The sequence below is a fragment of the Microcaecilia unicolor genome, chromosome 5 (genome assembly GCF_901765095.1).
Source record: "Microcaecilia unicolor chromosome 5, aMicUni1.1, whole genome shotgun sequence".
NCBI lineage: Eukaryota > Metazoa > Chordata > Amphibia > Gymnophiona > Siphonopidae > Microcaecilia > Microcaecilia unicolor.
This window is the reverse complement of record NC_044035.1, coordinates 111,601,014-111,745,192: the sequence shown is the minus strand read 5'-3', so window position 1 is coordinate 111,745,192 and position 144,179 is coordinate 111,601,014.

Sequence of the window (144,179 nt, the reverse complement as noted above, 5' to 3'; positions counted from 1 at the left end):
ATCGGAGGACGGCTTTCTCTCTTTGTTGAGGAGTGGGCCAAGATTTCCTCAGATCAGTGGGTTCTGGACCTGATCAGAGATGGATACAGAATAGAATTCAACGCCCCAGTAAGAGACGTGTTTGTGGAGTCCCGATGCGGTTCTGCCGTCAAACGGGCGGCGGTGGAGGAGACTTTACAAGGTCTGATTCAGTTAGGGGCAGTGACCCCGGTGCCTCCCGCCGAGCAAGGCTGCGGCCGATACTCCATCTACTTTGTGGTGCCGCGAAAAGGTGGGTCCTTTCGCCCTATTCTGGACTTTAAAGAAGTGAACAAGTCCCTGAGAGTGCGGCATTTCCACATGGAATCCCTGCGCTCCGTCATTGCGGCGGTTCAGCCAGGAGAGTTTCTCACGTCTCTAGACCTGAAAGAAGCTTACTTGCACATACCGATTTGGCCCCCGCACCAGAAGTTTCTGAGGTTTGCGGTGTTGGGAAAACATTTCCAGTTCAGGGCCTTGCCTTTTGGCCTCGCCACAGCTCCCCGAACCTTTTCGAAGGTAATGGTGGTAGTAGCTGCTTTTCTCAGGCGAGAAGGTATCAGGGTTCACCCGTACCTAGATGACTGGCTCATCAGAGCAGACTCTGCAACTGAGAGCTTAAAAGCTACAGCCAGAGTGGTCTCAGTACTGCAATCTCTAGGCTGGGTCGTCAATATGGCCAAAAGTCACCTGTCCCCTTCACAATCTCTAGAGTTTTTGGGGGCCAGGTTCGACACAGTCTCGGGCTATGTGTTCCTACCTGAGCTAAGGCGGTGCAAGCTTCAGAATCAGGTCCGTCTGCTCCTGAGGATGCCCCGCCCGCGAGCTTGAGACATTGTCCAGCTGCTGGGATCGATGACAGCCACAATGGAAGTGGTACCCTGGGCGAGAGCGCACCTGAGACCTCTACAGTATTCCCTACTCCGGAGATGGTCTCCTATTTCTCAGGATTACCAATGCAGACTTAATTGGCTCCCTGCGGCCCGTCTCAGCATGGAGTGGTGGCTCTCGGACAGCATGCTGCGGCGAGGAATGCCGCTGACGCTCCCCGTTTGGTGCCTAGTGGTAACAGATGCCAGCCTGAAGGGCTGGGGCGCACACTGCAAGGGGAAGCATGCCCAGGGTCTATGGACACCCAAGGAGTCGGAGTGGTCCATCAACCGCCTAGAGTTGAAAGCGGTGTTTCAGGCGCTTCTGGCCTTTCAAGTGACCCTGGAAGGATTGGCTGTCAGAGTGATGTCGGACAACACGACAACGGTGGCCTAAATAAATCGACAAGGTGGAACAAGGTGCAGAGCACTAGCCGCGCAGGCCGAACTGATTTGCCACTGGGCCGAGCTGCATCTTCAGTGTCTGTCGGCAGCTCATATTGCAGGTCAGAGCAATGTGCAGGCCGATTATCTGAGCAGGCATCAGATCGATCCAGCAGAATGGAATCTGGCAGACGAAGTATTCCTGCAGATCTGTGCCAAATGGGGCAAGCCCGTGATGGATCTAATGGCGACAAGTGCCAATACCAAAGTCCCGTGCTTCTTCAGCAGACGGAGAGATCCTCGCTCGGCGGGGTTGGATGCCTTGGCTCAACCCTGGCCTCCGGGTCTACTTTATGTGTTTCCCCCATGGCCCTTGATAGGGCGCCTGCTCTTGCGGATTCGGCTGCACCCAGGAGAAGTGGTCCTCATCGCCCCGGATTGGCCAAGGAGACCTTGGTATGCAGACCTCCGACAGATGCTCCTGGAGGCTCCTCTGCCGTTACCTCTGGTACCGAACCTGTTGACTCAGGGACCGGTAGCCATGGAGGACGCCGGCCGCTTTGGTCTTACGGCATGGCTATTGAGAGGGCGCAATTGAGGGATAAAGGTTATTCCAATAAAGTTATTTCCACTCTCCTGCAAGCCCGCAAGCGGTCCACTTCCGTGGCTTATGCCAGGATTTGGTGCCTGTTTGAGTCTTGGTGTGCTTCCAGAGCCATTGCTCCAATGCGGGCTCCTGTCTCACCGATTCTGGACTATAATTCCCTGCGGGTGCAGGTGGCAGCGTTGGCCTCCCTTCGTGGTAAGGTGGAAGGCGTGTCTTTGACTGCTCACCCAGATGTGGCACGGTTTCTTAGAGGGGTGCTTCGGCTCCGACCTCCAGTGCGAGCACCCTGTCCAGCTTGGAACCTGGGGCTAGTTTTGAAAACCCTGCAGGCATCTCCTTTTGAGCCGCTTCGGCGAGCATCGGAGAAAGATTTGACACTGAAGGCGTTTTACTGGTGGCCATTACCTTGGCGAGACGGGTGTCAGAGCTCCAGGCGCTGTCCTGTAGAGACCCATTTCTGCAATTTTCAGAGTCCGGAGTCACGGTTCGGACCGTGCCTTCCTTTATGCCTAAGGTGGTTTCAGCCTTTCACCTAAACCAGCCTATTTTCTTACCCTCTTTTTCAGAGGAAGAGTTTCCAGAATTTTTTGGGCAGCTGCACCTTTTGGATGTGCGCAGGACTCTGCTGCAGTATCTGCGAGTTACTAACTCTTTCAGGACTTCTGATCATCTGTTTGTTTTGCTATCCGGTTCTCGCAGAGGGTCTCCAGCGTCTAAAGCCACTATTGCCCGCTGGCTCCAAGAAACTATCTTTTCAGCTTATCTGCTGGCCGGCAGGGTTCCGCCTGTAGCCTTTAAGGCACATTCTACTAGAGCGATTTCTTCCTCTTGGGCTGAAACTGGAGCACTCTCTCTTCAAGAGATATGCAGTGCAGCAACATGGGCTTCTAAGCTCTCCTTTGCCCGACATTACAGGCTGGATGTGGCTGCCAGGAGGGATGCGCGTTTTGGTGCACAAGTGCTAGCGCGTGGTGTGGCTTGTTCCCACCCTATCTAGGGATTGCTTTGTTACATCCCATACGTAATGGCTTCATCTGCTTGATGACAAGGAAGGGAAAATTAGGTTCTTACCTTGGTAATTTTCTTTCCTTTAGTCATAGCAGATGAAGCCATGAGCCCTCCCTGTATGATTGTCTGTATGCTGTGAATCTGTTTTTCAGGTTCTGTTCTAATTTCCTGAAGTTCCTTCCTTGGGAGAAAGTTGGAAAACAATCTTCAGGATTCATGTTCAGTTTAAATTTAGGAGGATGTGTTCATTCCCTCCAGTGTGTTGGGAGGATGTGTGATTCCCTCCAGGAGGCGCGTGTGTCCCCCTCCAGTTCTATAAATAGGAGGATGAGTTCATTCCCTCCAGTGTGTTGGGAGGATGTGTGATTCCCTCCAGGAGGCGCGTGTGTTCCCCTCCACTTATACAATAAGGAGGATGAGTTTATTCCCTCCAGGAGGATGTGCATTCCCTCCTTTATGAGTTCATGCCCTTGTGATGGGCCATCGTTCGCTGTGAGGAAAGCTCTTGTGATTCCCATTGCGGTTTGCCATACTGCTTTGGAAGCTTCAAATACTGAAGAGGCAGTGGAGCTAGCTGGCCAAGAGGGCACTGTGAAAGTTTGAGTGCTCTCTATCTCCCCTGCTGGTTGATGGACATAACCCATACGTAATGGCTTCATCTGCTATGACTAAAGGAAAGAAAATTACCAAGGTAAGAACCTAATTTTCCCGTGCTGCCTGATTAGCATGGGAGCCCTTACCTCCTAATAAATAGGTGGTGGTAAGGGTTTGGGCCATGCTTTAATTGGGAAATTAGCTCATTGTCATTAAGGGGAAAATAGAAATTGCAGCCTTTTTACTGTCATGATAAAAGTGGCCTCAGCATGTGGGAAACCCATGTGCTAAAAATAGCAATGACCACTTTTTAGCGCTGCTTAGTAAAAGGGCCCCATGGTATGCTTGTTTTGTAATAAAATCTACACATATGTATGTACTTTACAGGCTAACATTTACTTTTTATGTTTCAATATTTGTATTGATGACAACATATCACAAAAACAGTAAATGGAAACCATTCCAAAAGCACACAACATTATAAACAGCGTGAGTTTCTGCATTCCATTTGAGCAGTCATCAAATACAAAGGTTTTAAAGTATACCCCACCCAACCCCCCTCCCCCCTCCAGCCAACCCTATCTCTGCACCCTAAACCAGATGCCCCTCCCCCACTTATATACTACTCCACCCAGGGCTTTGACTCTGATAGCACCTGGGCCTAAATTAACGCTTTAACTCCCCCCCCCCCCCCCCCCCCCCACCTCTAACATTTACTTTTTACCAAGCAGTTATAAATGTTTGTGGCTTCAATGTAGTCATGATCCCTGCTAGATCATCTCTATTATTTTATAAAATACTTTATTAAATATCCAAATACTTGTTTAAAACACTTGGGACATATTGCTGTAAACCTATTTGAACTTCACAGTATCTAAACATCTCAACTCCTACTTAGTTAATACAGCATATTGACCTAACTCATTACTGCAAAGCCATACAGTTTTTTAATAACATCCAAATGACATCCCTCCCAGTCCCAATCGAAAATGCTCCTCTCATACAGAAGGCAACTCAAAATGTCCTCCAAATACTTCTTCCAAACAGTTGTTATAGGGAATTGCCACCTTTAATCATCCAATATGGATAAATATGGACAAATCATCGAGGACTAGAGACTGGGCAACCACCAATGTCACCTCCAAATGCAAGATGGTATGCAGCAATGCTTAGATTTTTTTTTGTTACATTTGTACCCCACGCTTTCCCACTCATGGCAGGCTCAATGCAGCTTACATGGGGCAACGGAGGGTTAAGTGACTTGCCCAGAGTCACAAGGAGCTGCCTGTGCCTGAAGGGGAATTGAACTCAGTTCCTCAGGACCAAAGTCCACCACCCTAACCACTATTGTGATGTAGCACAGCACATCAACCAGAGTGAATATCAAAATGAACATTCATGCCACGTTCCACCTGAACCCAACAACCTTAGAGGGAGCGAAACACGGACCGTGTTGGGTTTGGGAGTGGAATGTATACAGTTTCTGATGTCCATGGAGGGGCTTTTTGATATGATGTCTAAATCTAATAGTGAACCTTTTGCTGAAAACGTTCACAAATCGAGTGGCGAACATAGCGATTTTAGAACCAGAAAAACATCTTTTGTTTTGAAAATGCCATTTGCTAGATGTTTTTTGTGCTCCGTGTGTCTATCTTATTGGACCATTAAAAAAAAAAAAAAAATCCAAGGGATGTTATTGACACTGGTAATAAAGTTTTCTCTGGTTCCACCAGTGGATTGTGTGCTCCACTTTTGTTTTGTCCACACAGACATCCCATCAGAGCAGTGGGGCACTGTAAGAGGCACTGCAGTAGACTTCACATATAAAGTTCAAGGTACACATCTCACCATTACCCCCTTATATTGCACGGTGAGCCCTCCAAAACCCACTAAAAAACAATTGTACCCAACTGTACACCACTACAATAGCCCTTATGTCTGCATGTATCACCTATATGTGGGTACAATAGGTTTTTGGTGAGTTTTGGAGGGCTCTCGCTTTCCACTACAAGTGTAACAGTTAGAGTGGAATATGGGCCTGGGTTCCCTTCTCTACAGAACAGTGCACCGACCACTAGACTACTCCAGGGACCTGCTTGCTGCTGTAATAGGACTGGCCATAACATCTGAAGCTGTCATAGAGGCTGGTATGCAGGGTCGGACTGACTATTGGGACAGTAGGGTCCCACAGCAGTAGGGGGCCCATTCTCCCCTAGCATCCATCGAATTTAATCATTTTTGATAGGTGGTTAGGGGGCCTATGACCCTTAGTGCCCAGGGGCCCAGATCACTATCAGCCCGCCCCTACTCATATGTACTGTTTCACATCTTTGGGAGATGGGAAGGGGTCAGTGACAACTGGGGGTAGTAAGGGAGGGGGGGAAATCATGCCTTAATGCCTCCAGTGGTCATTTGGTCATTTAGGCCACTTTTTTGTGATTTAGTAGTGATTGAAATAGGTCTAGTCCAAAACATCCACATACCATGCAAAATGAGTTTATCTTGTTGGGAGACTGGATGGACCATACAGGTCTTTATCTGCCGTCATTTATTATGTTACATCCAACTTTTAGCCCTGGACATTTTTGCTTTGTTCTATTATGGCAGAAAAATGTCCAAGTTTTGGGAATGCCCAAATCCCACCCCTGACATTCACCCTTGTGATTTGGATGCACTGCATATGAACTGCATAGAAAAATGTCTTAACAAGGGGTTTCGAAAATAGCTATTTGGATGTTTTGGCAAAGAGTACATCCATCTGCTGGTTTTTTGGACGTTTTTCTGTTTAGAAAGTGATCACCTTTATGACACATTTGAAGGTATTTTGTTTGATGATAGTAATATGTGATAATTGTTATAGAACTAATCTCTTATTTGCATTGTTGAGAGTCATTTTATAACAGGTTGCCTAGGCTGGGAGTCCAGGTAGACGTCTATTGTATGGCTGCTTTATAAATGGAAATGGGACTTGATATACCACCTTTCTGTGGTATTTTGCAACTACATTCAAAGTGGTTTACATGTATACAGGTACTTATTTTGTACCTGGGGCGATGGAGGGTTAAGTGACTTGCACACAGTCATAAGGAGCTGCAGTAAGAATCAAACCCAGTTCCCTAGGATCAAAGTCCGCTGCACTAACCACTAGGCTACTCCACTCCATAAAGACCTATAAACATCTATGTTCATAAAATTGTCCCACAAAAGCTGCAGAAATTGCTTCTATAATGAAGCCGCATACATTTACACCAGCACTGCCTGTGCTCCACCCAAAATCTGCCACTGAACATGCCTACATTTGAGCCGTGCTTGTATTTGTATGTGGAGCTGCTTTATAAGGAGCATTTTCTGCATATAGGAGCCCTTTTACAAAGCGTTGGTAAGCCCAATGCGGGCTTCCCTCATGCTAAATCGGAACTACCGCTGGCCCAACGCACCACCGGCGGTAGTTCTGGCTTGAGTGTGTACCATTTCCAGTGCACCGGAAAATGTGTTTTTTTTTCCAGTGTGGCGCTAACCCAGCATTAATCGGGCATCGCCGAACACTGCCCAGTTACCTCCTGCTCACCATGGGAACCCTTACCGCCACCTCAATGAGTGGCAGTAAGTGCTTCCCGCCTTATGGCTACACAGTAAGAGTTACCTTGCTGCATGACCATTTTTTTGGACTTTTTACCCACTGTGGCAAAAAGGGCCCTGGCACGTGGGAAGAATGGCCCCTGCCACTACCACAGGGCCTTTATCCCCGCAGCTTAGTAAAAGGACCCCATAAATTGGCACATAGGTACAAAAAAACCTTTAAAAATTTACTCCCATAGTGACCAAATATTGGAACTTAAATATACAATCTATATGTTTAATAGATGCGGCCTCTGTAACACCCCTACTGCTGTATGTATAAAATGGGGGGCCAACTACTTTATTCACCAATGATCCTTGTTCCCCATATTGAAGTTCTTTGGCTAAAGTGGCACCCACTTAAAAAATAGTGAATATCACTGATTTAGAGTATCAGAGGCTCACAAAAGGAGCCTAGCCCAGATGCTGCCAGAGATGCAGAAGCCCAGAAATATCCTGGTAAGGCAAAGGGCTCAGAGACCAGGGCAGTCACTGGCCCAAACAGCACCCAGGCAAGAGATGCTTTAAGCATCTTTTCCCTTTTAGGCTCTCATTTTCTCAGTCATAGATACTGACAAAAAAGTGCAGGTGCTCATCTGGCTTGATCCTGTGCTGACCATCCTGTGGCAATAACCCCCCCCCCCCCCCAATAGTGACCCCCCCCCCCCAATAGTGAACAAATGGTCTTACACAAATTTACTCCTGTTTGAAGAAGATGCAAATGTGTGCGTATACTGTAGGTAGGTACACGTAAATTGAGTTTGTAGAATTTTTGAACCTTTGAGTATTGCACTGTACACAGGATGGTCTTCTTACTTCCCATCTCTATGGACAGCCCTGCCACAAATGGTCCATCTAAGGGCTAAAGAGGCCTGAGAATGTACAGCTAATCTCTGAAGGCTGGCCAGTGACCCAGGAACAAAATGTGTGAGAGATTACAGATGGTTACTTTGCATCCCTGAGCCATTTATCTCTGCTGAGGTTTTCTCTGAAGAGTACTACCTGTATAGCAAGAATTAGAAGTTAAAACTTCCTTGTCATACAGCATTCCTCGTGTAGGTAGGGCCAGAGAGCTGCTTGAAGAGACCAAGCTGAATATACTTGAGGGACGGGGGGGGGGGGGGGGTTAATACCTGTCAACCAGACCCCTCCCCCCAGAACATGATAATATGATGACCTCCTGATGGGGAAAAAAAACCCCAAGCTGTCTCCTGGGATTATGCTGCATCCTAATGTGGTCTCTGCTTCCCAACTTTTTTCTAGTCCTGGCGTATGTCTAGTCATGGAGACCCCTTTGACTTGTGAACTGCATGCGACTGTCTTTGGGGGATAGGCATGGACATGTAAATAATTCTACTACAGAACACCTTGTAAATACACACAAGCAAAGAATGAGTGGAGGAGTGGCCTAGTGGTTAGAGCACTGGTCTTGCAATCCAGAGGTGGCCAGTTCAAATCCCACTGCTGCTCCTTGTGATCTTGGGCAAGTCACCTAACCCTCCATTGCCTCAGATACAAACCAAGATTGTGAGCCCTCCTGGGACAGAGAAACATCCAGTGTACCTGAATGTAACTCACTTTGAGCTACTACTGAAAAAGGTGTGAATAAAATCTAAATAAACACACTTGAGAGTTAAGGGCTGGACACCCCTGGACTGAATAAAAACACTGACATGTATTGCTGGCTTCCTTCTGTTAAGCACTTGCTTGCAATGTCTTCCTAAAGAGGATACTGAGAGTGAATTCTTTAGCTGTTTTTCTGCTATACCAGATATAATTAATGCACATTTTACAGAGTACTAGCATGAGCTAATAGCATATGGAAATATTTTTCCTTACTGGCACTGCTTTTCTGGTGCCAGTAAAGAAAGAGAACACTTGCTTGTAGTACAGGAAATCTCTTGCACAGCAGGATTTCATCTCTCTTCTGGAAATCACATATGCCAGCAACCATGATTAGAAATTCGATGAATATGGAAGAAGATAGGTGATCATTTACTGTTTATGACTTGGCACACAATAGTTAATGCACACAAAACCACTGAAACCTATCCTGATACTACAGATGAGCAAGGATGGATTGGTTGCTTTCCCAAAAATTCCACCAGCAATTATTTTTTTTCAGAGACGCCACACCACTAATTAAAGATATTGTAGGCTAAATTTCCAGTGGTGTGTCTAATTGCAATGGTATGTGCATTCTTCTAAGTCTGAACAAATCTAATCTTCAAAACAGAAGATATCCACTTATTTTGAATTTGAAAATTAGGTTATGTGGCCGACACCTATAGCTTTATTGCCTGTTTTTATTTTATATGGTTTTGAGACATACCTGTTTATTTAATTTGTATTAACCTGTATTGTTTTTTTATTATACATATATTATTTATTGCATGTTAAGTGCTTCCACCTTAGGTATTTAGGAGAGGCATAATAGTAAAACATGAGTAAATAAATAGCAAATATTTTTCCAATTTTACCAGTGACCAAATACATAACCTGCATTTGCAATCTTTTTTAAAAAAAGGAGAAAAGGACCTCAGAAATATAAGCCTAATACACTTTACTCACTTGTAGGGTCAATTTGAAATCATGGGTTGAGAAAAATTCCTTTCGTTATTAGAGTAATGTATCTTAACAGTTCCACGTCAAAATATTTAACAACGTTCAACAAACTTATCTTTCAAAAACAACAAAAAAAAACCAAAAAAGCAAAAATGAAGAGAAATTGTTAGGCCTTCCATTTGCATTCCTACACAGTGATCCAGGGGTAGAACCTTTTTCCAACTCTTCACAAACAAAATTGGGGGTGTAGTTATTTTGAATAAAACAGATTATGATCAGGAGGTGAAAGTTAAATGAACTACCTTAGAAGCTATGCCTATACATCTAGAAAGATTGAATTTTTGAATCTAGCTCCTCTAGTGCTTTACATACTACCTAAAATCATAAAGCTCTAAGGGGAGAATTCATCAAGCACTATTATTAGGGTATAATATTTAGCCCTTAATGTGACTCAAATGGCACTAACGTTGCTTGACAAAAAATACCGTGGTGATATTTAAGTCTCCGTGGGTTAAGTGGTAATGCGATGGAAAGACACATTCCAATGCTTCCAGGAGCACCTGAGCAAGGTCCTCTCCAGTTTCCGGGCCCCCCTGGCTTAAGGCCCCCCCCCACAAGTTCAAGCCCCCCACCCTACCTCAGAATTAGATCTTGCCCCCTCAAAGGGCTACTTTGACATCATTGGTAGTCCAGGGGAGGGTCTTCAGGAGTCTTTGGGCAGGAGCAATGCCCAGTCACTCCTCCTCAGTCTGGCACTGCATTCAAAATGGTCCATCGAGTATAAAAGAGGTACTGAGAAAAGAAAAGATCAAAGTGAAGAGTCTAAATAAATTCTTTGCTGTGGTCTTTACTGAGGAGGATGTTGGGAGCGACCCATGCCAGAAATTGTATTTAAAGGTGATGATAATCAGTGTGTTTTTTCTAGCAAAAAGGGTGCCGGTACTCAAATGCTAGGCCACCCTTCAGGGGTGGGGTGATCACCGAGGGACCCACCCCATCATAGTTGGGCCCCTTGCAACCAGTCATAGAATTTATGACAAGACAGAGTTGGTGTGTAGAGCGTGAGCTCTTTCATTAAAACTTGGGGTCCATGAGTCAATTTTAGCAGACAATGGAAAAGGTGCCGGTACTCAGTACCCCCAAGCACCCCCTCAGAGAAAGCCTTGATGATAATAGAGGAACTGAAACAAATATCAATGAACCTGGAAAATGTAATAAACCAGATTTACATGCTAAAGAGCTGCAAATCACCTGGACTGGATGGTATATAGCCCAGTACTGAAAGAACTCAAAAATGAAATTGCAGATCAAATATTAGCAAACTGTAATCTATCATTAAATCATCCACAGTACCTGAAGATTGCAAAGTAGTCAAAGTAATACCAATTTAAAAAAAAAAAAAAGGGTTCTGGGGTGATCTGAGAAACTGAAGACCAGTAAGCCTCATGTTGGTGCTGGACAAAATGGTAGAAACTATTATACAGAACAACATTATTGAACTTATAGATAAACATAGTTTAATGGGACAGATTTAACATGCCAAGGGAAATCTTTCCTCAACAATTCGCTATATTTTTTTGAAGACTTGAGGTTGAGGTGATGTATCTGTTGTGGATTGGTTAAAAGATAGAATACGGAGAGTAGGGTTAAATGGACAGTTCTGTCAATGGAAAGAGAAGAATAGTGGAATGGAGTGCCATAGGGATCTGTACTGGAACTGGTGCTTTTTAACACATTTATAACTGATCTGGAAATGGGAATGATGAGTGAGGTGATCAAATCTGGAGATGACACAAAATTATTCAAAGCTGTTAAATCTCATGTGAACTGTGAGAAATTGCAGAAGGACCTTACAAGAATGGAAGTCTGGGCATCCAAATGGCATTAGAAAAGATACAAAGAAGGATGACCAAAATGATTAAGGGGGTGGAACTCCTCTCATGAGAAAGGCTAAAGAGGTTAGAGCTCTTCAGCTTGGAAAAGAGATGGCTGAGGAGGGGTATGAGGTCTACAAATCCTGAGTGGAGTACAATAGCTAAATGCAAATTGATTGTTTACTCTTTTAGAAACTACATGAAATTACATAGTGATATTTTTAAGTAAATAGGACATATTTTTTCACTCAATGCATAGTTAAGTTCTGGACGTGGTAAAAGCAGTTGTGTAGCTGGGTTTAAAAAAAAAGTTTGGAATAGGGCTGCATTTCAGTTAAAATGTTAATAGTTATTAATCGTGCAGTTAAAGGTATGCTATGTATTTGGGGTTTTTTCCCCACTGCAGTTACTTGTGACTCTGGGCAATTCACTTAACCCTCCATCATAGGCGTAGTTTGACTGTTTCATTTGGGGGGGCAAAGAATGGGCGGAGCATATTAGCATATCATTTGCATATATACATATGCAAATGAATATGCTAATATGGAGGAAGGAAATGAAATTTACAGGCAAAATATCACAGATGCACATTTCAAAAAGCTGACACATTTCAATTAATAAATTATGAATAAAATAAACTTTTATTTACCTTTGTTGTCTGATCATTTAGTTTTTCTATTCGCTTTGATCCCAGTGTCTTCTGTTTTATGCAGTGTCTTCTTTCCAGTAGGCTTCCCTCTGCTCCCCACCCTCCCAGTCCCATCCATCTTTGCTCCTTCCCTCTGCTCCCCACCCCTCCATCTTCTGTTCCTTCCCTCTGCTCACCATCCCTCCGTCCCATCCATCTTCTGCTCCTTCCCTCTGCTGTGCCTGACCTCTCCCAATCCCATCCATCTCCTGGTCCATCCCTCTGCTCCCCACCCCTCGCAGTCCCATCCATCTCTTGCTCCTTCCCTCTGCTCCCCACCCCTCCCAGTCCCATCCATCTCCTGCTCCTTCCCTCTGCTCACCTCCTTTCCCAGTCCAATCCAATTCCTGGTCCTTCCCTCTGCTCCCCACCCACCCCTCCCAGTCCCATCCATCTCTTGCTCCTTCCCGCTGCTCCCCACCCCTCCCAGTCCCATCCATCTCCTGCTCCTTCACTCTGCTCACCTCCTTTCCCAGTCCAATCCAATTCCTGGTCCTTCCCTCTGCTCCCCACCCACCCCTCCCAGTCCCATCCATCTCTTGCTCCTTCCCTCTGCTCCCCACCCCTCCCAGTCCCATCCATCTTCTGTTCCTTCCCTCTGCTCACCATCCCTCCGTCCCATCCATCTCTTGCTCCTTCCCTCTGCTGTGCCTGACCTCTCCAAATCCCATCCATCTCCTGGTCCATCCCTCTGCTCCCCACCCCTCGCAGTCCCATCCATATTCTGTTCCTTCCCTCTGCTCACCTCCTTTCCCAGTCCAATCCAATTCCTGGTCCTTCCCTCTGCTCCCCACCCACCCCTCCCAGTCCCATCCATCTCTTGCTCCTTCCCTCTGCTGTGCCTGACCTCTCCAAATCCCATCCATCTCCTGGTCCATCCCTCTGCTCCCCACCCCTCGCAGTCCCATCCATATTCTGTTCCTTCCCTCTGCTCACCTCCTTTCCCAGTCCAATCCAATTCCTGGTCCTTCCCTCTGCTCCCCACCCACCCCTCCCAGTCCCATCCATCTCCTGCTCCTTCCCTCTGCTCACCTCCTTTCCCAGTCCAATCCAATTCCTGGTCCTTCCCTCTGCTCCCCACCCACCCCTCCCAGTCCCATCCATCTCTCGCTCCTTCCCTCTGCTCCCCACCCCTCCCAGTCCCATCCATCTCCTGCTCCTTCCCTCTGCTCCCCACCCACCCTCCCAGTCCCATCCATCTCCTGCTCCTTCCCTCTGCTCACCTCCTTTCCCAGTCCAATCCAATTTCTGGTCCTTCCCTCTGCTCCCCACCCACCCCTCCCAGTCCCATCCATCTCTTGCTCCTTCCCTCTGCTCCCCACCCCTCCCAGTCCCATCCATCTCCTGCTCCTTCCCTCTGCTCCCCACCCACCCCTCCCAGTCCCATCCATCTCCTGCTCCTTCCCTCTGCTCACCTCCTTTCCCAGTCCAATCCAATTCCTGGTCCTTCCCTCTGCTCCCCACCCACCCCTCCCAGTCCCATCCATCTCTTGCTCCTTCCCTCTGCTTCCCACCCCTCCCAGTCCCATCCATCTCCTGCTCCTTCCCTCTGCTCCCCACCCACCCCTCCCAGTCCCATCCATCTCCTGCTCCTTCCCTCTGCTCACCTCCTTTCCCAGTCCAATCCAATTCCTGGTCCTTCCCTCTGCTCCCCACCCACCCCTCCCAGTCCCATCCATCTCTTACTCCTTCCCTCTGCTCTCCACCCTCTCAGTCCCATTCATCTTCCCTCTGCTGCCCCCCCCCCCCCCCCGAGGTCCAGGATCGTGACTCCGTTTACCCCCTCTCTTCCTCCTCCGTCCGTGCAGGCAGCAGTCTTCTTCAACCTTTCTGTGCTCCTGGCAGCGGTAGCGACGTATACACGCTGCCTTCGGTCTGCCCCGGAAGCCTTCTCTTCAAGTTCCTGTTCCCACCTATGCGGGAACAGGAACTTGAAGAGAAGGCTTCGGGGCAGAGCTGAAGGCAGCGTGTACGCCGCTACCGCTGCCAGGAACAAGAAAGGCTTAGAGAAGATTGGTGCTGCCTGCGCCGGAGGGTAGGAAGAGAGGGGGTAGATAGACACGCTCGTCTCCGTCCGCTTCGCTGCTTCCCTGCCCTCTCTGTCTGCGTCCCGCCTTCCTCTGATGTCATTTCCTTTCGGGCGGGACGCAGACAGAGAGGGCAGGGAAGCAGCGAAGCGGACGGAGACGAGCGCGTGCCTGCTTGTTTTTTTTTTTTTTTTCATTGTAGCGCCAGTCCACGTCCTCGTCGTTTGGGGGGGCATTGCCCCCCCTCGCCCCCCCCAGTCTACGCCTATGCCCTCCATTGCCCAGAATCACAAGGAGCTGTAGTAGGAACAAAAATAAATAACATACCTTGAATTGCACGATTAAGAGTCCTTTTACCAAACAGAAATAAAAGATGGCCCGTGGTGGCATTGGCACGTGGGATTGCCACGCACCAAGGCCACTTTTTACCACCATTTGTAAAAGGTAATTTTCTTTAAAGGGCTGGTAAATGGCCAGTCGCTAATGAAACACATTGGCGTGTGGCCATTTGCTGGGGGAGCCCTTACCGCCTCCTATTTAAGAGGTGGTGAGGGCTCCAGTGCTAACCCAGTGGTAACTGGGCAGCATGCAGCACTGCCTGATTATCACTGGATATACCCCCCAATGCTAGAAAATAAGAAACATTTCCTAGCATTGGACACAGTGTGCGTTGGAAGCCTGAACTACCACCGGGTTCCTTATTTGAGCCCAGTGGTACGGCTGATTTTGTGCATGGAAAACCAGTGGTAGTCCTGCCGCCAGGTAGTAAAAGGGCCCCTTAATCGCACAATTAATCACGATTACAAATTTTTAATCAAAATGCAGCCCTAAATAAAAGAAAAAAGTAATGAAAAGATAAGAAATACAAAATGCAAATTGACAAATTGACATTTACCCCCTAATTCTATAAAAGTTGCTAAAAATTGCACGTGCAAATTTGGGCGAATGCCTAATGTGCGTGCACAATGAAATTGAATAACAAGCTAATTAGCACCAATAATTGGCTTTTTAACAAGCAATTTTTGGCACTAAAAAAGAGGTTGTGGAAATGGGAGGGTTATGAGTGCCTGTGCCTAAATTTACGCATGGGTATTTGCACCACATTTTAAGGTGTGATTCCCAGGTGGAAGCGTTATTCTACAAACTGCACCTAACATTAAGCATGTTTTGTAGAATAGCACTTTTTTCAGTGCCAATGTTTTGGCACCATATATAGAATTTACCCCTTAAGGGATATATACAAGAAAGGACACCTTCGATAGAACGCACTGTGAATTTTATAATGGTAATTACAGGTGTCCATTTACGCTTGTAAATTTAGGCAGGAACTCTTTTGCCAGCTCAATGGCTGGTGAAAGTGTGTGTGACCAACTGATCTCAATTACGCACATAAGTAATTGTATTCTGTAACCTCTGCGCACAAATCCTGGGCACACCTCTGACTTGCCTATGCTCCTCCCATGTCCATACCCAGCTAGAAGTTGCACGTGACAGATTTATAGAATAGTGACTGAGGGCAGTTGCATGTGTAACTGCTAATTGGTGCCAAATTATATTATATTATATTATTATGTAAGCCGCATTGAACCTGCTTTAAGTGGGAAAGCGCGGGGTACAAATGCAATAATAAATCAATAAGCCCAAGTATGGCCTATTATTGCTGTTAACACCAATTAGCTCCAAATTATTAAATTATTTTATGCACGCAACTGACCTTATTCTGTAACTTGCACATGCTAATTTGTGCGCTAATCCCTAAATTCTATATGTTGAGGGCAGGGGTGGATGAGCTTTGCTCCTGCCCCCGTTGCCCCAGCTGGGGGCTCTGGGTGGGCCTGGGAGGACACCTGTCCTGGGTGGTGGGGGAGTTGTAGGGAGGGTCTGCTCATTTGGAGGTAGGAGGGTGGTATAGCCCATATCGGTGATGGGGGGCAGAAGGGCGGTGCGGTATGGCGCCACAGCGGCGCCCTTGAAGGCAGGTGCCCCCCTGCGGCGCTTACCCCGCTTACTGGGTTTGACCGGCCCTGCTCCTTGTGACACTGAACATAAGAATAGCCATCTAGTCCAGTATCCTACTTCCAGCAGTGGCCAATTCAGGTCACATGTACCTACCAGAAACCCAATTAGTAGCAACATTCCATGCTACCAATCCCAGGGCAAGCAGTTGCTTCCTTCAACTCTATCTCAATAATAGACTATGTACGTTTCCTCCGGGAACTTGTCCAAAACTTTCTTAAAGCCAGATTCGATAACCGATGTTATATCCTCCAGCAACGAGTTCCACAGCTTAACTATTCTTTGAGTGAAAAAATATTTCCTCCTATTTGTATTAAACGTATTTCCATGCAATTTCATTGGGTGTCCTTTTTGAAAGAGTGAAAAATCGATTCTCTTTTACTCGTTCTACACCACTCAGGATTTTGTAGACCTCAATCATATCCCCCATCAGCCATCTTTTTTCCAAGCTAAAGAACCCTAACCTCTTTAGGACTTCCATCTACTTTATCATTTTGTTCACTCTTCTTTGAACCTTTTCTAATTCTGCTATATCTTTTTTGAGATAAGGTGACTAGAATTGAACGCAATACTCAAGTTGAGGTTGCACCATGAAGCAATACAGAGGAATTATAGTATTCTTGATCTTATTTTGCATCCCTTTCCTAATTTTCCTAGCATCCTGTTTGTTTTTTTGGCCGCTGCTGCACACTGGGCAGAAGATTTCTGCGTATTGTCTACAATGACACCTAGAGCTTTTTCTTGAGTGCTGACTCCTAAGGTGGACACTAGCATTTGGTAACTATGATTTGGATTATTCTTCCCAATGTGCATCACTTTGCATTTGTCCACATTAAATTTCAACTGCCATTTGAATGCCCAGTCTTCCAGTTTCCTAAGGTCTTCTTGCAATTTTTCATAATTTTTCACGTGTTTTGACAGTTTTGAATAGTTTTGTGTCATTTGCACATCCACATCACATCACTCGTAGTTCCGATTTCCAGATCATTTATAATTATGTTAAATAGCACCAGTCCCAGTACAGATCCCTGAGGCACTCCACTATTCACCCTCCTCCATTGGGAAAAGTGGCCATTTAACCATATCCTCTGTTTTCTGTCCCACAATCATGCTTCGTTCCCCATGACTTTTTAATTTTCTCAGGAGTCTCTCACGAGGAACTTTGTCAAAATCTTTCTGAAAATCTAGATGCACTATATCAACTGACTCACCTTTATCCACGTTTATTCATGCCTTCAAAGAAATGATGCAAATTGATGAGGCAGGACTTACCTTGGTTAAATCCATGCTGATTCTGTCCCATTAAACCGTGTTTGTCTACGAGTTCCATAATTTTATTCTTTATCATTGTTTCCACTATTTTGCCTGGTCTGTAATTATCTGGATCACTCTTGGAACCCTTTTAAAAAATCGGTGTTACATTGGCCACCCTCTAATCTTCAGGCACTAACAGCAGATCAGCAATTTCATGTTTGAGTTCTTTCAATACCCTGGGGTTATTTATCAGTCTTTAACTTGTCAATTTAGTTCAGTACGTTTTCCAGGTTCACCAAGATTTCTTTCAGTTCCTTCACAATGTCACCCTTGATAACCATTTCCAGTACAGGTAGATCTGTTAAATATTCTTCCATAAAGACCGAAGCAAACAATTCATTCAATCTCTCCGCTAAGGCCTTGTCCTCCCTGAGTGCCCCATTTGCTCCTTTATGATCTAATGGTCCCACAGATTCCCTCATAAAAATTGGTACTATGAGTTTTTGTCTCTGCAGCAAGTTTTTCTTCATATTCTCTTTTATTATTCTTTATCGATGCTTTGTATCCAGCTTGACAGTGTTTATGTTGCGTCTTATTTTCTTCATTCAGATCCATTTTCCATTTTTTGGCTCTAATAGCCTCTTTCACTTCACCTTTTAACTTGCTGGATGTCGTTTGCTCTTCTTTCCACCTTTGCTAATTCGTGGCATATATCTGGACTGGGCTTCCACGATAGTATTTTTAAAGAACATCCACGCCTGACTTAAAGGCCTAACCTTTGCAACCAATCCTTTTAGTTTCTTTTTAACCATTTTACTTATTTTGTCGCACTCACCCTTTCGAAAATTAAATGCTGCTACAGTATATTTCCTTAGTGACTTCACTCCAGATATCAGTTCAAAAATAAAAATAAAAATATCTTGGGCTGAAACTGGAGCACTCTCTCTTCATGAGATTTGCAGTGCAGCAACATGGGCTTCGAAGCTCTCATTTGCCCGACATTACAGGCTGGATGTGGCTGCTAGGAGGGATGCGCGTTTTGGAGCACAAGTGCTAGCGCGTGGTGTGACTTGTTCCCACCCTATATAGGGATTGCTTTGATACATCCCATACGTAATGGCTTCATCTGCTTGATGACAAGGAAGGGAAAATTAGGTTCTTACCTTGGTAATTTTCTTTCCTTTAGTCATAGCAGATGAAGCCATGAGCCCTCCCTGTATGATTGTCTGTATGATGTGAATCTGTTTCAGGTTCTGTTCTTGTTTCCTGACCAGAGGCATACCGCCATCTTGACTCCTCCAGACAATCAAATTGTAATAATTAAATATTGTATATAGTATATAGCATATAGTATATTTTGAATATAACTAAAATATGTTCCCAGAACACTTATTTTTAATGTGGTCAAATCTGTGTTTACAAAAGTGTGTGTAATCCTTTCAGGAAACTGAAAATCCTCTAACATGTGGCTGATTTAGGTGCAATTAATTGTATTTTTACCCATATACTACAAGATATAAATTAGGAGTCTACACCAGCGTTTTGCAAGTTGGTCCTGGAATACCCCCTTGCCAGTGAGGTTTTCAGGATATCCACAATGAATATGCTTGAAATTGATTTGCAAACGCTGCCTCCATTATATGCAAATCTCTTTTATGCATATTCATTGTGGATATCCTGAAAACCTGAATGGCAAGGGGGTACTCCAGGACCAGCTTGGGAAACACTGGTCTATACAATAAAACTCACCCTAAAATAGTTTTAATATGCAACTCAGCAAACTTGTACATGTACTTGTACATGTAGGGCACAGTACAGTTTCCCTTCTATAACATGGCCTCAGTACTAATGTGGACATTAACACTGAAAAGCGTTGCAACTACTCCAGCTCCTGTGAAAACCCCTGTGCTAACTGACTCAAAGTGAAAGAGCCAGCTAGCAAGAGAATTTCTTACCCCCATAGTGAGCCCTCTCCAATATCACAGAGAGCCCTCTAGAGCAGCACCTTCATGGTTCCCCTTATAGCAATGACTAAAACCCTTCACCAGGGAACCCCTCCCAACGCATTCCCATACCTTCCATAACCAGCTCTTTCTGGGGCACATCTTCCCCTTTTCTGCACCTATTGTTTTGAATTGCTGGTCTGATACTTTGGAATAAACTGCCACCTTGTTTGAAGTAAATTACTTCATTTCTTTCATTTAGGAAGCTATTAAAAACTTAGGGGTCCTTTTACGAAGATGCGCTGAAAATTGTCCTGCTCTGGTGTAGACATGTGTATTGGATGTGCACAGGTCCATTTTTCAGTGCATCTGCAAAAAAAGGCCTTTTTTTTTTTGGCCGAAAACGGATGTGCGGCAAAATAGATGTGCGTCCATTTTGGGCCTGAGACCTTACTGCCACCCATTGACTTACTGGTAAGGTCTCACAAATTAATCGGCTGGTAATCGTCAGTGTGCGTACACTGGCGAATACCGCCATATGCCAGACATTTTCTGGCATGCATAGTGGCTGCACGTAAAAAATGAAACCACCACCTGGGCCACGTGTTAGCCAGGTGGCAGTTCCAAATTGCTGTGCATTGGGTGCACTAAGATGCCTACGCAGCTTAGTAAAAGGGCCCCTTAGTGATTAATATTCAGCTGGTGGCGGAGAGTGTTCTGCTAACTGCTGCCGGCATTATTCCCAGATATTCAATGCTAGACCATGTCCAGGCTTCAGCATTGAATATCTGGTTTATGTGGTGCCTGCTAACTCATGCCCAGTTAAGTCGATATTCAGAACTTAACCGGCCATGAGTTGCGGCATATAAATTGGACTGTGTTGTGTGTGGTCCCATTTATGTGGTGCTAAATACTGGCACTTAACTGGTTAAGTTCCGACCGCCTCAAGAACGCCCCCAAAACAGCTGGCTTTCACTTGGGCGCTAATTGTAATTTTCAGTGGCGCTAACCAGTTAAGTGACGCTGAAAATTAGCAGATAGCCCCGAACAAGCGATTTAACCAGTCGGTTGCCATTTCTGGCCAGTTAAATCATTTTGAATATCAACCAGTTACCTATTTCAACAAGCATTTGGTTGTCCCTGATGGTTGATGGTCAGGTTTGAAATATGATTAATATTGTATTTTTTTGATACATTAGATCTTTATTTATGTTGTTTTATGTAATTTTATGTTTATTATTTTATATATGTTTTATAATGTAACCTGCTTAGATTCTTGAGATAATGTGGACTACAAATATTTTAAATAAATAAATAAATACATACATACATAAAATAAATGAAGCCCCTTTAGGCGCACCCCCTCTCCCTAACCAACATCTGGTTTCTGGAAGAAGGTACAAACCAGTGGGGAGTGCTTTCTGATGATCAAACATGCATGTACAAAAGAAAAGAAGAATTTTAAGTACAGCTGATCAAAGAGCACTTCTTATATTACCAAACTCCTTCCACTGTACACACTTAGGGAAACTGAATTCATTGTAAGTAATTTAATTTCGGCCAGCTTCAATTACTATAATTCTGATCAAGGCCATATAAGAGCTGATATGTCATTTGCTATGCCCTGCGTTGGGACTGAAAAAGAACTATATTTGTAGTTTTACTCCTTATAGAAGGAGTTATTTCTCCAGGAATAGTGAGTGGTCTGGGTTATGCCTCCTAAGTGGAATTCTTATGATACTTTGATGAGAGTTCATGAGGTAAAAGAGAGATATATATTAATTCACAAATTCAAAATCAAATGAACTTTCTTGTGCTCTTAATTATTCCCTATGTGTTCTCTTTTCATCGTTCAGAGAACTTATTTACAACTAGGGTAGACATAATTCAAGCAAATTGATACACAGACACCTTTCTTCATTTTTCTATTTCTTCTCTTGCAATCCCCCCACTTCCAATCCATTTCCTTTCACTGACCCAGTGTCATGGCTTGGGGTAAGTGTGCCCTGGGGCTACAGTCAAGTTTATACTGCCTACCCAACTTGAAGGTTAGGTGGACCACGGCTGGCGGCGGCAGGCAAGTTGTGTCTCGACAAAAACCAGACCAGAGAGTGGCTCTTAAAAGAGCCCTTGAGGGTGCCCTGACTAGTCAGAGCAGAGAGTGGCCCTTATGAGAGCCCATTGCTGCTGGCCTGATGGAGTCAAGGCCAGGAAGTAGCTGTAACCAGGTTAAAGCCACAAACAGGAACAGGGCTGGAACAAGGGTGAAGGCATGGACTGGATCAGGACTGGAACAAGGCTGAGGACCCAAATTGGAACAGCACTGGAACAAGGCTGCAACTCAGTCTAGACCAGGCTAGGTGACCCATTACAAAGGCACTGGTTGAGAGTCAGGAACTTCCTTATATACCAGTAGACAGGAAGTGATGACATCAGTCAGCACCCTCTTACAGGGCTATAAAGGAAGTTCAGAGGTTCCAGGAAGTAAATCAAACTCTTTTGGCATGGATTGCTGCTGGAAACCATGGAAAACAGGTTAGTGGTGTGACACTCAGTTTTTAATTCTATCCCACCTCTGCTCCTACAATCCCTTTGGTCCCCTTCCACTTCCCCCACCACTTCCAATCCTTTCCTTCCTTTTTCCCTACTTGCTGCAGTTGGCTTCTGTCCTTGCTGAAGTGTATTTGTGCAGCTAATGCCATAAATATCTACAAAACTCATAGGTTGACCGACTGAACTGATGTTATCAGAATTTCCCTTACCAGATTTCTGAAACTTATTTAGACAAACATACATGGTGATAGATGTTGAAAAGAATTATACATAAGGGGTGGGGAATATCTGTCCGAGATAAAAAAAATTAATGGAAGCACACAGGTGCTTTTTGGCTAGGATCAGGTGACCCTCAGGGAGAGGAATGCTGGCTTCGGCCTAACCCCTGGTAAGCCTTTCCTCAGCTGAGAGGTGCCCAGCTCTACCACCTGCTGCCTTTCAGGTGCTGTGGAGGACTTGCAGCTCATCTGCATATCCTTACAGCCTTCTCCGGCTCCAGGTCCACTCTGATCCACTCAGGGCCTCCGCTCTAGGTGCCGCGCACCTAACGGGGCATTTTTCTCTTTACATCTAATCTTCTTCCCAGTTGCTAAAGTACCTCAGTCATTTATGGCCCCTATTCACATTCTCTTCCTAGCCCTGTCCCTTCCTAATCTTTTCCCTAACCCCCTACCTCTTTCCGCTACAGGAACTCACTGCCCATCCATCGACTTCATCACCTCACCTTCTCTCCTACCCTCTTCCTCCCTCTTGGCTTTTAATCTCCGCCTCTTTCTTCCGTCCATTTTGCCTTCCCCATTCCACCTAAATACCTCTCGCCTTCGACGCCTTCGTGGCCACACCTCTCGTACTCTCCTCCACTCTCTTTTACTCCTTCTCTTACTCTCAGCCGGTGACATCAATCCCAATCCTGGCCCCCCTCACCAACTATTATCCCAACTCTACAGATCTCACCGCGACCTCTCTAACCTCATCTCTATTTCTCTACTCCCCTCCTCTTCTCTGCCCTTCTCTTGCACCCTATGGAATGCCCGCTCTATCTGTAACAAACTCTCCTATATCCAGGACCTCTTTATCTCACGTCACCTCCATCTGCTCGCCATAACAGAAACCTGGCTCTGCCCTGATGACTCTGCTTTAGTAGCAGCCCTGTGCCATGGCGGTTATCTATTTTCACATACTCCTCGCCCTGCTGGCCGTGGGGGCGGTGTTGGACTACTTCTCTCTCCCTCCTCCAGATTTCAACCCCTTCTTCCACCTCAATCTCACTGTTTTTCCTCCTTTGAAGTCCACTCTATCCGCCTTTTCTCTCCTCTGCCTCTTCGAATAGCGGTCATTTATTGTCCCCCTGATAAGTCCCTTTCATCCTTTCTCAGTGACTTTGACGCCTGGCTTGCCTTCCTTCATGATCCTTCCTCCCCCTCTCTCATCCTTGGTGACTTTAATATTCCTGCTAATGATCCTTCCAACTCTTATATTTCCAAGTTACTCGCTTTAATGTCCTCCTTTAATCTCCAACTATGCTCCACCTCCCCCACTCATCAAAATAGTCACTGTCTTGATCTCATCTTCTCCTCCAACTGTTCACCCTCTAGTTTCCTTGCCTCTGATCTTCCCTCCTCTGATCACCATCTTATAACCATCTTAAATCTACTCCCTCCCAGTCCCGTCCTATCTTATCTAATTTATCTAGGAATCTTCACGATATTAACCCTTCATCTCTATCCTCCCATGTTTCAAACCTCCTCTCTACTGTGGCACCATCCACGTCTGTCAACGAGGCTGTTTCTTCTTACAACAATACTCTATCCTCTGCCTTAGACACTCTTGCACCTTTGATGACCTGCCCTGTAAGGCGTACAAAACCCCAACCTTGGCTGACTTCTAATATCCGCTACCTATGTTCCTGTACCCGCTCCGCTGAACACCTCTGGCGGAAATCTCGGGCCCCTGCTGATTTCTTACACTTTAAGTTCATGCTGACCTCCTTCCAATCTGCTCTTTTACGTGCCAAACAGGATTATTATATCCAACTGACCAACTCTCTTGGCTCTAATCCTCGACTTCTCTTCACCACATTGAACTCTCTCCTCAAGGTGCCCCCTCCCCCAACTCCCCCCTCATTATCTCCTCAGACCCTTGCTGAATTCTTTCACAACAAGGTTCAAAAGATAAACCTTGCTTTCTCTACCTCACCACCTCTCCCTCCACTATTCCATTCCCCTCTCTCTCCTTCCCCTCATTCCCTTTCCTCCTTTCCTGAAGTTACTATTGAGGAAACTACACTTCTCCTTTCTTCCTCAAAATGTACCACCTGTACCTCTGATCCCATTCCCACCCACCTTCTTAATGCCATCTCTCCTGCTCTTATTCCTTTTATCTGTCACATTCTCAACCTCTCACTTTCCACTGCGACTGTCCCTGCTGCCTTTAAACATGCTGTGGTCACACCTCTCCTTAAGAAGCCTTCACTCGACCCTACTTGTCCCTCTAATTACCGACCCATCTCCCTCCTTCCTTTTCTCTCCAAATTACTTGAGCGTGCTGTTCACCGCCGCTGCCTTGATTTTCTCTCCTCAAATGCCATTCTTGACCCACCACAATCTGGTTTTCGCCCTCTCCACTCAACCGAAACTGCGCTTACTAAAGTCTCCAATGACCTATTACTGGCTAAATCCAGAGGTCAATATTCCATCCTCATTCTTCTTGATCTTTCCGCCTTTTGACACTGTCGATCACAGCATACTTCTCGATACCCTGTCCTCACTTGGATTCCAGGGCTCTGTTCTTTCCTGGTTCTCTTCCTACCTCTCCCTCCGCACCTTTAGTGTTCACTCTGGTGGATCCTCTTCTACTTCTATCCCTCTGCCTGTCGGCGTACCTCAGGGTTCTGTTCTTGGTCCCCTCCTCTTTTCTATCTACACTTCTTCCCTTGGTTCATTAATCTCATCCCATGGCTTTTCCTACCATCTCTATGCTGATGACTCCCAAATCTACCTTTCTACCCCTGATATCTCACCTTGCATCCAAACCAAAGTTTCAGCGTGCTTGTCTGACATTGCTGTCTGGATGTCTCAACGCCACCTGAAATTAAATATGACCAAAACCGAGCTTCTCATTTTCCCCCCCAAACCCACCTCCCCGCTCCCCCATTTTCTATTTCTGTTGATGGCTCTCTCATTCTCCCTGTCTCCTCAGCTCGAAACCTTGGGGTCATCTTTGACTCTTCTCTCTCCTTCTCTGCTCATATCCAGCAGATTGCCAAGACCTGTCGTTTCTTTCTTTACAACATCTGTAAAATCCGCCCCTTTCTTTCCGAGCACTCTACCAAAACCCTCATCCACACCCTTGTCACCTCTCGTTTAGACTACTGCAATCTGCTTCTTGCTGGCCTCCCACTTAGTCACCTCTTCCCTCTCCAGTCGGTTCAAAACTCTGCTGCCCGTCTCGTCTTCCGCCAGGGTCGCTTTACTCATACTACCCCTCTCCTCAAGACCCTTCACTGGCTCCCTATCCGTTTTCGCATCCTGTTCAAACTTCTTCTACTAACCTATAAATATACTCACTCTGCTGCTCCCCAGTATCTCTCCACACTCGTCCTTCCCTACACCCCTTCCCGTGCACTCCGCTCCATGGATAAATCCTTCTTATCTGTTCCCTTCTCCACTACTGCCAACTCCAGACTTTGCGCCTTCTGTCTCGCTGCACCCTACGCCTGGAATAAACTTCCTGAGCCCCTACGTCTTGCCCCATCCTTGGCCACCTTTAAATCTAGACTGAAAGCCCACCTCTTTAACATTGCTTTTGACTCGTAACCACTTGTAACCACTCGCTTCCACCTACCCTCCTCTCTTCCTTCCCGTTCACATTAATTGATTTGATTTGCTTACTTTATTTATTTTTTGTCTATTAGATTGTAAGCTCTTTGAGCAGGGACTGTCTTTCTTCTATGTTTGTGCAGCGCTGCGTACGCCTTGTAGCGCTTTAGAAATGCTAAATAGTAGTAGTAGTAGTAGTAGTAGGAATCAAACTTGTCACGGAAGAAAAACAGTGAAAAGATACATCAAGTTCAAAAAATGGCCTAGATTGGAACAGGGTTCCAGAGAAAAATAGCCCCCTAAAAATAGTGCAGTGTATTTCTATGGGAAAAGCAGTTCCAGTGAAATATAGCATTTAGGGAATTGCTCCTGTACTTTCCATGTCACAGATACACATAGAACTACACTCAGACACACAGCCAGCCACCCGTACACACTCAGACACACAGCCAGGCCCCCATACACACACAAACACACACACACGGATCAAAGAACGCTTCAAGAAAGAATGGTATAAGCCCAGATGATTTTGAGGGGGGGGGGGAGAAGAAGGAATAGTAGAGATGAGTAGATTGTATGAATGGGCAGACTGTATAGGCCTTATGGTCTCTCATTTTCTCTGTTTCTATTGAAGAAATACATACTATATACATATGCACACACAAAACACAGACACAGATACACACACATGCATGCATATGTAACCTGGGTCTTGACACTAGCTCAGTTCCATTCCTCTGACCCGGATCACAGGGATAATCCAATGTCTCTCTCCGGTCTCGGTGTTACAGGGAACCACACATACATCTCACTAAGTCCCAATTCGCCTGCAGTCGGTCCGGAATAGAGATCCGGGGTATTGGGCGCTTAAAAGAGACTTACTAGGGTATTCCCTTCTCAGTCTGGGAGCAAGCGTCCTCCTCTCTTGCCAAAAACCACTCTGCACTCCGGGAGTTTTACTTAAGGCAAAATAACTTTACTGGAAATTCTGCAACCAGCAGGTAAACTCTCAGAATTCTTTATCCACCCAAGACTATTTGTGATATTCTTAACTACTCCACTTCACTCTTTGATTATTCCAAGGCTGTACATATTTACACAGGCTCCTGTCCTTTATTCATCCTGTTGTGCTAATAATAAACCCAACACTGCCTCTGTTACTCCTGATACCAATCCAACTCTTTCAGGCACAGACCCTTTAGGCTGTCCTTCTTCCAGTGATGCACCTCACAGGCTTACAGTGCTCTGGTTCCTGAAAGTCTGTCTCCTCACCACTTATAGGGGCAGCAACTACTCCTTTACTCAGCCTACATTTATTTCTTCCATTCCAGGATCCCTCAGTAATCCCAAAGGTCCTGGCGGGGGTACAGACAACCAAAGACCTTGTGCACCTCACTTCAATCTGTTATGATTGGGGTCTGAACCCCTCTCAAACTTACCTCTTTCCTGGGGGTCAGCTTCTTAGCTGGCTTCTGTTTCTTTTCTCTGTCCTTTCTGAGCTGGCTCTGTCTCTCTGTGCTGGCAGCTTCCAGCAGCATGGCTCTAATTGTTTCACTACACTGCACCTGTGGGTATGTTGCCTGAGTTGCTCTACCTCTCTTTGGGTGTACTGGCTTCCAGTGTTTCACAGTTTTGCATTGGTGTGGGTTGGGCCTCTCTGGGTCAGTGTACTTTTGCCTAGGTCTAGGGAGTGTGACATCATCAGGGAGGGCCTTGATAAGGAAGTGGTCTTGTTTCCTTCAGGGCCTTTGCAACGGTGGTGTTTGCTTTAGGTAGGGTGGTGCAGTGTGCACTTCTGACTCTGTGTCTAGTTTCCCTGCTTGCTTTTGCTAAGGTCCAGGTTAGTGTTAGTGCAGTGTGCACTGGTGACTGTGTGTTTAGCTTTCCTGCTTTTCCCTTTTGGTTCCCCTGCTGTTCCCTCTTGGTTTTGGAAGCATTGCTGTGTGTAGGGCTTTGGAAGCTCTGTTGTTGATAGAAGTACTTCAGGGTTTGGTGTTGTTAGGAACACTGCAGAGTTTGCTGTTAGAAGTACTTCTGGTGTTTGTGCTATTGGGAGCATTGCAGTCTTTGCTGTTGGTGTTTGGTGCTTTAGAAGCACTTTTGGCTTATGTGTTAGCTTCCCTGTTTTTTCCTTGTGGCTCCCCTGTCTTCCCTTTTAGTGCTAGGAGCTCTTCCGGTTGCTTGCCAGAGTAGTGCTTAGGAAGCACCTTGTTAGTTGTTTCTAGCTTGCTAGAGCAGTGCTTAGGTAGCTGGTTAGTTCTGTGTTTAGCTTATTAGTGTAAAGCTCTGCTTGTAGCTTGGTGCTTAGTAGCACCTGTGTTAGCTTTGTGTTTAGTTCCCTGCTCTGTTAGTTTAGGGCTTAGGAAGTCCCTTTCTTGAGCAGGGCTCCTGTTTAGTATAGGGCTTAGGAAGTCCTTTTGTCAGTTTACTGTTAGGAACACTCCTGCTGGTTTAGGGCTTGGGAGCACATAGATCAGTTTAGGTTTAGGAGCACTTCTGTTTCCAGTCCTGGTCCCTATGTCATCCGGTATCCAGTAAGTCCTGTCGGCTACTCGAACCCAGGAGCTCAACTTCTGGGGGGCTTAGTAGCTAAGTGCAGGTGAAGCTGTGTGGACCAGTCCGGTGTGCTCCAGTCCCGTGTTCCAGTCCTGTGTCCTCCAGTCCGGGGGACCAGTCCAGTGTGCTCCAGTCCAGTGTGTTCCGGTCCGGTGTGCTCCAGTCCAGTGTATTCCGGTCCGGTGTGTGTTCCAGTCCGGGGGATTGCAGTCCAGTGTTCCAGTCCTGTGTCCTCCAGTCCGGGGGATTCCAGTCTATGTGTTCCGGCTCGCTGGGCGGTGCCTGCAGTCCCTGCCGGTGCCGGTGTGCTTGCCCAGCGTTGGTTGGTGGGTTTTGCCTGCTGCTGTCGCTCCTCGGCAGCAGCCCAAGGGCTCACGTTTGCTCCAGAGCCCGGCCCCGCGGGCTCTGAACCTGAGAACCTGACAGATTGCAAAGGCCATGAGCCCGGCAAGAACCCCCGCCCAGCTGACCCAGCTGGGGTCCAGCTCCATTGTTGTTCTTGATCCTTCTATGACTCTTCGTCAGTATCGTGGGAAACTTTTGTCTAATCCTGTTTTAAAGAAGACCCCTGAAGCGGCAGCTGAGTGAAAACGTGTCCGGTGGCTTGGAATCGCTGAAAACCCAGTTTCAGATATGGACCCTTTTATCACGCTCTCAGAGTATCGCCGCAGCCTTGTCTTGAATCCAGCTTTGTGGGATACTCCTGAAGCTGTCGCTGAGAGGAGACGTCTGGGGAATTCTACGCTATGGGCTCAGCTGGAGTCCAGTCCAGTCCCAGCAGCGCGCCCAGCCAAACCTCTGAATCCAGGTCAAGCAGTGCGCCCAGCCACGCCTCTGAATCCAGTCCGAGCAGCGCGTCCAGCCAAGCTTCAGAGTCCAGTCCGAGGGACGCTTCTGACCGAGCCTCCGAGTCCAGTCCAGAGGGTGCTTCGAACTGAGCCTCCTATCCCAGTTCAGGTGGCGCTTCCACTCAAGCCTCTGAGTCCAGTCCGAGGGATGCTTCTGACTGAGTCTCTGATTCCAGTCCAAGCAGCGCTTCAAGCCAAGTCTCTGCGTCCAGTTCAAGTGGCGCTTCAAACCAAGCCTCCTAGTACGAGTTTGGATCCCAGTTCCAACCCCATTTTTGATCTGGATCCGTTTCTGACACTCCAGGATTACCGGGTTGCACTTTTGTCTGATCCAGCCCTGAAGAATACTCCTGAAGCTGCAGCAGAAAGAAGGCGTGTCTCCTGGCTTGGGTTCGAAGAAAACCCAGTTTCTGCTATTGATCCCTCTACCAAGCTGTTCTTTTACCGCTTCCAACTCCTCTCGGAGCCAACCCTACGGGATACTCCTGAAGCCCAAGCTGAAAGAAGGTGGCTTCCTGATTTTTCCCGACAAACTTCTGAGTCCAGCCTGAAGGGCTTTGTCTGCCAAGCTTCTGAGTCCACACTGAGTTCCAGCCCAGTGCCTGAGTCTGTTTTGAGTTTCAGCCCAGATGCTGAGTCCGGAGCGAGATGCAGCAGTGACAGCCGAGATGCTGAGTCCGGAGCGAGTTGCAGCAGTGACAGCCAAGATGCTGAGTCTGGAGCGAGTTGCAGCAGGGGCAGCCAAGATGCTGAGTCTGGAGTGAGTTGCAGTTCCAGTCAAGATGCTGAGTCTGGATTGAGTGGTAGTTCCAGTCAAGATGCTGAGTCTGGATTGAGTTGCAGTTCCAGTCAAGATGCCGAGGCTGGATCGAGTTGTAGTTCCAGTCAAGATGCTGAGTCTGGAGTGAGTTGCAGCATTGGCAGTCAAGATGCTGAGTCTGGATCGAGTTGTAGTTCCAGTCAAGATGCTGAGTCTGGATCGAGTTGCAGTCCAAGCCGGGATGCTGAGGCTACACCGAGTGACGAGACCATGATGAGTGCTGAGTCTACACCGAGTGCAGAGCCCAGCCGAGATAATGAGTCCACGATGGGTGCTGAGTCTGCACCGAGTGCAGAGCCCAGCCGAGATGATGAGTTCACGATGAGTGCTGAGTCTGCACCGAGTGCAGAGTTCAGCCGAGATGCCGAATCAGAATTAAGTTGCAGTCCCGGTCAAGAGGCTGAGTCCGGGTCAAGTTGCAGTTCCGGCCAAGATGCTGAGTCCGGAGCGAGTTCCAGTGCCAGCCGAGATGCTGAGTTTATGCTGAGTACCAAGTCCAGCCAAGATGCTGAGTCCGAGTTGAGTGGAAGTTCCGGCCAACATGCTGAGGCCGGACCAGGTTGCAGTCTCAGGCAAGATGCTGAGTCTACTCCGAGTTCCCATTTCAGCCAAGATGTTGAACTCCTTCTGAGTTCCAGCTCCAGCCAAGGGGCAAGGTCTAGTCTGAAGTCCAGTTCGAGTTCCTTTCCGGCTTTAGATTCCAGGATGGGTGTGGGCTCTAGCCCAGTTCTGGCTGCTACAGTGGAGTGCCAAGAAGTCAAGGAAGTTGTGGACTCCTTCAGGAGATGGTTCCTGTTGAATAGAACTCCACTTGTTGCATCCAAGACTCTGATCCTGCCTAGCAGCCGTTCTAAAGAGCCTCGTGGCGGCCAAAGCCATTCTGGTTTCCTAGTTCCAGATGTACTTGTCACGTCCTGCCCAGCTGCCCAGATTTATGTTGTGAAACCCATTGGGAGATTTCTTCACAGCTACCCATGGAGACCTAAATTGTCTTTTGAGACCTGGAGCTCCCGTGGGGACACGGGAGCCTTGAGGGGGAGGTGCTGTTATGATTGGGGTCTGAACCCCTCTCAAACTTACCTCTTTCCTGGGGGTCAGCTTCTTAGCTGGCTTCTGTTTCTTTTCTCTGTCCTTTCTGAGCTGGCTCTGTCTCTCTGTGCTGGCAGCTTCCAGCAGCATGGCTCTAATTGTTTTACTACACTGCACCTGTGGGTATGTTGCCTGAGTTGCTCTACCTCTCTTTGGGTGTACTGGCTTCCAGTGTTTCACAGTTTTGCATTGGTGTGGGTTGGGCCTCTCTGGGTCAGTGTGCTTTTGCCTAGGTCTAGGGAGTGTGACATCATCAGGGAGGGCCTTGATAAGGAAGTGGTCTTGTTTCCTTCAGGGCCTTTGCAACGGTGGTGTTTGCTTTAGGTAGGGTGGTGCAGTGTGCACTTCTGACTCTGTGTCTAGTTTCCCTGCTTGCTTTTGCTAAGGTCCAGGTTAGTGTTAGTGCAGTGTGCACTGGTGACTGTGTGTTTAGCTTTCCTGCTTTTCCCTTTTGGTTCCCCTGCTGTTCCCTCTTGGTTTTGGAAGCATTGCTGTGTGTAGGGCTTTGGAAGCTCTGTTGTTGATAGAAGTACTTCAGGGTTTGGTGTTGTTAGGAACACTGCAGAGTTTGCTGTTAGAAGTACTTCTGGTGTTTGTGCTATTGGGAGCATTGCAGTCTTTGCTGTTGGTGTTTGGTGCTTTAGAAGCACTTTTGGCTTATGTGTTAGCTTCCCTGTTTTTTCCTTGTGGCTCCCCTGTCTTCCCTTTTAGTGCTAGGAGCTCTTCCGGTTGCTTGCCAGAGTAGTGCTTAGGAAGCACCTTGTTAGTTGTTTCTAGCTTGCTAGAGCAGTGCTTAGGTAGCTGGTTAGTTCTGTGTTTAGCTTATTAGTGTAAAGCTCTGCTTGTAGCTTGGTGCTTAGTAGCACCTGTGTTAGCTTTGTGTTTAGTTCCCTGCTCTGTTAGTTTAGGGCTTAGGAAGTCCCTTTCTTGAGCAGGGCTCCTGTTTAGTATAGGGCTTAGGAAGTCCTTTTGTCAGTTTACTGTTAGGAACACTCCTGCTGGTTTAGGGCTTGGGAGCACATAGATCAGTTTAGGTTTAGGAGCACTTCTGTTTCCAGTCCTGGTCCCTATGTCATCCGGTATCCAGTAAGTCCTGTCGGCTACTCGAACCCAGGAGCTCAACTTCTGGGGGGCTTAGTAGCTAAGTGCAGGTGAAGCTGTGTGGACCAGTCCGGTGTGCTCCAGTCCCGTGTTCCAGTCCTGTGCCCTCCAGTCCGGGGGACCAGTCCAGTGTGCTCCAGTCCAGTGTGTTCCGGTCCGGTGTGCTCCAGTCCAGTGTATTCCGGTCCAGTGTGTGTTCCAGTCCGGGGGATTGCAGTCCAGTGTTCCAGTCCTGTGTCCTCCAGTCCGGGGGATTCCAGTCTATGTGTTCCGGCTCGCTGGGCGGTGCCTGCAGTCCCTGCCGGTGCCGGTGTGCTTGCCCAGCGTTGGTTGGTGGGTTTTGCCTGCTGCTGTCGCTCCTCGGCAGCAGCCCAAGGGCTCACGTTTGCTCCAGAGCCCGGCCCCGCGGGCTCTGAACCTGAGAACCTGACACAATCCTTTCTATTATTTTCCAACTCCACCCCTGCCATCACTCACTGCAACTTCTCTGCCAACCCCTCCCATGGGCACATCTCCCAAACTCTCTCTCTCCAGTCCACAGGCAGGGACTTCTCTCCCCCCAGGGTCTCTGGAAAAATCTACCACTTTAGGGTGTATTAATACTCATATCATGGAGCATAGGAGCCAACTTTTCAAAATGATTGGGGGTGCTGAATTTTTTTTTTTACAGGTGGTGCATTCCCCCCTCCCTCTTGTCCCCCCTCTTCCTTGTCCGTCCTCCCTCTTCCCCGTCCCCCTCCCTCTCCTCCCGTCTCCCCTCCTCTCCCTCTCCCCCTCCCCCCTCCCCTGTCCCCCTCCCTCATCCTCCCTCCACCTCCCTTTGATTTCCAGGCCCCCTCCCTCCCCTCTCTCTTCTTTCCCTCCTCCCTTCCTCCGAGTTGCAGGGTCCCCCCCTCCGAGTTCCAGGGTCCCTCCTCCCTCCCTCCCAGTTCCAGGGTCGTGTCCCCCTCCCTCCCAGTTCCAGGGTCATGTCCCTCTCCGAGTTCCAGGGTCGTCATCCCTCCCTTCCTCCCTCCCTCCCTTCGAGTTCCAGGCCCCCTCCCTACGAATTTTAAAAGTCATCTTGACTTACCTGTTGGGGTTACGGCGGCAGCGGTAAAAAGCGTGCAGGCTCAGTGCTTACTTCAGTTTTCCCTTCTCTCTCTCTCTCAGCTCTGGTCCCGCCCTTGCAGAAACAGGAAATGAGGGCGGGACCAGAGCTGAGAGAGATAGAGAAGGGAATACTGAAGTAAGCGCCATGCCTGCACGCTTTTTACCGCTTCTGCTGGCCGCCGTAACCCCGATGAGGTAAGTCAAGATGACTTTTAAAATTCGGAGGGAGGGGGCCAGGAACTCAAAGGGAGGGAGGGAGGAAGGGAGGGACGATGACCCTGGAACTCGGAGGGGGGATGACCCTGGAACTCGGAGGGAGGGAGGGAACGAACTTCCAGTGGGTGAAATATTGGGGGTGCTCGAGCACCCACAGCACCCATGGAGTCGGCGCCTATGTCATGGATTATTACATATATAAACAAAACACAAATATACACATATACAAAGAACAAACACTCACCTAAACCACACACAAGCAAACAAGACAGAGGCACAGAAATATTCATAAAATACAAACACTCAAATTGACACACATACAACTAAAATACAGACACACAAACAAAATACAAACAGGCAAACAGACAAAAATAAAACACATGTGTACACATATAGACAAAACACAGACACACACACATGTAGATGTATTGGAAATAATTCCACAAAGCATGCTTTCACCACATCCATCCATACCTTTGTATTTTCTTTTATATCTTATTTTTGCAAATTTCAACAATAAATCACCAGTATCCACTTGTTACAGAAATACAGAAGGTATAAAAAGTAAATACAAGAAATAAGAAACGACAAAATTCCATACAGTAACAATTTACCTTCTTCTTTAGATGACAAATAAAAGGGGAGGGAGGGACATTAAAGAGATAATAGGTCAAAATGAACAAAGAAGCAAGAAAAGGCTTAACACTAACCCACAAGTTCTTCATACCCTAATCAGAATTTAAACAATCTTCTTGAGCTCTATGAAAGATTTTAATTTTTCAGGCAAGAAGAAAAACATATTTAATCCCTCCAAGCTATATCACACATTTGCAAGGATAGTCTAGCAAAACTGTTGCCCCAATACTCACTGTCTCTTGTCTTAAGACAAGAAAAGCCTTTCTTTGATCTTGTGTTGTTCTAGTGACGTTAGGATAAATCCAAACCTTGTTCATAGAAAAGAACCTTAAAGTTATGAAAATAACATTTCATAACATTGTTCAGATCTTGCTCGAAGACAAAAGCAGCTACTAAAGTAGCCTACTGAGTAGCCTCAGATATAGATTGCTCCAATATTGCTGATATAGCATTTATCTATTTGTTTATCTGAACTTTGCACAGTTGGAACCTCTCCTTGGAATTTAAACAGAGCATTAATGTAGTAAACTTTATTTAAAACTTCAGAAATATATCTCTTAAATATGTCCACAGGCAATACCCTTGGAGAGTGTGGAAAATTCAGTATGCAAAGAGTAAGACGTCAATAAAAGTTTTCCAGTTGCTCGATCTTCCTATGTACAAATAGTTTGTCCTTAATAACTGTATTTTTAAATTCCTGAAGCCATTTAATATCCTCTTGAATTTGTTTAAATTGGCTTAAAGAGTAATTTTTTTTTTTTTTTGTGACCAGGTCTGGCTACTATTAGAAACAGGATTCTGGGCTACATGGACCTTTGAACCAGTGTACTACAGTAACTAAGTAAAAGTAACTACTGTACTTAAGTAAATGTTTTGTCACTTTACATGTAAAGAAGTATAATAAACGTGTTACTTTTACTGAAGTAATAATTTCACCAATTTTTACTACTTTCACTTAGTTATATCTGATGATTGCAGTTAAAAGTAAAAAGTAAAAGTGGGAGTAACATGTTAATGATAATTTCTCGATAAACCAAATGATCCAGCAAAAACTGGAACAGGATTTTGCCAATGTAAACCTCATCATGCAAACAGTATGTCATCTTATCGTTTATGTTTAAATCATGTTTATTGAAAAAGGCAAATGAAACACAGAACAATGTGCTGAACAATGCAAGCAAAGAATACAGTACATAATTAACAAAGCCAAGACACATCTTCAGATAGCTTCCAAATACCAGACAAGAACCAAAGTATCCCCCCATCCCCCAGCCCAACTCCCTCCCCCCCCCCCCCCCCCCCCCCCCCCCCCCCAAACTGTATGGACAGAAACTGTGCAGGAAATGCAAAAGGAAGCATAACATGATCAAGCCTGAGCTACTACCTGGGATGAACCCGAAAAGGAAATTTTCTGTAGCTGCATTTAATTTTCGAAAGGGTGACTATAATAAAATGAAGAAAATGGTTAAAAAGAAGCTAAAAGGATTGCCTGCTAAGGTTAGGACACTTGCAAATCAGGCAAGGATGTTATTCAAAAATACCATCTTGGAAGCCCAGATCAGATGCATTCCACATATTTACAAAGGTGGGAAGAAGAGAAAACGACAGTCAGTATTGTTAAAAGGTGAAGTAAAAGTTGCTATTACAGCCAAAAAATTGACCTTCAAAGAATGGAAAAAGGACTCAAATGAAGAAAAGAAGCAACATAAACACTGGCAAGTCAAGATGCAAAGCATTAATAAAGAAGGCTAAAAGAGAATATGAAGAGAAACTTGCTGAAGAGGCTAAAATGCGTAACAACTTTTTCAGGTACATCAGAAGCAGAAAGCCTGCGAGGGAATCCGTGGGACCATTAGATCACAAAGGAGCAAAAGGGGCACTCAGGGAGGACTTGGCCATAGCAGAGAAACTGAATGAATTCTTTGCTTTGGTCTTTACAGAAGAAGATGTAAGAGATCTACCTGTGCAGGAAACAGATTTGCCTGTACCGGAAATGGTTTTCAAGGCTGATGAAGCAGTAGAACTGAAAGAAATCTCTGTGAACCTAGAAGATGTACTGATCCAAGTTGACAAATTAAAGAGTAGTAAATCACCTGGACTGGATAGCATACATCCAATAGTACTCAAAGAACTCAACCATGAAATTGCTGATCTGCTGTTAGTAATATGTAACCTGTTGTTAAAATCACCTGTAGTACCTGAAGATTGGAGGGTGGCCAATGTGACGCTGATTTTTAAAAAGGGTTCCAGGGGTGATCCGGGAAATTGTAGACCAGTAAGCCTGACATCACTGCCGGGCAAAACAGTGGAACCTATTATAAAGAATAAAATTACAGAGCACATAGACAAACATGGTTTAATGGGACAGGGTCAGCATGGATTCAGCCAAGGGAAGTCTTGCCTCACCAATCTGCTTCATTTCTTAGAAGGTGTAAATAAACATGTGGAGTGGAGGAGTGGCCTAGTGGTTAGAGCATAAATCTTGACATCCAGAGGCAGCTGCTTCAAATCCCACTGCTGCTCCTTGTGACCTTAGGCAAGTCACTTAGGGCTCCTTTTACAAAGCTGCGGTAGTGATTCCCATGTGCCAAAGCAACGAAGTCCATAGGAATTGAATGGGCTTCGTCACATGCGCCGGGAATCACTACCGCAGCTTTGAAAAAGGAGCCCTTAACCTACTATTGCCTCAGGCACAAAATTAGATTGTGAGCCCTCTAGGGACAGAGAAATACCTAGTACATCTGAATGCAACTCACCTTGAGCTACTACTGAAAAACGTGTGAGCAAATCCAAATAAAATAAAAAATGCGGATAAAGATGAGCTGTTGATGTAGAGTATCTAGATTTTCAGGAAGCTTTTGATTAAAGTTCCTCATTAGCGACTAGCAGGGAGGCCTGTAGCATAAAATATAACCAGGCCGACAGAGGAAAGTGTTTGAAATGAAAAGGGCCCGCTCAGCATCTAAGCTAGCCAGCAATAAGGGTTCCTGGAGCTGACGGGCCTCTCCCATAGCCAGCAGCAGTTTCAGCATATTGACAACAGACTTGCAGCCTTTAACAAAACCCACCTGGTCCTCATGAATCACCTCAGGTAGATAAGCCGCCAGCGGCCAGCCTGGTGGCCAAGTCCCAGGAATGAATCTTAATGTCAACAGTTATAAGTGAGATTGGGTGGTAAGCCCCAGGAAATGTGGGCTTCTTTAAGCAAAAGACTGACCAATGCAAAGTTTTCATGGAGAAGAAACTGCCCCGTGTGAACCACCTGCTCAAAATAATCCAGAAGAGGATCAACTAACTGAGCCTGCAAGAGCTTTTTAAAATTCACCCATGAAGCCATTGGCCCAGGAGCTGAATGAAGCTGAAGCACCCTGATGACCAGCTGCTCCTCTTTAGCGGTCAGGGGGTGATTAGGCATCTCAATGTCTCAGAAGACAGACATGACATACCCAATCGTTCCAAATAGGTGGCAATGGCGACACCATCTCCTGTAGGAAAGTCAGCTTCAGCATAGAGCTGTCGAAAATGTTCCTGAAAAACCACTGCAATCTCCTCCAACTTAGAGATAAGAACACCATGCAAAGTCTGAAAGGCAGGGATGTAGCGAGAACGACCTCAGGATTTCACCACATGGGCCAGCTCATTATCGGCTTTATTCCCGTAATGAGAAAAATTAACATTTACGAAAAAGCAACATATGAGAGGTATGCTCATGGAGCAGCCCATTAAGAGCATTACGAGTCGCAGTGAGAGTCTCATGAAGAGACAACGGGCGGGCTATATATCGACACTTAAGGGCACGCAGCTTGCGCTCAAGCTCCACGATGCTCTTGTCTTTTGTTGCGAGCACTGACCAAAGCAATAAGTTCCCCATGCAGAAATGCTTTTCTGTTATGATCCACAGCTTGTGCAGTTAACCAGAATGCACCGTATAGAAGAAAACAAAAACATCTAGATTTTCAGAAAGCTTAAAAAAGGGAAAACTGCAGCTATAAGAAATATCCACAGAGAAAACCCAGTGGAAGGAAAACAGCAGGAGAGTCACAGTAGGATGCAAATGAATTTGCTGGGTAGAGCTTTAAATGCTGTTTTCTGTGAGTCTTTCTGCTACCACTCTCCTTAATTAAATTAGGCAAATTAGAACTCAAAGGCAAGTGACCGTGATAGTGTTTTAGCAATGGTGAATTGCTTTAGTTTACTTTTTGTGAACTAAGGTCACACTGGCTATGCCAGTTTTGTTCCACAAAAATGTTTCCTCTATTTAGCTAAGCAAACGAAAACATATCTTGTGTCTCATTTTCTTTTTGTTATGCTTCACATTTCCACCTGAGCTGCAGGGGGGCTGAGAGGAATGCTGACATCTTCCATTGGAGGCCAGCAGAAGTCTAGGATGAAGGGAAGGTAGATGAAAATTGTCAAGGCACAGCCAAAGGAAGTTTCTTCCTTTCTTGGCCAAAATATTATCAATCCTAAATGTTTGATTCCCTCTAAGAATTTTTGTGGAAAAGCAAATCATAGCTGTTTTTTCTTATATGCATCTCAGAAGAATTCTTAAATGCTGACACAGATGAAATTTGGTGTAATTTAATTTGTACACTGCCAAACAGGATATCTCTGAGTGGTTTACAAGATAATCATGGATAAAATAAAACACAACACCTAATAATATCAGGGATATTAAAATTTTGCATTTTAATATGTAGATGATAGCAATAGTAATACAGACAAGCATGGATAAATATGTAAACTATAATAATTTGCATACACAATTACACTCGCATCCTATTCTGCTATCATCTGTTTTCTAATCTCCTACTCAACAACCCCCTCTTTTAAAATAACAGAAAGCCCTTTCAGATATACCTGTAACTAAAGGCAATATCTCCCAAATTAAAACAGCCATGTAGACATACTTTCATAGAGCTAAGCAGCCCTTTTGTGACTAATGGTGAGATTGAGGGATGGATTGACATTACTACTACTACTATTTAGCATTTCTATAGCGCTACAAGGTGTACGCAGTGCTGCACAAACATAGAAGAAAGACAATCCCTGCTCAAAGAGCTTACAATCTAATAGACAAAAAATAAAGTAATCAAATCAATTAATGTGTACAGGATGGAGGAGAAGAGGGTAGGTGGCGGTGAGTGGTTACAAGTGGTTACGAGTCAAAAGCAATGTTAAAGAGGTGGGCTTTCAGTCTAGATTTAAAGATGGCCAAGGATGGGGCAAGACGTAGGGGCTCAGGAAGTTTATTCCAGGCGTAGGGTGCAGCGAGACAGAAGGCGCAAAGTCTGGAGTTGGCAGTAGTGGAGAAGGGAACAGATAAGAAGGATTTATTCATGGAGCGGAGTACACAGGAAGGGGTGTAGGGAAGGAAGAGTGTGGAGAGATACTGGGTAGCAGCGGAGTGAGTACATTTATAGGTTAGTAGAAGAAGTTTGAACAGGATGCGAAAACGGATAGGGAGCCTGTCCGGATAGGACTGTGCCAAACAGGAAGCATTTAAAATAATCAGAACTACCACCCCGACATGAAAATGTACAAAATTAAGGCTTAAGCTATCTGCCTCCATCCTATCACAGTAGTAATTGGATTGGCACTCCCGTTCAGAAGCAAAGGATGTTGAAGAACACTTTATGTTGCCCTCAAAGATTTGTTGCCTAAGGTGGCCTCCTCACTCTGCCTAATGTTAGAGCCACCCCAGGTGTGGGATTAGGAGACAGACTGAGGTCTACTCTGGGAAATGGGTTGAGCCCTACTCTGTGTAACTGTTGGGATGTTAAGAATTTACTTGTCTCACAAGTGAATGGTACACAGTTTGGTGTATTCACATTTTGTCATACGTTTTCTGCTCACCTCACCTATATTAATTTCCCTTTCTATAATTTGTTTTGGTCACTGCTGGAATGTGTCCAAATGGCAGATGAAATTTAATGTGGACAAATGCAAGGTGATGCACATTGGAAAGAACAATCCGAATCATAGTTACCTGATGCTAGGGTCCACCTTGGGGGTCAGCACTCAAGAAAAAAATCTGGGTGTCGTTGTAGAAAATACGTTTAAATCTGCTCAGTGTGCAGCAGCGACCATAAAAACAAATAAGATGCTAGGAATTATTAGTAGAGAGGTGTGGTAGCCATGTTAGTCAACTTTTAAAGGTAATCAATAGAAATAAAACAAAATAAAACATGAAAAAGAAAATAAGATGATACCTTTTTTATTGGACATAACTTAGTACATTTCTTGATTAGCTTTCGAAGGTTGCCCTTCGTCAGATCGGAAATAAGCAAATCTTGGTAGATGACAGTATATATGTGAGACATCAAAGCATTTCAGTGACAATCTAACAGGGTGGGGATGGATGGGTGAGACAGGGGGATGTGCATGGAGACAGGAGAGTGACAAACAAAGCAGTACAATTTACAGATCTCTGTTAAGTCCTGTCTGGTAGGTGTCAAAATATTTAATCATTCTGACTTCAAAGGTCTTACGTTCCTGTATTGTTTTAAATTTACCTTTCAGGATTCTTACTATGAAATCACTAGTACAGTGTTGCCCCACAGGCGTGGCATCTTGGCTGGCAATGGCATTTTTCATGTGATGTCTATGTAAGTTAAATCTTGTTTTTAGCAGCTGGCTTGTTTCTCCAATATAGCATCCTTGGTCACATTTTTTACACTGGATGATGTATACCACATTGGAAGATGAGCATGTGAAGGATTCTTTTATGTTGAATATTTTTCCTTTGTGAGGATGAATTACTGAAAGAGATATTTCCATCCCCACCAGTGCTCGCTTTCAGACAGCCGCCCAACTTAAAACACAAGCTAATTAGAAGTAAGCTCCAAACAGACTCAAAAAGAAGAGAATGGCACACATCTTTGCAATACATCCAGCAGCAAACTATGCCAAAACATCTCACAGGACCCCACAGTCATTCACGGTATGGCTACTCTTATGTTCTTGTATGTACTTGATACACTTTATTCCCTCACACAGACATCGCTCCTCTCCCCAAACTACCTTTTTATTTAAAATTTTATTTTTAGTGCGTCTCTACAGTGGTTCATTCCTGAATATTCAAGATGTGCACATGCATAATCATAACCAAAATATGTACACACTGGTTTTCTAATTTAACCAAAACCAAATTTCCTCATTTATTGGCTCCACCTTTCACATGCACCCTTTTATTCACCATTTATATACAAACTTTATAGGATATCCAGTGTTTTTAGTACTCTTGCTAGCTTTACTTTTAATAATAAAAAAAATCCAGCGGTGCATTTCTCTGTCAGCAGATAATGATTTGTAATTTGCTTAAATCAAGTATTATAGTTTTAATATGAAGACAACTCCTTTTTTTGTCTCATAGAGGTTTCTAACCGTTCTTTCTTCATATAGCTACTGTGTCCTCTGATATTGAGAAGGTGATAGGAAAATTTGAGTAGTTTGTAAGCAAATTTTTGGCACCTTGACAATGGTTTATTTGCCCATTTAAACGCTGCATTCACACCAGAGGAGTCTATATAACAGGTCGTAAACTCTTTTTTCTATTGGCACTCTGACAGATGTTTGTGTGATTACGGGGTTCACTTTAATTACCAAAGAGAGGGACCAGAACAAATAAGAAGGCCCAATTGTCCTGAGATTACAGTTTCAGATTCCTCCCATGTGGCGTTAACAATAGATGGGAGGAATGTTAAAAGGCTCCAGAATAAACACACATTAAATTTTCTTTGGACAATAGGTGGCTCTGGATTCAAAAGAGGGGAGGGATTTGAGAAATATACATAGTTAAAGAGGCAGACAGATTTCCATGAGAGCACAGGGATTCGTGTTTTCCTCTCTCTGACCCCCTCCCTTAACTTCCTCTCCTCCCTTGACTTTTATTTAAATCTTGAGCAAAACTGAACTTTCCATTTTGCTCCTGTTTAATGAGCTGGAAAACACAATTGCTTTTCTCTGACTGTGAAAATTGCTTTAAGGGCCTCATAAATTAGGTGCTGGGAGATACTTGAATTGATTTTCTTTTGTAGGCTTTATGTGGGGACTGTGTTCAGGCACCTCCTTCCATAAGGCCCATTGGATAAACTTAGATCAAACACTGGAGTAGTTATAACAAACTGACCTTTAAAGAAGAAAAAGTGCATCATAGTATATGGTTTTATTTCATTTCATTATGTTTATAATCACTTATTTGCAACCTATAACTCAAAATGTATTACAGCAAATTCAAGCAATATAATAAATAAAATACATTATTTAATAAAAGTACAAATATACAGAATAATAATTATAAACAAATATCCCCTACCTCATCCTGCCTCATTTTCACTCTAGGAGTAGAGCAGTATTACATAATGTAATAAAACATAGTGCAAACAGCTTAATAATAATATTATATAAACTAAATATACAATGAAAGTAGCAAAAAAATGCCCAACATAGTTAATGCAGACTTTAAACACATCCACTATTCATTTACTATGATATCAACCTTGACAAGCCTTAAGCAATTTCTCTGCTACAGAGAATCTCACTCCGTTCCTATAAATCCAACAGATGATAGCCAACCCCTCTTTCTCAAGGTCTCCAAGACTCTTCCAAAGATGCTCCCAAGGGCCACTCCCCTTTGAATTGCCCCTTCAGAGGCATTCCACCCTCACTGACGTTTCAGGTTGTCCCATGATGACCTCAGCCAGAGGAGGCAGAATCAAGGCAAGGTTGAAGCTGGCAAGGCAAGAGTGACGGCAGTGCTGAGAAATCTCAGCATGGAGGCAGTTAGCAAAATCCCTCCCTCCCCCCCCCCCCCCCCCCCCCCCCCCCCACACACACACAGCCTACCTCCTCAGCTCTTGAGGGTCTCAGTGTAGGTGTGTTTGGTTTGAACTGTAAGATTTCCAAATGCTGTAAGATTTTGTGCTGCTTTCTATAAAGAAAGCTATTGGAAGCTAGGATCCCTCTCCAAACCCACTGTGGAAGACAGACACAGACCCCTGTACTTTCAGGTCCCCGGTTCAAGCACACCAGGTCCTGGGATCAGGGTTCTGTGACTTGTGTCAGAGGAAGCAGGAGTGCTTTAGATCTATTGAGTTAATTATTTAGTGGCCTCTGTGATAAATTGGCAATTTGCCCTCCTTGTAATAGCAGGAATCAATGATTTTCAACATGCTTACATTAAACACAATTTTTCTAGAATCTATTGATTAACCATATTACAAACCAGCATGACTTATTACATACAGAAAAATAAAAGAAACAGCAGGTTAAACAATAGGCAGTATATAATTATAGAAATAAGCTATCTTATTTCTGTAACTATATGTATAGGGACTGTGAAAATACACGGACATGCATCTCTGTATCTGCATCTTGTTGCTGTAACTATATACTGCAAAGAAATAGTTTGGGCATGTGACCAGAGTATAACTACCTTGCAGTCCCAAGCCCAGTAATGGAGGTACATCATAAAAGGAAACAGCTCAGGAGGCAGCCAAAATGGCTGAACTGCACAAGGACAAAAACACTGATTGTTGGAGGCCACAGGTGGAATGATGACTCTTAATTTCTCCAAAATCAGTGTTCAGTATGCATTGTAGGTGATGGTAGACCAAGTTCAACTTAGAGCTGCCCACTGAATCCAGTTGCACATAGGGTTGATCGATTCTTGGGTTTACCCCATTGTATACAAGGACTTGCACTTCTGATTTCCTCATTGCATTCCTAAAAGAAAAGCAAGACTACAGGTCCCTGAATGCAATGGGGTAAACCCAGGACTGGATAAACTATCGGGTGAATCTGAATCTAGTGGGTGTTGGAAGATTTGTTTTTCCATTTTATATCTTACACCTCATCGGTCCTTGGATAGAAAGGGTTTCGCTTCTTGCTCTGGTTTACTCTGATGTACACATTCCCTTCATCTCTTCCAAGACTGAAGTCTCCCAGTCAATATATAATCTATGAAGGTTACCTTTGGCTGCCTGGCGAGAGTTTCTTCTGGCCTCTGACATTTACTTTTCTTTCAAGCTTTCTGTATAACACTTCTGGAGAAGCTGAGGATTTTCACACAGCTTTCTTCTGCTTGGCTGCTGAACATCTTTCTGCCTGTTTGCAGTATTCCTACCTCCTTGTCCTGCAAACAACCATGGGTCTCAGAATTTAGGACCCTTCCCACTGCCAATGATGCTTACCTACATCAGATGACACAGCCCTACACAGTCTCTGTGCTTCTCTGTCCTCCTCTGTCTCCTCAAGAAGGCATCCCAAAATTCCTTGCAGCTCATTGAAATTAACCCAGTCACTTCTGGCTGCTTAAAGTGAGTCAGGCAGCTTCCTCTTGATTCTATTGTATTAGCCGTTAAAATGGGCGAGCTTTTTGTTTTTAAAAATGTAATGAAACAGCGACAGGAAGAAATGAAAGTTGAGGGGCGAGTTGTTTGTTGTTGTAAATTTAATAATTCTCACCTCCATCCATCCATGTCCAGCAACCCTCCTCTCTCCTGCCCTCCCTTCCCCTCCATCAATCCATGTCCAGCAACCGTGCTCTCTCCCCTGCCCTCCCCCCATGTCCAGCAGCCCTCCTCTCTCCCCTGGCCTCCCCCATGTCCAGCAACCCTCCTCTTTCCCTTGGCCTCCCCCTATCCACCAACCCTGCTCTCTCCCCTGCCCTCCCCCATGTCCAGCAACCCTCTTCTCTCCCCTGCCCTCCCCCTATGTCAAGCAACCCTCCTGTTTCCCTTGGCCTCTTCCTGTCCACCAACCCTGCTCTCTCCCTTACCCTCCCCCCATGTCCAGCTACCCTCCTTGCCGCCGCTCCCTCCCTCATCCGTGCCAGGCCCCCTGCACTGACATGACAGCGCCCCTCACCTCCGTGTGAAAGCGCTGCAGGCAGTAGATCGATCTTCTGCTGCCTGCAGCGCTTTCACACGGAGGAGGTGAGAGGCGCTGTCTTATCAGTGCAGGGGGCCAGGCATGGAGGGAGGCGTGAGCGGTGGCAGCAAGATCGGGGAGGGGGATGGAGGTTGGTGCTTCGGTGACCTCGGGGAGGGTCGTGGAGGGGGTAGCGGTGGCGGCGGCAGCGACCTCATGGGGGTGGAGGGGTGGGAGCGGCGGCGTAGTTAGGGGGCCTGGCACGGAGGGGGCGGGAGCAGCAGCACCGTCGGGTAGGGGGGTGGACGTTGGTGAGCCTTTGGTGGAAGGGGCGGGACAGCGATGCCGGCCATGGATCACCGTGACCTGCTGCGCACGCGCGGAACGTTGATGGCAGCTGCTCTCTACTGCGCATTTGCGGGTGAGTCGGTCACAGCTCATTTATATAGTAGGATGGTATAGGACGAATTCAGTTCAACCTTTGCCAGCAGCTGTCTGCACAGTTTACTGTTTCACAGTGAGAAGCATTTACTGTTTCAGGTCTTAACCATAACAGAAAAAAACTAAACAAAAAACGGAACATGGTTAAGTTTAGCAAATAGTTCAGTGTAAGCTCAGCAGGGATGCAATGTAACCTGAAGTTAATGAGGTCCCTTACACTATATTGGTAACCACATAAACACCTAAAAATGTATTGCGGCAATTTATCTGCCAGCATACATTAATCATGTGCTATTTATTTTAAAATTATTTTCAGGAGGGGTGTCTCACGGGTGGGGAATGGGCATGGAAGCATTATCTAGCTAGCAGATTTGCATTAGCACCCGCTAATTGGATAATGCAGAATTAGTATGGGACCTGCAAAAATAAAAAAGAGCTGTGTTAACAATGGGCTTAGCTTGTTGGAAAATCCCACGTTAAAACACACTAACTCCCAAATGCTATAAATGGCGCTCAAAATTGTGTGAGCAATTGAATAGGGTAATGAGCCTATTAGCACCAATAATTGGGTGCTGATAATCAATTATTAATGCTAATTGGCAACAATTTGAATTTACACACACATCTTACTCAGGGGCGTAGCCACACTTCAGCGGGAGGGGGGTCCAGAGCCCGAGGTGAGGGGGGCACATTTTAGTTCCCCCCGGCACCGCCGACCCCACTGCCATCGCCGCCACCACCACCACCAACAACAACTTTGACCCCCCCCACCAACGACCCTCTCGACCCCCCTCCCGCTGCCAACCCTCCCCCGCCAACCCTCCCCTGCCGTCGCCTACCTTTGCTGGTGGGGGACCCCAACCCCCACTAGCCGAGGTCCTTTTCTTCCTTCATTTTGTTTCAGAGTCTGACATCCTGCACGTTGTATGTGCAGGATGTTAGACTCACAGAAACAGAACGAAGCCTTGTGATCTGCAGGGCTTCATTCTATTTCTGTGAGTCTGACGTCCTGCACGTTATATGTGCAGGACATCAGACTCAGAAACAGAATGAAGGAAGAAGAGGACCTTGGCTGGCGGGGGTTGGGGTCCCCCACCAGCAAAGGTAGCAGACGGCAATGGCGGGTTGGCAGCGGGAGGGGGGGTCGAGAAGGTCGTCGGCAAGGGGGTCCAGGGCCAATTCTATGGGGGCCCAGGCCCCCGTGGCCCCACATAGCTATGCCCCTGACTAGGTGGTGTTCCAGAAAGATGTGCACATAAATTTTTCAGTGTGTAAATGAAAAGGGGGCATGGGCAGATCAAAGGCACTCACTACAGATAGTATTATGGAATACAGGAGATTCGCGCCTAATTTAGGCTAGAGGATTTATATCAGGTTTCAGCTGGCATAAATCCTTTTGGGCAGATCTTGGTGTTAAGCATTATTTTCCGAGACCATTGAAATCCCAATAATTAATCTATCTAACATTGTTCTCACTGAGCCACAGATTTTTATATTGCAGAAAGGGCTTAAGTTTGTACCTACAAAACCTGACAATGCTTTACAAACTCAAGGAGATTTATTTAAGTTCAAAAGGAAACTACAAATTGCTGATTTCTTCAACAGTCAGGAAAATGCCACTCATATAGATTTGTCTATAGTTAAAAAGAAATCAAAGTGGGTCCCCCCTGGTCCTGTGTATCCTCTGATAACACCCTATTCTGAATGTGTTTTGTAGGACATTAATATGTTGGAAAAGAAAATGAATCCGATTTTTTATAATTGCACATACCAGAAATCGAAATATTAAAGAATTACTAGTACCATCTGCTCTTCCTGAGCATGAGAATGTTACGAATGCAAATAGAGGACATGTACCCTATGGGAGATGTTCTGTATGCTTACTGTCGTTATCACTCTCAGAATTCAAATATCCACATAGTGGAAGAATTTTTCAATTACAACGTTAAGTCCAATTGCTTTACAGAAAATGTGCTATATATTATCATATCTCCATGTTCCATGATGTTTATAGGAAAAACAATCAGACAAGTTACAAACAGGTTCATTGAGCACAAGAATAATATTAGACGATGTAACCAGGAAGCCCCTCTTGTGCAACACTGGAATTCCTTGGAACATTCCATAAATTAAATTAATTTTTTTTGTTGTTTACAAAAACATTGTACCAAGGGCCGCCGAGAGACATAGCCAGGCAGCAAGAAGAAACTTGCTGGCGCTGGGCCTGGGCCTGGGCCTAGGCTTCCCTGCCCCCCCTTTCAGCAGTCCTGGCCCACATGGCTAGGAGGTGACACAACACATTTTATTACAGGAGGAGTGTTTTATTTTCAAATTTGATACAGTCACTCCAACAGGTCTAAATAATGAATTAGACCTCACTGTTTTCTTATAGATGTGCTTCTTACCGCTTTTCAGAGAAATGGTGACTGATGTTGTACCATGTAGTATTCAACACATTGTTTATTCATTCATTCATTCATTTATTGCATATTACTACTTTTAGTATCATCCCTAGTTTTTATTTTTTTATTTCTCAGTATTTACATTTTTTCTATTTGTATATAGCCATTGTAGAAAGTATCAAGTATTATCAGTTTAAATTGTTAAGGTACTTATTCATCTGTCATTTCTTTCATCTATACACATCTCTTTTTTGCACTTACTGTAGCAATGCTATTTTAATTTAAATAATTATGTAGATTTTATTTATTTATTTGTAGCATTTGTATCCCACATTTTCCAACCAATTTGCAGGCTCAATGTGGCTTACATTTGCCGTAATGGCGGATGCCATTTCGGGTAGTAGAATTGCAAAGGTTATTGCGTATGGTGCATAACATACATGATAACATACATGGACCATAACATATATGGAATAGATCATGGTATATATATATACCATGTGCGTACATACTGGATCGGATTATTACATTATATAATTGCTATAGTGTATATAAGATATGTAAAGGTAGAATCTGCATTAAAATTACTCTGTTCAGGTTTTGTGTTTTTTCCTTGACTCAACATCACATGCACACATGCTTTAAAAGTTCCTTAGCGTGTCAGTGGTTTCACTTTCAAAGCATTACTCTGCTGGTTCCCGGCTATTTTATTGATGCGGGTTTGTTGTACATTAATTCACTGATTGGTAAGTACAGATTCACTTTTATATCTATTTCTTTTACCTATTTATTACTTGTTTTTCCAATGATTAACATTTTTTAAAAGTTACTTTTGCCCTTAGCTTTTAGTACCCGCGGTTTATTTGACATCTTACAGCGTTCTGAGGTTGGCAGTATTTACTTTTTTTCCTGCTCCATTCACAGTTTATAAAAAATACTAAGGGGCCTTTTTATACAAAGGCACGCCCAAAAGTGGCCTGTGCTGGTGTAGGCACATGTTTCAGATGCACGCTGGACCATTTCCTGAGCATGCCTGGAAAAAAGAGGATTTTTTAATGTGCCTGAAAATGGACGTGCGGCAAAATGAAAACTAGCGTGTGTCCATTTTCGGCCTGAGACCTTAATGTCACCCATTGACTTAGTGGTAAGCGTGCAGCGCCTATCAATTGCTGATTACTTCTGGGTAAGTGCCCCACGGTAGAAAATAGAACAAATTTTCTACAGCCTGTTTTGGATGCATGCCAAAAATGGAATAACTGCCCGAAGAATGCGGTAACTCGGTGGTAGTGCCAATTTGACTTGCGTTGGATGTGCGTAGGCGCCTACACACCTTTGTAAAAGGGCCCCTAAGTGCATGATGTTTGTTCCAAACACCAATATCACTTTAATTATATCCTTTTTTAATGGTTGTTTGACTTTCAGTTGCCCCACTATTAAGTTCACTTACATGTTTGGTATAGTTTGAGCACATTGCTTTTTTCTCCATCATCCCGTTCACATGTACGGAGTTGCCTCATTAGGTCCTCAGCATGTAGTAATTCAAGACACACTCACATTCAAATGATAATTAATACTTTATTTATGTTTTGCACATACAGCACTTTTTGCTTCAATCTGTTTCTATGGCTTAACGCATGCTTGCATATGTTTGGTTCTTTCATTGTAACAAGTATTACGTTGTCCACTGCAACACTTTAATAATGTTTTTGCCATCATTTGCAAACATTCTTTATTCACAACCAATTCAGCACTTTCACATTACCTTTATTTAGTTTATTCTATGCCTACATCTATTGTTTTATTTCTTATCATTGAAATGTTTTTTGTCTTCATGTCAGATTTGGCAGTTTCTACTGTCTTTTAGCAAAGGTATGAGATTGCATGCAGATCCCATCTGTTTAAATTAATTATGTGTATCTTTCTTTTCCAGTTTTTCATTTGTCTTTTAGGTATTTTATCAGGATTATTTTCGAAAGAGAAGGGCGCCCACCTTTCGACACAAATCGGGAGATGGGCGTCCTTCTCCCAGGGTCGCCCAAATCGGCATAATCGAAAAGCCGATTTTGGGTGTCCTCAACTGCTTTCCATCGTGGGGATGACCAAAGTTCAAGGGGGCGTGTCAGAAGCGTAGTGAAGGCAGGACTGGGGCGTGCCTAACACATGGGTGTCTTCAACTGATAATGGAAAAAGAAGGGCGTCCCTGACGAGCACTTGGGCGACTTTACTTGGTCCATTTGTTTTTACGACCAAGCCTCAAAAAGGTGCCCGAACTGACCAGATGACCACCGGAGGGAATCAGGGATGACCTCCCCTTACTCCCCCAGTGGTCACTAACCCACTCCCACTCTAAAAAAAAACTTTTTAAATATTTTTTGACAGCCTCTATGCCAGCCTCAAATGTCATACCCAGCTCCATCACAACAGTATGCAGGTCCCTGGAGCAGTTTTAGTGGGTGCAGTGCACTTCAGGCAGGTGGACCCAGGCTCACCCCCCACCCCCACTACCTGTTACACTTGTGGTGGTAAATGTGAGCCCTTCAAAACCCACCACAAACCCACTGTACCCACATCTAGGTGCCCCCCTTCACCCCTTAGGGCTATGGTAGTGGTGTACAATTGTGGGGAGTGGGTTTTTTTTTGGGGGGGTTGGGGGGCTCAGCACAAAAGGTAAGGGAGCTATGCACCTGGGAGCAATTTCTGAAGTCCACTGCAGTGCCCCCTAGGGTGCCCAGTTGGTGTCCTGGCATGTCAGGGGGACCAGTGCACTATGAATGCTGGCTCCTCCCATGACCAAATGGCTTGGATTTAGTCATTTCTGAGATGGGCATCCTCGGTTTCCATTACGGCCGAAAATCGGGGACGACCATCTCTAAGGTCGACCTAAATTTCGCGATTTGGGAGTCCCCGACTGTATTATTGAAACAAAAGATGGACGTCCATCTTCCGCCCCTTCGCCGGGACGTCCTGTGAGGACGTCTTCAGGAAAACTTGGGCGCCCCTTTCGATTATGCCCCTCCACATCATCCTATTTATTTTTATGTTATTTTGATTATGCATTGTTATACATCAGTTTAATTCATTTGTTGTCATATTCATCTATTTTGTTTATTAATTTTATAACTGATTTTATATTATTGTATGATTATTTGTTTACATTTTAGATTTGTAATTATGTTTTGGATGCTGTGGACACAGGTTTATGTATATTTATATGTTTTTAATATCTAGACCCCAGACACAAGTGGCTTTGCTGAAACACAGACTGTGTCAGGTTTGTCCGATAAATTTTGATTTGACACCCTTATTCCTGAAGGCTCCTTGTGCTTTTGTTCATTTGCAAAGTGACATCACTAGAAAATACTTTTAAAAGTACATAAGTAATGCCACACTGGGAAAAGACCAAGGGTCCATCGAGCCCAGCATCCTGTCCACGGCAGTGGCCAATCCAGGCCAAGGGCGAGCTTCCCAAACGTACAAACATTCTATACTTGTTATTCCTGGAATTGTGGATTTTTCCCAAGTCAATTTAGTAGTGGTTTATGGACTTGTTCTTTAGGAAACCGTCTAACCCCTTTTTAAACTCTGCCAAGCTAACTGCCTTCACCACGTTCTACGGCAATGAATTCCAGAGTTTAATTATGCGTTGGGTGAAGAAAAGTTTTCTCCGATTTGTTTTAAGTTTACTACACTGTAGTTTCATTGCATGCCCCCTAGTTCTAGTATTTTTGGAAAGCGTGAACAGACGCTTCACATCCACCTGTTCCACTCCACTCATTATTTTGTATACCTCTATCATGTCTCCCCTCAGCTGTCTCTTCTCCAAGCTAAAAAGCCCTAGCCTCCTTAGTCTTTCTTCATAGGGAAGTTGTCCCATCCCCGCTATCATTTTAGTCGCCCTTCGCTGCACCTTTTCCAATTCTACTATATCTTTCTTGAGATGCGGCAACCAGAATTGAACACAATACTCATGGTATGGTGCTATCATTAAGAAATGCACTTATATTATTCACTAGTATTTACATTTTAAACATTTCTCATAGGAACATATTCAATAAAGTGAGAGCCTAATATTCAAAGCATTTAAATAGTCAGGAAAGTGCCGCTGAATATTGGCACTAACCGACCACCTTAAGGCTGGACACGAAAGAAGCATTGCGGGGGTGGAGTGGGGAGGAGTCAGGAATTATGCATGTGCAGGCAGTATTCAGTGCCAGTTCCTCCATAGCTAACTGGATATGTAGAACCACATAAATAGCAGTCCTAATTTTGCCCAGTTATCTATGCAGGTGCTGGAATTGAATATCAGCCAGCATCCATGTAACTTCCGGATAGTGGCCTGAAGTGCTATGATCTCCCCTCCCCCCTAAGATCATTGCTATCTCTCTCCCACCACCCCAGAAGAACATCTGACCACCTCTGATTCTGATCCTCCCTCCTTCCCCCGGAAGAGTATCTGGCCCACCAACAATGAGCCCCCTACTCCTGTAGGCCTCCCCTGGGTCTACATTTCTGATTCCTGGTGGTCTAGCAGAGAAAGGGCAGAAGCAATGCCCACTTGCTTCTGTCCACTGCAGCTCCCACTTCAAAATGGCTGCAATGACCTTTAGCAGTAGTTTTGTGGTGCTAGCAAACTACTGCAAGACTGCCGCTAGAGGTCATGGCAGCCATTTTGAAGTGGGAGCTGCTGCTGTTAGAGGTAGAACTTTTCAACCCATGCAAATCAGCTGTATATGCATTAATTCATACGTTTATGTGTGTTTAATTGATTTGCATGCACTAAAATCTTAAAGGAGCCCAAACAAACTGAATATGCACTAACAAATGTTTATCCTTGCAAGACCCAACAGATAGCACACTAAGCAGATTTCTGATATGAGAAACAGAAGGCAGGATTGTGAAGATATTTTTCTGTTCCTCTTTCTGTGAAGTGCAGTTTGATATTTATTTCAGATTTCGACTATTGCCAAGAGGTTCTTGGAAATTTAGTCTCAGATGAGAGGTACACCCTGTTCTTAGACCCAAGAAACTCTATGAAGTCACTCATAATAAATGGCTTCACATCCAGAAGTGTTATTCCAATAACACTGCAAGCTGGCAGTTATATAGCAAACATTTCCACTTCCAGAATATAGTACAAAAATCAGGAATCACAATTGTTACAAAAAATGCAGTACTCAGAGGCTTATAAGTCCCTATGGTCCTCTTTCAACCCCAACAATATAAGGATCTTCTGTTGCTTTTGCAGACTCCTCTTTGAATACCAGCATTATATAGCTCCCTGGACTGGTGCACCTATCCTCTAATCTGGGTTGGGCATCCTCTTCTTGGCTCCTATGACGGAGGGGGCAATGAAGAAAATCACACATATTAGGTACATAATAGTGCCAGAAATCACTATGGTGGGAATGTATCCTTCCTACATGTAGATGCCAGCAACAAGGTAAGGACTTCTGAGCAGGACTTCTGTCGAATTATGCAAACTATACTACAAGATGCCCAGGAGTGAGACCTAAGCCTACCCCACTACCTAACTGACCAGAACAGTAGTGTAATTGATCTCAGTTAATACCAGATAGGGAGTTAATCTAATTAAGAAGAAAGTACACATACCCTGTACATTTTTGGGTATAACTTTTGAGGTACTTGCAAGTTAACTGTCCCTTCAAAGAAGTAGGAACTGGGGGAAAACCAACAGTTGTTCAAAAGCACATGGTTCAGAACTATCTTTCAAAGGGAAGATAGGGTATCCCGATCGTGAGGTTGCAATAGAGACCGTAATAGACCAGGGGCTCATTTTCAAAGTACTTAGACTTACATAGTTCCATAGGTTACTATGAACTTTGTAAATCTAAGTGCTTTGAAAATAAGCCTGCAGGTGTCTTTTTTTTTTTAATTTTAATATTTATTCATTTATCCATTTTATTACAAGAAACATCTTGCTTAAGAAAGTATCCAAAGATAAGGCAGTTATATAACTACTAAGGAAAATTAAGAAAATATATATATAAAAAAAAAAACAATATACATTTTCAAGGTAACCAATACTCAAGTCCATAAATTCGAAATCCAAGATTAGGCAGTCTAAGGGAGTATAACAAAAGGAAATATATAACGGATAGTGCAAACCTTGCTAAGTGGAGTTATCTTATAATTTAATGCTTATCCACTTTTACTGAGGCAATAAGTACCGATACGTGAGCTGGTTCTGTGAAAACATATTTCTTCTCCCTAAGCCTTATTATGCACTTGCAGGGGCATCTTAAAAAAAAGGTTCCCCCCAAGTGCAAAACTTCAGGCCTAAGGAGCAAGAATTGTTTCCTCCGTCTTCTAGTCTCTTTGGAGACATCAGGAAATAATAATATTTTAAAGCCCAAAAAAGGCTTATCTTTATTTCGGAAAAATAAACGAAAGATCCAATTCTTATCCGGTAATAATGCAACTGTCGTCACTAACGTGGCGGCAGTTGCTAATTCAGAGTCAGAAGTCTGAAGCAAAAGAGAGACATCAATCGGATTATCAAATTGGTTCAAATCTTTTCCAGGAATATAATATGCCATAGTTAATGGTGGTAAATTCGACTCAGGTATCATCAAAATTTCACGCATATAGCGTTTCAGCATCTCGAGGGGAGCAACATTCTGTAGTCTGGGAAAATTAACAAATCTCAGGTTATAACTTTTAGTATAATTGTCAAACATTTCAGTTTTCAGTCTGAGGTTTGTCAAATCTTTCGTCATAGTAGGTTGTATTGTTTCAATCTTCACAATTCTTTGATCCATTTTATCCACTTTATCATTTAACTCTTTAAGCTGCTCATCTTTTTTTTTGTAAATCAATTTCCAAGGATTTTACTTTTGGCAATACTTCATTAGTCTGTTTTAGGAAGGTTTGTCCCAAATTAGAAACTAAGTCCCATAATGCATCTAATGTCACTTCTTTTGGTTTAGTTACTAACTCTTTAGGTAATTCAAACCTTTCAGAAAACCGCTCACGAGTCTCACCCAGTCCCTCAGGTCCTCCTCCCTCGATCCGCGGCGATTCCATGGGCAAACTGCCCTCCGTTCCAACCTGAGATGTAAATGAAGCTTCCAATCGGCGTTCCTCTGGGCCCCTACCACCTTCCGGGGTGGACCCCGTTGATTCAGTAAGGAAAGAACTTGCGCCGATTGGCTGGGGAGGAGGGGTGGGCGCAGCGGGGCTCAAGGTGACTTCATAGCCAGGAGAAGCCGAAATCTCCAAATTGCCGGCGTTCCCCACTGGCTGCATTCCGCCGTCTGAAGTAGCTCCCTGTGGCCTCAAAAAATGATCCATCGGACCAGGTAAAGAGGGGGGTAACGGGGAAGCTCTGCTCGTTGTTCTCCCTCTTCGTTTAGGCATTTTAGTAGAGCACGGAAAACGAGGCTCACAGCAACTTAGCTAGGTGCAACCATCTTGGATCCGTGCCTGCAGGTGTCTTTAAATAAAAAGCAGACAGAAGATTGCAAATTATCACTGTCAACTGCTGAGCAAGATGTAAATAGGAACAACAGAGGGGGGGTCAAAGTGTTCAGTAAGCCCAACGTAGGCATACCGAACACTAAACTGGGACGACAGCCGGTCCAACGTGGCTGCCGGCGGTAGTTCCAGCCCAAGCAAGGTAAAATAGCTTTTTTTGTTGCAAATTATGATACTAGTCTTGAAGATGTCTCAATTATGAGATCACTCTCTAGACCAGTGGTTCTCAACCCAGTCCTCAGGACACACCCAGCCAGTCATGTTTTCTTGACATCCACAATGAATATGTATGATATAAATTTGTATGCACTACCTCCATTGTATGCAAACTGATCTCATACCCAGGATTTCAACCCAGTTCTCGGGACACACCCAGCCAGTCGGGGTTTTCAGGATATCCCGACTGGCTGGGTGTGCCCCGAGGACTGGGTTGTAAACCCCTGATCTAGATGGATATAGGAATTTCCACCTTTAAAGATTTGGCAATTTGGGGCATGCAGAAATCTAATGAAGAATCAGCAAGTGGTTATAAACCCTGCAAACAACTAAGGTTCTATTGTGATTTTGCAAATGGATCAATATCTGTCAGAAGTCAGGGAAGTACTAAGCAATAAACCCAGATGATCCCACCATTATGGAGCTCATATCCAGTATTAACACTAAACACTACTATAGGGATCATTTTGGCCTTAAAAATTGGCACCAAAAGAAAAATACGCCTAGGCGTATTCTATAAAGTATGCCTAAATTTAGTTGTACTTTATAGCTTGCACCTAAATTTCCACACGGTTTATAAAATATGCTGAGCGCCCATCTGGGTGACTAAATTTAGTCACGGACAGTTATGCCAATTAAAACTTGGGGTAAATGCTGACGTCTAAATTAGGCGTGGACTGGGTGTTTTCTATAACAATGCACACAGATTTTAGAAACATCCATGACCCATCCATTCCACGCCCATGGCCATGCCCCCTTTTCAACTATAGTGACTTAGAATTTACGCACATAATGTTACAGAATACACTGTTCTGTGCATAAATTCTAATTAATGCCAAATAGTTTCAATAATTATTTGTTAATTGACAATTATCAGCGCTGATTGACATGTTAACTAATTAAGTATGCACAAATCCAGAATATGACTGGATTTGCACATGTAATTTAAGTCATGCTGTATAGAATCCAGGGGTTTATGTGTGAAGCAAAGTTGTACAGTAAAGATTCTCCACATTTTTTTTTATAGTGGATTCAGAATGTTTACAGCATAGACATATTAGTGACCACAAACACAGAGGCTTTATTACCAACTTTCCCCAACACTCTGCATTAACTATTGTTGAACCAGAAGAAAGAAGGGGGTCCAATACTTCCACAAATGAAACAAGAATATCAAAACACACAGGGGTGGAAGCACACCAGCTCCAAAGAAAGACCAGTCCTGAAGACACGGTAGTAAGAGCACCAAAATAAAGTTTATTGGGACCCTACATGGTCCGTATTTCGGCTACAAAACCTTCATTAGGGGTCAACAGTTTGACGTATATAAATTGGCTTCTTGGTTTATTTTGGTGCTCTTACTACCGTGTCTTCAGGACTGGTCTTTCCTTGAATCTGGCGTTCTTCCACCCCTGTGTGTTTTGATATTCTTTAACTATTGTTGAAGTATTGTTGAACGGTCCTGTTGTATACCATCAGAATTTTTAGTTTCCCTCCGATTAGCTTTATTCCAAGATTTTTTTTTTTATGGCTAGTTTTTTTTCTTCAAATACATGTGCTATGGGCACTGTCATGGCTGCTAGCATTGCCAATTTATGTAAGGCCCAATGTGCGTTACTCAAGTTGCATATCCCGACTGGATTGCAACGTAATTATCCTGAGTTGAGATATAATTATTAATCGCAGCAATCCAAGACTCCTGAGGCAGGCCCTTTGGCCGAAACACGGCCCTGTCGAGTCTGTAGATTGATCAATGAACTCTGTATTCAAGAGCACTGTCCAATCCTCCTTTTTTGAGTCATCTTCACTGTCCCCTGTGTGATTGCAAGTCTGCAAAATGTTGTTCTTCCGTGCTTACATCGAATTGCATAGATGTAAGGGAAAATAGGTTTCGAAAATACCGATTTGGATGTTTTGAGAAGAAATTCTGGGTGTGACTGTTGGGCAGATTGGATGGACTGTTCAGGTCTTTCTCTGCCATCATCTACTATGTTACTCATAGAGGAGCATTTTCGAAAGAAACGTCTAAGTGTGAATTTGGACGTTTTACAAAGACATCCAAATTCCGAGGCGGGGAGAAGGTCATTTTTGAAAAAGATGGACGTCCATCTTGTGTTCGAACATACCATGAACGTCCTTGAATTTGGACGTTTTGTGATTTGGACATCTTTGATTTTCGGCCATTTTCAAAAAAAAAAAGCGTCCAAATTCAAGCCATTTGGATGTGGGAGGAGCCAGCATTTTTAGTAGACTGGTCCCCCTGACATGCCAAGACAGCAATTGAGCACCCTAGGGGGCAATGCAGTAGACTTCATAAAATGCTCCCAGGTACACAGCTCCCTTACCTTGTGTGCTGAGCCCCCCAAAACCCACTACCCCCAACTGTACACCACCATCACAGCCCTTACAGGTGAAGGGGGGCACCTATATGTGGGTACAGTGGGTTTCTGGTGGGTTTTGCAGGATGTCAGACTCACAGAAACAGAACAAAGACTTGCGCCGGAAGAAGAGGACCTTGCTGGCTGATCTGCAAGGCTTTGTTCTGTTTCTGTGAGTCTGACATCCTGCACATTGTACGTGCAGGACGTCAGACTCAGAAACAAAATGAAGGAAGAAGACTTCAGCTGGCAGGGGTTGGGGTCCCCCACCAGCAAAGGTAGCAGACGACGATGGTGGGTTGACGGCGGGTTGGTGGCGGGAGGGGGATTGAGAGGGAGGTCCAGGGCCAAATCTACGGGGGCCCAGGCCCCCGTGGCCCCATAGTAGCTACACCCCTGCTTCATACTATCCAGAATTATTATTGATGGAACAGCCTCATGAACATAAATAAAAGTGTATGTTTTATGGTATTTGGTTTTGGCCCCTAAAATAGCATGAATAATTTGTCAACATTGGCATTTACTTAAATTACATGAAGTTTTCCAACCTGGCCCTTGCATTGTGTTCGCTAGAGGTAGGAATCTGTGTGACATGGTGGTCTGTTCCAATTTTACATTTCTTCTGAGTAGAATTACTGAAGAAAGAGGTGGGTCACTGTCCTTATAGAGTACATGGATCAACCATATTCCCCTGGATTCTAAATATGGCACTTTGAGTTGTGTGCATCCATTTGGCTGCATGGCCAAACTGCACATACAACCTAATTGAATAATGAGCCAATCAGCGCTGATAATTGTGGTCGCACTATTGAGTGATACAAAAGCATTATAATGTCCTCATTTTTGTTTTCCATTCCTTTTCTAATAATACCTAACATTCTATTTGCATTCTTAGCCACCGCCGCACACTGAGCAACAGACAATTACAGCAGTTAAAATATTCAAATAACAATATAAGGTATGGCATAGTATACTACTTACAATGTCAACACAATATGTAATAAAACATTTTAAATGCCTCATTCCTAAAGGCTACTGGTGGCATGTAAATATCAACATCTCAGGAACTTGTATAGAAAAAACCCTCCTTTATTCATGGAATTAGAATTGAAAGGAAGAAATGAAAGAGGACGTAATGTTACCTTGCTGATGGCAGCATAGATCTGCCACCAGGTCTCTGAAATGCCTATTATATCTACCTCTTCATTTAGTGCTGTATACTCTGAGCATTTGTACATAGAGTAGACACTTCAAATTGTCTTTTTTTCCTTGTGTCTACAGGCTACTTTGAAGTTAATGGGGATAATTTGCATTCTTTACTCTGTTCTCCCAATGAACACTCCTGGGTTTCTTTCACCATTATTGAAACCTCTCTATGGGATTCCCTAAAGATCTTGTTTCAATAGTATCTTTCAACTGTTGGCTTTCCCCACCATTTTAGTTTAAATGCTGCTCTATCTCCTTTTTAAATGTTAGCACCAGCAGCCTGGTTCCATCTCTTTTGGAACAGGCTCCCCCTTCCCAGAATGCTGCCTAGTTCCTAACAAATCTGAATCCCTTATTCCTGCAACATCATCTCAACCACGCATTTAGACTTCAGAGCTCTGTCTGTCTCTTGGGTCCTGTGCTTGAAACAGGGAGCATTTCTGAAAATGCCACTCTGGAGGATCTGGATTTCTCCCACATTTTCCTATTACATTGGTACCCACATGTACTAAGACAGCTGGCTCCTCCCCAGCACTATCTAAAATCCTATCTAGGTGACACGTGAGGTCCGCCACCTTCGCTCCAGGTAGGCAGGTGACCAGGTGATCCTCATGTCTACCAGCCACCCAGCTATCTACATGCCTAATAATCGAATCACCAACTACAACAGCCATCCTAACCCTTCTCTTCTGGGCAAAAGCTCCTGGAGAAACATCCCCAGTGCGAGAGGATATTGCATTCCCTGGAGGGCTGGTTCTGGCTACAGGATTACTTGCAACTTCACCAGGGTGATCCTTTCCTTTTAGGAGACCTCCCTCCTCCAAGGCAGCACAGGGGCTGCCAGACTAGAGGTTGGACTTCTCTACAATGTCCCTGTAGGCCTCCTCTATATACATCTCTGTCTCCCTCACCTCCTCCTGTCCATACAACTGGAAGATGATTCCATTCAGCTGCAGCTATATAATTAAAAGACCCTACAAGAACTCTATTGAATCTAATATCCTTGGTAGAAGGAATGTGAATAGATATACAAGCCTGTGAACACACAGGCTAGTATATGTAAGATCAGCTAAATGGTGTTAAGTAGATGCCCAAAACTAGCTGGTTTCAGAGTACTAGGACCAACATTAGGAAGGTGTACCAGGATAACTCTTCTGGGCTTTATTCACAGGGGGCTCCAGCCTCCAAGCCTGCCAGATGCCGAAGGAGGCAATACTGCTGACAGGCTTTGATGCCCCATCTCGTTTCTGTCCTTGGGCCCCAGCTGATCCAGAAGAGCAATAGTGCAATATCTGCTACCACAGAGATACACTGAGTGATGCACTCATATTCTGGGAAATGGGGAATTTCTGTGAGTATGATGAATGATTTACTCCAGCACTGGTGCAAACCTGTTTAGCACTTCATGTGCCTTTGAGAAACAAATGTGCTCCTTGCATGCCCCCTCCCTTACATTCTGTACCACATGCTAATGAGCGCAGAAAATGTGTACAAATATGGATCATGTTCTGACTTACATTCGCTATGTGCAATGAAACACATTTCTGCTTTCAATTTTAAAAATTACAAAAATCAGACCTGCAACATTCCACACATGCCATTTCTCTTCCAGATTTTACAGTTTTTACCACTCCATCTCTGTGAAAGAAGTGTTAAATGATTTCAAATGTGAGATCTACTTGCACAGGGCTCCTTCTATATTGGCTTTCCTGATTTTTCAGCAGGAAAGAAATTGATGTGATTCTTGCCTCCATGCTTAATTCAGGGGTGCAGAGTAAATAAGTGTTTCAGTGACCGTGAGCTGTCTCTGCTTGTGTGTGCAGTCTGTAATTCTTTGCTTATTCTCTGATCCCTGAACTTTATTGACTTGGTGCACGCTGTAGGGGGTTCAGGGAACAGCCGTGCTGCTGTTGACTCCGCCAGTTCCCTGTTCCCTCTGATGTTACTTTCTGTTCTGGGGCAGGGAACTGGCAGAGCCGACAGCTGCAAGACTGCTCCCAGCAACCTCAGGAGGTAAGGGCAATGCGCCAGGAGGGGGGTTGAGCTGATGAGCCAGGGGGGAGGTGATGCACCAGGGGGAGGTGTGCTGCGCCCGGAGGGGTGTATAGTGGCGATCTTCCCCAGGTGGCAGCTGACCTAGGAACGCCACTGCCCAAGGGCCCACAGCAGTAGGGGTCCACTCCCCCCCCTAGATTCCATCTAATTTAATCACTTTTGATAGGTGATTAGGGGCCAATGGCCCTTATTGTCCGAGGGCCAGAACAATGTCAGTCTACCCCTGTAGCACAGGATTAGTGCATGAGCCCTCACTGCATACAAAATAGGTGTTGGTAAGTACCCATGTACTAATTTTTGTAATGGCCGCTCATTAATGGCAAAATTAGCACATGGCCATTAATTTAAAAAAATAGGGAAATCAATTATTTTCCAGTGGCAGTAAAAATGACTTTAGCATATGGGAAAGACCCTATAAGGGCGTGCTAAGGCCACTTTTCACCACAGCTCAGTAAAAGGACCCCTTAGGCCCTTATTTATTATGATGCACCCCCTCTTTGGTTCAATAACTATAAAAGCAGACTACAAGACCCAAAAATTAAACTACATTAAACCAAGAGGTTTTTAGGCCATTAAGGTTGAAATCTAGTTTTTGGTTAAATCAGTCAAGAACATGGCACAATCCAGACTTACATATGGAAACTATTTTTTTTTCACTACTGTTTGTAGAATTTGTACACAAAGTGGGAAGCTGTTCATGCTGACTGGCCTAAACGAGGATAAGTGCCAGGAGTTAATTATTTAATTCTTATTTCAACACCTGGAACAGAGTGTAATTCTAGTTCTAACACACATACCAACTGTTTTCCAGTTGATGAACTCCTGGTGCCTGCCAAGTTTTACTCTAGAGAAGTGACAGATTTAGTTTGTGGTTCTGTTTTTGAATTTCTGTTCATTAACTTCAGTTGTAATCCTGTCACTATGCAAACATTTGTTTCATTGTTCATGAAAAGCAATGGGCAGCACGAACCTATAGAATTGGAGGATTCAAGCATGTGGTGAACCAGAGAGCATAAGAGCATAAGCGTTGCCATACTGGGACAGACCGAAGGTCCATCAAGCCCAGCATCCTGTTTCCAGCAGTGGCCAATCCAGGTTACAAGTACCTGGCAAAATCCCAAAACAGTACTGCAAGATAATTAAATTGCAATCCAGTACTCACATATATGTTTTATTTTGTCTTCAAAGTACGTTTGCTTATTTTCAGAACTCAACACTTCCAGCTACTCTAATACTGGTACAGTTTCACCCTCACACTCATGGGTCAGTTAGTGGATTCTGTCATAAAGCCTCCAAGTGGGCATCAAGATAATCTGCCAATGAACAGAGATCATGGTCTGCAGTACGTGGAGCTCTGCCACATCGTTGTGTATATTCAATGTAGCTCTGATCTATAGAATGCTTGTGATTTCACTCATGCAGCGCACACTCAATGTTGTCAATGCAGAGTTATCTTGAACTGTTCCCCTGCCTCAACCAGAATCACCATAAGGATTACCCAGCAACACTGCCGTAACAGTGCATCTCTCCACTTTCTATCGGCATCTCCAAATCCTTGATGTTCATGCGCTCTATCAGTGCACCTCAGTGAGGGGATACTGCAGTTCAGGACTGAAGAAAATTATAATGAAGAGATTTGTGTTTGTGTGTGTATGTATATATATATATATATATATATATATATATATATATATATATATATATATATACAGTCATGGCCTCTGCTAATCTGTTAAGCACTCCTACACCTTTCCTCAAAGCTCCATCAGTGCACCTCAATCCTGACCCATTGCACCCTTTCTAGTATTAAGCACCTTCATTCTTCTCTCACCCCTTTCCCCTACATATCTTTTATAGGTACAAATCTTCTAGAAAAATCACTATAACCAAGGCAAGTGAGAAGTTGGAGATGCACATTCATTAGCACACTTTTAGTTCCTTTGGGCATGTAAAAAAGGTTTGTGCATGTAAATTGATTGTATGCTTGCATACCTATGAATTACCGCATTTACAATTTGTGCATGTAAAGAAAATTCTAGTGATCATACAATGAAAACATTAAAAACAAATGCATTAAGGGCTAGATTCTATATATGGTCCCTGAAAAATCCATGTGGAAAAAAATACGCTTACGCATATTCTATAAAGTATGCCTTTATAGAATAGGCCTAAATTTCCACAAGATTTACAGAATACGCCAAGTGCCCATCCTTGTGATTAAATTTAGTCATGGGCAGTTGCACCAAGTAAAACTTGGTGTAAATCCTGATACCTAAATTAGGCGAAGACCGGGTATATTCTATAACAATGTACATAGACATTAGAAATGCCCACGACCTGCCCATTCCACGCCTATGGCCATGCCCCTTTTTCAACTATGCTACTTAGGGCCAGATGCACTAAACTTAAAGAGCCATTAATGAGCAAGTAGTAAACCGTTGCATGCACAAAAGGCTTCTCCGAGCCATTTTCCGATCACGGTAGCAGCTAACGAAAACGGAATGCAGATGAGCAAATTAGTACCCCAATGTGTATAAATAGTATTGTAATGAAATGCACTACCATTTTCTGATTGCCTAACCGTGGAAAATCTAACGGGAGGTCTGTACCTCTCGTTGGGGCTGTGCGGGATTTATTCACCTCTAAAAACTTCTATAAATTTAACTAAAAAAAAAATCGGGAAAAAAAACGTCCAAGTGCTCGTCAGGGACGTCCTTTATGGACGTCCTTCAGTAAAACAACCAGCCAGAAACCTTTGCCTAGCCATGTCCAAGTGTTCGACCGGCCGACTGGCTTCCGAGGGAATAGAGAATGCAAGTGAGCTACAACGAGCAGCTCATTTGCATTCTGTTTCTTTGATGCAAGGCCATTCCCTACCGATTTGCTATGGAATCGGTAAGGGAAGGGCTCTTCCAAGGACCTTAGTGCATCTGGCCCTTAGAATTTACAATCATCTAAATGAAGACTCCTATATAATATATCTCGCGTCAAATGTATGTTTAAATTTATAGGGGAAAAGCCTCAATCCCGGCGTGCGCTCCTTGTGTTGTTAAACAACGTAAGGGAGCACCGCCCGATCATCACTGGCTAAAAAACCCCTGTTTAAGTAACCCACTTCTGTTTCCTATTTTTCAAAACAACTTAGATTGATGGTTACTTAGCTTCACTGCTGAAACTCTCTTAAGCAGTAAACCGGAACACAGTCGTCTGAACCCAATCCACGGCCCTTAGAATTTACACACATCATATTGCAGAATACGCTTAGACAGTTGTGCATGTAAATTCTAATGAATGCCAATTAGTGTCAACAATCGCTTGTTAAGTGGCAATTATCAGTGCTGACTGGCTTGTTAACTAATTAGGTTGCATGCTCAAATCCAGAATATGACCGGATTTGCGCGTGCAACTTAAGTCTCGCTATATAGAATCCGGGGGTAAATGAATTGAAAAAACACCTGAAAATCAGGAACAATTTGGAAAAAATCTGAAAACAAACTGCAACTTTCTTGGCCGTACTCATCCATATAAGAGGTGGGATAAGATAAATAAAATACATAGTTTAGCTTGTGATGGCTCTTTAAGTGATCTGCTGTGAAACAGCAGGGACTTTGTGGGAGGACTGAGTATGCCTTTAATGAGCACTTTCACAGAATGCTGTTTCAACATTTAATTAAGAATTTATTTGCCTTTTTAACCAGCAGTGGCTGAGAGCATTTCAAAGTTTTTTTTGTATTTTTTTTTCTCTCCACTGCTAATGTACTGTAGAATGGCTGGTTTTCAATGCTCTCCACACATTTTTTAGTCACAAACCCTGTCTGGAACAATGGCTTTTGAACAGAACTGTGATAATTGGAGGTTATTAATCACCAGATGCCATGCCCTCCAAACCTGACCAAAGAAGTTTCTCAGGACACAATAACCTTCGCAAGTTGGTACAACAATGGCCTTTTTTTCCCAGACACATTTTGCTATTTATGCAAAGAAAACTTAGGTCTGCTTCAAAGAGAATGGGGCAGTAAAATACACTCGTGCCATTAAATGAAGTTATTCTACATATTTAAAAAATATAGATGTCATAAATTGCAGCAGGGAAGAGGCAAATCAGGTGAAGAAAAAATTTCAATAGAACGTTATGCAACAAAGCAGCCCCGATATTTTTGGTTGCATGAAAACATTATATCAGATAAATACAGTGCAAGACTTCATATAGTATTTAAAGGACAACACACTCGGTGCTGTTAACTAGTGAACAGTTCTCAACTCTGGTCAAGGGCTACAGACAGGTCTGGCTTTCAGAGCAATCAAAACATGCAAGTGATTCCAGGCCTTTGACCAATGGTATACAAACACGTCTGGTGTATATTCATTGCAGACATCCTGCAAACCAGACAGCTTGAGAGCCCAAGGTCAGAACCTGTCTTTCAGAGCCTAATGAGAAGGCATAACTGATAAGAGGTGCAATATGCCAAACTAACCAGAATTTAACATCTTCATCCTGCTACTAAGGACATGATATCAGTCTGGAGAGTCCCTCTACTCAAGGAGTCACAAACTATTCCAGAGAAAGGCCACATAGGACATTTCAACTCATGGGGGTGGGGGATTGGGAAATCCCCTTTATAAAGTTGAGTAGAGAAGAAGGAAAAGGCCCTTGGCATTTAGCTTGGCATGGTGGGGAGGGTGGCTTTTCAGCAGAGTTTAGTTTTTAGGCAGCCTGCGGGGAAGAGGAGGGGAGGGAGTGAACATGGAGCAGAGCAAAGAACGGCCACTTTTCTCTATAACCTAGGCCCTCTTCTCCTGTTCCTGCCCTTGGCCCTCCTGCCTCTTCCCTGGCTCAATAGTTCTTATTTATTTATTTATTTATTGGTGCTTATATCCCACATAATCTGAATTCCAATTGTTCAGTTCTATGTGGCTTACAATAGCAAAGAAATTATAAATTCATACAATATATAGTTTCAAGCAAGATGAAAGACAATATCGATACAGGAACTTTACAGGTTAGTGAACTGATTAAAGATCACAACATTTTTCTCTTCAGTAAATTGTACAATTAATGCAAACATCTTATGAAAAGGAATGCCTTTAGAAATTTGTGAAATGTTAAGTAATTGGTAATACATTTTATCTCATTTGGAATGGAATTCCACCATTTTGAACCTATGTGTGAAAAATCTTTAAAGAGTGTAGATTTAAATTTGATGTTTTTATAGGTAGGGAAATGTAGCATGAGATATTCTCTTGATCTTGTAGATGCATTATGAGCTGGAAGATCTATCAAATCCAACAAGTCATCTGGAGCCAAACCTTAGATTATTTTATAGATGAATGTGCATCTTTTAAAGGCGATTCTAGCTTTAGTCGGAAGCCAATATAGTTTGGAGAGTAATAGGGAAGCCCTGTCAAATTTTGAAGCTTTGAATATAAGTCTAGTGGCTGTATTTAGGGGACAAACTGTGATTTGAAATGCTAGGTAAGTGGGGGTGGGGTGGGGAGGAGGAAGGGATCATGTTTCCAAGAAGTGTGGCAGATAGAATAATGATAATCTGGTCGATATATTTAAATGCTGCAATCAGGGTTTATTTTTTTTAAAAGCTGGCTGCGCCATTTATATATTTATATATATATTTAGTGCTGCGATCCTGTTGTGAGTGATGCTGAATATAGGTGGACATAAGTGACTACACCAGCTGTATGGATTCCGGTGATATTCAGCTGCTCTCCATATGGCTATGCAGTTTAAGTTATGGCAGCCTGTATGTTGTCTTCAATTAAATCACATGGCTAGAAAGATAGGGGCTGAATTTTGACAGCTTTCTGTCGAGTTAAACACAACACATACGTGGAGGGGCATAATTGAACGAAAACATCTATCTCCATGGGCGTTTATCTCCGAGAACGGGTCCGTGAAGGGGCGGACCGAACTGCATTTTTGAAAAAAATAGACGTCCATGTTTTATTCGACAATTTGTGAGCTGGGCATTTTTGTTTTTCAGTGATAATGGAAAATGAAAGCGCCCAGCTCAAAAACGAATAAATCCAAGGCATTTGTTCGTGGGAGGGGCCAGGATTCGTAGTGCACTGGTCCCCCTCACATGCCAGGACACCAACCAGGCACCCTAGGGGGCACTTTTACAAAAACAAAAAAAAAGGTAAAAGAGCTCCCAGGTGCATAGCACCCTTCCCTTGTGTGTTGAGCCCCCCAAATCCCCTTCAAAACCCACTGCCCACAAGTCTACACCATTACTATAGCCCTAAGGGGTGAAGGGGGGGGGCACCTACATGTGGGTACAATGGGTTTGGGGGGGTTGGACGACTAAGCATTAAGCAGCATAATTGTAACAGGTAGGGGGGGGATGGGCCTGGGTCTACCTGCCTGAAGTCCACTGCACCCCCTAACAACTGCTCCAGGGGCCTGCATACTGCTGCCAGGGAGGTGGGTATGACATTTGAGGGTGAAAATAAAAAGTTGTGAAACATCATTTTTTGTGGTGGGAGGGGGTTAGTGACCACTGGGGGAGTCAGGGGAGGTCATCCCCGATTCCCTCTGGGGCTAATCTGGTCATTTAGGGCACTTTTTGGGGCCTTATTCATGGAAAAAACAGGGTCCAGGAAAAGTGCCCTAAATTCTAGCTACAAACGCATACTTTTTTTTCCATTATCGGCGAAAGGCGCCCATCTCTCCTCGGCCGATAACCATGCCCCAGTTCCACCTTCGCCACGCCTCCGACATGCCCCCATCAACTTTGTACGCTTCCGCGATGGAGTGCAGTTGAAAACGTCCAAAATCGGCTTTCTATTATACCGATTTATTCGTTTTTGTGAGATAAACGTCTATCTCCCGATTTGGGTCGAAATCTAGGCGTTTTTCTCTTTCAATTATAAGGTGGATAGTAACATAGTAGATGACGGCATACATACCTTTACTCCACCCTGGCACTATCTGAATAAAAGCAAGTACAAGTCATTTGGAGTATTAGGTTCAATTTTGGAGATCATATCTTGCTAAGGAGTGGAGACCTAATGCAGGAGAGATTGAGGAAACACTTTTCTATACAGAAAAGATACGAAAGGAAGAAGCTTAGGCAACACTACAAAACAAGCAAATCTATTATCTAGAAGACTTCAAGTCATTAAGAGGTCCTTTTACATCACAAGGCTGTAGGGCTACCACACAGGTAGTGCACAGGAAAACAACAGTACTGCCGACCAATATTTAGTGCCACTTAGGTCCTTTGACTAAGGTGCGCTGAAAAATGGGCTGTGCTAGTGTAGGCGCGTGTTTTGGGCACAGGTAGATCGATTTTTTAGCTCGCCTGTAAAAAAGGCCTTTTAAAATTTTTGCCAAAAATGAACGTGTGGCAAAATAAAAATTGGCGCGCGTTCATTTTGAGTCTGAGTCCTTACTGCCAGCCATTGACTTAGTGGTAAGGTCCCTCGCATTAACTGTGCAGTACCGCCTGATTTTCACCGCGTGCCAGAAAATAAATACATTTTCTGGCACTCGTAGCGCATTCACGTCGAAAATGAAATTACCTCATGGGCCACGTGGTAGCCGAGCAGTAACTCCAAATTGACACACGTTGGGTGTGCGTAGGTGTCTACGCGGCTTAGTAAAAGGGTCCTTTAGTAAAAGGATCCCTAAGAGAAAACATTACTAGAATGGTTGTCTTCTACTCTATGCACAGATTTATCTGACAGAAAAAAAAGGATAATTAAGGTGGATCAAACCCCCCCCCCCCCCCCCCAAAACTCATTTCAAATTTTGATAATATATTATACATGGGTACTCCAATCTATTGCACCCTCGATCGCAATCATAAAAACTGTGGCCTTCTCCACTGAGTAACCTTAGCTAAATCCGGATATACCCAAATCTGAGAACCATAAAATCTAACTGTCTAAACTTAAAGAAGAGATTCAAAATCCAATCTCTATCAGACTCCAATAGAAATGATACAATCAAAGCACTTATTGTCTATTTCTTTTCTTTTCTTAGGAAAGGATGTTCCAAACTAGCCACAGATACAAGTGAATCTTCAAGAATTGTTGATGCTTGTGAGAAAGTCATTGGGATATAAAAACATTTTGGGATTCTTTTACTAAGCTGCGTCACACAGTAATTTTGCAATCTGTGCATGCAAACCACACAGTAAAAATGTTTAACATTTTTTGTCATGAAATTCCTAGCCACCCGCCTGAGGTTACCCTGCAGCCACTTAGAGTGTCTATCTCCTTCATAGCTTAGGTCTGCCTGCAACTGCTGCTTGTGCTCTACAGTAGCACCCTCCTCCCACTGACTGGGTCACAACCGCCTCTGGGTGAGTCTCCTGCTCTCAAATTATTCCCCAGTGGTTTCTAGGTAACTGGAGCCACACTCCTAGTGGTACCACATTTCCCAGAAACCACTCACAGACCCAACACACAGACTACCAGGATTCTTTCAGTTCAGACATCAGAGTCAACAAACAAAATTGTTTATTGTCTTAAAATTGAACAATGAACCAAATGTGCAATCAGAAAACAATAGGTAACTGAAATAAGGATCAATTATATGCTTTCTTCCTAGAAAGTACCTGGGGAGATCAGGGCATATAGCTGTTCATAGAGCTTCAGCAAAGAGATCTCTCTCTCTCTCTCTAAAGCAACAGCTAGTACTGCTGGGTAATTTTTCAAATTCCAGGCCACTCAGAGCCCAGGCAGCAAGGTTTAAAAGTATACTGCTGCTTGCTTCCTGCTTGTGTTAAAGTAAAAGAGCATTCTGTTCCCTATAACAGCTTTACAGCAAAGAAACACCACCTGCTGGCCAAATGGGAGAAATACACTTCAAACATACCGTATTTTTCGGACTATAAGACGCACTTTTTTCCCCCAAAATTTGGGAGGAAAATGGGGGGTGCGTCTTATAGTCCGAAGGTAGCGAGTTTTGGATCGCCGTCCCCTACTTACGCAATGCCATGTTCCCTGGTGGTCTAGTGACGTCGGGGCAGGAAAGAGCCCCCTCTTTCCTGCCCATCGCGCTGCTCTCCGTGCTCCTGACTGCTTCCTGATGGTCTCGGCGAGATTCAAAATGGCCGCCGAGAATCAGTCAGGAGCACGGAGAGCAGCGCGATGGGCAGGAAAGAGGGGGCTCTTTCCTGCCCCGACGTCACTAGACCACTAGGGAACATGGCATCGCGTAAGTAGGAGACGGCGATCCAAAACTCTGACAAGACGCACCGGAGCACCTAGGTTTTAGAGGAGGGAAAAAGGAAAAAAAATTTTTTCCTATTTCCCTCCTCTAAAACCTAGGTGCGTCTTATGGTCCGATGCGTCTTATAGTCCGAAAAATAAAGTAATTAAAACAGGAAACTATCTAATACATTTTACAGGCTTAAAACCATAGGCGGTCGGTGGCCCAACTGTTTGGGCAGGCTAAAGGGGGCAGGGTTAGGGTGGTGCCAGGGGTGGAGCTTAAATCCATAATTGTCTGATAACACACAGAAAAAATACATAAATAAAAATAAAAGTCACAACACCTTTTATTAAATTTAGATATTAGATATGTATCATATGTCAAAGAATAAAGTGGTTGCTCAAAGCATATTCTAACCACAATCGCTCAACTGCAAAACACTATGCACAACTTTGTGCAAAAACACACTCAGAACCTTACTGTACCATAAATATTACACTGGGCAGAACCTAATACACCAATATACCACCCATACGGAAAATGCAGACCGTCAACAATATGAAACAAAGGATCATATCATCACAATTCTCATGTAGAGCCACAAAACACCCTAATTCATGTTTAATGTGGGATAAAATGCCATAAATAAATAAGTAAATAAATAAATATAAACTTCTAATGTTGAACACCTGATTCTCAAAGTTGACATATTCCAAACACTATAATGAAAATAAAATGATCTTTTCTACCTTTGTTGTCTGGTGACTTTTTCTGATCATGCTGGCCCAGTATCCGATTCTGCTGCTATCTGTCCTCAGGTGTCAGTGCAAGTCTCTTTGGTATGAACTGCTCATGTGCAGGTCAGGAAGTCATCCTCGTTAAATATCTCCCTGGCAACACAGGACACCTCCAGCCAACCCCCCCTGCTCTCCCAGCAGTAAGGTAAACAAATTAAACCATAAACCAGTTTCTACAACTGGTTACACAAGGCTAGAGAGGCTTTCACTGCAGCTCCTGCTGTGAGGATGGAGGTAAATCAACTATTTAAACCCCCCAGAGCAGCGGGACTCCACAGCTGATCCATCCTGCTGCAGCAGGGGAGGCTTAGCCTCCCCAAGCCTCTTATACCTGGGCGCCTATGCTTAAAACACACGTTCTGTCACAGGGGGTATGTCTGGGGTGGAGGTGAATGTTTCTGTATTAATCAGTTAGCATGTGGGCATTGCCACGCACTAACTGATTAGTGCATGATTAGCTCATGAGCCCTTAGGTAAGGGCTCACAAAAGTGGGGGTCTTTTTACAAAGGCGCACTAGCATTTTTAGTTCACTCTAAACACTAGAGACGCTCTTAAGAAAATACGGGCATCTCTAACTTTTATTGTGCACTTATTTTTAGCGCGTTCTAAAAATACTAGCGTGCCTTTTTAAAAGGGGCCCTAATATTTGTTAATGGCCACATGCTATTACAACATTAGCAGATGGCTATTAATTAGGAATATGGAAATTGGCCATTTTCTGGCTGCACTAAAAATGACCTTAGCAAGTGGGAAAGACCCATGCAAGGGCATGCTAAGACCTACAATTCATTAGTGCGGAGATAACACACGGACCACTGAACCCTGAGGCAGGTCTTTGAAACGGCGGCCATCTTAGGTCATGGTCGATGTGTAGGAAGGACCCGCATGGAAAACATCTGATAAAGCTAAGTAATTATGGTGTGAATTCATATGAACCAAGTGAATTTGAAAAGTAAATAGATAAGAACAGACCAGTCCCTAGAGGTTTTTCGGCCGATGATGAGGAAATCCAGCCCCCGAAGCTTTAATCTATGCTGGGGGCTTCTCGAGGCCTTTCCTCTGATAAGTATTCTGACCATTTGAGCGTTTTAAGCCTGAGTCAGACATTTTGATGCCCGGTATTTCATATCTCCTTATTTCCTAGATATAAAGACCACTTTTTAGCACAGCTTTATTTATTTATTTATTTATTTATTGCATTTGTATCCCACATTTTCCCCACCTATTTGCAGGCTCAAAGTGGCTTACATAATGTTGTTAACAATGTCATTATAAGATATTAGATACAGTTAGTATTGTGTAGGGAAGAGAGAGGAAGGGAGAGAGTGATCGGGAGTTATGTAGTTGGATTTTCATAACTGATTGGGTTGGTGAGGTGAATTGGTGAGTTGTCAGTTATCGGTTTTCATTGTAGGCTTTGTTGAAGAAGTATGTCTTAGTAGAAGGCCCCCTTAGAAACTTATGGTATGTCCTCTTCAGCTAATTTCAATACTTCTATTGCTTATTTATCAAAAACAGCTTTAGGCTGCATATTGTCCAGCCTTGGAAAATTAACAAATAGAAGATTTTTAGCTCTGGAAAGATTTTCCATATTTTTCAGCTTCTTTTCAATAGATACTTTATCTTTAATTCTCCAAAGACAAGCAGGCTGATATTCTCACAAGTGGGTGACGCCACGTCGGCCCCGGAGGATTTTAAAGCAAAATCTCAAAATCTCTTTACGGCGTTCCGTCGCGCGAGCGATCGTACTGCGCATGTGCGCACACCTCTTCCCGCTCGCCGTGCGGACACGCCCCTCAGTTTTTCTTTTTCCGCATCTGAGGAGACACGGAGTTCGTTAGGGCTTCGTGTTTTCTTCAGGTCTTCGGAGTTAAATCTCTTTTTTATTTTTTCATTTGTACTTTTCATGGCAGGCTCATTGTGGCTTATATATACAGGTATTTTTGTACCTGAGGCAAGAAAAAATTTAAGTAATTGCCAGAGTCACAAGGGGCTGTGCCTGAACAAGGCATATAAGCTTCTCTTTTCTTTTTTCTTGAAAGTGCTGGTATATTGTTATCTGTGGGCTCTCTCTAGCCAGCAAACTAAACAAGCCCACATTTTTATGATCCATTTATTAAAACTTTACAAATGGCTCTCCAGAGCTGTGACAGCCTGCTCCAGCACACCACTGTCTTTAAGCCCCACAAGTGGTAAAGGTGTATGTCACAGGAAAAACCAGGAACCTAAGCAGGTGCATCCCTGGTCAGCCACTGAATGGACAACCTGGTGACACAATATCAGTGGTGTAACCTTTGAAGTGAGTCTCCACCCACCTCGGCGCCTCCTGCTCTGCAGGTCATTCGGGCGCATCGGAGGATGTGTCTTGGGCCGGATCATCTCCCTGTGAAGCGCAAGTAGTGTCTCAAAGAAACGAGACGTATTCTACTCTGCCAGGGATGCCCAAAGGAGATCATTCTGGAGTCCGACAGAGACCGATGCACGCTGGGTATAGTTATGCATCGAATAGGTCTCCACCTGCCTCGGCGCCTCCTGCTTGGCAGGTCATTCGGGCGCATCGGCGGATGTGTCTTGGGCCGGATCATCTCCCTGTGAAGCGCAAGTAGTGTCTCAAAGTAACGAGACGTATTCTACTCTGCCAGGGATGCCCAAAGGAGATGCCCAGAGCTTTGCTCCCTCGGTTATGGAGGTATCCGGGCTTCAGACATCAGTCGGTGCCGAGAGCGTTGCTCCCTCTGTTATGGAGGTATCCTGGCATTGGACGTCGATGCACCGGTACGTCGGTACCAGGTATCATCGGTACCATGGGTCCCGTCGGCACCGGGTATCATCGGTACCATGGGTGCCGTCGATGCCGAGTGTCATCGGTGCCATGGGTGCTGTCGGTACCGGGTATCATCGGTGCCATGAGTGCCGTCGGTACCGAGTATCATCGGTGCCATGGGTACTGTCGGTACCGAATATCATCGGTGCGTCGGTACCGAGGAGTATCGATGCCAACTACATTGGTACCATGGTCGGTGTCATGGGTCCCGTCGGTACCGGGTATCATCGGTACCATGGGTCCCGTCGGCACCGGGTATCATCGGTACCATGGGTGCCGTTGATGCCGAGTGTCATCGGTGCCATGGGTGCTGTCGGTACCGGGAATCATGGGCACCATCGGCACCAGGTATCATGGGCACCATCGACTATCGGTACCAGGTATCATCGCCCATCGGTACCGAGTATCATGACTGCCATCGGTACCATAGTATCAGGTATCGTCGGTACCGTGGATACATGGGTATCAGGTATCATGGATGCCGTCGGCACATGAGTACCATCGATACCAGATATCATGACCAGGTACCATCGGTGCCATGGGTGCCATTGGTACCAGGTGTCATGAGCACCGTCGGTGCCATGTGTACCATCGGTACCGTCGGTGCTGTTGGTGCCGGATATCATGGGTACCATTGGTACCACATGTCATGGTTACCATCGGTACCAGGTATCATGGGTACCATCGATACCAGATACCATGACTATCATCGGTACCAAGTACCATGGGTACCATTGGTACCGGGGTCCATCGGTACCATGTGTATCATCGGTACCGTCGGTGCCATGGTCTAGCAGTCTGGTTTCGATTCCCTTGCATTTCCAGACTTTGTCCTTGGCTTCGGGACCATGGGTACCATTGGATGCCATGGGTGCTACCGCCTCCTGCGGCATCTGGCTTTTCACCTGGTCTCCTTCACCGATGCTGCCTCTGGTATGGGTGTTCGCACCCTACTGGGGCAACTTCTCGACCCATAGTAGCCTCCATATCTGACGTGTTTGGATCTGAGCTGCTCTGTTTGAGTAGTTAGTTCAGTTCAATGATGGTCATCTGACATTACAGTGGAGATTGTGAATCCCAATGCCCAGATGCTGGAGGTCCTGGACTACTATCTTCACCTGAGTCTTCTGCACTCAGAACAGATAGGAGTTCTAAGAACTTACTTTGGCGCCCCCGGGGCCAGAGCATACATCCTTAGCCTCTTTTGGAGAATGGCGTACCAGGCTGGCATGATCGCATCCCAAATCAAGTCAGATCTTTACGAGCATTCCCACCAGAGTAGGCTAGACCTTTTCACCAAGTGGTCAGGTAGCACACGGTGTGTCGCAGGTTCCTGTCCAAGGGCATTTTCGACACTTGTAATGTAACACCTAGATTTCTGCTCTAGGTACAGTGATGCGCAGACTCTCATGACTGTGTGCCTCTCTCCTGGAGGAGGAGACTCAGCAGAAAACTGTAGATATGCTGTACATACACTTCCTCATCTTGGAAGTTCTTTAGAGAGAGGAGTAGTTTTCCTTGTGCCTTAAGGGGTCGTACCTATACTCCTACTTCTCGACAGCCGGTTCGGGCTATGCCTCAGCACGCTCGTTCTAGTCAGCGGCGTGCACCTAATCAGGCCCCTGCAGCTATTCCCCTCCAATTCAGTATAGCCACTAAAAAAAAAAAAAAAAAATGTCCGTACCGGCCATTCTGCCTGTCGGGGGGGAAGTTTACATTTTCTCCACCAAAGGTGACTTCTTTATCCTCCAACCGGTGGGGTTTTTCAACTAGTCCGGTTAGGATACATTCTCAATCTGGAATCAAACCCTCCACATTGTTCATTGGAAGCTTAATCCTTTAGCTTCCATCAAAAGTGAGTACTTGCAGAGGAACTCTCTGCTTTTCTCAGCGCCAATGCAGTCGAGCCCGTTCCACCAGGGCAAGAAGGGTTGAGATTCTATTCCAGGTCTTTCTTTGTGGGTTGCGTCCCATCATAGACATAAGGGGCCTAAACAGATTTGGTTCAGGATGCTTTCCCTGGGCATCCTTCTTCCCATACTTCAGGAAAACGATTGGTTATGCTCTCTGGATTTACAGGATACTTATACTCTCTTTGCATCCAGAGTATGTTTTTTTCCTAGTGCCTGGCTGTTGTTGCAGCGTATCTTCATGGACTGGGAGTGCATGTGTTCCCTTAACACGATGATTGCCCGTCTCAACAGATTACAGCACAGTACATATTGAGACTTCTAGACACATGGCTTCCGCAGTTCATGTAACTCCCATGGCACTTTTGCACATGACATCCGCTCAGTGCATCCTAGCTTCCCAGTGGTATCAAGTTTAGGGTATCTAGAGGATGTAACCCGACTGTTCGCCAGTCTTCGGTATTCCCCTCAGAGGTGGTTAATTCTCTCTATTTTGATTCTGAGGCATCTTACTCAGTCAAAAGCTGCTGACGAAGGTTGCATCCCTCCTGGCTATCCAACCAAATTATTTTAATTCAACAAACAATCGGGTTGTGATGTACTCGATAACAAAGGAGTACTGGATCTTGCCCTCTGAGTTAGGATGCCATGCAGATGTAGCGGTGGGCCCGCAATGCGGCATGTTTTCTCCAAGCCACTTATCTAATTGGCGTAAACAGCAGTCTGGCCGACAGGCTGAGCAGGATAATGCTACAGTTGAGCATGCCTATAGTTCGAAAGACCCCTCAGTGGATCTTTTTGCTACTTAGTCCAATCGCAAAGTCCCTCAGTTCTGTTCCAGGCTGCAGGTTCACGGCAGGCTACCATCGGATGCCTTTCTCCTTCTTTGGGAGACAGGTTTTCCGTATGCGTATCCTCCCATACATCTGGTGGAAAAGACTTTGCTGTTTCTCAAGCAAGATTGTGGAGCCATGATTCTGATTGCTCTTTTCTAGCTGCGTCAGATAGGATTCCCTCTTCTTCTGGAGTTGGAATGTTTTCCAGCTCTCATTACGCAGAACGAGGGGGCACTTCTACATCCCAACCTCCAATCTCTGGCTCACACGGTCTGGATGTTGAGAGTGGGGTTTCGTTGAGTTTTCCAGAGTGTCTCCCGGCTCTTGCTTGCTTTCAGAAAAGATTTCACAAAGAGGTGTTATTCTTTTTCATGGAAGAGGTTTGCCGTCTAGTGTGACAGCAAGGCCCTAGATCCTGCATCTTGTCTTATACAGACCTTGCTTGAGTTCTTTCTACACCTGTCTGAGTCTGGTCTCAAGACCAACTCTGTCAGTATTCATCTTTGTGCAATAGAGCTTATCATCAACGTGTGAAAGGTCAGCCTTTAGCTGTCCACTTCACGAGAGGTTTATCTCTCCCCCAATATTGAGAGAATTCCTTGTATGTGTCTAGGGGAGATTATTTCTGTTGGCTTAGCACCCACAATAATTTTGACAGTTGGCTCTTATGCTTCGGTCAGAGTTCCTATCACTCCTTATCCAGTATCTTGGGGTCCCAATGTCGTTTTCATCCAGCTGCTGCAAGCTCAATTCGGGCCACTGGATTCCTGCCATCTGAAGTATTGGACCTGGAAGGTCGTTTTCCTTAGTGGCTGTTCCTTCAACTCGTAAGGTCGGTGAGCTTCGGTCTCTAGTAGCTCAAGCGCCTTACCTTACTTCTCATCTTAACAGAGTAGTTCTCTGCATGCAGACAAAGTTCTTACTGGCGCTGGTATCAGAGTACCAGCTGATCCAGTCAGTTGTCTTGCCAACATTCTTTCTCCCTCATCTTACAAGCCCTGGCGAAAGCAAGCTCCGCACTTTTTGCGTGGAGCAGACGAGCTCCCTTGGACGGTCCGCCCAGTTGTTTATTTCTTTTAATGCCAGTTGCTGTCGGAAACTGCATAATTTCTTCTTGGATAGCAGAGTGCATCTCCTTCATTTTTGTCCAAGCTGGACTGACTCTAGAAGGCCATGTCACGGCTCAAAAAATTAGAGCCATGGCTAAGTCGGTGGCTCATCTAAGATCAGTCACTATTGAAGAGATCTGCAAAGCTGCGGTGTGGTCATCAGTCCACACATTTTCATCTTACTACTGCCTTCAGCAATAGCCGACTCGTCAGTCGGTTTGGGCAGTCGGGGCTGCAGAACTTCTTGGGGTTTAGAATCCAACTCCAACCCTCCTAAGCCCATTTTTGTTCTGTTCCAGGCTACACTCATTTAGATATTTCTTCTTTTCAGGTCAATTTTATTCTGGCCTCGCCGTTGCGAGACTCAATTGACCACTGTTTGTTGTGTTGTGTAAGCCTGGAAGCTAGGGATACCCCACTTGTGAGAATATCAGCCTGCTTGTCTTTGGAGAAAGAGTAGTTACTTACCTGTAACAGGTGTTCTCCGAAGACAGCAGGCTGCATATTCTCACAAACCCTCCCACCTTCCCCTTTTGGAGTTGTCTCCTCCATCTTTTGGATTTAACTGAGGGGCGTGTCCGCACGGCGAGCGGGAAGAGGTGTGCGCACATGCGCAGTACGATCGCTCGCGCGACGGAACGCCGTAAAGAGATTTTGAGATTTTGCTTTAAAATCCTCCGGGGCCGACGTGGCGTCACCCACTTGTGAGAATATGCAGCCTGCTGTCTTCGGAGAACACCTGTTACAGGTAAGTAACTACTCTTTATTGCCAGTTCAGATTGCTTGTTTATCAAGTTTCAAACCATAGCTATTACTTTTTCCTTCCAATGCAGATATCCTAGTATTCTGTTCTTTAATAGATCCTGTTAAGGAGTTAATCTGGCTCTCAGAAGTGTTAAACTGATGAAAGTACGTTACCTAGAGATTCAATTGCCGTCCACTGCGAATCCAGTGTAACATCAGATGGTTTCTCCAATAGAAAATCTTAGTGGTCTTGAAACAAAGTTTCATGTTGATTCTGGGCCAGAATAGCGGTAGCAGAAATTTTAAACACTGGAGCAGATTCCCATTTAGCAACCAAAACAGCTCCAAAACACTTCCGTATCGATAGGCACCCAGGCCCCAATGCTTAAAGCTCTGGCTCTGTACGGAACAGCGCTGGAAAATAGCTCTGGAACAGCACATCCAAACAACTTCCTAATGCGGAATGCTAATAGTATGCAAATCAACTGTGCGCTGTCAGCGTTGAGCATTAGGAAGTTAAGAGGAAGGATTGTGCCTGGGCATGCATACAAGAGCTGTGCGGTAAGCAGAGGTCTTGTTCTCATGTCCTGCATGACTGACTTTAAATTTACTATTATCCAAATATGCAGCAAAAGATCTGTGAAAAGGCAAGACTTCAAAAGTTCCACAAAAGTACTGAGGAAGTAAATACCGAGCAACCATGGTCAGATGAGTTGTAATTGGTCTCCACTCTTGTAACTGCAAATATCACATGGTCATGTCATTCGTTTGCTGCTGCATGCAGAGAATGAAAGCAGCAGCAGCAGCAGGATAGGGGGGGAAAAGGCAATTAAAGGAGAAAGTTTTTCTAGTTTGTTCCCATAGATTTAATTGTAGAAGGTTGGATGTCTTTTGAAAATACAGAGGTGCTGTTTTTAGAGGCTCAGTCTGATTTTACAGTGCACTTATTCAACTTTTCTTCAAAGGATCAGAAAAACATATATGCAGGATTGTCATACCCCTTGAAAAAGCCAGGAACTGCATTTCAGACACCCTAGTGCCAGCTCCAAGCTGGCACAAGGTTTCTAGTGATGTGTGCCATTGTTCACTGTGCTGTTATCTGAGCATTGGAGGGAATAGGAAATGGCCTCATTTGACTACATTAAGATGCTATTTGTGCTGTTGATCAGCAAGCTTGTTGTTTCCCATGGGAAGGGCCTTGAGCATTGTGCGCTGGTAAATGTGGGCGCTAGTGGTCTGTAGTGCCCACGTTTACTTCTGAGCATCGGGGCACTAGCTCAGTAAACACCTCTGCTGGGGAGGAGGTTACGTTCTCTTCTCCAGCCTTAACATTGTTTGAAGTGTCAAAGAGTGACTCACCTCTCCTCCTGAAGGTATGCTTGCCCACAGCTCCGGAGGACATCTTTCATCCGAACCTTGGGTCACAAATCTTGTAATAGGTCCCAAAATGGGCTGGGTCAGGGCCAACCCTGAATAGACATGGGCTTGCCCTTTCCTCTTGCCCATATTGTTGGTGTAAAGGTAAACGGTAAGGAAACAGGAGCTGAGGTTAAGAGTAGCATTTGCCTGTTGCCATCTTGCTCTGCCCTTTTCAGAGGGACGTGAATTCGTTTCAAATGATATTTCCCCATGTCTTTTCATATCATTTTTTTGTCTGAAGCAACAGGACAAAAACACAATTTCAAACAATGTTTGTGAATGTGCGAATAGTATATGCATAGTCACTACTGGGAAAGAGTGTACACTCTTCCAAAAGAGTATGCACTATTATTGAATAATGCATACTCTTCAAATAGCGTTCACTATTTCTGAAAGAGTATACACTAATAATGGTATTGCTCCCAAAAGAGAAAAAAATGAAAATTCCCATAAGCACAGAAAACTAAACAAAAAAAATTTCACCTGCGCCTCTAGAAATTTTTGAGTAAAAGTATCATGGAATTTCTAAAAAAATATCAATGGCTTCCTGGAAGTCAAATCTGGTGGTAAATGGAGAATAGCTGTGTGACATCGAGATCAGATAAGGGATACTCCAAAGAAACTCATTATCACCTCTGCTATTTGTACTAGTGATGATTTATTTTATATGGACAACCTTAAACTGTATGGCATATCAAAAGCTAAAATTGCTCAACAGAGTTCATGTCTTTAGTGAAGATATAGGAAGAAATTCGGCTTAGACAAATGTACAACTTTGTAGAAGATGGTTTACAGCTAATGAATGGAAGTCTTATTACATAATTGGCACCAGATGAAAGATATATCTTATGTCTATCAGAAGCGTCAGATATGCTACATGACCAGATCAAAATGAACACAAGCTTAAACTACATCAAACATGTTTGGAAAACTATAAAGTCAAAGTTAAGTAGTGGTAATTCAATTAAGGGGGAAAATTATCATCGTAGACTGCTGTTAAGATGTGTTATTTTCCTGTTAACCCCAGTTATTAGTAACTAGCCCCCCTGTTTACTAAGCCCCACTAGTGGCTGCCGGTACGCTAACGCTAGTGGTAAAATAACACATTTTAATGGTAGCCCTCATTGATAACTATGCCCTTCGGTCTATTAATAGCTGAGCAATTCTAGTCATCAGGTATATTGCTGGAATTGTAGACAGTACACAAGCTGATTTAGATAAACTTCATCAAAGAACCAGAAAGATGAGAAATCATGCTCTAACCCATAAAGTTACATTGAGAGGTGTGCATGTATATCAAGAAGGCAAAGGCCTGTTACAAGTGAAGCAAACTGTGAAAGAAGAAAAGCATTACCTGAATGACTGTTTTCCAAAAAGCAACAAGCTTACGTTAATTGAAGTTTGCAAAGAAAACTATCTGAGAACATCATAATATAAAAAGAGATAGACAGCAGATTATGGAGTACCTCAAGGATCACCACTATCGCCGATCCTATTCAACCTAATAATGACCCCATTAGCCAAGACCTTAGCCAACCAAGGTCTTTACCCTTTTATCTATGCAGATGATGTCGCTATATACATCCCTTACAGAGCAGACCTGGATGAAATCGCTAATGAAATTAAGATTGGCCTGAACACCATGGAATCATGGGCAAATGCATTCAAACTAAAAGAAAAAACTCAGTGTCTCATCCTCTCATCCCAACACAATCCCTAAAACCATCAACACCCCAGATCACTCCCTCTCCATCTCAGACAGCCTGAAAATACTCGGCATCACATTGGACCGCAACCTTATGCTAGAGAGCCAAGTAAAATCAACAACAAAGAAAATGCTCTACTCAATGTGGAAACTGAAACATGTGAAACAATTCTTCCCGAGGGCAACCTACGCAACCTGATACAATCAATGGTATTAAGCCACTTAGACTATTGCAATGGAATCTATGCGGGCTGCAAAGAACAAACCTTAAAGAAACTGAATTCAGACTGTGCAAAACACGGCAGCAAGACTCATCTTCGGAAAGACACAATTCGAAAGTGCAAAACCCCTCCGTGAAAAACTTCACTGGCTTCCAATCAAAGAACGCATTGCCTTCAAAATATGCACTATGATACACAAAATTATCTACGGTGAAGCACCGGGATACATGACAGAACTAATTGACCTTCCATCCAGAAATAACATCCGAATCAACACATTCGTACTTAAATCTACACTACCCGCGATGCAACGGACTCAAATATAAATCAACCTAAGCATCCAGTTTCTCTTACATTAGCGCACAACTATGGAACATACTGTCAAAAGCCCTGAAAACTACTTATGACCACCTACAATTCAGAAAAACGCTAAAAACTCACTTGTTTAAAAAAGCATATCCTACCGACCCAACATAACCAACAGATTCCCCGCGACACAACATCAATAAAGAACGTAATGGACATAACACAATTCTTCCGTTGAACAATCCCCTAATGTGACAGTACCACATAAACTGTATCTTTATTCTTCCACAACATCACTTTGTATTTGTTTAACCCAGAGCTTGTAAACACCTCTCCGGCGCTATGTAAGCCACATTGAGCCTGCAAATAGGTGGGAAAATGTGGGATACAAATGTAAGAAATAAATAAATAAACTTCATGGCCAATACATAAAAGATATTTATGAAAATGTGACAAAACAGTAATGGCTAAAAATTGAAACACTTGAAAAAGAAATTGAAGTAATGATCATAGCAGCCCAAGAACAAGCATTACAAACAAATGTTGTGAAATGTGTAACCAGGTACCTCTAGGTGCAGCCAAGGATAGAACAATCTCCTCCAGCCACGGGCTCCCGGTACAGTCAAGAAATAAATGTCCACCAGCAACTTCAATCTTAAGGACTTTATTCCATGCAGGTTTCTAGTAGACTTGATACACAGTTCCAACAGCAGCATTCACCTTCAATCTTAAGCACATATAAGGCACCTGAAAGTATGTGGCAAATAGACCTCTTTAAGCAGTAGGCTATCAGCACATACCAGGATTCAATACAGGCTCACAGTCAGCTCCAGTCTGGCCTCTTTATCCAGTGCACAATAAACAGTAGTTCCATTCCAAATAGAAGCAGTTCATTCAGTTCATCATCACAGTTAAATCAATCACAAAGCCGCAGTTTCTACCTTCTACTCTCTTTACTACTACTACTACTACTTAACATTTCTAAAGTGCTACCAGGGTTACACAGCACTGTACAATTTAACACAGAGGACAGTCTTTACCTCCAGGAGGGGTTCCATACTTTAGGGATTTCTCATACCCCAAGGGATTCCCCTTTACATCAGCTTCACTGGTAGATTCAATACTTTAGGAACCTCTATTACCTAAGGGTTTTCAGCCTGCAAATACTTTTGGGACTTTCTCACACCCAAGGGATTTCACCCTGCATCTGCTTCACTCTACCCTCTTCTCTCCTTCTGCTTCTCTCTCCCCTGGGACTTCTTCCCACCTGCCTAATCAATCCCTGGCTTCTGCTACCACAACCAATCATTCTCCTTCCATTAGCTTCCCCCACACCCATACCAGCTGAGTTGAGCATTAGCCTAATGATGAGCTCCTGCACACAGGGTTTCCTATCTCTCTTTCCCCCTAGTGGCAGCCAATCTACACGTCCTGCCAGCTTACACCCATATCTTCCCCTATTGCAGCTAGGAGTCCAGTCCGGGTTCTTCATCTCACCCCCTGGCTGCTTGCCTGCAATGCCTTCTGGGACTTGTATTTCAGACTGAAACTGCCTTAACCCAACTATCCTGGATGTGACTCTATCACAAAGGTATGATTGAAAAAAAATTTGAATGGCTGCAAATGGCAATTATGCAAAACCAAAGATGAAACTGTAGACCATCTAATCAGCAAAATAGCCCAAAATGGCTATAAATAATGCCATAGTCAAGTAACTAAATTAATCCACTGGAATCTTTTAAAAAAGAATGGTTTTACTGTAGCAAAAATCTATTGGGTTCATACCATTGTGGTTATAGAAAGGGGCAGATCAAGGTCTTGTGGAGGAGTGGCCTAGTGGTTAGGGTGGTGGACTTTGGTCCTGGGGAAGTGAGGAACTGAGTTCGATTCCCACTTCAGGCACAGGCAGCTAGCTCCTTGTGATTCTGGGCAAGTCACTTAACCCTCCATTGCCCCATGTAAGCCGCATTGAGCCTGCCATGAGTGGGAAAGCGCGGGGTACAAATGTAACAATTAAAAAAAAATACAAACTGACAGGTATGTGGAGCAAAACAGTCCTGACATCACAATCATAGAAAATAAAAAATGTATGGTTTATAAATGTGGTAATACTTGGTGATCACTGTTCCTTCTAAGCTGAGTGGGAATCCTCCAACACCATTGCTGCCAGGAGGGGGTGCTGCTTCAATATTATGTTTTCAATTGCTAGGGACAGGCAGGTTCACTTGCCTGTTCTTCACTGCTGAAAATGTGATTGTGAATAAGCAAACCCCTCCTGGCAGCCATGCTATCGGAGAACGCCCATACAGCTTAGAAAGAACAGGGTTGGTGATAGTAGAATTGATGAAAAAAGGCTGGAAAAAATAACAAAATACTGTAATTTACAAATTGAAGTTGAAAGACATTGGTGAAAAAAAATCAATGCTAAATACCGCTAATGAATAGAGTTGTTGGAGGGATACCATAGACTCCCACATACTTGGAAATGTTAAATTTAAGAGACATAACCCCATCAATTTTGCAAAAAAAAAAAAACAAAAAACTATCCTACTTGGAACAGCACATATTTTACACCAATATCTTTATGATTCCAAGGACCGAATTAATGGAGTTAAAATCAGTCAACCTAGCTATAATGTACCACACATGGAGACACAATAATCATAATAATAATTATGATAATAATAACAAGACTTGAAAATTGAAGTGGAATGATTCTGGAGAAAACCTGCAATCACGGTCCCTGTAGTAATTGGTGTCCTTGGAGCAATATCAAAAGACCTGGAACGACATCTGAACAAACTGGTCATTGGCAAAATCACCATCTGTCAACTACAGAAGGCTGTAACTTGGAGCTGCCCATGTCCTGCATGAATATATCTGAATATCCTAGGTTCTTGGGAAGGATTTGATATTCAAGGGGGGGGGGGGGGGGGGTACTGATCAAGCTGCATTAGGATACTAACTCGTACTATTGCCCCTTAAAGTGTGTTAAACACAATAACACTTTTTGCAGTCTCCTAACCCAGTGTTAGTTAGGTCACCCCATGTTACATAGAAATGAGATATAAAACATGCAAATGCTCTCCCAAGACCCATCCGAGCTATTAATAACTATTTACCTTTCAGGAAAATGTTAAAGTCCCATTTTTTCAAGCAAGTTTACCCTAATGGACCAGCTTAATTCCACCAGATACTCCTGAGGATCCATTCCTCAGGAATGGATCCTCAGGAGCTTAGTTAAGCTCGGGAGGTGGGGCTGGTGGTTGGGAGGCGGGGATAGTGTTGGGCAGACTTATACGGTCTGTGCCAGAGCCGGTGGTGGGAAGCGGGACTGGTGGTTGGGAGGCGGGGATAGTGCTGGACAGACTTGTACGGTCTGTGCGAGAGCCGGTGGTTGGGAGGCAGGGCTGGTGATTGGGAGGTGAGGATAGTGCTGGGCAGACTTATACGGTCTGTGCCAGAGCCGGTGGTTGGGAGGAGGGACTGGTGGTTGGGAGGCGGGGATAGTGCTGGGCAGACTTATACGGTCTCTGCCCTGAAGAGCACAGGTACAAATCAAAGTAGGGTATACACAAAAAGCAGCAAACATGAGTTATCTTGTTGGGCAGACTGGATGGAACGTGCAGGTCATTTTCTGCCTCATCTACTATGTTACTATGTTACCAGATACTCCTGCTAAGACGTCGACGCTTACTCTGACCCCAATGTTATACTCAATCCCTCATCTGCTTCCCTCCATCCTTTACCATTTCCCTCCCATTCTCCTTCCCTTTCACCTATCATATTCTTGTCTACCTTCCCTATTCTAGTTCATTACGTTCTTTTCACATGTCCTTTGTAATGCCTTTCATAATGTAAGTAGTTATGATCATCACAATTTATAATACTGTTCCTACATTTCCTTGTTTTTACTGTATTCTTTAGCATGTAAGATGCTTTCTTTTACTATGTAAGTCGCACTGGACCTGCTGTATGTGGGAATGAGCTGGGTACAAATGTAATAAATAAATATGTAAAGTAGTTCATTACTATGTAAATACAATAATGTGGTTTGTGGTGTGCATGCACAATACAAGGCAAGTTATAGCTGGTACATATTGTACTGCCTGAGAACATCGGGCATGCAAACTCTGGCCTGATACAGGCTGCATGTTAAAGGGACTTATGACAGTCAGTAATAACAGTGGGCAGAGTGCCCTCCAAGGTGAAAGCCCCTCAGCCCTCCCAACCAAGTGTTCCCACCCATACTGCTACCCCATGCAGACCACCCAACCAGAAGGGTCCCCCTAGTGGCCAACACACACCTGGAAGTGTCTCCGCCCTCAACTGCTATTGAGGTAGTAACCCTCCTCAGAGGCCCTCACAGTGAGAAGTGCTTGATAATCTGTGCATGGTTGGAGGAAGCTGCCCACTGTGATGGCAGGTGAAGGAGGGTTTTCCAGTTAGAACCAGAAACCCTAGATTCCCCATCAGGGGTGTTTTATTGTAATCTGGGTTTCTGATTTTCTGGCTATAACTGAAAATCAGAAGCCCTATTTATAATTGTTGTTTTCATGGCCAGATCTATATAGGATAGAAAGAGAACATGTAGTGCCCATTTGTAACTGACATGTATTGTGCTGACCAAGCATATGTGTTCAGGTACCAAACCTGAATGAAAATGTTGGGTAATCTGTTCACCGTGGGGGCCCTTTTACTAAGCCATGTAAGTGTCTACGTGCGCCCAACGTGTGCCAAAATGGAGTTACCGTACGGCTACCACGTGACCCTTGTGGCAATTTCATTTTTGGTGCACATCCACTATGCACGCCCAAAATATATTTTTTATTTTCTGGTGTGCTTCAACTACGCACACAAGTGGCATTTGGCACGTGTAGATCATTACCGTCCGGTTACCGCGTGATACTTTATCACTAGGTCAATGGCTGCTGGTAAGGTCTCAAACCCAAACTGAACGCATGGCTCTAAGTCACCTCGCCCCCCGGTGGTTAAACCTGGTGGCTGCTGTGAACTGATGGCTTACCGTTTCCCATGTTCCAGAAGATATGTTCGTCCGGTCCGGATCTTCCAGCCTTCCAGATTGTTTTGGGAGTTTTTTGGAACTAAGCAGTACCCGTACCTGGTGAACTCCCTTGTATGCTGCCTTTATTAACCACCTGGGAAGGTCTCTAGTTTGCCTTGCAACAGAGGTCCTCAATGGAGTTTTCCTTTGGTGAGAGTTTGTTGCAGTGCTGCTGTGCTTTTTCCTGATTGTGGCTTTGACCCTGCTTGTCTCCTGGTTTATTCTTCTGTCTGCTGCCCGCCCAGACGCAGCTTGTTTTCTGTTTTATTCTGCTGCTTGCTGCCTGCCTGGAACCTCAGTGTGCTTTCTGGAAGTTTCCTGCTGTTCGACAGCCGGCTGCTGTTTCCTGCAGTTCTGCCTTCCAGCCTGTCCGGTAAGTCCTGTCGGCCGCCTGCACCCAGGGGCTCAACTCCTGAGGAACAGCGGTCAAGTGCAGGTGAAGTTTGGGCTGAATTCCTGTCCTGTTTGCTCCAGCTTGAGTTGCCTCGGCTGCAGTCTTCGCCTGGTAGTTCCTGTCCTGGGTTTGCTGGTACGTCTGTCCTGCCTTGTCTGTGTTTGGGTGATTCTCCTGCTGCTGCCGCCCCTCGGCAGTAGCCCAAGGGCTCACTAACCCTGAGATTCCGGGAGAGATGTGACAGCATGGCAATTTTGATTTTGCTGCACGTCCCTTTTTGGCAAAAAATGTAAAAAGGGCTTTTTTACAGGCATGCTGAAAAATGAATTGGCGCACGCCCAAAACCCGTGCCTACACTACCGCAAGCCATATCGCCCCTCAGCCGCCTTTTCTCCAAGCTGAAGAGCCCTAGCCACTTTAGCCTTTCCTCATAGGGAAGTCGTCCCATCACCTTTAGCATTTTTGTCGCCCTTCTCTGCACCTTTTCTAATTCCACTATATCTTTTTTGAGATGCGGCGACCAGAATTAAACACAATATTCGAGGTGCGGTCGCACCATGGAGCGATACAAAGGCATTATAACATCCTCATTTTTGTTTTCCATTCCTTTCCTAATAATACCTAACATTCTATTTGCTTTCTTAGCCACAGCAGCACACTGAGCAGAAGGTTTCAACGTATCATCAATGACGACACCTACATCCTTTTCTTGGTCCATGACTCCTAACGTGGAACCTTGCATGATATAGCTATAATTCGGGTTCCTCTTTCCCACATGCATCACTTTGCACTTGCTCACATTAAACGTCATCTGCCATTTAGATGCCCAGTCTTCCAGTCTCGTAAGGTCCTCTTGTAATTTTTCACAATCCTCCCGCGATTTAATGACTTTGAATAACTTTGTGTCATCAGCAAATTTAATTACCTCACTAGTTACTCCCATCTCTAGGTCATTTATAAATATGTTAAAAAGCAGCGGTCCCAGCACAGACCCCTGGGTAACCCCACTAACTACCCTTCTCCATTGAGAATACTGACCATTTAACCCTACTCTCTGTTTTCTGTCTTTTAACCAGTTTTTAATCCACAATAGAACACTACCTCCTATCCCATGACTCTCCAATTTCCTCTGGAGTCTTTCATGAGGTACTTTGTCAAACGCCTTCTGAAAATCCAGAAACACAATATCAACTGGCTCACCTTTATCCACATGTTTGTTCACCTCTTCAAAGAAGTGTAGCAGATTGGTGAGGCATGTTGACTTTGTCTTATTAATCCATGCTTTTGAATATGCTCTGTAATTTTGTTCTTAATAATAGTCTCTACCATTTTGCCCGGCACTGACGTCACACTCACCGGTCTCTAATTTCCCGGATCTCCTCTGGAACCTTTTTTAAAAATCGGTGTTACATTGGCCACCCTCCAATCTTCCAGTACCATGCTTGATTTTAAGGATAAATTACATATTACTAACCATAGCTCCACAAGGTCATTTTTCAGTACTCTGGGATGAATACCATCCGGTCCAGGAGATTTGCTACTCTTCAGTTTGTAGAACTGCCCCATTACATCCTCCAGGTTTACAGAGAATTCATTAAGTTTCTCCAACTCATCAGCTTCGAATACCATTTCTGGCACTGGTATCCCACCCAAATCTTCCTCGGTGAAGACCGAAGCAAAGAATTCATTTAATCTCTCCGCTACGGCTTTGTCTTCCCTGATTGCCCCTTTTACTCCTCGGTCATCTAGCAGTCCAACTGATTCTTTTGCCGGCTTCCTGCTTTTAATATACCTAAAAAAATGTTTACTATTTTTTGCCTCCAACGCAATCTTTTTTTCGAAGTCCCTCTTATCAGCGCTTTGCATTTGACTTGACATTCCTTATGCTGTTTCTTATTATTTTCAATTGGTTCCTTTTTCCATTTTCTGAAATATTTTCTTTTTGTTCTAATAGCTTCCTTCACAACTGAATTATAGGGATCAGTTTTGAAATTTTACAGCGAGGTTGGTTGAAGCTGCAGGGATGAATATGGAAGTAAAATAGACTATGCTATAAAGCTGTGATTGGTTGACACATGGCACATGGGATATGTGATTAACATTCTTAATGCTATTTCCTTTCATGGTCTCCTGACCCAGGCCAGATGGAGGAAGAGTAACTTTGGAAGCAGAAGTAGAACTGTGACTGTTCGGTTGATCCGTGAAGTAGATGATTTACAAACATAGTACTATATTGGACTTGGACTTAATGATTAAAAGAACACTTATGAATCAAGGCATGTCTGGGTGGATAGAAGAATAGGAACTTTGAGACATGCTGCACATGTTAAGAGGACATTATTGACAGCAGTGACACACACATAAGTAAATTCTTTTATTTGACAACATATTGAATAACATGCAAGAATAAAACAGTATGGACTTAGGATGAAAAGAAGGGGCAAGATTTACCAATATCATCTTTGTACATATGATTGTCTTTACATACTTTGAATCTAAAATATTTTTTTTGTTTACATCTCTACTTATATGTATTTATAAAAGAAAGGTTATAGCATAAAATTAGTTTAGGCCCAGACACAGGGCAGATGAATACTTATACTTTGGGTGGTTTTTATGAACTGAATTGGATCTTTTGGTTGAGTAGAAAATGAAATAAAAAGATAGCACATCTCTGCTCTACCGATATTAAGAAAAGGAAGCATAAAACCATCATAAATGGTTTGCCTTCTGTTCTAGTTTTGTAAATCATTGCTTCCGATATTTTGAGAGTTTTATGATATTTATTTTCAAACAATTTTCTATTGCTAGCTGTATTGGAGAGCTTTCTTTTGTGGTCATTGAAGATCAGGATCACAAAATGGCTTAACTTTGCTTTATCACTCACAATGCTCCGCAATCCTTTGGTAATAGTTTATTCACAGCAAGAGGTGCCTCCTCCTGACCATAGAAATCAGAAGAATGTACTTGTGATGGACTCTTGGAGCCTGACTGTACCATCAATCTTGTCCTTACCATCATAATCCTCAGCCACCTGCAGCAAAAATAATTTACAACAGCAATTACAGCTGTTTTCCATTACTATAGGAAGGCCACTACAGTGAACCCCTGTGGGGACCAGAGACCAGGAGAAGATGTTGTGCCCTCTAGTGGCTAGAATATGTATGACTGTTACTACTATTACAACTACTACAACAACTGCAGCCCATGGAGATTTTCCTTTGATTCATTTGGGGGCTCTTGTACTAAGCCATGTAGGTGCCTACGCGTGCCCAACATGCGCCAAATTGGAGTTACTGCCCAGTTACTACCTGGCCCTGTTGGTAATTTCAATTTTGGTGCGTGTCCGCTACGCGTGTCTGAAAAATATTTTTTATTTGCTGACGCACAGTAGCTATGCGCGTCAAGTGGAATTTGATGCATGTAGACCATTACCGCCCAGTTACCACATGAGACCTTACCACTAGGTCAGTGGCTTGTGGTAAAGTCTCAGACCCAAAATGGATGTTTGCCACACGTTCATTTTCGGCAAAAAAAAGGCATTTTTTGTAGGTACACTAAATAATAATTCTGTGCACGTCCAAAACATGCACCTACACTACCGCAGGCCATATTTCAGCGCACCTTAGTAAAAGGACCCCCTGATGGTTTATGACTGAATTGATTCATTAAGCCTGACTACAGGATTGAAGTTCTAGCTATGTGCAATAAACACTTCTAGGTTAACTCTGAAAGCTGTGGGAAAAGAAGCATCTACATTACAAATTTCGCAAAAAAATTAACATTTAAATTAATAGAGCAGGATTCTTTCAGAAAACGCTAATTTTATTACTCCTAAATAAGTTTAGTGAAGGCAACTGTTATTGCAGTAATTATGTTGTAAGTTGTCATTAAAAAGGTGAATCTATACTTTTTGTGTTCGCCATCAATTTTCAATCTGTTCTAAAGTGCCACACATGAAGCCCAATTTTGCACAGATGTTCAACATGGGAAATGGGCTGTCGAGACTGGGAAATTGACAGTTCTAAAGTATTTTACAAAAGAATCTGCCAAATGCACAGTTTTTTGTAAAATACACATGAAGATGTTGGCAAATACACATGTATTTGCTGGCATGTACACTGGGAATTGTGATTTCAAAACACTACATGTAGGAAGAAAGAGCAGCATCCACATACAATATAAAATAGAAAAATCCTTATCATAATGAACTTAAAACTATAAATTCTGTCTTTGCCCAGCATTTTGAACATTCATTAAATTTTTTAATTTATTTTGTAATGAAAATTTCAGATAATCAAACCAAGTATTCACTTGTACAGAAAAGTAACATTAATAGGAGGAAAAGTAAAGATTAAATTTAACTACAAAAATAAGAAAATTTACCAATCTCCAGTCCTCCAATCAGAAGATCCAATTTTGAAAACATTAAGGATACAAAAATATTAATAGAATTACAGCAAAAGCAGTTGGCCTAAGGCTCTAAGCCAGGAGACTTTGTTTATTGAGCATCCATGGCAGGTGGAATTGGCGATGAAGTTCTGCTCCCTTCCTTCATAGCTCCCTTAGTGGATATAAAGCTAGATAATTGCAAAGTATCAAAGAAAACATATTTATGAAACCTGTATGTAATGAAACATTTATAAGGGAACTTTCTTTTTGTGTTTATCTGGAAACATACGAATCTTACAGTTAGGGAAAAGGGTAATTTTCGATTATTTATCATAATATGCAGGGAAACTGGATCACATCAAATACTGATTTCATCAGAAAATATAATAGATACATTAGTAGGGTTAAAACATACCTCCTTCCTTGAGGTGACAGTCCACTGGATAGATCAGATGACAAAATGCCATGAAGATCAGCGTATTTGGCATGTTGTCGCCTAAAAGGATTCTACATATATGATGTTATTGCAGCTGCGTTACAATCAAGTCATTTTGAATTCCACCTCCAGGATAAAATCCCCAAAACAACTATGAATAATGGCCTCAATTTCTGCAAAGTTTTTGAACAAATTTCAAATCTCTACAGCATACTAATCAAATTACATCAAATGATAGTGAGTCAGCGGAACCTGATGATTATGAAGATGAGATGGAATTTCATAACTTCCACGGTATCTTATCATCAGCAGCCGGTGCTTCCCATTTGCTGCCACATCAGCACTGTGCTTGTCACTCCTTAAACCTGGTAGCTACACATGTTGTTACAAAAGCAGAATATGATTTGGCTTACAAAAAGCTGTCAGTCCACTTTTGTCAAATACTAAGCATTAGTAGGACTGATGCCAGGCTATGGAGATGGGGTTAGGGTAGAGAAGGGAAGGGCTGATGATGGGTTACAGGGATGGATGGGGGGATAGGGTAGAGAAGGGAAGGGAAGGGCTGATGCTGGGCTATGTGGATGGATGCTGGGCTATGGGGTTGAATGGGATAGGAGGGGGTAAGGTAGAGATGGGAAGGACTGATGTTGGGCTACAGGATGGATGGGAGGTAGGAAAGGATGGGTAGGGCTGATTCTGAGCTATAAGAATATATGGGGGGGCAGGTTAGGAAGGGAAGCATATAGCTGATGTCAGGCTACAGGGATGGATGGGTGGTAGGAAGGAATGGGTAGGGCTGATGTCAGGCTACAGGGAGGGATGAGGGGGGGGGGGGACAAGGAAGAGTAGGGCTGATGCAGAGTTACAGGACAATTTAAAAGTTTTGGTCCTTTATTCTGTAATTGATGAGGGTTGGTCTGTGTTCTGCATGTGACCGAGGTGAAAGATTCTTCTGGCATGTGACTTGTGAGGGGATCTATATCAGTCTGACTTGTTTGGCTTTTCCAATGGGACACGTATTGCTGTTGTGTATATTCACCATTGCCTTTTTAAAGGTGCTGTTATTGATATTTGTGTGTTCAGAATTGGTGGTGTTAAGGTTTGCAACATAGGCTCCGAGTATTTATGTGGTTTATGTTGATGTAGGACACTTGTTGTGCAGATTGTTCATTAGAAATCGTTTAGGAGTATCCCAAGGAATGCTACTCAGACATAGTGCCCACCCATACTAACTCTGGGCCCACCAAAAATGTCAGGTCTGGCTACGCCACTGGTATATAGATGTTTAGTTAGTGTTATAATTGATCCATATTTCAGTTATCTATTATTGTTTGCCAATTGCAAATTTTTGTCCACTGTTCCAAGTTCTGAGAATAAACACAATTGTTTGTTTGTTCTGCCTGTCTGGACTGAAAGAATCCTGGTGGTTTGTGAGTTGAGTCTGTGAATGCTTTCTGGGAACTGTGGGACCACTGGGAGTGTAGCTCCAGCAACCTAGAAATCACTGGGGATAATTTGAGCGCGGGAGACTTGCCCAAAGGCAGTTGTGACCCAGTCGATGGGAGGAAGGTGCTAGTGTAGAGCACAAGCGGAAGATGCAGGTGGACCTGAGCTGTGCTGGGTATAGACCCTCTAAGTGGCCATGGGGTAACCCTAGGTGGGTGGCTAGGTGCTTCATGACAGACCTCTTCTAATCCTCTTATAATTTAACAACTTTGAATAACTTTCAGGCTTATTTTCAAAAGAGAAGGACACCCATCTTTCGACACAAATCGCAAGATGGGCGTCTTTCTCACAGGGTCACCCAAATCGGCATAATCGAAAGACGATTTTGGGTGTCCCCAACAGTTTTTCATCGCAGGGACGACCAAAGTTCACGGGGGCGTGTTGGAGGCATAGCGAAGGCGGGACTTGGGCGTGCCTAACACATGGGTGTCCTCGACCCATAATCGAAAAAAGAAGGGCATCCCTGACGAGCACTTGGACGACTTTACTTGGTCCTTTTTTTGTTATGAGCAAGCCACTTAAAGGTGCCCGAACTGACCAGATGACCACCGGAGGGAATCGGGGATGACCTCCCCTTAGTCCCCCAGTGGTCACTAACCCCATCCCACCCTCAAAAAAAATTCTTAAAAAATATTTTTTTCCAGCCTCAAATGTCATACTCAGGTCCATCCTAGCAGTATGCAGGTCCCTGGAGAAGTTTTAGTGGGTGCAGTGCACTTCAGACAGGTGGACCCAGGTCCATCCCCCCTACCTGTTACACTTGTGGAGGTAAATGTGAGCCCTCCAAAACCCACCAGAAACTCTCTGTACCTACATCTAGGTGCCTCCCCCCTTCACCCATAAGGGCTATGGTAGTGGTGTACAGTTGTGGGTAGTGGGTTTTAGGGGGGGGTTGGGGGACTCAGCACACACGGTAAGGGAGCTATGCACCTGAGAGCAATTTCTGAAGTCCACTGCAGTGCTCCCTAGGGTGCCCGGTTGGTGTCCTGGCATGTGAGGGGGACCAGTGCACTATGAATGCTGGCTCCTCCCAAGACCAAAGGGCTTGGATTTGGTCGTTTATGAGATGGGCGTCCTCAGTTTCCATTATTGCTGAAAATCAGAAACAACCAATGTCAGGATTGCTGGAGGTCAGGATTGCTATGAAACCAACTAGGATTGCTGGACATACTTAAATTAATATGAAACCAGCTTGACATACTTAGATTAATATTAAACCAGCTTCTGACTTCTGATAACTCCTCCCTCCCTCAGGAATAACTGAGGATAGCAAATGGACCAAATGTTGCCCAGCTGGCTGATAGCCCTGTTGTTTCTCAATTACTCCTGATTAGCATACATATGTCCTCTCTGGGCATGGTGAAAACAAAAGAAAGCCAGACAGGTAGGCTCCAGAACTAGGGACTTCAAAGAGGAGAACCTGTGAAAATGGTCACCTTCCTGACTTCAGAAAGCAAACTGGAGTTGTTAAAGGAAAGAGCTGAAATCAAAGGCTGGGAAGAAAATAAGTTTTTTGATCTCTTTCTGTTCCTGAGGTATATTTATAAATATGTTGAAGAGCACAGCACAGAACCTTGGGGAACCCCACTATCTACTTTTCCCTACTGACTATTTAACCCTAATCTCTCTTTTCTATTTTTTAACCAGTTTTTAAATTTTTTATGTTCATATTTTCAGTTTTACAAATCACAATTAATTCATTGTGACAGAAAGAAATATCACTTAGGGCCTGTTTACTAAGCTGCGCTATAGGTGTGCTAGCATTTTTAGCATGCGCTAAAAATTAGTGCACACTAATGCTAGAGATGCCCATAGGAATATATGGGTGTCTCTAGTGTTAAAATTAGCATGCACTAATTTTAGCACAAGATAAAAATACTAGCGTACCTTAGTAAACAGGGCCTTTAATTATCAAAACAAGATTAGGTAATTAAATTAAATGCTTATTCTACCTCAGTAAAGGCCCTTTTTACTAAGCTGCAGCAAAAGGTGGCCTGTGCTGGCATCGGTGTGTGTTTTCACACGCTGAGGCCCCTTTTTACCGCAGTGGGTAAAAGGTAGGTCTTTCTTTTCTTGAGTAAATGACCATGCAGCAAATGAATCACATGCATGGCCATCTTTGGGGGGAGCCCTTGCCGCCACTCATTGAGGTGGCTGTAAGGGTTTCCACACTAATCTAGCGGTAACTGGGCAACGCATAGCACTGCCCGATTACTGCCGGGTACAAACAGATGCTACTGTAGCACCGGATATGATGGTGCACTGGGGGGGGGGGTGAGAAATAAAAGGGCCCCTCAATGATCCAAGATACACTTTCTCCAAAATTAAAAGAAATATTAATCAAAATATAAAGGCACACGCTATTGCATATACCTTCTAGCTGACCTCAGTGGATTGTAGAACAAACACTTGGATTCTTTCCTCTTCTCTAGCTACAAGAAATTCTATCAGTTGTTTGGGATCAAAAAACATATAAAACATATTTTGAAAAAATATAACACATGAACAAGGAAATCTGAATTAAAACTTCAGTTCCAACGCCTGTACTATTGGCCAAGGGCCAAGAATTCTTGACATCATTTCTGGGTATTCCTTGATAAATCTGGAATACTCTTATTTTGTAACTCAGAGATCCACCTTAATAGCAACCTTTGCTTTGGAAATGGACCATACATTGGCTTTGAACTGTTATTTCCATGTGATGCAGTGGAGTAGCCAGACCTCTAAGGGGGGGGCAGAGCTCAAAGTGGGGGGGGGCACATTTTGGCCTGCCTCCCTGCCACACCCCCCGCCACCGCATCATCATCATCATACTTTGGCTGGCAGGGGTCCCTAACCCCCGCCAGCTGAAGCATTTGTCCCGCGCTGGTCTCGTATTGCCTGCCCTGCGCATGCTCAGTTTTACTAAAATGAGTGTGCACGGTGTGATTGAGAAGAGCAGGGTAGGCAATGCAGCGAGACCACTGCAAGACAAATGCTTCAACTGGCAGGGGTTGGGGACCCCCATCAGCCAAACTAGGGGCCACAGAGCCAATCTGGGGGGAGCTCAGGTCCCCATGGCCCCCTGCAGATACGCCACTGATGTGATGGATGAGAAGGTCTTTGGGTCAACCAGTTTTTAATCCACAATAGGACATTACCTCCTGTCCCATGACTTTCTAATTTCCTCAGGAGTCTTTCCTGAGGTACTTTGTCAAATGCCTTTTGAAAATCAAGATACACAATATCGACCAGCTAACCTTTATCCACATGTTTATTCACCCCTTCAAAGAAATGTAGTAGATTGGTGAGGCAAGATTTTCCTTGACTAAATCCATGTTGAATTTGTCTCATTAATCCATGCTTGTTCTCTGTAATTTTGTTCTTTATAATAGTCTCTACTATTTTGCTTGGCACCAATGTCAGGCTCACCAGTTTATAATTTCACAAATCACCTCTGAAACCCTTTTTAAAAACTGGTGTTACATTGGCCACCTTACAATCTACTAGTACTATGCTTGATTTTAAAGATAAATTACATATTACTAACAATAGCTCTGCAAATTCATTTCTCAATTCGAGACAGAAATTGTTAGGAATGGATTTAAAAAAAAAAAAGGAGTGCATTCATGGTTAATACTACTGCAGATGCCACACCTGCTCAGACTCCATTGGACGTGAATGATAATTTCTTCACTTTCAACACTGTAGACACCAATACCACAAGTGGTAAAGTTATTCTGTCTGCTTACATGAACAGTACAAACTCTGTGGCAGACCTTGTTGGATATCCTGTTCTCAAAGGCATCTTTTCTGAACTAAACATTGACTGCATGTGAACTTTTTGTTTAGTGCTGCTGGACAGTTCTTTAATCCAAACAGAGGCACAATGAATGATGACAATTTTGAACATTCGCTACTGCTGGGCCTTAATTCAGCATCTGATAAAAAATCAAATAAGAAGGACTAAAATAATTACGTGTCCAAGTTGTTAAGAATACTTTTAATTTGAAATAAAAAATTAGCTTTAAAGGCTATGGGGCTCATTTTCAAAACAGGCCTGGTTGACTTTGTAGCGGTCAAAGTAGGCCTGCTATTTAAGCAGCCTGTTTTGACTGCACAACATAGCTAGTTTGGTGTTAGAGGGAAGGCTCAGATTCAGCGTGAGCAAAGGGAACGAATCGCTGCTAGCAGCCGGCAAATATCTAAAGGATTTAACGGTACTGGGGGGTTGGAGGAGTGGAGTTAAGTGACCCCCGATCACCAGGGGGAGGGGGATGGCGGTAGAGGACGGGGTTGTCGTTCCCACCCACTTTTGGGCTCAGGCCTGTTTGAAATTGGGAATCTGGCTATGCCCCTGCTGCAGGTCTGAGGAGGCATAGAAGGGTTAGCTTGTTCTTCTGAAGTTGCTGAGAGAATAACATCTGCAAGGTTTTTTCATGACCTCCATGAATAGCATGAGTAAAAAAAAAAAAGACAGAATGGGGAACATGTATGTTGAAAAGTTTATTCTGTGCAGAAATATCAGCATCACAACAATTTTATGTACAGAATTTTATGTACAGAAATTTTTGTGATGCAGATATTTATGTGTAGAATCACATTCCAGCACATGGCAGATTTGTGCTGATCATTTTTTCCTGCTCAGGATCATGCACAATTCTTAGCACAGAGCCTGTGTCCAGCATACTTTCCCTGATTAGTACAGAAGTTCTGCATGCCTAACATTTGCATATAATTAGCTTGCTGCTTTGGTGAGCAAAATTAGGTGTTATATTTGCTTTAGAAGCTGTGCACTCAGCCTTTAGTGCAGGACTGCAACAAAAGCATTCTCTCCATCCACCCCTTAACTCAACTTTGCTGAAAACACCACTTTGCTGAAAACACCACACATCAAGCAAACTGTGAATTCCACACAAATTTCTCGCTTCAGTTTCTTTCAGAACAGTAGGCAGCCTCCTCCCCCCCCCCCCCCCGCCCCCCCAGCTGAAGGAATTTTCTTAATATTTCGGAGACAGCTCAGATGCATTCCAGTCTTGGTAGGCAGAAACAACTTAGTCTGTTTTCTTAGATCTAAATTAAAGTAGTTGCCCTTTTCAAGGTTAACCCCCCTCACCAGTTCCTTCCCAATCCCTGAGTGATGTGGCTCAGTCACTAGACTGGCTCAGAAAGACTTGCTCTGTCAAAGACCTCTGTCTCGCTGTGCAAAGTTGTCACTGTGCATACAAAAGCTGTTTTTAATAAAGTTAAAAAGGAAGGGATGAAAAGGAGATGAAATTGAGCAGCCCTAGCTGTATTATTGCTTCTCGGTATGGGAGCTGCACTTCCAGAGGTGCTGGCATCTTAGAGTAGCAGGAGGGGGGCAGCAGTGGTGTTGCGATTACTGCCTGAGGGCAGAGCAAATTATTTGCCTCTCTCAGACTTCAAAGAGAGCAATTACACTTAAGTAAAGCAATGAATAGATATTACAGCTTGCCAGCAGCTTTGAAGACAGAAAGGTTCTTAAAAAGGAGCACCACACCTTTGACTAATGTGGACTAACGCATATGATAATTGTAAAAGTGTCCTGCCCCTGAACCAGAGGAGACCATGCCAGTCATTGGTTCCCATTCGACACAATAAAGAGGCGGAATGGCCATGCTCAGTGTGAGCTGTATATTTAGTGGGCCCAGTCATTGTGAAGCAATGGCACATACAAAGTCAGCTTCCTAGTGACGTTCTGAAAGAGCCTTTGATTGGGAATTGCTTTGGCAGGAGGGCTCACCTGCAGAGAGCAGTCTATAGCCCTTTTGAAAGCCCAGCAGCTGCCAGGGCTGTAAGTCTGGGCACCTAGGGGGATGAAGAATAGATGATGGGGAGCCTTTGAATACAAGGCTACTTAGTAACAGAAGGCATGTGCCAAGCCTGCAGAATGAGAAAGAAGCGTGATCTTCGGCATTTACTAAATATTGGAAGGAAACTCTTTTTTTTTCTCACTCAGCTATTCTCTTTCCTCTCATGTGAATAACAATACAAGAAGCACAGCATTGCACTGCTGAAATATACAATCAGCCAATGAAAAGGCTGAGGAGTTAACTGAAGTGTGGAATCCATCAATTAAAGAGAGGGAAAAGTTACAAACCCAGCAGGAAAGCCACATTCGTGTGCAGAATTATGTAGTCGACAGTGAGCAGATGCCCCATCAATGTTTTTTTTTAAATATGTATTTATTATGACATTTGTATCCCGTGTTATCCCAAAAACAGTTCAGGTTCAATGTGGCTTACAATCCAATTATAAGAAGGTTGTATCTCTGTCCCTAGAGGCTCACAATCTCGGTTTTTGTACCTGAGGCAATAGAGGGTTAAGTGACTTGCCCTGGGTCACAAGGAGCTGCAGTGGGAATTGAACCCAGGATGCTGTGGATTGATAGAAAAGCAATGCCGTTCCTTTACATACCCAAATGGGAGTTTGCTCAGTTTGATGATACATTATACAATCAATTTCATAACCTTTTAAATTCATGTTGGTTCATACAGCATAGCTCACTTCACTTGCAACAGAAGTGTTTATATCAGTTTGTTATATGCCACAATCCAATTATGGTGATCAGGAGTGGTCCTAAGAGGATGCACAGTCCAGTGCAAACCTGACTGTACAAGTCCCCCTCTCCTCACTCTCACTTGTGTGATCCACTCCCTCACCCCCCATGATCCTTCTTCCTCAGACAGTGCAATCTTCTTGCCAACCTCCACTGAAGCCTTCTTTCACCTCCCTTCCTCTCTTTCTACTGATGCTCAGCTCATTCTTTGTCTGCCAAAATTAAATAATTAAAATAAGACATCTTATTAAATTCATACAAGAAGGATCTAAATGAGGGAACAGTCTTGTAAGGGGTTCTTCTACTCATTACTTCATGAAGGAATGTTTCTTCTCTACCATCCACATTCACTCATGGATCATACAGTTATTTTCAGCTTGTGTTATACAGACACACAGGGTCAGTACAAGGTTAATAGGTGCCCTAGGCAAAACTTCTGCTTTGCTTTCCCTTCCCCCGATTAACTAGTAGGCCCTTTGACCCCATAACTATCATGATCATGCCAATAATCTGTTGTTTCTTTGAGTTTATGTGATTGTCAATAACTGTTGAAAGTAATTCTGTAAGGGGTGCTAACATTTAGGCAGCAACATAATGAGCACTGAGATAGTATTCCCTAATGGTATCTGGGCTCCCAGATTCTGTTATAGAATACTGGCATAAGTCAGCTGCAACCTGCCTAAATTTAGATGCAACCACTTATGCCATCTGTATAGCTGGTGTAAATGTGTGCACCTAAGTGCTAGCACTTATGCATGCAACTTACAGTATTCTATTAGTTAAGTGCATAAGTGTGTGACCCACCCATGACCACCTTGCCTCTTTTATGTCAACGCCCCTTGCAGCTGCATGCTATAGAAGATAGGGTTGCAAACCAGTTACACACATAATTGCTAATTAATGCCAATTAATGCTTGTTAAAGCCAATTATTACTGTCTTATAATGTCTTTTGCTTTAACACCATCATGTAATTCACCACCATGCAACACAAACCCTCTGTAAACCTAATGTATATTCACTTCTATTTCCAGTACCCATGATGTATTGTAAGCCACATTGAGCCTGCAAAGAGGTGGGATAATGTGGGATACAAATGCAATAAATAAATAAATTATTGCCAATTAAGTTATATATGTAACTGGTGCTGTTCTATAACTGGGTGCTTGCTCGTGCACCTAACTGGGTGTGCCCTATATAGAATCAGGGCATTGTTGCCTTGACTGCAGCTGCCCTTTGGTGCCCCTATCCTACGAGACTACTACTACTACTACTACTTATCATTTCTAAAGCGCTACTAAACGTACGCAGCGCTGTACATTTGAACATGACGAGACAGTCCCTGCTCGACAGAGCTTACAATCTAATTAGGACAGACAAACAGGACAAACAAGTGCTGTCTAAAGGTTGGGTTAGCCCTGCAGACACAGTGGTTGAAAAGCACATATGTATTTTCATCTTGTTCTGGAACTATGGAATAAAGCCAGGAAGACAACCATAGCAGGAGTTATTCTTAATACACCTAAAGTCCTTCTGAATCAATTTCATTCTGTAATCAAGAAAAGAAATCATCCTGAAAATCTGCAGTACCATGGACTCCTTTCAGCTATGCTGAGCTAGTCCATAAATAGTTCAGAAATGGGAAGTGACTCAGTAACCACGTCTCCCTTAAACAAAGAGTACACAGATTTATTTTGGCTAGTTTGAAAAGTAGCTTCTTACTAAATAAATATTTATGACCTTAAAGTTCCACATTGATTATTGATATAGCTATGGAAAAAAAGAAGAGTGGCCTAGTGCTTAAAGCAGCAGATTAAGACACAGGGAGGTCAAGATTCAAATCTCATTGTGACCTTGGGCAAGCCACTTCATTCTCCATTGCCCTTAGGAACAAACTTAGGGGTGTATTTACTAAACAACAAGATTTTGCAGTTAATGACCATATTTATCATGCAGTAGCTGCAAATCCTCCATGGTAACTTTGTGGGACACATCTGGTATTTGGGGGAAGGCAACTGTGGTGCTTATGTGGAGCAAAGGACTCTATCATTCAATAATTGTTCTAATTGTGTGCTTATTAGATATTCCATCACTATTATGCTTGCATCATATTATGTCTCTGTTATTTGAATTTCAGTGCTGTTAAATGCAACTGTTAAATACAGCTGGCAACTGGGTAGAGCCTCTGGGCCCTTGGGTACTGCCCAGTTGCCCGAATGGTTGGTCTGCCCCTGTACTGAGGTGACACCAGAATTTAAATATATATTTGTTTTGTATGACAAGCTGTAAGGGAAACATCCCTAGCTCTATACTTTAGAATAGGTAAAAGTTTATTAATGTTGACAGTAAATTAGTATGAATTTGTCTACAATTCAACCCCAAATCGAAAGCTGTATGCAACACATCAGTCCCAGTTAGCATACAGGGACTAATGAGTTGACTAATTTAAGAAAAAATAAAATTTGATCATTTTAACAGTTGTTAAAAATAAATTCTGTTTAAGAATATTTTATACTTCCCTTGCATCATTATTAGTAATTAAATATTTAGGATTTTATTTTTGTCCAGCTGTGAATTTTAGTGTTCAGCATATCACACACATGAACATCATCTGTCAGGTGCGTCACAACAGAAAAAAGGTTGAGAGCAATATTGAAAACAATATCAGAAAAACTGACCCCCACCTTCGCCCCCCCCCCCCCAAAAAAAAAACCTTTCCTAGCCTTAGGAATCTCCATTTTTGTTATAATTGCCTATATATCCATCAGATACGTAAACATTCCGGGTCTGATCAGGCCTGGTACATCCCTGAAACACTCAGGCACATGATAAGAAAACATAAAGAAGAATCTTTTTCAAGAGAAAAAATAAGTTGAGAGACATCACAAAGCAAGTTACTTTCTAAAGATGGCCAAAGCAGTAATGAATGACATCAGTTGGTATCAGGTTTTTTTTTTTTTAATAATCTTGAGTTCCTTCCATGTAAGAAACTTTCAGCACAAGAAAATAATTTTGTATCACTACAAAAAACAAACAAAAAAACCCACCCATTTTATTTGTGGTGCCATGTTGCCACACATATTAACACATGCTGCTTACTGCAAGCCCAATTGTATGCAATTTGACCTATTTACTAATAACGCATAATAACTACATTAGCGTGCCCTAACTCGGGAATACACTTTAGGCCTGTTACTTGTTTGCCTACATTTGGGAGCCTAATGTTTGAAACTTACTTTCACTGCCCTGCCCTTTCCACATGTTAGAAACTAAAATTAGAAGCCCCATAAAAATGTTTTCCTAAGTTTAGGTACTCAGCTGAAGTAAATATTCATTTACGTAAATCTAGGTGCCTAACTCCTGCTGTTAGGCTAGATCTCTTGACTATATTGTCCTGTATTGGTAGGTAGTACAGCTTTGTGTATAACTAGGATATTTTATTGTTATGGATACCAGCAGTGTATTAGGCATGATAGGCCATGAATGGCATGCAATATTCTAACAGAACATTGACTTTATTTAAGAACATAAGAACAGCAGCATGTGTTTGTTAGCTGTGCTATACGATTGCTAGTTTCGGCAGTCCTGACATCAAGCACATTCTAAGAGTATAAGAGCATAAGAGTTGCTGTACTGGGGCAGACTGAAGGTCCATGAAGCCCAGTATCCTGTTTCTAACAGTGGCCAACCCAGATCACAAGTACCTGGAAAGATCCCAAAAGAGTAAAAGATTTTATACTGCTTATCTAAGATATAAGCAGTGGATTTTCGCAAGTCCATCTTAATAATGCATTAATCATGCATTGTTAATGTATTAATCATGCGCTTCCATCTGTGCTAGCTTTCTGCATTGGCTTCTTAGTCTGTATCAGCAAAAGTGACAAAGAATTTGGTGTAATGGAGGTGTGGTAGACCCTGAACAATTTTCAGAGCACTGTATTTGTGAGGTGCTAGCTAAACAAAAGTTGGACAAAATGATGGGGCTGGATGGCATATATCTAAGAGTACTGAAGAAACACAGGGAAGTTCTGACAACTCCACTGACTGACCTTTTCAATGCTTCACTAGAGTTGGGAGTGGTCCCAGAGGACTGGAAAAGGGCAGATATGGTCCCTCTCCACAAAAATGGAAGTAAGGAAGAGTTTGGGAACTATAGACTGGTAAATCTGACTTCTGTGGTAAGTAAAATCTGTTTTACTGTTGTGGGATCTTGCCAGGTACTTGTGACCTGGATTAGCCACTGTTGAAAACAGGACACTGGGCTTGATGGACCTTCAGTCTGTCCTAGTATGGCAATGCTTATGTTCTTAAATTAATAGATCCACACCCAGTCCAGAAAAGTGCTTCCCCCCAAAAGACCGATGTTCATAAAGCGTGAAAAACAACAAAAACAACAAAAAATATATTGTATAAAAATGAATACAAAACCTGTATGTCCCATCCTGTTAATCCTCAACTCAAGCTGATCCGCAATTGTTTCAGTACTAGTTCCAGCTGAGTTTCAATGAATCTTCATCAGGAGGAATAACTAAAAATCACATATCAAGAACTAAAGCTTATATCAAATCAAGACTAAAGACTAACTTATACTTTAGTATGAATTGCTTATGAAACTAAAGATTAATAATCAATGTAAAGGCTAATATAAAGCATTATTCTGGCCACTTACCCTGTGGGGACTCCAAACTCTGCTTGTCATCAACAAGTCTCTATGTGGAGGTTTAAGTAGCCCTGTTAATACAGCTCACCTTAACATACGTAATTGCGTCATTACATCACTATCACTCCGTTCATTATATGAAAAAGTCCATTCATCTATAACCATTCAACTTCACCATTTAAACCATTGCGGAATACAGTGTTCCACATATATATAAATCATTGGGGTTTTTTTATCAACATGTCCAATATGTTTCCCCCATTGGGCAATTCTACCTGCAAAAACACGGTATATTTAAGATCTTGTTCAGTATGATTGTGCTGTAATCAATGAGAAGTAAGTGGGGCTTCCTCTCTACAATATCTCAAGTTACTAAGGTGTTCACAAATTTATACTTTAATGCTCCGTCTGGTCTGGCCAATGTAGTACAGGTTACATGGGCACATGATGCAATAAACTACATTGGCACTTGTACAATCAGAATGTTGCTTTAAAGAAAACGTTTTATTGGAACTTGGTATCCTGATTTGATCCGTCTGTATGGTATGTTTACAGAATTTGCAACAACCACATCTAAAGTGTCCCAGTTGTTGTATATTCTCTTGTTTGTGGCTTGCCAATAGTTCTCCAATATTACGGCTATGAGTATAAGCAAACTTTGGGTGATCAGCAAACTCTGGATAAATCTGTAGAACATGCCAAAATTTCTGGAGGATCCCACATACTTGATGTACTTGTGTCGAATATGGTAATACACATACTAGAGAGTCCTCCTGGGTGTAAGGATGATCTAATAATAGCCAATCTCTGTTGGTGAAAGAAGCCCGTTTTATACGTTTGTTTGACAACTCTCGGTGGATAACCTCGTTCAACGAATCTGTGGTACAGATTCTGAGCATGTATTTTGTATTGTTTTGTGGTAGAGCACAATCGTTTAATTCTTAGGAATTGACCATGTAGATGTTTTGCCGTAAATATTTTGGATTAAAACTTGACTAATGTAGTAATGTAGTAATGTGTTTCTGTCACTTTTTTTCTATACAATGTGGTTGAAAATGCCCCAAGTGCATCGATGGAAACATGTATATCAACAAAATTGACTTGAGTAGGGTTATATGAGGATGTGAACGTAATTGCTGAATCTACACTGTTAACATAACACTTAATTGTTCAAGGGAACCCCTCCATACCATTATGACATTGTCAATGTATCTTTTCCACATAATTATATTGGAGTTACACTGACTTTGATATATATGTTGTTCCTCAAACGTAGTACAAACTAAAGTCCAAACAAAAAAAACAGCACCACGGGCCTTTAAAAATGGAACACAGTTCTTTAATGAATGAGCCTTGACAAAAAGACCCGACACGGGCCGTGTTTCGGTGACTAGCACCTGCGTCAGGGGTCTACATAGAATACAAAACACAGAAATAATATATTTAAAAATTTTTTTTAACATATAATGAATAAAACCAAAGATTAATATTTAGACTCATCAAGCATACATATATAAGCCTATATAAACACCTAAAGCATTTAATATTTTAACATTCTCATATATTATTATATAGTAATTTGAAAATAAATGGATAATTAATCAAAACAAAAATGGTAACTCACCACAGTGATGACATGGAAAACTTGGGGAATAACTCGAATATATTCCTCTACAATATATTATTCCTTACTTTTGGACAAAAATGTTTTTCATATATTAATATTATATGTTTAAAACGCTTATTTTAATTATTTATAATATATTTTATAAAAAGGTCATATTATATAATACTGGTTGTAACTAAATTTCATATTCATAAAAGCTTAAACTAACAGAAAGGTCAAAAATAATTTTTAAAAACATTTTAAAATGTACAATAAATTTAAAACATTACACTGATATTATAAACCTTCAAAAACATTCAAATCAGCACAGAAATGAATAAATATATAAATCCTCAAATATAAAAAACCCCAAAAACTATTATATCTAGTGGCATTACTTGATCTTAATTTAAAAAAAAACATTTTGTCACTATTCAGAATGCCATTTGCGTAATTGATTGCAATTGGCAGATAACAAGATAAATAACAAATTCAAAAGTGTTTTTATTGACTAAAGTAGCATTAGCAGTTACAGATAAAATTGGCAGATAGCAAAACAAGTGTACCCAGAGCTCCAAACAATAAATAAGTAAATAAAAGCCCTCAAACGTACTCATAAATAGGCAAGCGATGGAAGCCAAAAGAGGTGAAAACAATCTACGACCATCTAAACTTTAGGAAATCACTAAAAACCAACCTGTTCAAAAAGGCATACCCTACCGACCCAACATAAGTGCCTACACTCTGCAACACAGCAAAACCAAAACTCGTAAAGTCATTACATTACCTTTCCTCCCCTTGATCCCAATATGCCTGAAACACATGAACCTTATTCGACCACAACATAACCTTGTATTTGTTCTTTACTGGACCTGGTGAATGCCTCTACGGTACTATCCACCTTATAATTGAAAGAGAAAAACGCCTAGATTTTGACCCAAATCGGGAGATAGACATTTATCTCACAAAAACGAATAAATCGGTATAATGGAAAGCCAATTTTGGACGTTTTCAACTGCACTCCATTGCGGAAGCGTACAAAGTTGACGGGGGCGTGTTGGAGGTGTGGCAAAGGTGGAACTGGGGTGTGGTCCACTGGGGGAGTCAGGGGAGGTCATCCCCGATTCCCTCTGGTGGTAATCTGGTCATTTAGGGCACTTTTTGGGGCCTTATTCATGAAAAAACAGGGTCCAGGAAAAGTGCCCTAAATTCTAGCTACAAACGCATACTTTTTTCCATTATCGGCGAAAGGCGCCCATCTCTCCTCAACCGATAACCACGCCCCAGTTCCACCTTCGCCACACCTCCAACACGCCCCCGTCAACTTTGTACACTTCCGCGATGGAGTGCAGTTGAAAATGTCCAAAATCGGCTTTCCATTATACCGATTTATTCGTTTTTGTGAGATAAACGTCTATCTCCCGATTTGGGTCGAAATCTAGGCATTTTTCTCTTTCAATTATAAGGTGGATAGACAAACATGGTTTAATGGGACAGAGTCAGCATGGGTTCAGCCTAGAGAAGTCTTGCCTCACCAATTTGCTTCATTTCTTTGAAGGCATAAATAAATATATGGATAAAGGTGAGCCGGTTGATGTAATGTATCTAGATTTTTAGAAAGCTTTTGATAAAGTTCCTCATGAGAGACTCCTAAGAAAATTAAATAGTCGTGGGATAGGAGGCAAGATTCTGGTGTGGATTAGGAATTGGTTATTGGACAGAAAACAGAGGGTAGGGTTAAATGGGCATTTCTCTCAATGGAGGAGAGTGAACAGTGGAGTGCCACAGGGATCTGTACTGAGACCGGTACTAATTAACATATTTATAAAGGATATGGAAATCGGAATGATGAGTGAGGTGATCAAATTTGCAGATGATACAAAACTATTCAAGATTGTTAAAACACGTGTGGACTGAGAAATATTGCAGGAAGACCTTAGGAAATTGGAAAACTGGGCGTCCAAATGGCAGATGAAATTTAATATGGACAAATGCATGGTGATGCACATTGGAAAGAATAATCCGAATCATAGTTACCTGATGCTAGGGGTCAGCGCTCAAGAAAAAGATCTGGGTGTTGTTGTAGATAATACGCTGAAATCTTGTGCTCAGTGTGCGGCAGTGGCCAAAAAAGCAAACAAGATGCTATGAATTATTAGGAAAGGGATGGTTAATAAGATTGAAAATACTATAATGCCTTTGTATTGCTCCATGGTGCGTCCGCACCTTGAGTATTGTGTTCAGTTTTGGTCACTGTATCCCAAAAAAGATAGCAGAATTAGAAAAGGTTCAAAGAAGAGCGACTAAAATGATAAAGGTGATAGAACTCCTCTCAGATGAGGAAAGGTTAAAGAGGTTAGGGCTCTTCAGCTTGGAAAGGAGATGGATGAGGGGAGATATAATTGAGGTCTACAAAATCCTGAGAGGTGTAGAACGAGTAAAAGTAAATCAAGTTTTTACTTATTCCAAAAGTACAAAGACTAGGGGACACTAGAGGAAGTTACATGGAAGTACTTTTAAAACAAATAGAAGGAAATATTTTTTCACTCAACGAATAGTTAAGCTCTGGAACTCTGCTGGAGGAGGTGGTAACAGCAGTTAGCGTATCTGTGTTTAAAGCAGGTTTGGACAAATTCCTGGAGGAAAAGTCCATAGATTGCTATCGAGACAGACATGGGAAGCAACTGCTTGCCCTGGGATTTGTAGTATGGAGTGTTGCAATGATTTGGGTTTCTGTCAATGGGTGACGGTAAGGTCTCCCCCCCCCCAAAAAAAAAATGGCCACACGGCAAGTGCTTTACTTGTCACACGGCCATTTCCTGCAGGAAGGTGAGACTTCCCTTTTACCAGCTGCAGTAAAAGGGGGCCTCGGTGCACGTGTAAAACACGCACCAATGCCAGCGCCAATCCCCTTTTGCCACAGCTTGGTAAAAGGGGGCCTCAATTTTTTACCTTCAAATCTATATCAGGCGAATTTACTATATTGCAGTTAGAATCTATAATAAAAAAATGAAAGACACAAATATGGCCATGTTTCAAAATTAAGCCCTCTGGCTTCATAAAGAAAATCTTGTTTATTGCTATTTGATTTGTCAGTATGTCATTAGAACTAGAAAATATGTTCTCTTTAGTTTTACAGACATGTTACAAGATGAATGAATCTCCTTTAGAAAAAAATGAATATTTTATAAAACTGGAGAGATTATGCTCATGGATGCTTTTAAAATGTGTAATTTCAGTGGAAACCAGCTATGTTCTATTATGAAAATCTAAAAGCTGCACTTTAACACTTTCTAATTAAATACACAAATGGTGTTGGTAAGTATTTCTGTGTCTAGCTGTGCTGTGATGATCTTTTGTCTCTTGAACAAGAAGACTTATTAATCTTTTACAAATCATCTGTGTTTGGGGAAAAAAGTAAAGTGCTGGGAAGTATGTATCTCGGGGAGCAGATCTCTAGTGTTTATGCGATTTATAAGTGAATACAATCTCATTTGTAACATCTGAGGGTTGGTAGGACAACACTTCTTCTTGACAAGTTCTGTTCTTTTGTGTGCTGACAATTACAACCAGTTTTAAGCTTGAAAGGTCTCAAATGCTGTTTACATTGCCTCAGGGTTAGTAGAACAGATGCTTTTACTTTGGAATTCAAGTAGTCTGCAGGTTTCAAAGGCTAAGACCCTAACTTCAAACTCAATCCTTGTCCTCCGGAACAGCATCTTAGCCAATGCTCCCTCTGTGTGTTTCCTCCAGTGTATGAGGGGATTTTACATGTGCACATCTTTCAGGCTAGTGTGTGCAATGCAATGATTACTTCATTCAGAAATTTTCAAAAGAAAGCATTTTTGATTCATTGCTATTCGTTTTTATCACTATCTACCCTTACAGTTCTATGATAGAATTGGCAGAGAACCACGTTACATTTCCAATCAGATTTTTATTGCAACAGTTCTTTAAATAGAGGATTTCTAGATATTCTTTAATCAAATATTTTAACACAATCAAAGCTTCACAGTACAGAAAACGTTACATAAAGCTGTCCGTTTGTAGAAACAGGCTTAGCAAACCAAAATACTAAAGGCCTCACTTACTAATGCACTTATCAGCTGTAGAGGGGCATTTTTGATATGACGTCTAAATCCGATTTTGGAAGTTTTGCTGAAAATGTCCAAAAATCAAGTGGTGAACGTGGTGATGTTCAAACCAGTAAAAAAGGTCTAACTTTTTTTTTTTTTTTTTTTTTCGAAAATGGCCATTCGCTAGATGGTTTTGAGCTCAGTACGTCTATCTTTTTGGAGCATTTTCTGAAAAAAAAAGTGTCCAAGGGGAAAATGGACAAAAATAAGTCATTGGGATGCATAGGGGACCAGCATTTTAGTAGACTGGCCACGTGGACATCCCAGCAGAGCAGTGGGGAATCCTAGGGGGCACTGCAGTTGACTTCACATAAAAGATCCCAGGTGCACATCTCACTGTTACCCCCCTATATAGAATGGCGAGCCCTCCAAAACCCACCAAAAACCTACTATACCTAACTGTACACCACTACAATAGCCTTATACCTGCAGGTCTCACCTATAAGTGGGTACAGTAGGTTTTAGGTGGGTTTTGGATGGCTCACATTTTCCAACACAAGTGTAACAGTTAGAGTTGGATATGGGCCTGGGTCCCCTTATCTACAGTGCACTGCACTGCACTGACCACTAGGCTACTCCAGGACCTGCTTGCTGCTCTAATAGGCCTGGCCATAACATCTGAAGCTGTCATAGAGGTTGGTATATACTGTTTCTTTCATATCTTTGGGGGGTGGGAGGGGGTCATGCCTTAATCCCTTCATCATTTGGTCATTTAGGGCACCTTTTTGTGACTTAGTCATGATTTAGTCAGGTCTAGATCAAAACGTCTAACTTTTAGCCCTAGACATTTTTGCTTTGTTCCATTATGGCAAAAAAACATCCAAGTTTTGGAAATGCCCAAATCCCAAACACCCCAACATGCCCCCTTGTGATTTGGATGCACTGAATATGAACTACATAAGTAAACATCTTAAAAATGGGTTTCGAAAATAGCAATTTGGATGCTTTGGCATAAAAAGGTCCATCTGCTACTTTGTGTTGTTTTCTGGACATTTTCTTGTTTCAGAAATGAGTCCTTTAATGCATGTAAAATAATGTAAGCCCCATTATTATCAATGAGGGCAATCTGCCAACTATGTGCGTAACTCTAATTAACTCATTAATAACTCGTTAATGCACATTAAATGAGACACTAATTTTGTCAAATGTTTCAGATGTAACTTTTTTATAGTCCTGGAATATGAAAGTCTTACTGCACTGTAAGCAGAGTTGCCAAATGGTGCCAGCTACTTTAAAAAAATGCCCAATTCCGCAGGAAAACCGGGGAGCTGGCAACTCTGCCTGTGGATGGTACTGTTCCCTCTCATCTCTTGTTCTTGACATCTGCTCCTCCCCTCTTTTGTCAGTGGTTTTTTATTTCTATTCCTCCTCCCTCAACTCCGTCCCTCACTTTTAGACAGATGATCAAAAGCCCCGTGCTGTTCCAAACAGTGCTCTAAAAATAGACCCACCGGTTCTCCAGCCCCCCCCCCCCCAGGACCTGTGTCGAGGTGAGTCAGGGGGACCGGAGGTCTGCCGGACCTCTAGCCCCCTGTTGCTGTGGGGGGGGGGGGGTCAGTTGGCTCGGCGTTCCTGCGGGGGGTGCTGCTTGGGGGGAATGGGGGCCTGCTAGCTTGCAAATGCATGCTGGACAGGGCTCACCATTCCTCCCCAATGGTCTGCAAACCCTAACGCCAGTTCTGAGCTGGCGTAGGGTTTGCCACAGCCAGCGAGCCAATCTTTGGTGCGCTGGTTGCTAATCATTGGGGTTGAATATGTTTAGCCCTGTTTTGCAAGCATTTGCATGCTAGTTGTTTTCAGAGCCTGCGAGTGCGTTGTTTCACGTGCTCGGGGGCTTTGATCATGGGGCAGTATCAAACGCAGGTGCTAGTATGGCACTAACAGCCTCTAGCGTCTGCATTTGCTTCTGATCATCGGCCCATTTGTCAGTGATACTTTTTCCTTCAGAACCTTTTGGTCCCATAACCTCTCTCTTTCTACTTCCTCCCTGTACCTCATTGTCCTTCCTCCTCTAGCTTACTGGATCTTTGTCTCTCTCCCATCTCTCCCTCTATCCACCCCTGTTTTCTGTCATCCTCTCCCTTTGATCTCTGCTCCAATCTTCCTTTCTGTGCCACTCAGCTCTTCTGCTTTCTTTCTTCTTTTTACCTTTTCCCTCCCTGTTTTCTATTCTTTCTCTCTTCTCTCCATACCCTTCTAGCCTTCTTCCATCCCTCCTTTGTGAACCTTTGCTATTTTATCCCCTCTTCCATGCACTTTAGCTTCTCCTGTCCTCTATGAAATAACAATATGGCGAGTTTTGACCGTGATGGTATTGCAGTTTCTAAATTATCCATTATACTGATACCTTGCAGTCATTGTATTGCAAACGCTCATGTGTTCTTACGGACAAAAGGCTCTCTCAAATATATATAGCACTTGTGACCAGAGGTAGCCTCTATAACAGGGGTGGGCAACCATGGTCCTTGAGTGTCACAACCCAGTCGGATTTTTAAGATTTCCACAATGAATATGCATGAGATCTGTTTGCTTATAATGGATACAGTACATGCAAACCAATCTCATTCATATTCATCGTGGAAATCTTGATGACTGGGTTGTGGTCCTCAAGGACTGAGATTTCCCATCCCTGTGCTATAATATACATGCCAAGCTCAGCAACAGTATTGCTTTATATCAAACATGATAAATACTACTAACTATAACAATTATGGTTTAAATTATACATGCATAAATTAACCTAAACAGAAAAGCCCTGACACAAAACTGCGTAACAATTTTTTTTTCTTCTTCTTGTTTAAATCTACAGACTGCAGAGGAAATTAAAAGTAATTAAACAGGTTTTAATCTGTCTGCTTTCTGATGGCATAGGAGTTATCAGCTGTTCCCATACTTCCTCTTAATCAAGAAAATGCCATACGCTAGGTAAAAAAAGAAAAGAAAAATCAATAAACCTGCATGAAACTCTAGCCTGCAGAGGCTACAGTATGAACACTATCTACAGCCATGGAGAGATCCCCCACATGGGCCCATTGGGCCCAGGACTAGGGGTCCAAAGGTCTAGGGGGGCCCTTTTCATTATCAAAGTGGACTTTGCATAGCAGCCTACCTTTACAGTCCGGAGGTTGTGGTTTTCATGAACATGATAAATCTGTTTATAAAACTCTGCTGAAACCTTACCGTTTATTAATGCTCGTGTCAATACCCTATAAGACTAACAGTAACTTGATGTTATATGCATATTTGTATAAATTTAAAACACACGTATATTGTGTTCTTTTTGTGATGGATAATAAAACTATGTACTTGGCAGTTGCGGTCAGGAAAGGGGAAGGAGGGCCCTATGTGCTAGTTGGTCCAGGGGCCTACAAACTTCTGATCTGTTCCTGGCTGCAACAGTGGAGGAGTAACTGAATGGTTCAAGCAGGGGGATCTGAGAATGAGGGAAGCCTGGTTCAAACCTCACTGCAGCTCCTTATGATCTTAGGCAAGTCACTTAACCCTCCATTGCCTCAGGTGCAAACTTAGATTATGAGCCCCTTAGGGACAGGAAAATAGCTCCTCTTTTTGAAGGTAATTCACCTTGAGCTACAACTGAAAAAGATGAGCTAAATTCTTTCCCCTATAATGCAATTTCTCATAGATTATGTCTGAGTGAGAGAGATTAATATCTGATAATGTTGTGAAGAAAATGTGTGTGTGTAAACGGATAGGATATATTCCTTTTTTAATAATTCAACCAGAAACCACATCTTTGAAACATACAATCAAGGTTGCGTTGGGCCAGGGAGATTAAAAGCAGGTAAATTGTGCTGATTCATGTAGTCACATCTTCCTACTTCAGGGTATGGAAGGACTCATAAGAACATAAGCAGACCTGTTGTCATAAACCAACTAAAGCAGAGAGTTTGATATAAAGCAGGGAGGAGAGAGATCCAAAGGAAAGGTGGGAGGAGATTAGTGAGGAAAGCCTGCTTGTTTGGGGAAAAAGGGGATCCTTTTGGCCTGGAAGAAAACCTATCCTCCACTACTGTCTTATGTTGCTGGAGAGTAGAATAGTGGAGGGTACAATTGCAAGGAACCAGACTCTCTTGCTAGTTTGGGAAGATTATGTGTATATGCTTAGCCTTAGAGCCCACAGTGATGTAATAAACTGCTAGTAATAGGTGGCAGCATATATGGGTGGAGGAGTAACCTAGTGGCTAGAGCACCAGGCTTACATCCAGGGTTTCCTGGTTCAAATCCCACTTCTGAGCTTGGGTAAGTCACTTAGGGTCCCATTTACGAAAAGGTTGCCGCACAGCAACCCAGAATTACCACTGGCTCAATGTGACCGCCAGCAGTAGTTCTGGCTCAAGCACACACCATTTTTACTGTGGCGCTAACCTGGTGGTTATCAGCGCTGACCGTTTACCGGCGGGTTACCATGGGAGCCCTTATCACCACTGCAATGGGTGGCGGTAAGTGCTCCCCGCTGCATGGCCATGCAATAAAAATAATCTTACCACATTGCCATTTGGGGGGGGGGGGGGCTTTTTAACCACTGCAGTAAAAAGGGCCATGGTGAGCAGGAATAATGGCCCCCACCGCTACCACAGGGCTCTTTTTACCGCAGCTTATAAAAGGACCCCTTAACCCTCTATTACCTCAGGTATAGAAATTAGATTATGAGTCCTCTAGGGACAGGGAAATACACAGTATACCTGAATGTAGCTCATCTTGAGCTACTATTGAAAAAGGTGTGAGCAAAATGCAAATAAATATGTGGTAAAATGCCTATGTTTACTATTGTGGCTGATGGGGAGGGTAAATAATGTAAGGTGTGGTGAGCATGCATTATACATCAGAGCCAAATGTGCTTGTGTCTGGTGGTTGCTTACTGTTGAGGAAAAAGGTGAGGTCTTTGGAGTTGAAGAAGGTATGGCTGGGGGAGGTTTAGAAGGAGAAACATTAAAAAATGATCACTTAATTGCTCCATGAATTGTCATGTAGTATTACTGTGTTCTGTTGTGTAAACAATGAAACAGATTGAAATTATACTGTATTTTATAAAACAAACTTTTTAATGCCAGTCCATCTGGCTAGGCTCTCTCACTCTGTTGTAGCTGGATCTTTGCCATTGTTTAAATACTGAAGCAGTAAAAGTCAGGTCTCTGGGTAATTCTGAAATAGCATAGTTCTCGCTAAAGTAAGGAGAAGACTATACTGGATTTGTAAAACTCTTTAAGGTTTGAGAAGCTTGTGAATATACTCTAAATCTGGGCTGTCTTAGAAATCCCAAATCCTTACTGTGTTTAAATCTTGTTGCATGTCTCTGAATAACAGCCTGTGATCCAAATTGCCAGAAGTTGAAGGGACGCTGATTATAAGCTAGGGGCTTTTGTTCCACCTGCCTTTGAACTAAGATTGAGGACTATGTCATAATGAAGACCTTACTATGGCCAGGAGCCAGAGAGTATTTTGTTGCACTTAGAAGCAGTGGTCCCTGATTGGTTCTAGGTTTCCTTAAGTTGTTTTTGTTTTGTAAAAAAACATCCCTTGGTTCCCTCATTATAGTTTAAAGTCAGAACCATGAGAAATGACATTTTATGATACCAAGCATTGAAAGTTCAAAACCAGTGTAGGTATATACTCCAGATGAGTTGCTAAATAATAAAATGAATTCAGAACTCAGACTTATAGGTGGGGTCAACTCTAGGCCAAGTGAAGACGTGCTCTAGGTGAAATCCCTATGAAAATGCAGAATATCTTGACTCTCTCAGCCATAAGGTTGCCTTCTCCTTCCAGGTGGTCTTCCTTCAACTGTATTGTCATCTAAGTAGCAGCATCCCATGAGAAGGAGCTCCATCCTGACGGAACATGTGCCCCTTGAGTCACCCATCCAAGGGATAGTCCTGTCCATAGATACCTCAAAGTAACTGAAACATTTGCATCCTTCTCTACCACTTAACTATCCCCAAGGTGCTCTCCACCCCAGCCAACCACTCAGCCAGCTCCCACCAGCTCCCTTCACCCTCAATCTATAAAACCTCCTATCTAGTTTCTGCCAGTTTATCAATTTACTGCCCTTTTCTCACCTTGCTATGATTTTTGCTGGAGTCACCACCACAACAGCAGTTTCCTTATGGTATTAACATGTGGTACCTGTACTCCCCATGCTCTTCGCACATTCTTACGATGATGACTGAAGATCATAGAGATGATTCTGTGTTTTGGTCCTTTCATAATTCAGATCAGTTTGTTATAATGACTAGCAAAAAGGGCTGTCAAGATAACAAATGCAGACAGTAGAATATCATGGTCTAACTGGATTATTTAAGCACAATTAAATGTTTATATACATATGTGAAAGGCCATATTTAACTGTCCCCCTGGCTTTCTTGTTCTAGATTTCAGAATACTGTTTTGTATAAAGCAAAACTACCCTAGGATGAATTTAGTGGAGAATGATAATTCATAAGTGTGGAATACAGAAGTACGTTGTTTGTGGTTTTGAGATTTAATTTTCCATATCAGAGCTCTAGCTGAGTTACAGTTCAGATAGTGTAATTATTTCCCTGCCCAAGGAATTTCCAATACAAGCTACAGGTAAGACAGTTGAATATCAGGGCCTAAGTGGCAATGAAGAAATGAAATAACTTGGCCAAGGGCACAAGGGCCATCAGTGAGAAAGCAAGACTGGAACCAAATGAAAATTCCTCCTTTTCTCACTGATGCTCCTTGAGTCCATGGGCAAGTCACTTCACTTTTCATTGCTGTGGCTCTCAGTTCTCTGCTCTAAACACTAGGCTAGGGGTGATACTTGTTGATACATTTTTATTCCCTTTTAAGAAGCATTGTACAATCTATGTTAAATTTGAGATAGGTGGCTTTTTAGAATATGAACTAGTATATAACTTTCTTGTACTTATAACAATATTTTTCTATGGTGGGAATTCTATAAATTGGTGTCATGATTTAGTCATCTCAATCAAAAAGAAAAAAGTAGAGTAAGACTCATAAAAATCCCTTGTGCCGGAATTGAATTGGTCCACCACTACTTTTTCCGTTTTCATTTGACTTTTGCGTTGGGGGAACATCTTCTTTTCTGTAGTTAGGCAACCCAAGACCATGTACTTAGCACCAGTTCCAGAAAGGAATCTTGGCACCAAGATTCATGTATAGAATACTAGTGTAAGTCGGCATTGGTGTACTTATAGCTTGGCGCCAACTATGCCAAGTTAATGGCAGTTGTAATTGTTGGCATCTAAGGGCTCCTTTTACTTTTACTAAACCGAGCTAGCAATTCCTGCGTGGAAAATGTGACACAGCCCATTCCTTTTGAATGGACTGTGGCACATTTGCCATGCTGGGAATTGCTAGCATGATTTAGTATATGAGACCATAACTTGTAGTATTCTAGAAGTTACATGTATTTCTCAGATACACAACCATGTTTGTGTGCTAAGCTATTTTGGTGCATATATTATAGAATAGTGCCTAGCACTTATGCTCATAATTACCAATTACTGGCATCAGTCGTGCGTACGTACTATCATTCTATTCCTTATGAGTTCAGTTTTTAGGTGTCAATTTATAGAATTGCCCTTTACAGCTTTTTCTCTTTGTATATATTTTCTCTATTGATTCCAGCAGAGTGGAGTAGCATCAGGGCCACTGAGAGACTAAGCCAGGACTGGGGCAGAGCTGCTGCCGCCGGGCTTGCCCCCCTGGATCATCGCTGCCATTGCCGCCACCCCCCATGGATTGTCACTGCTGCTGTCCCCGCCCTCCCCAAGGATTGTCGCTATCACTGCCCCACTCACCCGCCGCAGCCCACCGCAACTGTAATACCTTGGCTGGAGGGGATCCCAAGGCCTCGCCAGCAGAAGAGACTTCCTCCAGCACTGCTCTTTTTCTCTTTACCATGTGGCCAGCCCCTGAGGTTGCTTTTTCTCTCAGGTCATGCATTCTCGGTTTCAAAACCGAACACGTGCGGCCTGAAGGGAAAATCAGCCGCTGAAGGCAATGCGGCAGACTATGAAGAAGAGCAGCGCTGGAGGAATAGTTCTTCTGCTGGTAGGGCCCCCCACCAGCCTGCTGTGTCTGCTCCTCTGGGTCCTCCCCAGCCTCCAAGGTGGGGCCCTGCGCTGGAGTTTTCTCTTTCCTGCTCCTGTCGGGACATGATCACCTGGGTCCTGTCAGAAGCAGGAGAGAGAGAGAGACTCTGGCGCTGGGTCCCCCTTGGAGGCCCAGGCATGGGGAATTTTGCCCCCCCCCCCCCTCCCGCCACCCCTCTCGGCGGCCCTGAGTAGCATTTGCAATTTGGAACATATTTAAATAAGGTGGTGGGTGTGACTGAAGTATGTTTGCCACTTGCCCTTAGTTGAAGTTGACAGCACAGCCAGACCATATTCCTTTTGCTTTCTCTGCCCAGTTCTACATGGTGGCAATGTTAGGAGAAGAGCACAATATATTGGAAAAGAGGTCATAATGGACATGCCCATCGTAATGACAATAAGCAGAAAGAAATTATGAGAAAGAAAACTACTAATATTGTGCCGGAAATGTACTTGGGAGCACATCATTTCTGTCATTTTTCAAATTAACACTCAGAAGAGATATAGCACGCCTTATTCATATTGCATCTTCATCTCATCAGTCAGCTAATGAAAGACCCAGCACTTGTAACCAGTGGCACATCTGTACAAAGCCGCTCTCAGTAAGTGAGATTATTTGAGCAGAGAGTACCATCCTACATTGTGTACAACAAGAAACATATGCAGAAGAATTCAAATGCATTAAAAAAAGCATGAACCTTCCAAAGAGTATCCCACTTCTGAAGCTGAACCTCTTCATCGATAAGAAAGGCCTGCTGAGAGTAGAAGGCCATCTCACAAAAGCAGAACTACAGAAGAGTGAAAACACCCTCTGATTGTCCCAGGATGGCACCATATATCTACTTTGCTTGTGCGTCATTAGCATGAGCAACTTAAACATCAAGGATGACATTTCACAGAGGGAGCTATCAGAGCCACAGGATTATGGATTGTGGGAGCAAAATGTAGCATTACCTCTGTAATGATTGAGTGGAGGAGTAGCTTAGTGGTTAATGCAGTGGACTTTGTTCAGGGGGAACTGGGCTCAATTCCCACTACAGCTCCTTGTGACTCTGAGTAAGTCACTTAACCTTCCACTGACACAGGTACAAATAAGTACCTGTATATACTATGTAAACCACTTTAAGTGTAGTTGCAAAAATTCACAAAAAGGTGGTTATATCAAGTCCCATTTCCCAATGTACCACTTTGTCAAATGTCATAGACTATGGAGCAAGCAACAAGAACAGAGAATGGCAGATTTGCTAGCAGACATACTCAGTACTGAACCATCGTTCTCTTACATGGGTCTAGATGTTTTTGGATCCTGGTCAATTGTGACACAAAGCATCCAACAGTAAACATTGGGCTGTGATTTTTACATGCACGAGCATCCAAAGCAATTCACATTGAAGTCATTGAGTCAATGGACACCATTTTATTAATGCCTTGTGAAGATTCTTCTCCATCAGAGGTCCAGTTAAACATTGTATTATCTGCTAAGCAGATCTTTCCCGACTGCGGAATCAACTTTGTAGGTGCTTGCAGAGAATTGAACATCACATCTACTAAATTGGACCATTCTGCCATTGAAAGATACCTATATGACTGTAGCATGATATGAGTTTACATGATATGAGTTTAATTGTCAGAATTATTGATTTTGCTGGATCAGATCTGAATCATATAAAAGGTACTGCTGCAAAGATTTACTTTCCCATTTCCCCCTTCCCCTGGAAAACTACTGAGACCCTTAACAAAAGACTATTCAGAAACAAATAAGTTAGACTGCTTCAAAGAAATCCCAAGTTCCTCTCCCCCTCCCACCTGAAAGACTGATCAAAAGATCCTGGCTGAGTGAATATCAGCACAACAAAAGATCAAAGACACCAGAAGACACAGAGTCTGGAGAGGTGTGAACCTACACCCATTAAAGACAAAATGACTCAGAACGAGCCATAAACCATTTGTCAGCAGACCATGATTCTTTGCAAATTACCCAAGATTCAGTGCACCCTAGGACCATGATTCTTTGCAAATTACCCAAGATTCAGTGCACTCTAGGACCATGATTCTTTGCAAACCACTCAAGACAATGTGCTCCTAGAGACATGATAAAAGCAGGAGCTGCTCCCCTCTTAGGGACACTACACTCTGCTCTGCTCTTCTCTTCTCTTCTCTTCCATCACTGACTGCTGTAAGGATCCCTGGATTCCTGTGACCTCAGCCTCATGCTGCTCATCACCCAGCTGGACAACAAACAAAGGACTTGTAAGTTAACTTTTGATTCAGATCTGTTATCTTGCAGCATATTTCTCCTGTAAAGATTCTAAAGCTATTACCTCTCGCTTGTAACATGATTACATTACCTGTATTTTAAATAAACCCCTTTTGAAGCTAAATATATGGACTTTTCTGTTCTGAGCACATGCTTTTAAGCCTGGCAGTGCAGGTTAATGTAATTCAATAAATATAACATTTAATTCCTCTTTATTCTTGCAATTGTAAATCTTATTACCTTATAGGTAATTGGTGGAGAATAAATTCAATAAATATATATCTTAAAACTTATAAATACAGCACATGCTGCGACCACATGCTCTGAGTAATTTCCCCTATTCTTAAATATCATATTAGAACTGTAACGTTAATGATAACATGACAAAAAGTGCACCTGGATCTTCAATCCTCCTCACTCTTCACATATGGGAGGAGCATGAGAGTGAATGATTGGAATATCTCATTGTATCCTTAATGCCATGCTCTTGGATACGATCATCTTTGACTAACACATGAAGCTCTGATAATCTTTCTTGCAGAGGTCACTGCTATCATAAACGCCAGAACCCTGTTGTCAGATCCAGAGTTGCCATTGATTTTAACATCAGCTATGCTTTTGATGCAAAAGACTAATGCCATTCCTATTTTACATGGAGATTTCAAAGATAGCAACATCTGTAAGCATCAATGGAAGCATGTTCAATACCTCTCAGACATCTTTTGGAAACGTTGGAAAACAGAATACCTTCCTACCCTGCAGTATCAAAATAAGTAGCAGAATAACCAGCTGAATCTACAAGAAGGTGACCTTGTATTGCTGAAAGACACCAAGCACAGCACAACAGTTGGCCACCAAAACCTTTCCAAGTGAGGATGAGAAAGTCCACAAGCTGGAAATCAAGACTGCAAATCAAGGGATGCCGAAGACCTTCATCTAACCAGTCACTGAAGTGATACTTCATTTACCCTGTGAGGAAACATGAACACCATGGACCGTACTCCAGAGATGCAAAGACTTTTCTCTCTCTCTTATGTGTTGTTTCTTTGTTTGTGTTGTCTGTCTCTCATTTCAGCTTTTTCAAGACTGCAAGTGAGAAGTGGCCTAAGCTACAGTGAACTGGTGACAAACAAGAAGTTGTCAACCTTCAAGATCCAGCTTTGTTTATGGACTTTTCATTGCCTTTGTGGCAATGACAGTTGAAAAGTTAAATAGTGGTATCTAAGGCAGGGAGTGTTTTGCCCCCATCTGCATGGAGGCAGGGTGCATGTTGTTTAAATGTATATGTTGGACATTTTTTTTATATCAGATTACATTGCCTGTAACAGTTTACAGTGCTTGTGCTCAGTGGTGTGCTGGAGCCGGCTCACAACGGCTCGCAAGAGCCGGTTGTTAACTTTGCTGCCAACTTGCGAGCCGATTGTTGAAATGCGTGAGCCAGCTCTCCTCCCTCCCTACCTCCCTCCGGATCTGGTCCCTCAAGTCACCGACCTGACTCTTCGAATTCTTTGGGGCAGGCAGTCTTGCCTGCCCATTGCCAGCACTGCCTGCCCCGAAGAATTAGAAGAGTCAGATTGGTAACGTGAGGGACCGGATCCGGAGGGAGGGAGGAGGGAGGGAGGGAGGAGAATTTGCCAAACAACTCGGGAAGGGGTAGCAGGGGAGAGAAGGGAGTCGCTGGGCATTTGTGGATGGAGGGGAGAGAAGGGTCACTGGGTATGGGTGCATGCAGGGGAGGGGAGAGGAGGGTCACTGCTGGACATGGGTGGATGGAGGGCAGGGGAAGGGAGGGTCACTGGGTATGGGTGCATGCAGGGCAGGGGAAGGAGGGTCGCTGGGTATGGGTGCGTGCAGGGTAGGGGAGAGGAGGGTCACTGCTGGACATGGGTGGATGGAGGGCAGGGGAAAGGAGGGTCACTGGGTATGGGTGCATGCAGGGCAGGGGGAGAGAAGGGTCACTGGACATGGGTGGATGGAGGGCAAGAGGAGAGAAGGGTCGCTGGACATGGGTGGATGGAGGGCAAGGGAGAGGAGGGGAGAGATAAGAAATGCTGGACATGGATGGAGGGGAGGGAAGAGTGAGGAAGGAGATGAGATGAGGGAAAAGGAAGAAAGGAGAAAAACTGCACATGGATGAAGAAAATAGGCAGAAGCTGAGGACCAGAAATGAAGAAGAAAGGAGGAAAGGAAAGAAATAAATGGAAAGGAAGCCCTGGAAATGGAGTTAAGAGGACAGATAGTAGCAGAATCGGATACTGGGCCAGCATGATCAGAAAAACAGTCACCAGACAACAAAGGTAGAAAAAAAATCATTTTATTTTCATTATAGTGTTTGGAATATGTTCACTTTGAGAATCAGGTGCTCAACATTAAAAGTTTATATTTATTTATTTACTTATTTATGGCATTTTATCGCACATTAAACATGAATTAGATTGGAACCTGGGATCATTTAATTTTTTTTTCCTGGAGTAATGCATTGCCACCCCCCCCCCCCCCCCCAGGCTCTCTCCCCGGCGCAGAGGGGGAACGGGGAGAGAGCCTGTTGTTAAACATTTACCAGCACGCCACTGCTTGTGCCCCTAAGAAAGGCAGGAAGTGCCTGTGGACTACAAATCTTAGTCTTCTTGCAGTGCTCTATGATTTGTTCTTCCAAAGCACAAGTCCCTTGTTCCATATGTCTTATGGTACTTTTCCTATTGGCTAGCCCTTGACTCTGCGTATGCTGGGTAGGTGGCTAGCCTGCTTCTCTTTCCATCCAGTGGGGGTTGAAAGAGCTGTCTACATGTATGCTTTCTCAGAACTGTAAACTGACTTGCTGTACCTTATTGCATTCTCCCCACTGTAAGCTACTGTAAAATAACCAATTTTTTTTCTTTTTTTTACCAGTTTAAAAGTATTCACAGCATCCATTTCTCTCAGCTGGGTGCTGAGATCTCCTAGCTCCCCTTGTATACAGGATAAGCTGGTAAAGGACAGATTCCCAGTTCTGCAAGGCAGAGACTCATGTCCAGCACATCAAGCTGTAAGTCATTTTCTTCGTTTGAATTTGCATTAAAGAAGATTTTGGTTCAAGAGTTCTGAGTCTTCACGGTGATGTTCTTTACTTTGGTTAACTACATGCTAATCTCCTGAGTAGAGAGAGCCTATCAGGAGACAGAGCAGAACATTATTTATTTGAAACTATGCATGGATTTACCTTCTCTGACTTGATCTCATCCTTGGAATTTTTCAGAACTCCTGTGGCCAGAAGTAGGCATGTTGCTGATAATGCAAAAGCTTTTGGCTTTTAGCTTTGTATAAGGGTGGGTAATAATCTAAAAGCCCATTACTGCTGGTAGAGAAGCATTTCACCTACAGAAAAGGCTTTCATTATTGCGCTCTCAATGTAAACGCACCTGAACTTACACAATATTCAGGAAGGGATGAAAGCACTCATACTTGCTGTGCTTCTTTGTCAGAGAAAACTGTTTTCAATACTATCCTTGTGATATGAGATCAGGGGTGATATGAGATCATTTGACAAGGATTAATATACTCAAGGACATAACTGAAAGAAATTATATTGTGGCCCATTTACTAAACTAGGCGAGTTGTTAACAAGGCAGTTAACACAAGCTCTGCATTAACAACGTGGTACCTTTGCTAATGGGTAATCATTTCTGCATTAATGGCTAACATGGAAGGGGACACAAAATAGGTGGAAACTGGACAGAGAATGGGGCAAGGAATGCACCTTACAGTTAATATAGAGGTGCTTACTGTGTGTTAGCTATTAACACAGTAGATAATGGGGCTCCTGTAATTGCATTGTATTATCTGCAATACAGTTAACATGTGGTAAGGAAATGATCTTCATGTTAAATGGGAAGGTGCTGTGAACACCCCCAACAGCTAACACAAAGGGTTTTCAATTACAGTGCAGTAATTTTGGCAAATATGACACACTGTCAATCCTTACTGCAGTTTAGTAAATAAACCCATTTGGGTGCATAAATAACATAGACCATTGAATTTTCTTAATTGCATAGACTTAAAGTACAGATCAGTACTACAGAATATATGTAAAATAGCTCTTTTTAATGCAGCTTTAAAGATGACTGTACAGGCCCTTAAAAAGTTTCTGTTTTATTACAGTTTTGTAGTGCTTGATCCTGCCCTTTGAAATCAATGCTGCAAGTCTCATAGTGCACCAGGATGGCAGTGATCAGAAATTCAGGACTATCTCAAAATCTCCAGCCTGGATCTGGGGAACTACTTCTTTTGCTGGTCTCGGCAGCCATTTTGAAGATGCTGCGGTGCTGGACAGAACAGCGCAGTGGGCAGGAAAGAATGGGTTTTTTTCCTGCCCTCGAAGAGGTCACTAGACCACCAGGGCCCCTCAAGACAGGCACGGGGAGGGCCCACTGAGGCTCAGGGGGCGGTAGTATGCTGGGGGGAAGGAGAGAGAGGCATTGGGTACCCCAGATCCTCTGGGCTCTCAGGCACTGTCCGGTTGCCATTATGGTCAGACTGTCCCTGCTACCTGTGATTTTGGCCTGTGTCTATACGAGTGCAGCTCCTGACTAGTTCCTCTCCAGCCTCTGCAGAGAAACCTCATGCCTGGCCTTTGGCAGAGTGAGCAGGGCACTAGCGTGCTCTGAGTTCTGTTAAATACCTAGAGGGCAGTAACCGAACACAGGAAGTTTCCTTTGAAAATGAACTTACAGCCCCACTTTTAATACTGTCCTCCCTGAGCTGTGTTCATTTTAGGTCAAAGTGAATTAAATTGCTATGAAAAGGACTTAAAGCATGTGTGGACCTTCTTTAAAACTGATACACAATAAACTCAGTATGCTTCACAACCTCCAACAAAGTCTCCAACAGTTTATGTGGACAGGGCTCTAGGAAATACTCAATATTGAAAAAATGGCAAATTTGTTTTTACATAGCTAAACAAGCAATAAACTATGCTAGCAATAAACAGCTAGCAACTCAAAGATACATTGCTCCATTTCACTAACACTTAGTGAAATGAAGCAATGTATCTTTGAGTTGCTAGCTGATTGCTTTTTATGTGGTTTCCAGGCTTAAAGAATCCCAGGCATTACAGAACATTCCAGCTTTGTATCTTTCTATGAGGCCTTAAATGTCTTAATAGCTTGTGGGGCTTCTATAAACTATGGGGTTCTTTAATTGTAGGTTTGATCGTCGTTATGGTATTGCAGGGTAAAAAATGAGTTATTGTATTTGTAAAACTGCATTTCATGACTAAACACAGTCTATTTATGTGAAATATAAAGAGACTATAGAAAAGCCACTCTAATTATGGTACATTACCAAAGGTGGTTTTGGTAGACATGCAATTATGTATTTTGAGGAGCCAGACTGTACTTCAGATATTGCACAACAGTGATTCATTACAGACGTTAATTATTTCTCAATTACAAAGGCCCAGTAAAGGCATTTCTCCATGTGTGACTGATATAGTTACTTGGATCATAGTGTTCATGATCTGAGACTGTAACAGAGCTGATGTCCTGTCTAGATACACTGTCCAATCATCGTTTCTGTTACCATTTTGCCTGAAGCCTCTGCACAAGGCATCAGTTGTTTGTTGACAACTAGTTAGTTCTAATCTAGATTTATTTTAGCCTTTAACTTGCTTTTTAATATTTGTAATGTCTCTTAATTTGCATTTTGTTATTTTTCATTATATGACTAGCGTTGCTCTGCTAGTTCTATTTATGCATTATTTATATCAGGTATTTGGCATTCCAGAAGAAACCTTTCCACTTACTTCCTTACAGGTAGGTAGAGCCAGGGTGGCAAGTAGCCTCATGGTGAGAGCAATGGACTGAGAAGCAGAGAGACTAGGTTCAAATCATACAGCAGAAACTTGGGGTCCTAGGCAAGCCTCTTAACCCTCTATTGACACAGAATGGCCAGGGGTAGCACTGGCAACCTCACCCCCTTTAGGGCCTGCCCGTAAAACTGCCACACTCGTGTGGTAGCCCCATAGGCCATTCATGGCTTACTGCTAGTGGGTATCAGGGACAAGAGAGGCAGACTGAAAGTCAGCAAGAAGTAGAAGAGGACAGTCAAATTTCAGTGGATAGCTAGGATCTGCACCGCAGGAGGAAATAATGACAAGGGGAAATTCTGTAACAGTGTGCATATATATATACACCTCCTGAACTCATTGATGGAGGATGTAGTAACAATAGTTAGCATATCAGGGTTTTAAAAAGGTTTGGAAAGTTCCTGGAGGACAAGTCCATAGTCTGCTATTGAGATAGACATGGGAAGCCACTGCTTGTACTGGGATTGGTAACATAGAATGTTGCTTCTATTTGAGTTTCTGCCAGGTACTTGTGACCTGGATTGGTCACTGTTGGAAACAGGATACTGGGCTAGGTGATCCATTGGTCTGACCCAATATTTCTATTCTGGGCACATATTCTATAAAGGAAAATAGGTGCCTACTTTCTTTTACAGAATACAGGGTGAATATGCATGCATGCACTTGGGCTCAAGCACTAAGAGCTGGTGAAAATGCTCGTGTCTAAGGTCTAGTGATACAGGCGCAATTTACACTATTCTGAAGTCACATGCATAGGTATGCATCCCATCCATTTTCTTCCCAGAGTCTGGCCATGTGTACACTCACAGCAAACTATGTTCTATAGAAGATATGTGCATAGTTATAGAATAGACTATAGGGGCACTTTTGCCATGTATGCACATATGTGCAGGTATGCTAGTATTCTAAACATTTATGCATGTAACTAGTGCATAAATGTTAGTGTCCACTTTATAGAATTACCCTGTAAATCCACATAGAGAGTTTGCTTTGCAAAAAGAATTGGACTCACAGGGGTCAATATTCAAAGCGATACAGAGCGTTATCTGCCATCATCTACTATGTTACCATGGGGCTCATTTTCAAAAGAGAAACGTGTCTAAAAAGTGGCATAAATCTGCATTTGGACATTTTTCTCACAAAAATGTTTGACCCCATACTTAGTGTACTTGTTCCCCCCTTTTAGTGCCCAAACAAGAGTCCCTCTGTTTACTTAGCACTGCAGTGGTGCCTTCCTTTTGCTTGGCTGGACTTTGGTCTTGCTTGAATGGTGAGTCCCAGCAGTGACTGCAGCAAGTCCAGCAATGCAAAGTCCTCTCTGTGCTTCTGTAGCCCAGTAAGAAGCTGCCTTCCTAACTTTAAAACTCAATAAAATGAAACCCTAACTACGTCAAGTCTCAGGATTAGCTGTTTAAGCTGGAAATTAATTTAATAGACTTTGTGGCCTTTCTAACTACATGAAAGAAAAGGTTAATTAAATTTCTTAACTACTAGAGTCTATTCAGTATGCTGGCCCTCCACTAAAGAGCTGTTTAATTTGGTGTAGGCTCAGCAACCTTCCCAGCACAGGCTTCCCTGATTACTTAAATTGGAGCTAGTTTTTTTTGTTTTGTTTACAGCGGTTATGTTCACCACAGCTGCCAATGTTTCCAAGCCTCAGCTCACAGGGTCAGGTTCAGGATCACACAGTACAGGCCTAACCACCTCAGGCATGAAACCTTATGGAACCTTACATAAGATCTTAAAGAGATATTCCTTCAGCACACACTAAAATGTCAGAACCTCTTCATAGCAGGTTGTCATTTAACATCTCATGACAACAAACTTCACAGTCAGCCTCAATCACAGCACTTCCATCACTGTTACAAATTTAAGGGAAAATCAGTTTTCCCCCCAAAATTCACTCTGAATCTGTTAAGCCAGTCACTGTCACACAGCAGCAAAACAGTAGCTATCACAACCGCACAAGTTTTTAGGAAATTCCCTATCACCACACAGAGCCACAGATCTGTGCATCCTCACCCTCATAAGGTCACAGCTCTTCTGAGCAACTGCCCCCAAGCTGCTATTAGGGTGATAGTGACTCTGATGACATCAGAGCACTTGCCCATGGCCACGGGCACCAATCAAAAACATTCACTTAGACACATTCTAAAACTTTTGCATGCAAGCAGTTCCAGTCTGCAACCTCAGTCTCCATTTTGAGAGTATAAAATCCCATTGAAATGAATGGGAAATTAAACTTTCAAGTGAAATACCACAAAAATCATCACACATTTTAATAAAAACTATCACAATGTCCCATTTTACCGTGTTTCAACCATACACTTTTTTCAAAATTTAAAATAACTTCCAGTATAAGACGTTACCAAATTTCTTCAGAAACAAATACCTAAATCAACCTGAAACCCCCAATGTCATTCCTAAAAATTAAAACATGACCTTAGCCACTGGCTTAACTGACGAGAACCTGAAACATGTGTCTGAAAGCCCAAAAGCCTTCCTGCAGACAGAGTAGCAAAGAAAAAAAACCCAATAAAAATATTTTTTAAAGAACTCTTGCCACTCCAACTCACCTCAGAGAGACCCCTGGATCTCCCAAAGGATAAAAAAAATATATTTTAAACCTGAAGCCCACAGCTTCATGAACCCAAAAGACCCAATTTAAAATTCAAATAGTTAAAAACCCATGCCAGGAGACCTCTTACCTAGTCCTCCATGTCCTCTTCAGGTTGCTTCTAGGCTTCTTGGGGTCCACCACTGCAGTGCGATTTTCCATGTAACTCCGCTGGATTGCCCAAAAATTGAGGCCCCAGCTTCATTTGCAGCCTACTGGAATGCCTGAGCTGCACTGCCCATGTGCAGAAAAACACGCATAAGGTCCCAGTTACACATGAGTGGAGGAGTGGCCTAGTGGTTAGGGTGGTGGACTTTGGTCCTGGGGAACTGAGGAACTGAGTTCGATTCCCACTTCAGGCACAGGCAGCTCCTTGTGACTCTGGGCAAGTCACTTAACCCTCCATTGCCCCAGGTACAAATAAGTACCTGTATACAATATGTAAGCCGCATTGAGCCTGCCATGAGTGGGAAAGCGCGGGGTACAAATGTAACAAAAATAAATATGTTGGATCTCTGGTGGCCGAAAACAGGCCATTTTCTTGCTGGGTGATGGAGGGGGTCAGCATTCTTGGTAGACTGGTCACCCAGATATCCCAGCAGAACAGTGGGGTATCCTAGAGGGCACTGCAGTCCCACATAAAAGGTCCCAGTTACACATCTCACCATTGCCTACTTATATTGTATGGTGAGCCCTCAAAAACACACCAAAAATCAAACTATACACCACTAGAATAGCCCTTAGGCCTGCAGGTGTCACCTATATGTGGGTACAATAGGTTTTTGATGGGTTTTGGATGGCTCACAATTTCCAGCACAAGTGTAAGAGTTGGATATGGGCCTGGGTTCCCTTCTGTACAGTGCTCGGCACCGACTACTAGGCTACTCCAGGACATGCTTGATGCTCTAATAGGAATCTGCTCTAAGAGGACTGGCCATAACATCTGAAGCTGTCATAGAGGCTGGTATATACTATTTCTTTCACATCTTAGGGGGGGATAGGAGGGGGTCAGGGACCATTGGGGGAGTAAGAATGCTACAGGGGGTTATGGCTTAATCTCTCCAGTGGTCATTTGGTCAATTAGGGCACTTTTTGGTTACTTAGTTATGATTGAAACAGGTCTAGCCAGAAACATCTTAATTTTAGCCCTAGACATTTTCATTTTGTTCCATTATTGCAGAAAAGCATCTATCTTCTGGTGCCACCCATGTCCTACCCAAAACATGCCTCCAACATGCCCCCTTGAAAATTGGACAAACTGTGAGTAAAACCTATAAAATCAGGGTGTTAAAAATCGCAACCTGGACATTTTTGAGAGAAAAAGGTCCTTCTGCCACCTTTTGATGTTTTGTTTTAAAAATGAGTCCCTTAATGTCTCTGCTATGGCCTTGTCTTCCCTGAATGCCCCTTTTACCCCCTCGGTCATCTAATGGTCGAACTGATTCTTTAACTGGCTTTTTGCTTCTAATACACCTAAAACGTTTTTGCTATATGTTTTTGCCTCCAATGCAGTCTTCTTTTCAAAGTCTCTCTTTGCCTTCCTTATCAGCGCTTTGCATTTGACCATTCCTTATGCCGTTTCTTATTATTTTCAGTTGGATCCTTCCATTTTCTGAAGGATTTTCTTGTAGCTCTAATAACTTCATTCACCTCACTTTTTAACCTTGCCGGCTATTGCTTGGCCTTCCTTCCTCCTTTTTAAATACATGGTATGTATCTGGTCTGGGCTTCCAGGATGGTATTTTTGAATAACATTCATGCCTGATGTAAATTTTTGCCCCTTGCGCCTCTAAGTTTTTTAAATAAAACAATTCTCTTCATTTTATCATTGTCTCCTTTTTGAAATTTTAATGCTAATAGTGCCAGGACTGCATTGGCAGAGTCAGTGATAGGATCAAGCAAGCAGGGCACATAGTGCAGTATATTATACATCATCTTTCAGTAGTGCACTCTACACCAGCACCAGGCAGATGTATCCACCCACTGCAGTGCACCATCTGTTAGTCTATTGCTATTTTGCTCTGAAAATATAAGTGCTACAAGTAAAAACAAAACACACATACGCACACCCCATGAGATTCAGCAGTAATACCAGGTAGAGTTCGTAGTGCAGTAGCAATTCAAGGCCAGTCAGTGGTTATTACTCTGATTCTAACAGGTAGGGTCAATCAAAACAAGAATATGGATTCAAGTAATTAGTGGCAGTGACCAGTGACCCACCATCCTAGGTCACAGTGATTTCATATTTAGAAAATCCAAGAAAATAAACTATTATCTACTCAGTATGTAGCAGAGCTGGGTCTAGTGGCCTAGTTTAAGGCCTATGCTCAGTCACTGACTGGAAATGACATTTATTTATACTGTTTTGCAAACTGTGTGTTAATTGAATGCCCATTGGAGAACTTATTAGCTGAATGTTAAATATCTGAACTGGAGTATTGAAATTCTGCATGACTGTCAAATCTGTAGAAAAATTTGCTTTACCAACTTCAGTGAATTTCTCCAGGAATGCTGGAGATATTCAAACAATTTCCTCATTCTTGAATCAGTCTGATATTGGCCTGATTCAAATTTTACCCACAAGTTATTTACACATCTCTACTTCTCACGGAAGTTATCAGCTCACCACCATCTGTCAAAGTTTAAATTCATAAATTACAATGACAGGATTTCATGAACTAGGAAAGGGGCTGGCACTTGGCACCTCTTCAGTCACATTGCTTGTGGAGACACTGCAGTGATGAAAAGGATGGGAGCTCAGAGCAGAATACTTTGTACTTATGTTGTCAGTCTGTAAGCCAGATGAGTTGCTGCTGGGAATGGAAAGCATGTTTACTCCGCCTTTGTTGTGTTAAATCACTGGGGTTACATTTCCTGGCTTTTGTTATAAATTACTTTCATGCTCTTAGGATTTTTTTTTTTTTACCATTGCAATTTGTTCAGACAATTTTATGACACTGTAATTAGCTCATTGATTTATTTTTCAGTTTACCATGAAAGGTCCATGATTGACAGATTTAAAATCTGAAGCACCTCACTTAATTATAGAATGGGTACATCCTTGGAAAAGAACATAACAACACAAATAGCATATTAGTAACACAGTAGATGATGGCAGATAAAGACCTGCATCATCCATCCAATTTGCCCAAAGTCACACAATTCATGATTAAACCAACGATTCAACAGTGTTATTAACTAACAATATTTTACTTGTGGATGAGTAGACTAATGGTAGTGCAATGGGCTGAGAACATGGGGAACTGAGGTTGATCTCCCTGTAGCTCCTTGTAACTCTGGGAAAGTCACTTAACCTTCCATTGGCCCAGGTACAAAAACGTAGATTGTGAGCCCAATTGGGATAGAGAAAGCACCTGCATATAATAAAATGTAAACCACTTTGGTTGTACCACAGAAAAGCAGTATAAAAAATCCATGATCTTTTTACTTGCTAAATTCAACTTTAAGATGTCCTCCCCTCCCCCATTGAGTTACCCAGCACCCACACTCATAGCAGTATGCAGGTCCCTGGAGCAGTTGTTAGGGGGTGCAGTGGACTTCAGGCAGGTGGACCCAGGCCCATCCTCCCCTACCTGTTACAATTGTGCTGCTTAATGCTTAGTCGTCCAACCCCCCAAACCCACTGTACCCACATGTAGGTGCCCCCCTTCACCCCTTAGGGCTATAGTAATGGTGTAGACTTGTGGGCAGTGGGTTTTGAGGGGGATTTGGGGGGCTCAACACACAAGGGAAGGGTGATATGCACCTGGGAGCTCTTTTACCTTTTTTTTTGTTTTTGTAAAAGTGCCCCCTAGGGTGCCCGGTTGGTGTCCTGGCATGTGAGGGGAACCAGTGCACTAAGAATCCTGGCCCCTCCCATGAACAAATGCCTTGGATTTATTCGTTTTTGAGACGGGCGCTTTCATTTTCCATTATCGCTGAAAAGCAAAAACGCCCAGCTCACAAATTGTCGAATAAAACATGGGCGTCTATTTTTTTCGAAAATACGGTTCGGTTCGCCCCTTCACGGACCCGTTCTCGGAGATAAACGCCCATGGAGATAGACGTTTTTGTTCGATTATGCCCCTCTTAGGTTGTAGAGTCAGAAGGGCCTTCCGTCAAACTGGCGAACTCCTGGTTAATGGAAAAACTTTTTTGTGCTTATGTCAATACTGTAATTCCACTGGTCCAGCCATTTCCCATATTAATTCAATTCTGTCCATGTCCACACAACATAAAACTTGATCCTCTTTGATAATATAGTTCCAACCAGATTTGTAGAATATTGGGTAAGATCACCTTAGGTCCCTCTCTGCTCAAACACAATTTCCAAAAAGTAGAAACAACGAGAGTCCGACTCTGCAGGGTTTTGAAAACTTCTTCAGGAACTCATCGCGTAATAAGTTGCTACTTGTAGAATGTTCACTACCGGGAGAAACGATAAGTGCTCCACCTCTCATTAATTTATTCATTTAGTAAATAGTTAAAAGTAAATGATATAGTATTTGTGCACCTATAAATTTTTTGTGCACATGAGGTCATTGGAAATCAGTGACGGAGTTGACCTATTAGTAGCCTCCATTAGCAGAAGGAGTGTGCCGTGGGAAGGTTTAATTTATATCACAGCACGGGGGTGCATTAGCAAGCATGAAAATTAAATAAAAAACATATTAAGGAGTAGACCAGTGATTGAGATGCTTGTCCACCCTTAGAGACATTAAACTCTTTGTGTAGCCTCATTTGGGTGAGTTTTTTACTCTGAGGTCTCTCCTTATATTCAATCATAAAGGCCAGTCGCTAATTTGGTGTACTACTGGGTCAATTCCTCTACTGAGAGTATTTCCAGGATATTATACCCTGGTTTGTACAATTAAGACATTTTTTAGATGACATATTTTTTCTCTGGGAAGATACAGTAGACAATTTATTAATGTTTTTGCAGTAGCTAAATTCTATAACTTTGTCTTTACAGTTTACTATGATTTATGATACCAATACAATTGAATTCTTATACGTAAAAATATACAGAAGGAATGACACCATACAAACTACTTTATATCGCAAACCAGTAACATGGAATACATTGTTACATATATACCTCTTTTTACCCCTAAAGTTTAAAAACTGGGTTACCAATTAGCCAATTCCTATGTATTAAGCGAATTTGCTCTACAATGTCAGAGTTTGAAATTCATGCACAACAGTTGTCGTAATGTTTAACCCATAGGGGTTATCCTTGCAAGGTCATCAAAAAAGCATATTTAAGAGCTAAATTTGTCAATCGAGAACTTTTGCTACAGTATCAGCAACACAAATCGAAGGAAAGACTGACAGCAGTTTTACCTTATATGACTGGAAGTACAGTAGTATCTACTTTGTTACAAAAATATTGGCAAGTTTTATCTAATCAGCAATACTTTTCTGAACATCCTGTTGTTGCATATCGAAGAGGAAAAACTATAGCAGAAATTCTTACATATAAGTGTTTGGCTTATGCTAGTACCATGTATCCATTGAATGGACACAGTTCTTGTTCACAGTGCCAGAAGTATTCAATGCCTATCACTGGAATTTCTTGGACAGTACCAGCTACTGGTAAAAAAAAAATCTACGCTTGACACAATACAAATTGTGACAGTGCAAATGTAATCTATGCTTGATTTGCCCATGTTACAAAATCTATATTGGCAGATCTATAAGACCTATAAAATATAGGCTAAATGAGCATAAATCAGGTATTAAAGGAGGTGTATTAACAGCGCCAATTGTACATCATTGGCTACATTTTAAGCATTCAGTGTCAGACTTGCACTGGCATGTAATTGATCAAATTGACTTGGGAAGGGAGAGAGGGAGGGGATTTGATTCGTCTACTAAATTATAAGGAGCAATTCTGGCTATATACTCTGAATACCCCATCGCCAACAAATTTAAATAAAGAATTGGATTGGGCATCTTTGATGTAAATCACTCATAGGTTGATTGGCTGTTGGATTCAGCATGAGACTAAGGTTTCTACAATAAATAGTTGCCACATAGACAAGTTAAATAATTGATTTTTGGAATGATCATGAGACATGGTGTGGTGAGTAGAAATGAGAATAAGCAGCATGATATTTGAAAGAATTTTGGAACGGAATTTAATCCTGTTGTTTTTTCAGAGGACCAAACCCTGAAGCAGCGTAAGCGAAACATGCCGCATGTTGGCGAATGGTAATATGAGCTATGAAGCCTGAGTTAAGTACAATATTTGCTATCAATTTGGGAGCAATATTTTAAAGTAAAAATGCAAAAATATAAAAATAGAGTTGTGTAAACAAAGAATTGTTAGACCAATGAAGAACTGGGCGATACAAGAGTAAGGTTATCTCTTGATAGTACAGCCACTATGACTGAGGTCCCATATCTACATATGATAAAATTTATACAAATTTAAGGAATTATTAATGCTGTTTGATCCAATCAAAGGAAAAAATTCTTTTGAGCGCTGGGCACATATGTATGCTAGGTATTTTACACAAGACACATCCTCATTATTTACATAGCTTCTAGGTACATAAGTACATAAGTAATGCCATACTGGGAAAAGACCAAGGGTCCATCGAGCCCAGCATCCTGCCAACGACAGCGGCCAATCCAGGCCAAGGGCACCTGGCAAGTTTCCCAAATGTACAGACATTCTATACATGTTATTCCTGGAATTGTGGATTTTTCCCAAGTCCATTTAGTAGCGGTTTATGGACTTGTCCTTTAGGAAACTGTCCTTGAGGTGACCATCTCATTTTATTTCTGTGCAGTCCCCCTCCTGTATGCCTGCCATGACGTTCAGTGTGCATCACTGAATACTTGTTACACACACTCCCTCACATTCCTTCACTGACTGACTGTACAATTCATAATAGCAGAAAACATAGGCCTATGATTTCCTTCAAAAGGCTATCCAATGGCTGATTTATCCACATCCCGTGAATGATGATGTCAGAGCTGGGCTGGAGGATAAGCTGAGCAGCACACAGACCACCATTTTCTCTGAGGCTGTAAAAGCAGAAGCCAAAAGACTGGAAGTCATCAAAAATACAGGCAAAACCCGACATAGGTTGGGCATCAGTGTCAGATGCGATGCTATGCTACCACTTACATTTGGAGAATCTTGTGTTTAAGTGTGTTGAATTTTGGGTGATAAGTGTTCCAGATAAAAGTTGATTTGTTACATTACAGAATCCCTGATGAGAGCTTACATGCTGAAACACTTTCTTCCATTTTTCTGCCTCCTTCTCAAATCTATCTTGTTTTCCACCTCATCTTCTACTACTACTATTTCTATAACGCTACTAGACATATGCAGCGCTGTACACTTGAGCATGTAAGAGACAGTCCCTACTCGACAAAGATAAAATCTAATCAGGACAGACAAATAGGCCAAATAAGGGATAAGGGAATTAATTAAGGTGGGGATGATACAACAGATATGGTACTGAATAAGTGAATAGGGGCTAGGAGTTAAAAGCAGCTTCAAAAGGGAGGGCTTTTAGCCTAGATTTGAAGATGGCCAGAGATGAAGCTTGGCATATTGACTCTGGAAGTCTATTCCAGGCGTATGGTACAACAAGATAAAAGGAACAGAGTCTGGAGTTGACAGTGGAGGAGAAGGGTACAGACAAGAGAGATCTACCCAATGAATGAATTTCCTAGGGAGGACTATAAGGAGAGATAAGAGTGGAGAGGTACTGAGGAGCTACAGATTGAGTGCACTTGTAAGTCAGTAAGAGGAGTTTGAACTATATGCAGAAACGGATAGGGAGCTAATGAAATGACTTGAGGAGAGGGCTAATATGAGCATAGCAACACCCCCCATGCTGCAAAATGTATGTAACTGGTTTTGTCAGGTATAGAATCTAATGAATCCTTATGGGTGGAATTTACAAAAGAATCTTCCGGTATTGAAAGTTTCATGTGTGAAGAGGATTTTGAAGATCTTATTAGCTTATAGGTTATTGGTACAATCTCTTGTATTATCTCATTTGGATTACTGCAATGTTTTGCATGTGGGCTTAAATGAGGGCCTTCTTAGGAAACTTCAGACACTGTAGAACACTGCAGCACGTCTAATTTATTGTTCTTCCAGATATGACTCAGCCTCTCCACTGCCGAGGAAACTTCATTGGCTTCCGGTCATGGCTAGAATTGTTTTAAAACTTTGTTCTATGACTTTTTTTTAACACTTCATGGTTATGCCCTGTTATATTTGGAGAATTTAATTCAATTACCAGTCAGGAATACGTCCTTAAGTAGTGGATACCTTTCCTTTTATAATCTCCTAGCCCGAAGAGAGTAATATATAAAACTTTATTTAATGGCACGTTTTCTGATCAGGCCTCGCACTGGTGGAATTTATTACCTTTAAATATTTGGCAAATATTTCAATATCCTATTTTCAAGAAAGCTCTTAAAACTTATTTTTTATAATCTGTTTTAAAATGATTGTGTTTTGGCAAGTGATTTTATAACGACTGTATTTCCAGGGAACTGCCCCACTTTCTTTGACTGTGCATCGCAGAGAACTCTTTGGAGATACTGCGGTATAAAAGTATAAAATGTAATGTAATTGGCTGCGCAACCTCTAGCAGCAGTTTTGCGGTACTGCCTTGAATACCTGGCCAGAAATTTTTGTACAGGTCGTGGCCAATAATCAGCCCGGCCCCACATAAGAGCAGCACATAAAGAATTAGCACTGGATATTCAGTTCTGGCGCTGAGATATGGCTCGTCATTGAGGGGCCCTTTTACTAGGCCGCGCAAGTGCCTACACACACCCAACACGCGCCATTTCTGAGTAACCACCCAGCAACCGCGTGGCCCGTGTGGTAATTTCATTTTTGATGCATGTCTGATACCAGTGTCAGAAAAATTTTTTATTTTCTGGCATGCGGGCAGTAATCAGCATTTGGACGTTTGTTGACATTTACCACCTGGTTAACGCGTGAGACCTTACCGCTAAGTCAATGGCTGGTGGTAAGGTCTCAGACCCAAAATGGACGTGCACTAATTTTCATTTTGCCACACGTCCATTTTCAACCCCCCCCCCAAAAGGCATTTTTTACAGGTGTGCTGAAAAATGATTCTGTGCGCATCTAAAACACGCGCCTAGACTAGCACAGGCCATTTTTCAGTGCACATTAGTAAAAGGACCTCCAAATTTCTGGTGCTAACTCTGCCCACAGCCTGGTTCCTGGACATGGCCCAATATGTAGACCGGTGCCTGGTTAACCTCACCACATAAAGTTAGAACAGCCTTTTTCCTGTCCTAACTTTGTGTGGTTACCTAGCTGGTGAGCGGACTGAATATCCCTGCTACGTCACCGCTCTGCCCAATGCTGCCCTCCCCCATCCTGCCACTAACTTCACAAGCTATGGGATGGCCAGTAAGCAGAAATATTCAGTGTCACTGTCCAGTTAAATGCCACTGAATATCTTTGCTTAACCCCGACCAAGCATTTGAAATGGCCAGGACCCTCTCCTATGTGCTTGAGGATCTACATGTGTAAATAATGGTTTTCTATAATAGCTTTTTACATATATTTTTCATTTGTGCATACGGACAGCATTATTTACACATATAGAGCTAGATTCTGTAAATGGTGTCTAAAATCTAGATGTGTCCAAAAAAAGCGCTTACCCCCGGATTCTTTATAGCGCACCTAGAGATCCGCAACAAAATCCAGGCGGATTCTATAACAACGTGTGTAAGTTAATTGGCTTAACAGGCTAATTAGCATTGATAACAGCACTTAAAAAGCAATAATGAGTACTAATTAACAATGGCCATGGAAAACTGTGCAAAATCTAACCCCACCTGTTAACTAAGCTGTACTAGCAGCTGCTGTGTGGGAATGACAACAGCCCATTCAAAGTGAAAGGGCTGTGTCGGTAGGTCTGACATGTGCATCAAAGGTGCTTTAATTGGCATTTTCACACATAAGTGCACTAGGTGCTATTCTAGAAAGTAGCATCCAAGTGCTATAGCGTGTAACTCCAAGGTAGGCATAAACAGGAGGAGCATGTGTAGGCCATGGGTGTGGCACTGAGAAACACAGGTAACTTATCGAATACTATCACTTGGTGCACTTAGACATCATTTACACCTGCCACTGAGATGCTGTAAAGGATTGTGCCTAAGGGTTGGCACACCAATGTGAGCTTGCACTAGTTTTCTATAATGACTAGGTGCCATTATAGAATTTGGCATTAAGCATGCCCCATTGTAGTGCCTAAATTGAGTCAGCAAGTTATAGAATTGCCTTCGTTGCAAATAAATCATTAGGCCAGCACTATAATTTAGAGCAGGATTAGTGATATTCTTTGAATGCATGTGTTCTAACCTGACATAAAGTATCTTAACTGGCTTGAAAGCCAGACTCATTTTTGGCACTTGCAGGTTTCATTATCTCTACCTTAGGGCCTCTGTGAGTTGGTGAGTTTTCCTAGTGTAATGGAAGAGGAGTCTTGAGGTTATAGAGAAGTAGACTTCCTGTAGAAGATCATGATGTGCTGATGCTGTCACCATGGCAACAGACCATCTTAAGTACTGTGTAACAGAGACGACATTACAGCCTTCAGGATGTCGTGCAGCTGGATCCAGTTTCAAGTGTTGGGACTGGTCCACCACAATGGAACCTTGTTCTCCAAGTGAGTCCAGGATTGGTTGAAACACAACATATTTTCTATTTGTTGGATATCCAGCATGCTTTTTATTTAGGGGTCTTAGCTGAAGGCAAGTAGTTTGCATTTGAAGTTTTGAGGGAATCTCCACGCTGCTGAGCATCTCTGCTTTGCATTAGGGAGATTGGATGCCTCTTTCTTTAAATGGCATTCTTGTTTCCTGAAATCACTTCACTGTTGTCATGGTCTTCAAGGTTCAGTTTGTATGTGTGTGTGTGTATGGCAGACTGCTTCAATTAGCCTGATGGAATCCATGTGACATCAATCAAGGTTGGCATCTTCCATCAATAAGGACTTCAGTTGATTGGCTCTTTACAATAATTAAAAAATGCCTGGTCAAGATTACAGAGTTTCTCTGATTGCCTTTTATCTTCAAGTGTACTGAGATTTAATTATTTTCACGGAGGTACAATGTCTCTATATACTTAATTTACATTCCTCATTTTAAAGTATATTAGGGTGTAACTTATCTGCCGTGACTGCTAAAAGGATCAGACATTTATCCTTAAATCATAGGGTCCTTTGACAGACAGGTATGAATATAAAGCCGATGATACAATTCCAAAGGAATATTTGATCGTTTCATCTTTTACAAGGACACACATACATGTATATGTATATGTTTATAGAAAAGAAAATTATACAAATGTATATTTTGATACATATCTACTCTGCTTTTGAATAAAATGAATTCACAAAAGATTACAAACTTTCTAGTGCCACATTCTCATTGTTATTTTCAGTCAGAACTAACATTTGCTACGTATTAACCAGTCAATGCATGTTGATACACATTAATGTGTACTATTTCACATTAAACACAGTTAGAAAATAGGTCACATTTAGAATAATGGGGCCTGCATTGTTTAAGATGTTTAAATTTGCTTTAGTTCATATTAACTGGGTAACTTTCAGGACCTGGGCATGAGTGTGGTAGAGATGCTAAGTTCAGGGCATGATGGTCCAGACAAGCAGGAGCAGGAGGCAGAGACAATCCTAGGTGGGGCAGAATGGCAGGCAGACTAGAAGCAAGAGCCAGGACAGCAAACTGATGACAAGCAGGTAAAACAGCAGGAACCAGGAACAGAAGGCCGATTGGACAGTAGGTAAGTAAGCAGGTATGCAGCCAGTAGCAAAAATATTTAAAAAAAAAAAGTGGAGCTGGATATAAGCCAGGCAGAGTACAGGCCTATCAGAAGATCTGTTAGACCAGCAAGGGTATGCTGAACTGACTCCTCTGGGAGCAAGGCTCTCCTTCCACTGCCTCTACTCAAAGGCTCTAGAGCCTGGATTAAGAAGTTGAGGCTCATGTGCTGATCAGCAGTCTCCAGACCACAGTGTCTCACATTTGTACCCCAGAACTCCTGACATTAGCACACAGTAAATGAGTCCCATCGTTGCATTCTTACATAATTCTGTTCCTTTTGGAATCAAAAAGTCATATTGCAGGTAGATTTTGAAGTACAGAGTAACAATTTTGCATAAAAGAGGCAGGTTTCAAGAACTAATAATTATATCCTCATATTCATAGAATGCATTGAGATTTGGCAAATGACACTGAGGGGTATGTTTACTAAGGTACGTTAGCATTTTTAACGTGCCTATAAATTTAAGGCATGTTAAATGCTAATGTGCCAATAAATTCCTATAGGCACATTAGCGTTTGACGTGTGTTAGCGTTTAATGCGCATTAAAAATGCTACCGTGCCTATAGCGCGCCTTTGTAAACACAGGCGTGTCTTTGTTATTAGAAATTCTGTAAGTGATCAGAGCTTGATAGTCCAAACAAGCAGGAGCAGGAGACAGAGACAATTCCAGGTGTGGTGGAATGGCAGGAAGACCAGGCAGTCTATGATTATACAGAGTCACAATTGTACAAGCTTGAAATAAGCATGACACAGAGTGTCTATGTGACGGTATGACACGCCTCCAACAAACAATCTATTACTGTTGAAGTAAATTGCTTTGCCTTTCAAGAGTTGTGTATCCTAGAAATAAGCATTGGATTTCCCCCATCTTAATAATGGCTTATGGACTTTGCTTTTAGGAAGTTAGCTAAACCTTTTTTTAAACCCCGCTAAGCTAACTGCTTTTACCACATTTTCTGGCAATGAATTCCAGAGTAAAATTACACATTAAGTGAAGAAATATTTTCTCCAATTTGTTTTAAATTTACTACTTTGTGGTATTTTGGAAAGAGTAAAGAAGTGATTTACATGTACCTATTCCACGCCACTCATTATTTTATAGACCTCTATCATATCTCCCCTCAGCCATCTTTTCTCCAAGCTGAAAAGCCCTAGCCACTTTAGCCTTTCCTCATAGGGAAGTCATCCCATCCCCTTTATCATTTTCAACGCTCTTCTCTGTCTCTTTTCTAATTCCTCTATATCTATTTTGAGATGCAGTGACCAGAATTGCACACAATATTCCTGTTGCAAATCTTGCAGGTCCAGCCCAGAATGGAATGTTGCAGTGAGACTCATTGAAAGTATTACGAGTAAGGGAGATGGTATCGCTCTTGAAAAACTGGAAAGGATCACAACACCACTAGAGAGCACCTGAGATTGGAACCAGATACCACATCTCTGCTCCACTTGATCACCTTTTTATTAATCAGTAAGTATGGCTTATACCAGAGCATCATGGATAATGAAACCTGATAGTGCTTATATGTTTTTAATGTTTTTATGAAATGCTTTTATATGTTTTGATTGTATAGTATATTAGATAGAACCTTTTGGATTGTGGAAGGTGATTAATACATTTTAATTAATTAATTAATAAACAAACAAATAAACAGGTACTTCAGCAAGCAATTTATGTGTAGTTGCAGTACCTGTAAATTGTAGTTGCAGTTAGTTCAGAAGTTAGATAATGGGGCCATTTCCCTTTAGTTTCTGTCTCCAGGTGGGTTAGTTTTGTGCTAACCATGATAAAAATGAACCTCATTCCTCAGCCAAAAGATGTTGAAAGATCTCATCCTCTCAGTGTTACTGTTAATACTTCTTTTGGGGTTCATGTGGTGCAACATATATAGGAAACATATCAAGATACACTTGGAAATTCTTCTTAATTAGGATTATGGTGCCCAATGCAATTGGGACCATTTTTGACCTCTCTGACACATTTTCTTGGTCTCTGATTGCAACTATTGGCACTTGAGGGTCTTCTCTTCGCATATTGTACAGAAGAGTTGCTGGTACCAGCACTTCTATAAGTAATACTATTCTTGCATTTGTTTTCATTTACTACAATGTTCATCTTTCTTGCATGAAGCTTTATATTAATGGGAATGGGAAAGTCCCAGTCACCACAACTTCTTCATTCTCCACAATTCTGTCAGGACCCTGGTCCCATACTGGCATTCTGAAATCAGTACATCAGATCACTGTCAGTGATGAGGTGAATGACTGTGCCCAATTCACTGCTCCAAAATCTGCATTTGTCTGTTTTTCCATTGCTGGCTGTGAATCATTTTGTCCATTGTTCACTAATCCCTGCTGCAATTCTGAATCTTTCATCTTCACCTTTCCTTAACTATTTATCAGTGCTTTGCCTCATAATTGCATGGACATCCAAGGATGTG